We start from the raw sequence: 144,179 nt of genomic DNA, 5'->3' as shown, positions 1-144,179 counted from the left end.
GTTAATCAAGGAAAGCAAAAGTCCAGAGTCTTTCCTATTCAATATGTTTTTCTTCCAATTTCCGACAAGAAGGCTCTCAGTCACACACAGTCTGGCTTCCTTCAGGAACAGGTTCGCCTTTTCTATGGGAACAGGTGTAGCCCCTTCAACAACTTCAAATTTTAATGACTCCAATTTTAAGTCACACTCTTGTGTGACATGTCATCAAAGAGTCCAGCATCTACAGGACACATGAGATGATCTCAGCTATAGCCTTCGCTCATAAAATTTGGAAAAGACAAGATAATTTCAATCCTCCCACGTTGGTTATCCCCATACATAATATGATGTCACAGTGCAATTGTCAGCCCTGAATCATAGCAGAAAAAAATAGAATAGATTTGATTTCAGTCTTGCCAGAGTTCCCAAGAGTCTAGGCCAGTTTATTTTGAGTCCTTAAACCATGAACTTGAATTCAGTTATGAGAACACTTCCATTAAGGGGTTAATGATGACGTTGTTTCTCACGTTGATATATTTCTACATTTGGCAAAAATTACAGATTTGCCGGGAAGGCCTCGTCAGCCTCTGGGCTTGATTCGAAGCTCTCGTCTTTCACTTCATGTTCGTTTCCCATCTTTTCACTCCCACATCTCCTTTGAGCCACACTCTTCTGGCATGATTGCGGCATGTGGATGCTCAGGGGTGAGCATGCCGCCTGGGGGCACAACCCCCACTCCCCCTGGAGAGCTGGGTGCCCTACATTTAAGAAGAGTCAACATGCCAGGGTTCATTGCATCACACTCTCCACCACGTCAGTCTTCTGCTCTTTTTCTAGATTTCTTCGACCTCAGAAATATCTCAAGGCATTTTTAGCAGTGTGCCATTGGCTGCTGCTGCCTCTTCTTCTAGAATTCCTGGGGCCTAAGAATCCTGTGTCTTGGGGCGATCTTTCCCTCATCTTCACATTTGCCTCAGCAGGAGATTTGCCTTCAATATGTTATTGACCTGAAGCTGCTATTGATTTTTCCACTGTTTGTGCCTTTTTGTGGATTAAGAGAGGTTAAATATGGCCTCTCCGCGTGCACTCTGCCCAACTCTGCATTCCCAGAGCGTTAAGAGTCAGTAGAGTTTGAATCCCTTATGTTCCTTCCAAGCATCCCAAACACTGCTTCTGCGGTCTCTTTTCTTGCAGGTTTCCATTTGCCTTCAGTTCTGTTTCTCTCTGTTGTTCTAGTCTTTCAGCTTTTAAAATTTTACTCAAGTCTTAAATATTTCTCCTTCCTGTCTCTAAAGCAACAGCCATAGTATTAATGATAACAACCAACATTTACTGAGTATTTATGGGGGGTGGTTATATCCTATGCCAGGAGATTTAAAGGTAGGCATGTTTATTTCCCAGTTACCAAGAATGATTCTGAGGATTAATGTGGTTAAGATATATTCTCAAGTTTACAAAATGGGTTAAACTAAAAAAGAGAGAGAGAGACAGAGGGAGAGAGAGAGAGGAGAGAGGTAAATGACCCATTATCCACATTTAAATAGAACACCTCTATCCCTAAAAATATGCCCAAAGTTCTTCATTTCACCAGCCAGTTAAATCGATTCTCCTCCAATAGAGAAGGGCAAATGAGAGGCTGGAGACAGTATCAGGAAGTATTTACTCCAGGGCTGGAGAAAGGGAGCATTTTCTTGTGGTTAAGGGTCCAAAGTCCCTAACTGAGTTGTGGTAGAGACTAAACGGTTTCATGTAAGTTACTCTCATTAATAAAATCAGTAAGTGTTGCTCCTTCCTCAAGTGTGTTACAAAACCCCCTTCCCTCTGTAGAGCTGAGGAAAGAGGGAATAACTGTTTTCTCCAATAATATCCAAATTCAGGACACTCAGCCAAGGGTGTGACTACTCGCGGCCATGGTGGAGGGAGAACTTGCTGATTCACTCGTGTCGTGTTTCTCTCTGTCTCACACATGGGGGAAGAGTGTCCGGATTAGTACTGAACTTGTGGGGATTATGTACTTCCTATGTTTTACGATACTGGTGCTTGATAATTTATTTATTCACAGTGCTATATGTAAACTTGAAGGATTTTTTTTCCTAAAAATAGCTTGACTTAAAAAAAAATTATAAATATAAAGCAGGTCATTGCAAATACGTTATACAATACTTAAACAGGGTAAAGAAAGTGAAAATCACTGGTTATTCTACTTCCGAAAGCCATTGCTGTCAATATTTTCATGGTAACCCTTCAGGGATTTTTCTGTTCCTATAAACACACATAAACTTAAAATGATAACGTGGGGGGTCCATTATGCAAATGCCCACTAATTTGTAAGAATGTATTTTTCTCCCTTAATAATACATCATTGGTGGAAGGGGATCAAGATGGCAGAGCAGAAAGACCCTGAGCTCAGCTTCCACCATGAACACATCAAAACTACAACTACATATATGGCAACGCTCATGAGAATGACCTGAAGATTGGCAGGTCATTCTACAACCAAAAGCTGTAAGGAAAGAACAACGTGGAGCCTGGTAGGAAGGGAAGGGAAGTGATTTCATTGGGATCCACACCTCTACTGGGTGACCCAGAAGAGACGGGGGATATCACAGGCTTGGGGATCCCCCCCTAAGAAGTGAGGGATATGAGCCCCATGTTAGGCGTCCCAGCCTCAGGGTCCAGCACTGGGAAGATAAGCCCCCTTAACTAGTTTGAAAACTAGTGGGCTTACTGGAGGGCTGTAAGAAACTGAGTCTCCACTCTTGAAGCACACATGCACGAACTAGCTTGTTCCCAGTTCCAGCCCAGGGGCAGCAGATTGAAGGCTGCCTGGTGCTCTGCTGGCCTGCCAGGACCGCCCCAGCACCCCCGACCCCACCCACACAAGCCTCCTGCTCCAGCCCATCCTGCTCTGACACGGCTCCCTGCTAAGGTAGAGACCACCATTGTTTGCAGCAGGGAAAAGCGGAGCCAGCTCAGAAGAGTTGTTCCAGCCCTCTGGGCCTCGGGCACAGCCCTGACCAAGGCAGAGGTCACCATCACCATCACCATCACCATCACCATCACCATCACATGCAGGCGCTTGAGGTAGAACCAGCTCAGAGGAGCAGCTCTAGCGCCTTGGGTCCCACACCCGCCCCCAGGGAAAGCAGAGACTGCCATGGCTACCAGGGAAGCCCAACTCCTTCCCTTCAGGGCTCCTGCTCCAGCCCCCGGGGATCCCAACCCCACCTTCTGACAGCGAGGCAACAGCCACTGAGCCTGGGAGAAGCCCCAACTTGCCTGTGGCTTTGGCTTTAGCCCCTCCCACTCCCAGGCTCACCTCCCACCAAGGCAGCAGCCACCAGCGCATGACGGAAGACACAGCGCATGCTCACGCAGATTCACTCTTCATCAAAGCCACGGGGCACTCAGCAACTGCATGGGGACACTCCCAAACAAGAACTCCAAACATGGACGAAGCCCACTGTGACAAATGGCAACAAAGACATGATTCCTTAATTGTGCACTCAATCAGTGTAGATTATTTGCAAATGAGTGCTAAGTTTACACCCTCATATGCCTTATTTCCAATAACTGATGTAATCTTTCTTTAAAACCAACTTCCTGTCACTCTCTCCAACAATGCTGGGGAGCAGGGGAAATATAATTTAGTTGAACCCAGTAACCTATATTGATCCAATAATTTAAAGTTTTTCTTTAGATATGGTCTTATTCAAGTAAATTCTCCATCTTCGAGGTCCTCTGTTCTTGCCCTGATATATCCAAGACTGTCTCAAGTTGCAAGATGTAAAGGGCTACATAACCCATGGTGACTGAGAGGACGGGAGGGACAGGTCTGCAAACAGGTCCTTAGATGCCCGGCTGGCATACTGTGCTGAAGTTTGTGACTGGAGAATTTGTTGCTTCCCTTTTGGTTTGATCAGAACCTGGAGGTCCTCCCCTCCTGACTCAGTCTTCCCTTCACGTGCGGTGCGGAGAGGTCCTATGTGTGGCTGCAGGCTTCTGTACTTGGTTGTTCTTGGCCATAGTAATTCAACCCCTGCCAGGCCTCTACGGTATCTCTGGCAGGTACCATAGGTGGACTCCCAACTAATCCTACATCCACACATCAGCTTCACTCTGAGGACATGTGGTACTTTCCTGGTCTTTTTCACAACACATAAGAGTTAAGAGTTCCATGAAGTAAGCCAGAAAGAGAAAGAAAAATACCATGATATCACTGATATGTGGAATCTAAAAAATAAATAAATAAATAAATAAATAAATAAATAAATAAATAAATAACAACCAGACTTAGTTACAAAATAGAAACAGACTCACAGACATAGAAAACAAGCTTATAGTTACCAGTGGGGGAAGAGGATGGGATGGGATAAATTGGGAGTTTGAGATTTGCAGATACTAACTACTATATATAAAATAGATAAACAAGGTCCTACTGTACAGCATAGGGAACTATATTCAATATCTTGCAGTAACTTATGGTGAAAAGGAATATGAAAATGAATATATGTGTGTTCATGGATGACTGAAGCATTGTACTGTACCCCAGAAATTGACACAATGTTGTAAACTGACTATACTTCAACAAAAATATATATTAAAAAAAGAGTTAACAGTTGCATAGGAGTTTTGTCTAAGGCTCTCATTCTGCCTAAAGACTCCAAAAGGAGAGCAGAAGAGCTGCTCTCTGCAGTTATGTCCTTTTCAAGGTAGACTTGTTCAGACAGTTCTTGATCCAGGACTCGGTGCCAGCTGATCCATCTCTCCATCTTACCATGAATGGTTCCTGTTTGGTGTGGCACATACACATGTATACATATCAGGTATAACACAAACCTTATATTCCCAGCCTGTGTCAAAAATATTTTTGATTTTTCTTGGTGTTTTTCAATTTAAAAATTGACCTAGCTTAGTAGGGTATGTAGGAGAGACGATCTTAAGTCACAGCTCATAAAGCAGAATTGCCACCATCAAGTAACTACAAACAACATTTGATTGGGGCGGATGGGAAGGTTGAGACAAACCTAACAGAGTTATATCCTCTGGCAGGTGAAGAGGTGTCGGGGTCAGCATGCCACTGTAAAAATGGTTTCCAGTACTCTTTTATCTTCTCAAGTTATTTGCAATTTTAGAGATGCCCAGTTTGTACTAAGGCGTAACGAGCCCCCTGAGATTTTAGCGTTGTCGGCCCAGTTTTAAAACGTGGTTAACTGAGCGGTTAATGTAGGGTGAGTTCTTGGGACTGCGTTAGGCCAATGCGTCTAATTAGGTTGCATGCCCACTGGGCACGGCCTGTGAGTGCCTTACTAAGGTTTTCTTAAAGGCTTAGCACCTTTTTTGTCTCAATGAATTTCTTTTGCACTAAATCTCACAAAATGGTATGCAAATCACCTCTTAAACATTATAAAAATAAAACCCCATAATTTATGGAACTAATACTTTCACTCAATTTGAAACCTGGCCTCTGATTTTACAAACATACTTTGATACTGTTACATCACTTTTTTCCCAAAACAGTGAAGGGAAAAATCCACTGACTGATGTATATTTTAGGTAGTGTTAGGCTACTGGCATCCTGTAGGATTCTATAATTCTGTGTCTATATGAAGGAATTTTTAAAAATTATTCTATATTATTTCCACCCAAGGTTTCTAGACTGATTTATTAGTTGTTCAGTTATTAAATCAGTAGCTCAAAACCTCATAAGTTTCCACTTTTTCTGATATTATCAGTGGCTTATGTAAACATTACTTTTGTATTTCACTGACAACTAACTTTTAAAACTTTATCAGAACCCACCTTTTTCTACTGTCCACAGCTATTTTATTACAGATGTACTCAGAGTTAAAATATCTTTCACGAGAAACTTGCTCATCATACATCCATACCACAGTATTTAGACTGTAAGATCCATGAAGGCACATCGAGGTCTTGTCCGTCTTTAGTTTACAACACAGAGTCTGGCACATGATAAGGACACAACCAAATATGAATGAATAAATACCTTATTGAAACCTCTTGGCAATAAGGGACACCCAATCATGTGTTCATGGGATACCACCTCAGGAAAGAGAAAGAACAGTGACTCTGGGAGACTCTGCTCACAAATACTCAGGGGACTCACGAGAACTTCATTCAGGGGGAGACTCATTCAAGATGGAAAGGTCCGTGTAGGCGGATATTTACAGGGAAAATAAGGGACAGAAAAAACTATGATAAATGATACCTAAAGAAAATAATCATCAAAATCCAGTCTTGGGAAACCATATAGAATAATGGAATTAAAAGTCAGGTTTCTTCAATAAAAAGATGGAGAGAGAGGAGTGAGAGAAAAAGAGAGAGAGATCTGGGGACTATAAGATACTTAAAAGACGTATCAAGTTATATAAGAATGCCTGTATTTCAGAAGTACTTAGAGATAAAATGATATGCTGTCTAAGATTTCTTTCAAAGTAATCCAACAGTAAAAGATGTAACTGGAGATCTATGTTTGCACCTGGGTAATAGGTACACATGGAAGTTTATTACACTATCTTACTTCTGTATATGTTTAATTTTTTCTAAAATTAGTAAGCTAAAAATGATACAATAGGAACAGAGCATTTCTCAGAGAAATTATTATTTTACTCTTAGATCTCTTAATTATTAAACAAGATATAAAATAACCATCCAGTTCAAGAACTTCAAAAAGAATAACAAAGCAAACTCAAGGAATATAAAAATAAATTAAAAATTAAAGCAGATATTAAAAATTTCAGAATACAATGACTTCTATGTCATAAAAATTCTTCAGTGCAGTAACTGATTCCTAATTTCCTACGTGAGGGCATTTAAATCAAGCAGTCTTAAAATCTAGCTTAATAACAAAAATTCCTTCTAATGGAATTCAGTCGGAATAGCATCCTTTCTCTTCATCTAATTGCCGTAGAACATACAGACTTCTTATGAGTCGTGGTGTCACAGAATCGATAAAAGTGATGGAAGTGATTTCTTTTAAAACAGTATTAGAACGCTGGTCTGCTTCTGGGACCTCATAGGTATCATCCTAGGACGGCTGACTCTCCTCTGCCTTGAACTCTTGCTAATAATCCAAGTGATAACCCCAAATCACTAGCAACACGCCAAATTCTTCAAGGAGTTTTCCAGTCATGCTGCAAACAGCTGACTACGCTGCCTTCCCTCCTGTAGATCGCTGCCCCTCTGCCTCCTTCCCCGGTGCCTCCCTTCGCTACTTCTACACGGGGCACAAATGTCGGCAAGGCAAGCTTTCCATATGATAATTTCTCCTACTCAGTCAAGATAGATTCCAAAATCCAAATCATTAAATAAACATCGGAGATGGTAGACTCTCTTCCATTAATAAGGGACACTGGTATTCAGCTGGTTAAGTCTCTGATGTTGAAAGTCACTTTATAACACACTCCATAAGTAAATAATAAATATCTAGCCACAGTTTATGATATACATTTCCAATATGAAATATCACTTTTTCTGTAAAATGTTCTCCATAAACTGAATTGGAATAGCTCATGTAGGCATTATTTTATGTATCTATGGAGCTATCTAATTATTTTTGCTTAAGAATCTATGCAATATTGGGAAAATACTTTCGTTTCTGTGAGGCTGAATTTCTTCATAGATAACATTAAATAGTAACACTAATTTATATTGATGTTGTACAAATTAAATAACAATGTATGTGTTCAACATAGTGCCTGACTCATGATACATACATTGTATGCCTTAGAATTCTCTGAACAAATTCAAAAGGACAAACATTTAAACACTAAACATACATTCCTTATGAGTTGTATATTATTATGCGATTCCAGTGTCAATACTAAGATATTTGGGCAATAACTCTTGTGTATTTCAGTCATGACATTCTTTCCACTCACCATTTAGAAGAAATTTTTAGAGAAAATCATTTATAAAGAAATACAATTCGTATTTTTTCTCACAACTTGATGACAAAGAAATTGTGAACGACATGCTCCTAATAGAAAAAAAAAAGTCATGAAAAGAAAATTAAAATGAAACTATTCCTGGTGGCTTATTCATGAGCTGTTGATTATGCTGATTTAATCACACACAGTTACAAGATTTTAGAACTGAAAAAAAAAAGTTGAAGATATCAAGTACGATCCTGAGCAGCTCATCTTCTATACTTGGGGGTGTTACTCATCTCTTTAAGGAGAATATAAATCCCAATAAATCAAAAACAAATATATTCTTCCCATGCTAAATCATTTAGGGACATATATTTGGCAAAAGTTTTTAAAAATTTAGGGAGAAATCTTTTGCTTTCTCTATCCCTTTAATTCCTTTAATGGAATAGGGTAAGTGTGGAAGGGTGGGGCAAGGAAAGATAGAAACAATGGTATAATTTTGGTTTATTATAAGGCCTAAATTAATATTATTTCTGTTCTCCACTGTATCAAACAGAAAAGGGAAAGAAAGCACTTATTTTCAAATATTAAGTTGAAGAAAAATAAACCTACTAGAATTCATCTTTGATCATACGGCTGCTAAATCAATCTCATTTTCTACTGATTTATTTTGCTTCCTTCAGGGAAATCTAAATATTGAAATCTTGCCTAAACAGATAAAGATTATTTTTAGCCTTTTTCAATTTTAGATTAGATCTTAAATTTGGTGGTTTTTTCAATTCCAGAAAATGTTTGAGTTCTAGGTGCACAAGAGGTACCTCCAAAAGAGTTCTTTGTCAGATCAAAATTCACGATTTTTTTTCATGTGTTACGTAAGACAGCAGTCAAAGGTCACCCAAATCTGGTCCCTTCCAATAGCTTTCTCCCCCTTCCTCCTTTTGATCAGCACTTATCCCTTCCGATTCCATCAAAATACATCTACATAGTATACAGACTAATAAGACCCCTTTATTTGATCATTTCTGTGATTCTTTACCCACTTAAGACTTATTTTTCCATAACTTTCTGCTATTGGGAGAGACTGTTCAAACATTTTGGCTATTTAAGGTCTATGCAAACCCAGGATCCATCTCAAATCCATCTTCTGCCAAGAAACCATATTTAATTTCTCTATTTGTAATTACTATCTCTCCAATTTAATTACTTATGAGACCCCGAACCTTGGTTAAATTAAATTTTCTGACTTTCATCCTGCTCCAAGCATCTGAACTTGGTTAGAAGACAGCAATGTTGATCAGTATAATTTTAAATTCATCTGTACTGACTTTAAGTTACAAGCAATTCAACCACATTCCTCAGTTAGCTTTCTAAGTCTCATAGGTAAAGGTTTCACGTTTCCTCCTCTCTCTCAAAACTCCGATGCCTCTATCCTTCTCTCATTTGATTTCCTGAATTCTTAGGTCATTGGGAAAACATGGGTAACGCATGCTCTTCCTGCCAGATTTACCAATTTACTTGCATCTGTATTCATATAACCAGTCTATGACAATAGCTAACTAATGGTGCCACTGTCTCTGAACAAACTCTTCCTTTGTGCACAAAATTCATTCCTCTCACTCACTCTAGGGTATTACTCCTGCAGTCAGTCCGTTCTCTCCTGCATTGCCATTTTTATCCTCTTTTATTACATAATTCTATCAGCATAAAAACAGTTCCAATATCTCTCATATTAAGAAAAAGCCTTTCTTCACCTCACATCCCCTTCCAGCTACTATTCTAATTTTCTGTCCCTCTTTACAGCAGAATTCCACAAAAGAGTTATCCATCCTCCTACCCTCCATTTGTCCTTTTATTCTCTCTTGAATCCAAGAGAGTCATCAGGAAATTGGTTGGCTTTACCTTCAAAAGATATCCGAATGTTGGCAACGTTCCCCCATCTTCACCTCGTCTAGAGAAGCATCATTTCTCACCTGAACTAGTGCGTCAGCCTCCCAACTGGACTTCCTCCTTCCTTCACCGTCCCCACCCGTGCATTCTGAGTGGTACTTTTAAAACATAAATTAGTTAGCTCATGACACTCTTCTGCCCAAAACCCACTGGGGTTTTGCATCAAGCTCAGAATACAATTCAAATCTGCAGCACGCTTTGCAAAGCTCCCATGATCCTGCGCTCCACTAACTCTATGATGTCATCCACTGCTAATTTCTCATTCTGACCTCACCTCATCTCAGTTATTCTGCTCCAGCCCCCGTGTCCTACATGGAGACCCTCAAGCATGTCGAGCACACTCTGCCTCAGAACTTGGCACTCGCTGTCCCCTTGTCTGCGGAGGTCCTCCCCCTCATACCCACATGCTGCCCCTCACTTCCTTTAGTCTCTGCTCAAATGCCACTTCCTTATCCGAGAGGCCTCACCTAATCACGCGATATTATGCCTCTCTCCCCCTCACTCTGCCTTATTTCCCTGCATAGCTTTTATCACTACCTAAATATCACATGGGTGTTTGTTTATCAACAGCTTTCCTTGCTAGAACATAATCTACATGAGAGATTTTTTTTCACTTCTCTCCGTCCAGCATCCAGAACTGTATCTTTCAGGTAACTGCTCTCAATAAATATTTGTTGGCTCAATGATAATATCACGTTTGATCTTCCATTATGTCATTTACTAGAACTTATTTGCATTATGTGCCTAACACATATGCATCTTCTGGTCCATATATATATTTTCTTCAGAGCAACCGGTAATGCTAACAATACACTTGCATTTTGCACACATTATCTGTTTTAACTCTGATAACAAATCTGAGATAAGGGTTATATTATTCTCATTTTATAGATATGGAAACAAATCCAAAGAGATCAAAACTGTTGCACACGGTTATCATTCACAAACCTCATTCCTGACCTCCCAAACTGAAAGCTTTCCCTATAACTTTACGTTTGAATTTGCATTTCTAACATTTAGTCCAAACTATGCTATTTATTGGAAATTTAATTAAATTACATAACAAATGAATTAAATGCAAGTATCACTTATATACACCTTTGAAACTTGGACCTATAGAAATGGCAGTTGAATTAACTACTTCTCAAGACCTGTTTTCCCATTTGCCTTCATTTTCCTCCATGCTCATTAATGAAAGCGCGCTTAAGTACCAGGAAACAACAGAGCTGCCTAAACCACTGGGCACGAATAGCTGGAAAAACACAGTGTTTCAGCTCAGTGAGACACTGAAATTTCTATTTTTAGAAATACTTTTGGAGAGAGTGAGGCTCGATGAAGTATATGAAAACCTAAACTGTCATGTTTTATTTATTGACCTAAATTGTTTAAATAACCCAATCTTTATACTTTTCAGATTTAATTATTTTTATGCCATTAATTTTCTATGATTTTCTAATCATGCTCCCATATTCCCTCCCCGAGGCCTTTATATTTCTAATTCTTACAGATACAATATAGGCTGGAACAAACTGATGAGAAAAAAAGAAAAAAGTAGAAATTTGCCTGACGACATCCTTTCTGTCATTTTCTAGCTGTGCTTCCCTTGCTCCCAAATTAGCTGCAGTTCTGGAAGGAATGCTGCTATGGCTCCAGAGCGAGTGTGTGAAGGTCCAGGCCTGTGAAAGACGCTGGACTTTCCACAGAGAATCTCCCCTGCCTGCTGCCCCTCCCTGTCTTGTTCACCCCCCCCCCCAGGGCACGATGTCTATTTCCGTGATGCCTGGAAGTCACCCTGGGTGTCTCTTTTCCCTCTCTACGCTTTCTGTCCTGCATCAAATCCATCACTGAATCCTGTTGACTTTATGCTCCAAGAGCTCTCTAATCTCTGAACTTCTCTCCCTCTTGATTGTCACAGCCCTGGTCCAAGCCTCTGGCTTATGGCAATAGCTTTCATGCACGTCTTCCAGCTTTCAAACTCTTTTTGATGAACAGCCACTGTGATTTATTTTAAACACGAATCAATTCACATCTGTGTAAAACCCTTCAATGTCTTCCCATTGCGGTTAGGAAACAAGTCAACTCCTTTCCATAAACTTCAGTGTTCTTTATGATTTAGCCCAGCTAATGCCACTGTCTCAGTACCTACCGTCCTATGCAGGTAACTCCAGTGGGACGTTTTCAGACAGTCTCCCCTCCACCTGGGGTGCTCTTCCCCAGATTCTGCAAGGCTGGATGCTTCTTGCTTTTGGGTCTCCGTTTAAAGGACTTTTCTTCAGAGAGGCTCTCCCTGACCACCCAAAGTCAAGCCATTGTTCTCATCGCATTCCATGTCAAACAACTTGGTTCAGTCTCTCTGTAATACGTTTTGCATTCACAGTGACATGTTTACTTGTTGATTGTATGTGTCTCTCATTAGACTGTAGACTTCAAGGGAACGGAGTCAGTATCTCTACTGGTCTCCAGGACCTCACACAGTGCCAAGCATGTGGTAGTTACTCAGTAAATAATTGATGAGGGAATGAATGAGTGAATGAATAAATGAAAACTGAATGAATTTTTGATTAATTTAGTAAACTAAAATTATTTGGTTCAGATTATCTTCCAAGATGTTCAAGCCAAATAAGCTTAATTATAGACAAAATAAAAACATACCTAGCCATATTTTCACAATAGTGTTTTGCATTTTAATAGTATAAGAGTAAATTTGTCTTTGTGGAAACATCCATTTTATCAACAAAACATTAATTATCAGACAAACTATAAACACGGGACTTAATTAAAATGAAGGCATATCTGACTGAGCACTGCAGGTGCCTTGTTCTCACAAAGTCCCTCACGAAAGCGTCTCCTGGTGTTTATGCCTCTTATCCCTCTTCCCGGGGCCAAGATTTATTTATGTTGTAGTTTTGCTCTGGGACAAGGACACAGCACTGCTCACTTTCATTGCCTCAAACTCTGCCTCATTCAAATCAACTTATGCAAATAGGCGTCTGAGAGCAGGCTTCTTTGTCTCTACCAACTCAACAGATGTATGTGTATCTTTGTTTAGGGTCAATACATATCACGTGTACAAGCACATGGCATGAAAAATATTTTTTTTAATTTTAAAGGAAAATCCTTAATGTCAAAACTTAAGCTAAAAGCGCAGAATATAAAATAATGTAGGATAGAAATTATAGGAAATTTGGCTATAGATATCATATGTAAAGTTATGTTATAATTCAAAAAAATTCATTACAGTAGAGATGAGAATACATTGCCATATCATCTACTGACTTTTCCAAAATACTGGACTGAATTCTGGGACAAACGTGTGGAAAATAATAGCAATTAAACATTCTGAACCCTTAATTTTTGGAAGCACTTTATGTACATCAGGTAATTTATGCCCCACAAAAATTCAGTGAGGTAGGGAGTAGTAGGAGGTAGGAGGTAGGAGGTAAATAAATACTAAGTAACTTGTACAAAGTCACACAGCTAGAAGGTGGCACGGATAAGACTTGAATCTACTGGTAAATATTGCTTTGTTCTCTACATCTGGGGGTGGTTTCTTTTTCGTTATATTCATCAGTTTGTCTTGTTTATTTCGACTCAAGTCATTTCTGCTGCTTACATTTTCTTGATCAGAACCAGTCATATGACCTGCATGCAAATCCAAGAGAAGTTGGGAAATGCTGTTTTCCTGTGGGCCCATAAAATGGGAATAATACAACAAACAAAAAGCACTATATCTGCTCCAGATGCAGGATTTCTTTCCGTCAGAGGTCAGACATGATTGAGAAGGGTCATTCACAATCTTCCTACTAGCACAGGCTCATGCATTCAGCACAAAATGAGAATGAACAGGATTTGCAATAACAAAGACGTGCTTTGTAAGCACTTGTATTTTTTAAAAAATAACTCAAATGTTATTCTAACAGTAAAACTAAGTTGGGTACAAATACTGACATACAAAAGAACAGAGCTTTGTTTAATCATACCTGGAAAGATGCAACCTAAGTCTAGCCGAGGATCAGCTTCTTCTCTGTGTGTGTATATTATCCAGAACAAAAGGGGGAGATTCTGAAGCTTTGTCAGGGGACTTGGAAAAGAAGCATGCGACATCTCCCTAGGCAAAGCCCTAACAAGATTTAAACTGTTTGCTTCCAGGAAACATGCTGTATGTGATGTTATTAGGCTGAAGTAACCAAGAGCAGAGAAAACAATAAAAAATAATACAGTTTTTCACTTGTGTACCTTTTGAAAATTAGGCAAAGAGGATTCACTCAAGGACAGACTAGCTATATAAAACATGACACATGGACCCAGTTAGGGGGCACTTGCATGTTTAGATTCCTCAGTCTCTGTTTACAGAAAGCTGGGCAGAGGAAGGTTGATTTGCTTCATCTCTCTCGTAAAGGGAAGGGTGATAAGCAGATGTTGGCCCCCTGTCCTACCACGTGCAGGGGTGTCAGGAATGAGTAGACTGAGTATCAAGGATGACAGAATATCACAATTTTCTACACAAAATTTGAAAAAAATTTACTTTGGGATTTTTAGCATAGGATGGTAATGGATGGATTTTGGTGCAAATTATAATGTGTTATAATTTAAAGCCACCTCTATATTCTAGAAGGCACTCCAGGTTCAAAGGAAATTCCAACAGCAAATAAAAATAGTGTAAACGTTCTTTGGGATTACATTTTTGTGACTTCATTGTTTGGTGGAAACTTCTGATGTGAGAAGCCAAATTATTCACTGAGGATAGACAGTGACAGGTGGAATCTACAAGAGGTAGACTATTTCAAGTAGGGTTTCAAGGTTTAGTTAGAACAGAGAGGGTAGCAACCTATACGCGTAAGAAAGCAAGCTAGGTTTTCTGTCTTAAAAAAAATAACAACAACAACAAAAACCAAACAGAAACCATACAATCAGTGAAGCCCCTGCTGTAGACAATGAGGGACCTTTAAACAGCAGGAGAAAACTTCACAACTGCCTTCAGGGGACAAAGATATCACATGATGAGCACTGGTATTTGTCAGTGCTGAGAACCCCATGAGCAGATGGAGGACTGGAGACTAACCTGCAATAATCAGAGATATAAACTAGGGTTGAGTGAAGAACTAAATTGATGGTTTTCATTTTTATATTACAGAATTTTGGAGAAACAGGGTTTCTGTAAATACTGGGTTAGATAGGAAAATAGCAAGAGAAAAGTGAGGCTGGAGTTGAAGCTTAAGTGAAGGGAAGAAAGGATATGGAACAGAAGAGGGCAGAGCACCCCGAGACAGGGACTGGTGTGAACTAAGGACACGGAAAGAAGATGACAGAACTTGAGAGTCAGCATCAGGGTGGAGTGGGAAGTTGCTTGAGGGAACTTAAGGAGGACCAGATAGTGACCAAAAATTATGGAATTGGTATGTTTAGCAGAGAACTCATTGAAAGTCATTTTTTAAAAAGTGTGATGTGATAATTTTGGTCACTGTCTTCTAAAGAATAGTCTGGAAAGACGAAAAAAGATGAGTAGGAAGATGAGACGTGAAGTCAGGGAGACCACTGACTGCTAATTCAAGCATGAGATGATACGGGGCCAGGAACACTCGATGTTCTACAAAGAGCAACAGATGGTCGTCCTTGACTACTAAAATTAACCCACCCACAATGATGCTCCCGAATCCTCTTCCTGTATTGCTTTTTCATAGCCTTCCCAACCATTTTATTTTTATGTATTGTCTACCTCTCTCCTACAGTAAGTAAGCTTTTATGTTTTGTTTTGTTTTGTTTCATTGTTGTATCTCTACAGCCTATGGAGCACCATAGGCACTCCATAGATTTTTTTTTAATAAATTAATGAATAAATATTGCAAAACTTCTGCAGAAAGATCCTTAGTAGCAGACTGAATATAAAGAATGAGGAGAAAGAAGAAACTGAAATAATGATTCCAGAGAATACAGCCTAAAATTTTTTTTTAAGTGATGGGAACAGCTGAAGAGTTTTTATCCAGTGAGGGTAGTTTGGAGACAGTTTTAGATTGGAACCTAAATAATATGAGGAAAATATCATTTGGTTAGCACCGTCTTTCCCACACTTAACAGAGTACCTACAAAGTATGTGTTCTGTAAGTTGGTTTTCAAAGAATACATTCTATATTGAGTTTGAGGATTAGTGAATGTGTTCTGTTTGGAGTTGGAAAGGTTGAAGACCAGGGAGAAATGGAAAGGTAGATTAGAGAGGCTTCAACACGGAAGCTGGGTAATCTGGTGTGGCAGATGGATTTTCAGAGGTTAGAAATGCATAATGTGTTTGTGAGACTAATTTTGTGTAAGAACAGTTACTCTCATTTGACTAAAACCTGTTTTAGCAAATTCAGTTATTAATTCGAGAAATTTGCAACGTGGAGGCAAAGCACACAAGCACTAAACTTTGGAATTAATTTTATGCACACGTGTCTTTTATTCATTAGGTAAATTTCCAAAACGTTATGTGCAAATCAAATAAGGGCAAATCTAATTACACTGACTTACATTAGAGGAGCTATTTTATCTGCATTTCTGATTGGTTTGCAATTGGCAGTCCTTCATAACACCTTCATCATTTCTTTGCCCTTCAAGAATCGCTGTCAATTAGCTGATGAACTGTCAGCATTTAAATTCATCAGGAGCTTACTATTTAAAGAATGCCTGTAGTAAATGCTTCAGTTATAGGAGAAAATCCTACGTGGATATACTGAGTTCTGTAGAGAGCAAGGACCATGCATCATGGCATCTCAGAGAAGTCTTGGTATCCTAAGTGCGCACAAAGCATAGAATATGAGATACCAGTTGTTTAAGACGCAGCAAATGTGGATGCAAGTTAGTTCGTTAAAGCGTCAAAGGAAGGTATATAATATTTTTAATCAGTGTGAAAATGTGACCAGCTGCTATCTCTGAATCTCCGAATTCAAATTTTCTAAGACTGGGGATTTGATATCAAAACTTGAAAATGCAATGGATTTTCTTCTATTTCATTCTCTTTGGTCTTCAGACGAGCTTAGTATCTTTACTGTGGGGATATTTTAGTTCTGTGTGTCCGTGTGGGTAAGTGTGTATGCAGGATGTAGTACACACCTATCCATAAATCTGAATCAATTTATCTTACTTTTTTCCTTCTCCTTGGAACACATAAAGTGCATAGCTTCAGTCCACTTGAACCAATTACCATCTTCAAGAAAGTATTTTTTTGCACCAAATACATGAAATTTGAATAAAGTTTTAACCTGACTCGAAGAGTCCTAATATCCGTGATCTGAAACCGAAAAACCCGGAGAGGGCAGGAGTCCTGTCCAGTCCTCGCTCTCAGGTCCCCACAGCACTAATTAAAGCTGTGCGGTTGGTACTCGAAAATAACGTGTCCTCTGCTCTGAGCACAGTCAGATGTATTGCATTGCATTTGATACACTTCCTCCTTCTCTCTGTCTTCTGCAAAAGGCAGATGACAGTATGAGCAACATGAGCCTGTCAGGCCTTGGGCACCAACTCTTTCCTGGAGTAAATCTCTTTCAAGCCAAATGCCCTTCTCATCTTCTTCCTCACTCACTCTCAGCCTAGTCTTTTTTTTTTTTTTTCCACCCAAATTTATGATTTTGATGCTGACGGTATCAATTTCTTTCCCTAGACATTCCTGCTAAACGTACAGGCAGAACTGGCATGATCATCATGCTATAATATTGTTCACAGCTTCAATCTTTCCATTGATTAAATATAACTGAGAATGAGAGTAAATTCTACAGGAAGATACCACTGTGTAATTCTCACATGCAAACATACTCTGAGTATTATTCAAGATAGACTTACATATGTTGCAGTAACAACAACAAAAAAAAACAAACAAACAAACTAAAATCTCAGTGGCTTTCAGCATCAAAAGTTTTGGATTTAGTGTTTGTTTTGTCTTCCTTGTTCCTGCAACATACCCACCTCAGGTCGGTCGTGAGCCCTGTTCTTGCTGTCTTCACTCGGGGGTGTGAGTCAATATGGCTTCATGTCAAGGGAAACCAGCTCTGTCTTCTAAAGACTTCCACCTAGAAGTCCAGCTTACCTTCACCATGCCTTGACCAAAGCCTGTCACACGTGTACACCCAGCCTCAAGGGGACGGAGAGCTCGTCCCATCAGGCGCCTGGAAGGAGGAAAATTACAAATCACAATTGCCCTTAAAACTCCTCGCCCCGAGATGAGCAAGCATAACACGTATATACTTTCTTTATAACTATAAAATCTCAGTTTCAACACGTTCAAATGCATTTTGGAAAGAATAAAGCATGACACACATATTGTTATTATTATTAACATATTTTAGGCAACATATGATCATTAGAATGGAGAATTTGGTAATTATAATCAATGACTAATTTTAAAGTTTCCCTTGACAATTTTCCTCCATTCATAAAGAATTTACTGAGTGCCTCTGATTTTTCTGGTACTGAGCACACAGGGATAAATGAGACAGACAGCCTCCTAACCAAGGAAATCACCATCCATAGAAAAGAGTCACTAATAAATCAACAGTGATGACAGATTACACTAAACACGATGACAGAAACAGATAAGGGATGCAAAGAGAAACTTCACAAAGCGAGGTCAGGATGGTTCTGCTTTGCCCAGATGGATTTCCAAGAGTGGGTGGCTTTGAGATGAGTCTTAAATACTGAATAGAAATTATTATAGGATGGATAAGAATAGTTTGGACGAAGGAAATACCATCTCCTAAAGCATCGAAACATCAGAGTTTATACAATGGTGAGAAATTGCAAGGAGTCCTAAGGCTAGAGAATAGATTTATGGGGGCAAGTGGTCCACAAAGTAAAATGTAAGTTGAGCGAGGCAGGCAGATACATGTGTGTCATGTTAACAATATTTCAACTTTATCTGAAAGACAATGGTGAAGCTCAGTAGATTTTCTGTAGCAGAAAAGAACATTCTGTTGGTAGGTGAGGACCATCTCTTCACTGCATTGTACAATACCTGGCATATAGTTGGCACTCAACAAACGTTGCTGGATGAGTCAGTGAGTGAGTGAACAATGGCACAGAGGCTTAAGGTGAGATGGCCTCACTACAATACATTACCCAATTTTTCTGAAATTTGGAAGTATCATACATTCAAAACGTAGGTAATGTTTATGACAAGTATTTCTGAACAAAGTAATGATTCAGAAACGCAGCTATTAATTTATTCATTCAAGTATTCATCTACTGATTGTCTACATTCATGTAACAGATTTTTCTTCTGTGCAAAGCACTATATTAAGTGCCGTGAGAAGCAAAGATGCCTACCATATAGATTAATTTTTTTCCTGCAAGCACTCTAGAGTCCAACAGCAACAAAAAAATAAGGGCCATACACAGATAATTGCTTCAACGTGGTATGTGGTGAAAGGAATTAAAAAAACAGATTGGTGCTTACTCTAAGCCAGTGGTTGTAAACGGTTTCTGGAATAGGTTATCATTCAGGCTGGCCTTTGACAGATTTATCTTAGACTTTCAGAGATAGTCCAGGTAGAGGTAAAAAAAGTAAGCAGCAATGCCTGTTTCACACAACCTGTTCAGTTTTGTTTTTATTGTCATTGTTGACTTTAATCCGTCAAAATTATGAGTCAGACTAATTTTTAACTAAGTAGCTGATTCAAGCAAAACAGTCAGTTAGATAACCCTGAATTTATTTTGCATACAAATGAGCTACTCAAATTTAGTTACCTTTTCTGACTTGTGGAACGAGTACTGACAGTTTGTTCACCAATATTTCCAGAAAATTAAAATTTATCAGTATTTCAAACAGTTCTCAGATTTTATCCTTTAGAAAAGAAGTGGTAACAGATTGATTAGCGCATATGCAAATTTTGCAGAAAATATGTTACATTTTATAACCTGGTAGTTGATAAAATGCTTTCATTATACTATTGTATTTCACTACTTTATTAACTATTTGAGTATCTATTATGTTCTAGAAAATGTACCAAATGAGTAATACTATCAGATTCATTAAGCCTACTGATTTGCCAGGCACTGAACTGTTTGCTTTGCACACCTGGTTCATTTAATCCTAAAAATGACAATATAAGTATTATTATTCTCATTTTACAAGTGAAAAAAATTTAAGTGTGGAGAGATTAAGTAACCTTCCCAAAGTCACGTAAACAATATATGGGGATCCAAGATTCAAAGCCAGATCTGTCTTTTCCAAATCATACTCTTAATGGCTATACAAATTGAGGAAATAGTGAAAAAAAAATCTGACTCATCCTTAACGTCAACCCAGGCTAACCAACACGTACAGAAACCGCAGTGCTGTAATGCAAGTGCTGAAGCTGGACTGCAAGCTCTGAACGGCAGAGGCTGCTTTTCCCTCGTGAGATCCCAACGTCTCACCTTGTTCGTTGGTGTTTGGTTACTGCTTACGATGCATTTGTTGGATGAACTAATAAATAAACAACTACTGGAGAAACTGGAGCATCAGGAAACTTTTCTTTCTGCATAAGAAGAAATTGAGAGGCTCACTGTCTGCCCGAAGCCGAGCTCCTCTTCTAATCAAAGCTTTTTGGGCTGGAGCCCACATCATCTAATTCCAGCTCTGTTTTCTCTCATGGCACCACGGCTGCCTGCCTTTGGCACTGTTTCAGGAAGGCAGCATACAAACACAGGGTGACACTTGTCCTTTGCTAAGACAACAATAGCCTTGAACTCAGGTTTTGTCCATTTACTCTAAAGCTCCCGTTCGCTACTGTGTCACCAGGGCCCGGTATGTAGCGATGAGCATGTGAGCTCTTGGGCCAGGAGAGCAGGTTCACATTTAGGCTCCGCTCTTTATGAGCTGTGTGATCTCAGGCAACTTGCTTAACCTCACTGGACCCCAGTGTGATCATTTATAAAATGGACACGATGGGCCTGATCCCTGGAACTGTGAGGACTGAACATGAGAACTCATGAAAAGTGCTTGGCACAGTGTGTAAAGCACATGACAGAGTCCGAAAGAGCTGGCTACTGCTTTATATTGCCAGATGGATTCGCTTCCTAGAACTGCAGTAACAAAGCACCAAAAACTAGATGACTTAAAACAACAGGGATTTATCGTCTCCCAGTTTTGGAAGCTACAACCCCAAAATCAAGGGGGTTGGCAAGGCCATGTTCTCTCTGATGGCTCTGGGGGGATCCTTCCTTGCCTCTTCTAGCTTCTGGTGTTTGATGACAAATCTTTGGCATCCTCAGGCACATGGCCATCTGCTCCTTGGGAGTCTTCCAAACATCTTCTCTCTGCACACATCTGTCATTGCATCCAAATTCCCCCTTTTTATAAGGATACCAGTCATATGGGATTTGAGCCCACCCTACTGACATCATCTTAAATTGAATAACTCTGTCAAGATACGATTTCTAAATAAGGTCACAGGCTGAAGTCCTGGGGATTGGGACTTCAATATATCTTTTGGAGGAGACAAAATTTTACACCAGGCATCTGCTTTTAATACTGCTCCTTCAAGGAGTCATGTAACTTCAAGTCTCCCAACCCAGAAGAGCTGTGCAGGAAACACTTATCTGAGAACTGTCTCTTGTGCGTCCTACTTTTCTTTACCTCGCTTCTCAGCCATCTCCTGACAGCCTCAATTGAGACTGCCTCTTGGGTCTGGCTTAGCTGTCACTCCTGGTCTAATTAAGGGGGCCACTTGCTGCCCTGCAGCTTCTGTTCCCAGTGGCCCCCGAGTTCTGTTCTTCCTGCATCAGCACCTGCCTCTGGTGGTAAGATCTCCTCCCCTGGAGGCCGACCTTGTCCTCATTTTACCTTCGTTCATCCTCTATTGACATAGATGACAGTAGTAACGGCTCATATTTATTGAAAACTCTTATGAGCCAGGAGTTACATTAAACCCCCTACAGGCATTGCCTCATTTAATCCCCACAACAGCCCTTCAGAGTTCACAGATGAACGATGAAATAACTTCCAAGGTTCCAGTGTGGTGCCTGATGGATGATGCAAAGTGCTGCTTTCCACTGAAATAGGGAACGAGAAGGAAAAGCAGGTGTGGAGAAGGCGGGAGGCAATCCTGGCTTTAATTCTGAAGATGTTGAGTGTGAGGTGATCTAGGTTATGTAAGTGAAGGAATTTTAGAACCAGAGAAAGGAAAGACCAAAGAGGTCAATTCTTCACTTTGAATTGAAATGTCAGTATGAATTAATGGCGTATTTTCTCTAAAAGAAAAAAAAAAAAAAAGCTCTATTCATTGAAAAGACCTAGAACCAATGACCAAACTGGTGGCAATAAAGCAACCGCTATTGATAAGATTTTGGTCTGTAAATACCACCTTCCCCTAAAAGGAACCAAAGTACTTTGGAAAAAATAGCTCGTTCTAGGTCTGGGGCAAAACACGTATCAGATGATTCTGAAACATCTTCTACCAGAAGCAAGGAAACCAAACACCAGAAAGGCCCAGGAAACCAACGTGAAGACACTCTCTGGCCAAAAGTAGGATAACTGGAGTATAAATAAGGATAACCGCCTAATGGCTTGAAGCACATCAAATACTTTTAAATCCGTAAGTTTATAATTATATACATAAATAAGCTTTTCTAAATGTTTTGAAATGTTTCATGATAATAATGCAAAAAATAAGGTGATTCGTATAATGCCTACTTTTATGTCATAAAAGACATAAGTTGGGTTTTGTATTTTTTATTATCACATCCTGCAAGTAGCTAGCATCTTCCTTTTTTTATTGTTTTTTTTATTATTGAGTATAGTCAGTTTACAATGTTGTGTTAATTTGCTAGTGCACAGCATAATGTTTTAGTCATACATACACATACATATATTCGTTTTCATATTCTTTTTCATTATAGGTAACTACAAGATACTGACTATAGTTCCCTGTGCCATACAAAAGAAATGTGTTGTTTATCTATTTTATATATGGTCGTTAGTATCTACAAATCTCAAACGCCTAATTTATCCCTCCATCACCCCCTTCCCCACTGGTAACCATAAGTTTGTTTTCTATGTGTGTGAGTCTGTTTCTGTTTTGTAAATGAGTTCATTTGTGTCTTTTTTGCTAGCATCTTTCTGTAACTCATTTTATTCTTGCTTTCATGTTAAGAAGTTCATTTTCAATTGATACTAACTAGCTGATTCAAGGGAAACCTTTGAATTATCTTATTCCTCTCGGTCCTCCTTTTTTAAAAATGAGAACAAATGAAAATTGAAAATAACATTTTTTTCTGAGCTTCAAGTTATGAAGAAAATCATTGTAATGTAATGATTTTATATGTCACCTACATTGCCCCATCGACCACATTGCTTTTGGCCTTTGAAATTTAATAGAAAACTGTTCTACTCCACATTTTGAAATGTTTTCATCTTTCTCGTAAGAGGGGGAGGTGCATCACACACTACTGATTTTCACTGACAAGTGCTAGACCATGTGAAAACTCTCACGAGGCCAATTCTCTGTTTTTCACTTTTCCCCATGCCCTGCTGATTCGGTGTTTCCCATGATTTAGTTCAGCCTCAAAACATGGCACCGGATCAGTCAGTGGGTTTGGCACAACTTTAGTTGCTCTGATGTAGGATTCATTAGAAGGGAGTCATATTCATAAGATATTTTAACTGATAAAAGAGAAAAGTAAAAGTGTTTTCTGTCCTTGCTACTTTTTCCCAAGGGGAAGAGAGCGGTGTTGGTGGGATAAAAAGAGTCAAGGGAGTAGGGGCCATGTTTCTCGGATGCAGGAATCTTAAGGTCTGCCTTTCAACTTCAGGACTAAGCTTTGATCTCATAGGGGTGTGAGTTTCCAAACTGGTATGCCCACGTCCCTTCGTACATAAATATTCTTCTAAACCTCCGCTTTTTTTTCAATTGGGTTACTGTATTCTATTTTAGCACACGTCTCACTTACTCGATAATCTGAAAGAGACGTTGATACCAGAGCTAAACGAAAGAGGAAACAGTGCTTGTTTTCAGATAAAGTGAGAGCCATCAGCCTTCTTGAGAACATTATGTTTTGACTGATAGACTTTCTCGTTGGCTCTTTTCTCTCAACTTGCCCTTGGCAGAGGACCTCACCCACTTCTCTGTTCTGTCTGTGAGGGCTGCTGACCCACCTCCACCACCAGTCTCAGCGAAGGAAGATGGCTCCACGAAGGCTGACTCCATTGCCCCTCTCACCTTCCCCCTCTCTCCTGTCTCTTTCAAAATCATAAACGAGTTCTTCCTCTCTGGCCTTTTCATTCACTCATATTTCTACCAGTCCTTATTTTTTAAATTGAAGTACAATCAGTTACAATGTGTTGATTTCTGGTGCACAGCACAATGTCCCAGCCATGCACATATATGCACATATTTGTTTTCATATTCTTTTCATTAAAGGTTATTATAAGATATTGAATATAGTTCCCTGTGCTGTACAGTAGGGCCTTGTCATTTATCTATTTTATATACATTAGTTAGTATCTGCAAATCTCCAACTCCCAGTTTATCCCTCCCCACCCCCTTCCCCCGGGGAACCGTAAGTTTGTTTTCGGTGTCTGTGAGTTTGTTTTTGTTTTGTAATTAAGTTCATTTCTGTCTTTTTTAGATTCCATATATAAGTACTTAATCATCAAAGGTGTGTGCTGATTGTTCCTTTCTTGGGAAAACAGATGAGAACAAAAAGTCTTTTCCTTGCGACCTCCTCCAGCCACTGTTCTAGCCCCCTCACATTACTGACTCTCAAGCCACAAGAACAAATCACCGGGATCTAATTGCTTCTGCTTCCTTGCTGCCTTCTGAAATCTGGCTTCCTCTTTGACCACTTTATGTCGAATGAAATTCCACAGGTGGCCAGGTACCTAATCTCCACATCCAGTGGCTCAGACTCTGTCTTACTTCCCCTGTCTGCTTGGCAGATTTGATCTGTGTTCCCCTCACACGTCCTTTGTGAACTCTCCCTCCGAGATCTACTTGACACTGGGAAATCCTTGAAATCTTCAAACATTTTCAACAATTACTTCTCTGTCTTCCTGGCTGCTCCATTTTTCCTTCACTCTTGACCTTTTCTTTCTAAAACCCTCTAGAGTATCGGGGCTGTCGGAGGCTAATACATAGCATCACTTGATTCTCCTGCCTAGTTTTGAACCAAGGGAAGAACCAGACATGGGAGATCAGCAAATGGATATTAACTGTTTCCTTAGATCCACGTCCCAAAAGGGATGCTACTATTCATTATGTCTCCACTTATCTCAAGCCCAGAGATTGCAGGAACCTATTCAAGGAAACCGAGAGGATTTGTAAGGCAAAAATACTTACCCAGAATGGCTGCCTCCCACACAAAGGGGGAGGTGAATCTCCAGATCTTTCCGTCTTTAAATAGAGAAGACTTACCCAGTGGAAAACGTGAGCCAGTGAATGTCACTGCACTCCCAGTCAGATAAATCACTGCCCCCGCCTTGGGAAGAAGTGAGTAAGGCGCATCGTGAGTGTTACTCTCTTGCAAGTTTCTCCACAAGGAAATACGAAGAAATACGTCGTGTGGGATATACTTCATTCTTAGGTTAATCATCATCTTCATATAGACAATTCCCAGATCTGACTTCTAAGTCTGATGTGCGTCTAACTTCACAACAGAAAACTACTTGCTATCCGCACCCCGTGTTCTTCTCCGTTACGGTCAATGGCACTGCCACTCCCAGTCATCCAGACAAAAATCTTTGCCATAATTTTTAATTCATCACTCTCCTTTCTTCCTATTGGTTTTTCTTTTAAACTGTCTCTTCTATTCATCCTTTCTCTTCAGTTTGTACTTCTACCACCGTCTTCCATTCCCTACTTAACATCCATGCGTTTAACAACTATTTATTAAGGACGTACCAGGTGCTAGGATATTTTTTAGGCAGTGAAGATATAAAAGAAAGGTAGACCATTGATTTAGCCTCCATGGGGCTGAGAAGAGTGGACAAAGGGTTATCAAACAGTAACTTAAACAAATATATAATCTTAACATAGATAACTGCAATACCTAAAAGGCACTTGGTGCCGTGGGAGCCTTTAATAGGAGGATTAGGGAGGTCGGGGATGGCGGGTCTGGGAAGCGACATTCAAATTGAGATCTAACATAGGAGCAGGAGTTAATCAGGCGAAGAGGGCAGGAAGGAGCACTGCAGGCAGCACTCTCCATGTGCAAATGCCTTGTGACTGGAGGCAGCATGGTGAGTAAAAGTTGCAAGAAGCGGAGACAGATTTAGAGAGAGTGTGGTACAGAGTAGGGCAGCTGGAGAAGCAGGTAGGGGCCATGCCATGTAGGGCTTTGTACACCATGTTAAAGAGTATTTTCTTTCTTTGAGATCAAAGAAAGTCACTGAAGTATTTAAACAACAGGGTGACATTATTAGCATCAAATTTTGAAAAGATCATTCTTGCATTTTTGGATCATTGTCTCTGCTTCCCAACTGATCCATTGTGTATGTATCCCCAGCTTGCAAATTATTACACAAACCCATGTCCAAATAACCCTCACGGATGTGCTTTTTTCTATTAATAAAAATACTTATTTCCTGGTCTATTAGTTTGGATGACTCCCCAGTATTTTAGGATAAAACTCAAACTGTTAGATTTGTTTTGCTAAGGCTGGCTATCTGGGTTCAGTCTACCTCTCTAAAATCATTTCCAAATTCTCCCCAACACTGAACCTCTTCTCTGGCTAACCCAATCTTCCATCTGCCTCTAAAACAAGCCACCTTCACTCGTGCTCTCCATTTCTTTGTTCAAAACCTTGAAGCTTCTAAACATCGTGCCAAAATTTTTCCTCTTATTTGGGACTAATACACATTACTATACATAAAATAAACAAGGATCTACTGTATAGCACAGGGAACTATATTCAACTTCTTGTAATGAGCCGCAATGGAAAAGAAACTTAAAAATATATATGTATGTATGTATGTATATGTACAACTGAATCGCTTTGCTGCACACCTGAAACTAACATTGCAAACTGACTACACTTCAATAAAAAATAAGAATTAAAAAAATTTTTCCTCTTACTAAAATCCACAGTCCAGGATCCACTCAAACCCGCCTCCTCTGTGAAATGGCTGCCAAGCACCCCCGACCACAGCGTGAACTCACTTGCACGAAACTGATTCGTGTCGCCGTGGCAGAGCTTAACAAGCACGGGCGCTGCGCAGGCGGGTTTCCTTCGCGGGACACACTTTACTTCCCATTTTAGGTGCATCACCTTGGCTTTCTGTTGCCAATTTAGACCTAGATTACGGCCTTCTCAGTGATAGCATTTTTGTTTTGTTTTTTTTCATTATGAATGCGATAGGTTCCCAATAAAGTTTTAGAAATAGAGAAGCGTAATAAAAGAATGTAATTCTTCCAACAAAATATTTTCAGGGTTCTTAAAAAGCATTTGGTGAACATTTTCACTTGCGGCATGATACACTATTGAGTTCGTATTTCATAATTTACTCAAACATGCCCTGTTGCTGGACGTTTGAATCTTTTCATTTCATTATGTTATAAACAGTGTGGTTAAACCTGAGTTTCTTTTCTAAGTTTCAACTATTTTCTTAGGATTGATCTAAAAGTCCTGGGTCAGGGAGCCAGTTTCTACTACGTATACACCCGAAAGACTTCCAAGCGACGTATGAGAACGTTCATCTCAATGTATTCTCACTAGGATGGGTTTTCATCATTGCACATATCCTTAGTGATTCAATATCTTAAAAAATAGTATGATGTTGATTTGAATGTCTGTAGGTAATGAGGTCTAACACTTGTCTCTGTATTATCTGGGGGAGTGACTATTGGGGAAATTAGCTCAAAAAGGGTGCCATTGAACCTCAACAGTTGGAAGACTTTTTGATTTGAGGTTAGATTCCTTCACTTATTCTACAAATATGCATGGCGTGCCAGCCGTGTATTCAGCACCGGCACTGTGCTGTCAGACTGGCCCTAAATTAGCGGTTCCCAAATTCTGTTCATATCGGGATCATCTGGGATTATTAAAAAAGAAAAAACAAACAAACAAAAACAAACAACTACCGCCTGGCTTCCACCGCCAACATTCTGATTTAACTGTTACGGGGTGTGACTTGGGCAGCAAGGGTTTTCAAAGGTTTCTAGGGACTCCCACGTGCAGGAAAGACTGGGAACCCTGTCCGAGCAAAGAAGGATGGAGTCACAGAATACCGTCAGGGGTGCTGCGGCTCTGAGGCATATTAAAAAGACACACACGCACGCGCACACACAGAAAAAACCACAGCTTCCTTTGCCTTCATTAGGTTACCACAGACAGCAGCTTTGAACAATCCTGCCCGGATGGGTCCGAAAGGACAAGGCTAAGCTTTGGCAGAACAAGGCACCGATGATAAACCAAATAACTATTGACTGTCTCAGTCTGAATCTTAGTTTTGATCTGAGAAGCCTGGGAGCCACAGATGCATGTAATATCCGCACTGTCACTTGTCAGTAAGCTGGGTGGAGAGTTCTACCGAGAAAGCCACCGTTAAAGCAGAAGTCAAGCCTTTACCCAGGATGCCTGGTAGCAGACATTAGTGTCATATAAATATACTTAGTATTTTGATATATCTGAATCATGTTATTTTAAAATAGTGTATGCTTCCTTATTTTTCCTCTGAATCGCTCGTTAGAGTCTCTCTTTCCTAGCAGATATACGTAGGGTGGGTGCAAAAGTTTTTACCCATCTCCTTTTGACTCAGTTATCAGAACATTCAGCAGCTGCTAGGGCAGAAGCCCCCAGTCTTAGAGAGGCTTCCTTCACTGCACTGCCAGTCTGCACAGCATTAGTGCAATTCAGATGGAAATCCTGTAGAAAAGCAATATTGCTAACAGACTGCACTTTCCCAGAAAATCTGACCTCCCAAATTTGATTTATTTAACATATTTGCATGTTAATGGATTTTTCTGAAAAGGGTAATCTCATCAAGATGGGCTGCTGTGGTTTTACTGAGTAATTCACAATCTTCCGCTCATTTATATGTATTTATTAACATGCAGAATGAATATTTGCACAACGCACGGGCACATATGGAGGACGACCACCTGAGATGCACGTTTACAAATTTCAAAGACTGAGCACTTGGTATTCTGACTCCTTTACAGATGTTCCTCCTCTAGTTTAATATAGTCCACTGAGTCAGTTTCCCGGTTTTAAGGTGAACGACAACCAACACATCTGCGGTACCCTACAGCTTACAGTGCACGCTTTTCACATGCATTAACTCATTTAATAACATGCCTGACATCTTGGGAAACTCAATAACCTTCTGAGGCTACAAGAGGACCATCTGAAGGACCAGTTCCTCCCTCCCCAGACTGTGTCACTAACCTTCAGCGATGCAAGTTCCTAAACCAGTCCTGACTAAGCTGTCACATTTAGGTATGGCCATGGACATGGTCAGTGGGTGTGGCCAGAGGGGGACCCACTACCTGATATAACCAGATTAAATTCCGGCCCTCTCTCCATCCACCAGCCCGAGCCTCCTTCCAAACTCCATCCTCCAGCCTCAGGTGGCACAAACGTGTTATTTTCCAATGTCTCTTTCCTAGTTCTCTAGTCCGTCACGGGAATGGCATGCTTTCCCCTAACCACTGGGACAGGCTGCCTGTTTCTGCCCACTGCTACCTTGAGAAGGGGCCCTAGCAGAAGTCAGTTTATTTACATTCTCTCCAGCTATCGGATGGGAGGTTTCTATTAATATGCTGAATTCTTGTTTGAAATGTTCACAATATTCCTTAGGATAATATACACACACACACACACACACACACATCCCAACTTCAAAAGAATGTTGCAGGTATGTTTCAGTGTTCTTTATTCCTAAGCATTGTATTCTAGCATCTTTCAAATGCACATAAGGCAGAATTTATACCATTCCTTATGGGATTAAAAAACTCTCACAAAGTGTCACCTTTATGTGTAAGAACAAAACTATAAAAATTTCAAAACTCCTATTAATACAGTGATGACTTTTCTACAATTGTCTAACACTTCAAATATTTCCTTTTTTATTTTTTATTGATGTTTTGTGTACAGTTCTATGAATTATGACCCATGTGTATTTCAGATAACCGTCACAGCAGGTAGGCTGCAGGCAGCCCCACCAGCCCAAAGAACGCTCTTGTGCTATTTCTTCATAGTCACACCACACACCCACTCCTAGCCTGTGGTAACCACTGATCTATTCTCTATCACGGTTGATGTGTCTTTTCAAGAATGACATAAAAATGGAATTGTACAGTATATAACCTTTTGAGACTGGCTTCTGTCATTTGGCATGAATTTGAGATTCATCCAAGTTACGGAGTTTGATTCTGTTTGACTCCTGAGTAGTATTCCTTAATATGGATATACCACAGCTTGTTATCTATTCAAGTGTACCTTTTAATATATTTGTATTAAATACAAATGGCAGCTGTAGAATTGGCACAACATATTAAAACTGTCAATAGGATACAACAGAAGTTTCCTGGGAACCAGCCAGATCTAGATTCAAAAATCAGTTCTGTGACGTATTAATCGTGGGCCAGTAGGAAAGTCTCTCTGAGATTCAGATTTGGCAAAGTGAGGGGTAATGGAACTGATCTTGTAGGGTTCTAAAAATAATTAAATACTACTAAAACATGTGAAGTGTCTGGCACATAGTAAACAGACAAATGTGCCTGTATTACCTCCCATCTGCCACTAAGTTAAGGTAGCATAGTATATATTTTTGGAAGTTTTTAGCCTCCTGATCCTCAGGTGTGGAAACTCATAATACTGACTTTATTATCATCTGTTTTGTGAGCAGATGGGAGGTAATCTAGCCTTACTATGGCTGGTTCAGATCTTCACAGAGTGTAAATTCTTAATAAATATGTCTTTAAAGAAATGTAAACCACGAGTTTGCATGCTTTTCTAGCACAAGGTTATCTTATGGAATAATTTTCTAGAGGCCAGAATCTGGTAAGCTTGTTTAGAGCAGCCCCAGCAGAACAGGGGGTCCCTGTCACCTGACGACGCCATACAACAGATGCATATATTATCTGCTCCTTGTCACACGGTCCTAGCCAGCCAGAGGGAAGGAGGCAACATTTAAACACACAGGCGGCTTGGGTGATTCAGACAGCCCTGGTAAAGCCTCTGATGAAGCTGATTTGTAAGCATTCTTATCTCACTTGATACTGGACTCCATTACTTGCCAGTAATTGATTTGTTGCAATTCCTGGAGCGTAGCATCTGGCTTTCTTATCAATACGAGCAAGAAGCAGCAATTAAATTTCTGACCCAAAGGTAAAAAAAAATACATGTGTGCGCTTAGCCCAAACTGCCCATGTTTTATTCATTTTCTACTTCTGGCTGCATAACTGAGTAAGACTGTCCTTCGGATACCGGCATTTATAATCTGAAAATCACGTTGAGGAGGATTTTAGAGCAGTTGTATTGCCAAGGAAATCGTTAAAGTTATGTGCATTGATTCCATTTTAACTCATGCTTTCTGACTTTAACAACGAGGTAATAAAAATTTACATGGTCTCAAACAACTTTAAAGAGTTCAGCTGGAAATCTATCAGATTGGGAGGCACGCACATCATTAAAAAGTGAGTAAATATAACTTTTTTCCTAATGTTACAATTTATGAGATAACCACCTGCATATCTTGGCAATCAAGCATATCTGTACTGATGCTGTACAGGCTGATCCGTTTGAAGTTGCCAATAACCAACTATTTTTCAGCCGCAGAAATAGCAATTTCGTGTGGTTCAGCGTAATTAAATATTCTAATATAATGAATTGGGAGAGCAATGGGATGCTGCTATGAACTGAATTATGTCCTCCCACCACTCATACGTTGAGGCTCTAACCTCCAATGTGACTGTACTTGGAGACAGGGCCTTAAGAGGGATAACTAAGGTTAAATGAGGTCGGAAGGCTGGGACCCCAATCTGATGGAACTGGCGTCTTTGTGAGAAGAGGAAGCGTACCTCTCCACGCGAGGACAGAGGGAAGACAACGTGGAGATGAGGTGGGGAGGTGCCGTCTACAAGCCAGAAAGAGAGGTCTCGCAGGAAACCAACCCTGATGGCACCTTCCTCTTGAACTTCCAGCCACCATAACTGTAAAAATACGAATTCTGCTGTTTAAGCCACCCAGTGTGGTATTTTGTTATGATCACTCACGCAGACTGATACCAGTGTCAATCCCCAGTCCTGAATCTTCCACTCTTGGTTCAGTAGCTAAACTGGATTATCTGACCTTAAAAAGACAGGGGGCATCTACCTCTCAAGCCTATGGTCTCATTTCCAGGCCCCTCAACACCAAAATGACTGTGTCACTCCAGAGCAGCCTGTTTTATGCTGCTGCAGAATTCCAAACAGCTGTCTTGATTACTAAAAACCTGATGCACTCCAATGGGACCTCACATACACTGGAAGCCTCCGTTAAGTGGACTAGTTTCAGTGGCAGCATTGTGCACACCACTTTCTGGAAAGCAGGTAAACCAAGACTGATGCTGTCACATCTCTCCAGTAAACGGGGGACGGTGGGTGGTTGTAAGGATCAGAGATGTGTGAGTAACAGCTCTCCTGTTTCAGCATGTGGTAGTCAATCAATAAACAGTATTGTGGTTTCAGGTAAATAAAAATATATTTCAGGTATTTTTTCCACAAAATGTCCAGTGTATCCTACCATCAACACCTACAAAAATCAGTCTCCTATGTCTGGAACCACTATGGTAACGCACAGTAAGAACTGAGCTTCAAAATAATGGCCCTATGTCAGATCATCATAGAAAAATGTGGTATGTTCAGCACTTTGATGACTAATTTAAGAGTTTTGACAAAAAACGTACAGGGTTTCTATTAATAAAAGCAGTAGTTCCCAAGGATACCCTATTTTATGAGACTTTTATGAAGTTAATTAAGATTTTACTATTCAGGTTCTTCTGTTTTTACTGGAGAGCCACATGAGCCAAAAGAAGTATTAAAGCAAGTCATCAGGAAGTGGAAAACAAAGGACAATTTTTTATCCTTATCAACGACATTAAATTGAAGACGTCATTACACACTGAAGCATTGATTAGAATAATATGATTGATATAATAATGAAATACGATTAATTATACCCGATTTAATAAGAAAGTAATAATCACGAGAGTAAACAAGACAACATGCACTGTGATTGCTCTCTTCCGAATACTTCCCCACTTCCTTCCAAAGTGACACGATCTCTAAACATTTACATGGTAATGCTCATTTTTCTACTACATCTCCCAATTCAGCAACCAAGACATTCTTTCTTTTCTTGACCAAAAAATTACTTTCCTTGCTGATAGTTGTAAATTTGTATGCGGGAAAAAGCCCAGTAATTTAATAATCCATTCAAGGATGATGAAATTTAGGGCAGAAATTCATCACGCCAGAAGCTTTTGTGCCCTCACTAAAATAACGTTCTGAAAAAGCCGTCTGATTCTAAACGAATAGTTGATTATGGCCCATGCGTGAACATCAGTAACTGTTTTGAGTGTCTGGTTTCTGTTATATCTTTGTTTCAGTCATTACCTAGTGCATTGAAGGACAACCAAACAGATGCAGATTACCATTCACAAGCCGCATCTTTGACAAAGGACCCGCAGCTGTCATCAGCATAGTCTGCCCCACACGCTCCACATCATGGCTAAAGAAATTTTGTTTCTCAAAGTGATGGCAGGATTTGTGATTTTGTTTAGGACGGTTTTCATTTATCATAGGGCACATAATGACTTTCAGGTGTCTTCAAGTAACGTGAAGTGACAAAGACAGTTCAGCAGAATTTTATGCAGGCACATTTCCAAATATATCAATAAAAGTTTTGCTGATCCAGCAGAGGCAGGATTAATTATACCAGACGAGTAACAATAGCCATAATGATCATTTATGGTGGTGAATGGCCAATGTTGTGCACCACATCTTGGTGAAGCAGGCAACATTAGCCTCATTTTAGGACACGACAGAAACTGAGAAATTAAGATGACTGGGCCAAGGTCCCTCAATTATGAATTTACAGGGCAAAGACACAAACTCAGTCTTGTGGAGTCCTCAGTCCTTGGGCTTACCCATCATATTTAACTGACACACTTCTATGTTCTTATCCTTAACAGCTGTTTAAATTCCTTCTTAGGGAACTAGAATATTTTGAAACCTCCTCTGATGTTATGGATCCATAGATTTATACTTAACAAAACAGTGTTTTTTTTTATCATTGAAATATATGGTAAACAATTCAATGTTCACATACATGGTAACAGACCACACAGCAGTTAATCTAAGGTTTTAAGGTTTTGTGAGTTGGAACTCAGTCAGTGACGGGGACAAAATCCAGGACCCACACAGATTAGGTATTCTCTCTTCCTAATTATAATACGTTTTCTAATGCAGATTGTCCAGTGCTTTACTATTAATGAAGTGTTTTATAAATATAAGCCTTTCATTAACCCAGTTTTACAGATGAGCAAACTGAAATTCAGAGAGGCTGTGTCATGCCCACACAGTTTAAGTATTAGCAGCATGTTCCTATTAACTTCTGCTGAATTAAGAATTTAAAATTTTAATACAGGAAATAATTTTAAATAACAGCACATTAGTTAAAATTTTCTGTTCTTTCCCAGCTTTAACATTTTACAGTTTTTGGCTCTTTTACTTGGTCCATCAATTTCACGCCTGTGCCTTTGGTGAAATGTAAATAACTGGGTTTTCTAGTAAAATACGTGCTTCATTTGTGATCACTGTTTCAAAAGTGAAAATTTTAAATATTGGAAACGTAGAGGAATAGAATAGCTGTAATACAGTCCCAGAGTTGGGCACTTTAAAAATATCTTAGTGGTTCTAGCTGAAGAAAAGTACCATTTATCCAGGTCAGAAGCATCTTGCTTTTGAGATAAACATCCCATTACAGCTGGAAACTCAAAGACAGACATACAAATTACTATCTCAGCTCTATTTCTTCCTGTTTTCTTGAGAAAGCAGTTACCTCCTAAATTAAGCACTGATGATCATACTGTGAGAATGCAGATGCTATGACGTCAAAAATAAAGAGATCAAAGGTGTAATCCCAAATGTTCCTAGATCTCTTTCGTTTGCCTTTCAGGATGTTGTATCTTTGAATGTATATGAATGTGTTTAAGCACAACATTTCTCGAATTAACCAGTCCTACATATTAATTCTTATTCAAGCTTCAGGCGTGTTCTCCATATCAAATTGTCTGGAAGTTAGTAAACTAGTTAGTGTATTTGTTCATTCTCTAGATTCAAGTCAATAAAGATCTGTTAAGATATTGCCTTTTGCAGTTCCATAATTATTAGAATGAATTAGCAGATGCCCTTACTTATTCCGAATGCAGTTATCGGGCCTAAGAAAAGCCTTTTTTCCAAATCTATTTCCACCACATCTTCTACCAATCTATATGTTAATATTTAAAGTTCCTCATTGGTACAAAGTCATGCAACTTGTCACACCCATGAATCTCCTTAAACATCTCTAGCTCGGGTTGAGCATTACAAAAACAGATTTTTGTTGTTTTTAAAAAAGGATTCTATTCTTCTTTGGGGGAGCTTCTCTAGTCCATCTTACATAAAGCCTTCTGAATTCTTTATACCTCACCATCTCAGCTACTCATTGAAAGTAATGTTACTTATCTCTGTTTTTGCACATGGAATGAGAAAATTTCAGGAAAATGCCTGGGTTTACCTCTGAGTTACCTGAAACGCATATACACCAATGTTTATAATTCTGTATCTTATTTGGTCCTTGGAAATGCTCGGGCATCTCTGCCACAAACATTCTGTCTACAAACTAATGAGGGCCAAATCCTCAAACCTTAACAGAAAATCTCAATCCGGCTCCCCATACTCACAGATTTGTTGTTCAGAACCCAATTGGTCATAATCTTGAGAAGCCAGGTTCACCTCCTGTTTCCTTCTAGCAGACACCTTAGGTTCTTAAAGTTAAAGAAGGTCATACATTCACTCAACTAGCCATCCACAGATATTCGATGCTTGGCTTCCAACGACTATTCAGTTGGTCTCTGTACTTGCTACCAACATAAAGGTCCCCTCCACCCTGGCTTTTTGTACATCTGTCTGCTAGCTATAAAAGTTATAAACCATATAGACATAGACAAGGACCACATCTTCCTATGCCCATGTGGCTTCTTATTCTTACTAGGGCATGAATATCCCGGTGGAGAGATGGGAGGCTTTGGAATTGATAAGTGATTCCCCTAATATCTGCCCCAGTATTTATCACAGCTCATGTTTTATAGGTGGAGAGACATGGTGGGATGGAGTGGTTGTTAAGTTGTGCGCAAGTAAATATACTATGAATCCCTGGAAGTTGGAAGATAAAATAGTTATAAATACCACATTTTGGACCTAGATTATCCACTTTGGTAGGAGCTGAGATGGGGAGAATTTGAAGGACAGGACAGTGTTTTGTCAGGAAAGACCGACCGCTATCATACATTTGAAAGTACAATGATATGCCTAAGAATTAAACTAAATTAAGTGTTTGGGCAGGACCCCAGAGGATTAAACATGAGTAATGCCATCTTAAATCTAGAAACAGAAAGTTAAATTAAGAATTGAGGCAAGGTTCCAAAGGAATCTTTGAGGTTGAAAATACGTATTTAGGAAAAGAATTGGCTTAAATGATTTATAAGAAAATAAAGCGAGGAAACACCCGAAGTATGTACCTTCTTTGTGCCAGGCACCTTACATACTCTCATTCAATTGTCAAAATAAGCCCAGAGATAAGAAAACTTAGTTCACTGTGTCCCCAAAGAAGCTCAACTCAGAAACGTAAAGTAACCAGCCAAGGGCACATAGCTCATGCTCCTTCAACCACCTTGCAGCATTTCTGCAAGGAACCAATCTGCTCAAATACTCATGGAAGGTTAATTTAATGTTGCTATCTTTATAATGTGAGTTAGGATTCAATATTAACTTTGAATTTCAGCACTGGGTGGTTAGTCAGCCATGCGTGAGTCAACAACACTATCTGACCATCTAACATGTGTAAATGACGGGGATATTAAGAATTCTGAAGGGAAATAATATCTTATTCTTGAGATAGATACTATCTGGGAGAGAAGACAGAATGTGCCCCAATCTAGGGGAAAATATATACTCCTACAGAAATATGGATACACCCAGAATCATTTTGTAAGCAATAAAATGAAAAAGAATTGATTGGTGGTGGGTGTTAGAATGACCTGAGTTAAGGCAGGCTAGATACATGTGTGACCAGAAGTTACTTTTAATGGAATTTAAACAGAATGTTCCAGACATAATGAAACGAGCATCAATAATTCTCATACCAACCCTGTAAAGTCAGTACTAGCATTATCCCAATTTTTCCTGGTGATGAAACTAAGGCAGAAAGAGGTCAAGCACGTGGCCCAGGTTTCCAGAACTGGTAAGTGGCAGGGCTGGGATGTGAACTGAGGCAGGACCAGAGTCGCTGCCCTTACATCACCCTTATACCGTCAATGTCAGCGTGCCGAGTGAGTGCACAGGCTGTGTTTATCTTGGGCCATAGACTGTGCTTCCCTCCCCTTGACACAAAGCTGATATGTGAAGACACTTCCCTGTGTTCTTAGAGGAGTAAGTTCCTTAAGTTATTCAAAGGTAAATACCTACAATGTGCCATACAGGGCTCCCGCTGGGGTCAGCAGTCAACAGGACAGCCAAGGGCCCTGTTTCGTTACACACACAGTAATAGGCGTTCATTACACCCTAACAATGCATGACCATGCATTTTAATTTTGAAAATAATATACATATTCAATAGTTTGAATAAATTACCTACATTAGACTCTCCTTAATCCAGAGTTACCCTTAAAAACTACCCTTTAAAATTAACACCATTTTTTCCAAAAATTCTATTAAGTAGGAAGGTTTGGGGCATTTCCATTTAGAATCAGAGTTGCAGTTTAAATACCCTTACAGTCTTAGAAAGATTTTCTGAATGTAGCACAACACCATGTATCTTTGTGGTAGTTACATTTTCATAATTTAAGCCTTTCTTGTCCATTTAGGAACAGTTTACTCCCACTGCCCAAAATTGCTTATTATGTAGGTTGTTCAGCGTTGTTTACCTGGTAAGCACTAAGTAATTCGTTATTAAATGATGTCTGTAATAACGTGGAGAGTAAAACATTCTACATTAAAGAAATTCACACTGCCATTATTATCTCATCCCTAAACTACCAGTCATCTGCCTAATTTAAACAGCCTTTTAGCCTAAAAATGTTTTTTTTTTCCCTGATGATGAAGACCTGCCTCTAAAAATCATAAAGCTACAACTCATAAAAATGAACAAATCTAGAAATCTGCTAAGGTGAGAAGGGCAGGGCTCTAGTAAGCATTTTCACCTCCTCGCCTTGTGCACACGCTTCCTTACCTGCCCTCTGGGGTGGAGGGTGTGGGCAATGTCCGGCTCCACTAAGCTCCCCAAGCCCACACCCCCTCAGTCGCTGCCTAAGCTTGAGGGCAGGGACCCAAACGGCATCACGAAGCCGGCTCCCTACGTACATGCTACTTACATACCCACGCACACGCGTGCATGCCCAACACATGGGTGTGTTGTGTATGCGTGCGGGGTGAGCCCTCTTTGTCTCCCTCTCCTGTCACTTGACCCCTGGGGAATTCCCGCGGTACCTGGGAAATCAGGGAATGGCGAGTGAGGCAAATGGACCTTCTCCCTTCCCTGGTGGCTGCCACCGCGCGGTCCCCGGAACCTGCAGTGCCTCCTCTCACAAGCAGCTAATAGAGGGAAACTGAGATGAGCGAGGGAATACGTGAACGACGAAGGGGCCGTTATACAAGAGAGCTCTGATTTCCGTTTTTACATACAAAGCCCTAGGCAGCTGGAAGGGAGGCAAAGAAACTCCGAGTGCAAAATCCTCTAAAATGATTTTTCTAATCGCGCCTGGAAACCAGCGCTGGGCGCGCCTCCTGCGCGGGGTTAAGGAATTCAGGGCTGCAGCCCGCCGGGCGGCCCCGGCACCTCGCGCTCCGTGGGGCTGCGCTCGGCAGACGCGTGCACGCAGTTTCCCCAGGCGCTGTGCGGGTTTCCTAAACCGCCCAGCTGCTGCCTCAGAAGGGAGTTTCTAGAAGCAGCTCGTTCGCTACTGCCTCCCCTCCCCCCGCTTTTTGGTTTTTACCCCTGCCGGGAGCTTCTCCCGCTCCACTGCGTCCGCCCTCCGAGGGGTACAGGTGCCGCCGTCCCGGCCGCCGCCGCCCGGCCCGTCCCTCCTCCGGGCGGGCCCGGGGGCTCGGCCCCCCGCAGCTGCATCGCCCACGGTCTCTGGTCGGGGCGCCGCGGCCGCTTCCCGCCGCCCGGGACTCCCCGCCCTCCCGCGCGACCCCGCGCCCGGGCGGGCGGCGCTTGCGGCGGGCAGGGGGCGGGGAGGGGAGCGGGGGCTCGAACGGGGGTAGCCGCCTCCTCCGCAGCCTGCCGGCGCCTCGACACCCGGACTGCCTCCGCCTCGTCCTGCAGCGGCTCCATCCCGCCTCCCGCGCCTCGTCCTCCCGCCGCTCCCGCCGCCCCCGCCGCCGCCGCCGCGCCCCCGGCGGCTGCCTCGGCGGACCCGGGAGGGGGCCCGTCCGCCACCCGCTCGGCTCGCCCGGCCCGGGAGGCGTGCATGCCCCTGCTGCCCGCGGCGCTCACCAGCAGCATGCTCTATTTCCAGATGGTGATCATGGCAGGGACGGTGATGCTGGCGTACTACTTCGAGTACACGGACACGTTCACCGTGAACGTGCAGGGCTTCTTCTGCCACGACAGCGCCTACCGCAAGCCCTACCCGGGACCGGAGGACAGCAGCGCCGTGCCCCCCGTGCTCCTCTACTCGCTGGCCGCCGGGGTCCCCGTGCTCGTGGTAAGCCCAGAGGCGCTCGCCCTCGCCCCGACTCCCTTTCCCCACCCCTGGCTTTCCAGGTTGAGGCCCCTTGGAGGTCGGGGCGCGGCAGCCTTTGCCTTCTAAGTTCCTCCAACTTGCGGGCAGCCCCTGACCCCAGAGGACATTCTTCTAGGGTGCGTCGGGGGTGGGTGCGAAGGAAGCCCCTAGTGTCCCCCCCTGCCACCCCCGCACCCTCCGCGGTGGCTGTACTGTAGGGGGACAAGGAGGGGGATGGGAGGGAAGGGGGCCGCAGGAGGTCATGGGTGGGAGTCGGGGCTGGGGAGGAGGTGAGCTATCGGGTTGAATCTTGACTTCATCTAGTCTGTACCCTTGCGCCGCTGGCCGCCGCCTCCGATTGCGCCTGGAAGGCGAGCAGCTGCTGAGCCCGTGGGAGGGAGACGGTGATCGAGGCTGGGGTGTGGAAGGGACCCCTACTTCCAGAGTCGGGGCGCGTATTCCCGTTCTACCGCCTCCTTCGCTTTCGAAAGGAAGTGCCAATAGGACTAAGCTGACTGGGGAACACATATCAAAAAAAGAAAAGAAAATATATGAGAACTCCTAAATGAAGAGGCTCCAGCAGCGGTGCTCGCTGAAAAGCAGGAGCTGCGCTTAAATTACAAGATGTATTTAAAGGCTGTTCCACTCCCCAGGCAGCTTAAATCCTGTTCTCTTAGAGCCTCTCTGAAGATGCCTTTTGGATTTATGAACTGTGTGTGTGTGTGTGGTGTGTGTGTATGGACACACGCACACACACATATATATATACACATACAGTTATACAGAGGTAATTATTAGGGTAATAATCAGATAACACTTTACATATGTGAATATGGTGCGAAGTTATCAGGAGAACTGGTGGTGTTTGTTCGGAAAACAATATATGGTTCCCTTAATATTGTCGAAGTGTTGGAGGTTCCCTTCCTGTGGTACTGCTTCTCTCTCTTCTCCCTCTTTGGCTCCTTCTCAACAGATAACAAATAGGAAATTAAAAAATGAAGAGGGGAAGGAAAGGGATGTGTTTTCTCCCCCAGTGGTTGAATGTGTAAATTGCAACACTGAATGTTCAGAACATCTGCTTTAGTTATTAGGTTTGGGTATTCATGGTTTCTTTGATTTTAGGCAAAATGACTTAATAATACACAAAATAATGAAAAGTTCCTAACACACATAATGGAATTCCACAAACAAACCAAGGAACTTCTTGTTCCTTCAAAATAACTTTATCACAGCTACTGTGATAGTTGACTTTAAATCCATCTCCAGCATTCTGGTTAGAGAAGTGTTAGATGGTGCACCAAAAAATGTTTCGTTTTGTTTTTTCAATTGTAATTTGCTAAAAATAGGTCAGAACCCCCAAACCCAGCTTCATGGGTGTGTTGTCTCTCCCTTATTTGAAAAGCTGTAAGAGAGAGAAAAAAAAAAAATTGGTCATTCTTGCACCTTTTTGCTTTCTGCAGATGTTGAGTTTCCAGGCTTGTGTTTTCCAGGAGACTAAATAGCTCAGGGATTTGTTTTCAAGGATTATTTTTTTTTCTTTTAAGAAAAAACCTGTCACCTTCAGGACACTGGTTTGTGTACAACTAAAATCAATAATGTCTATAACTCGTCCCTTGGTTATTACCATTCTGTGTCTTATTTAAATGAGATAGCACTTTTCAGATCCTAGCCAACCATCCCTGGTGGTAGGGTCCAGTTAGAGACATTAACATATTAGCCCAAAGAATTTGCTTATTCTCTGCTTAGAGGGAACCACAGAGGGGAAGGGGAATTAATTAGTCATTACTGAGCGCCTGCTCTGTGCTGGGCGGTGAATAGTCTTGGCTGCATATACTTCATACACTTCCAGGAGGTATTGTCTCCAATTAATATTTGAGGACCCTGAGGTCAGCTAATAAACTAGAAACACCGGAAAACAAGAATGGTGGGTGTGCTGTTTGTATGCCCATGGGACTGATGCCAAATGCCTTACTGCTTCTCCTACTTTCAAAGAACATGTTCTCTAAAAGAAGATGAGAGATGGCAGCTGGCATAGGGATCTAGAATATACTTGAGAGATTTGAAGAGGGTCCAACTTGATTTCCATATTTTGATTTTCAGTTCTTTAGTTACAAGAGAGAGGATTTGAGAGTCAGTCTGAAGAGAAGGAAGTGTTGGGTTTTGGAGGCCAGCTGAGCTGGTGGCATGTGTTTTCCCTTCTGCCCTTCCAAATAGCATACTCTCACAGTGTGGAAAGTTGGGAACAGTAATGGAAGCCCTGCCTTCCCATCCCTCCCAAGAACACTGGCTTAGCACAGTCGCTTTGCATGAAAACAGTATTATTACTCATGATGTTAACAGTGCCCATCATTTGTTGGGTTATGTACCCTATGTCTGCCTAACATTTGCATCGTCTATAAAAGCAGTTATTAGTGTTTCCACCTAACCTTTGAGAAAACGGAGACTTAGAAAGATTAAGTAACTTGCCCAAGGCCCAAGGCTAAAAATGTTATACCCAGAACTTTAACCCTACTGTGTCAAGCTCCCAAGCCTGTGCCTTTTCTATTACAATGTGTAAATTGAGTTTACCCATAAATCATTCTTCTAAATATATGCGTCAATGGCATCTCTCTCCATCTTTGACATTTCTTGGGTTGTAGTGATAGAGATACTTCAAAATACATCTTTTAACCTTCAACACTCACTTCTCATCCTTAAAATTAATTTTGAGAAGTAGCTCTCCTGACTACCACAATCTGTGGTTTTGTTTCAGATTTGCTAAATGTATTTATCAAAAAGTGAAAAGCAACACATCTTTCAATTTTTATCACTTTTACCTAGTGTTGATGGGGGCACCTGTTTGGAGGCTAACCAGTTTGGATTCAGACTCAAAGTGCATCCTGCTGTCATGTTAAGTGTCGGGGCTTCTGCTTAACTGTGTAACCTTGAACAACTTACTTAAAGCTCCTTAAGCCTTAACTTTCTAAGTCATAGGATTTTGGATATTAAATGAAATGTAAAATGTATATGTCATCCTTGGCCCATAGTTGATACTCCATAAGAGATCACTGTATCATTAACATTATTAATAAAATAGTAACTCAAAAATGTTTCTTGAATTCCTGTGTTGCAAGCCATGTTAGCCAGAGTAGTGGTTATAAAAGCAATTTCAGAAGTAAACCATGGTCACTGATTCCGAAGAGTTTACAGCCTAATTTGGAAAATTAGGAAGTCACGCCAAAAGCCATAATATAAATCATCGTAATAAAAATGTTATATCTGCATATCTACGTATATTTACATATCTACATATATATACCCAACTCAAAGACGTCTCGTGGGTCAAAGAGGACGAGATCATTTTTATTTGGAGAGGAGAGGAAAGGCTTCATGAATAAAATGGTGGCACTTGAAACAGTGATTGGTTTGTCTTGTTTTAAGTGTGATGTGCAGGAACGCAGGGGTATGTGTCTGAAAAGGAAGACCAGAGTCTCATTACTGAATCCTGGACTGTCAGGCTGAATTTTTCTCAATTTGTTGGAAGTTGAGTAAGACATTGCTCGATGGGGTGGTGTTTTAGGACATTTTGGGGACAGTAGTATAGGGCTCTTCTGTTATTAAAATATCTATATAAGAAAATTTTAAACTCTTTATCCCCAAGTCTACTTTGTGTTGTGAAGTATTATTATTTTAATTGTATTTTCAGAAAACACCTGTAGTTTGGGCTTATTTCCAGATTTGACATGGTTTATAAACTCTTTGAAAACAGATCCTGTTCAGTTTGATAGCATTTACCAAAGCACCACCTACCGAATTTACAAAAATAAACTTAGTGATCTTTGTTTTTCATTGATTAAAAGACCCAGCAATGACAATGGTTTTGTTCCCTGAATTTGGATACACTGGCCACTAGCCACTACTGTTCCTTAGATCTGTGAGCAGCACAGATGATTGAAGGAGACCAAACTAGACCATCCATTTTCATAGAGCCAGAACCAAGACAGAGAAACCAGCCCCGAGCAGGTCAGGTTTGAGGGCTGGGGAACACCTTTGATTCTTTATGCCCGCATCTCCAGGAAAGTCCCTGTGGGCTCTGAGACCCCGAGGCACGGAGCTGCGGCTGCTGTCCCAAGGGTGTTGTGTCACTAAATGCAGTGGAAGTAGATGGTGACAGAGAGGCATCTCACATCCAGAGCTCCATCTCGTTAAATCAAAGTGCCTAACGCTTTCCCACAGATCTCTCCATCCTTGAGCCTTGCCTGGGGTGCCCGCTTTACCGCCACCCATCTCCGCCCTGGGAACACACTCCTATGGTGTGGTGCAGGAGGGAAAACACAGATATTGGTGTCCGGCAAGTCTGGATCCTTATCTTACTTTTTCTCACTATTCTTGTGAGTTTGGGAAATTTTTCTTATTCATAAACTGGAGATTTAAATACCTACCTCCTGAGAGACAGTGCATGTATAGGTTAAGATCACAATTCTGGAGTCAGACAGTTTGGGTTAGAAGCCCAGGTTTTGCCACTTCCCAGCTGTGTGAGCTTGAGCCAGTCTCTCTATGCCTCAGTTTCTTTGGCTGTAATATGGAGATCCTATGGCTATGAAATGAGTTAACATATGTAAGTATCAGAGTAGTGCCCAGCTATATATGTGTTACTTACCATTAGCCATCCCAAGATTGTGATGATTAATCAAGGTGATCTGTTTAAGGCACTTAGCAAAACACCTTTGTTAGCGGGTTCCAGGGTTCTGGATAAAATATTCGAGGCAGGCAGAAGCCACCAAGTTCAAGCCATCACCTGCAAAAACTGGTGAGTCTAGATAGCGAGAATAATAAAACTCAGTCAAAACTCTGTTCTTGGAATCGAGTCAGTGACTTCTGCTTTGGCGACTCCTCCATTTCTTCAGCGGCTTAACACTAGCTAATATTTCCTGCGTGCAGACACGGTGTATCGTACGTTTAATGCATTCCTTCATTTAATGCTCACCATGGCAGTACTTTCTGTAAATATAGGCACTATCATTAAGCCCACTTTATAAAGGAGAAATAGGCTGTGTAGTGAGATTAGGTGTCAGACTTGTATTACATTTTTTCAATCCCATTAATATAATTAATTTTCACAATAAACTTATGAAGGAGACTTGGATGTAAAAAGGTGAGCTGGCCAGTCCAGAGTCCCAGAGTGACATTGCTGGAATCGCCAACGCATGTGCATCCCGTTCTTTTATTATACACCTTTATCCTACCACATTTAACACATCTTTAAAGCTGTTTAGTCATAGGGATTCAATACTAGAAGGGTCACATTTTTCTCAAACCTTGTAACTTCAGTTTCATTTTTTTCTGGTTTGATGGGAAGCTTGGCGTTCCGGTGTAGATAATGGTTTCAATGTGTGGTGTCGGAAGCTGTTTTGTTTCCTATTAAGCTTGAAATGTTGTGGAGAGGTGGGTGGCAGCAGGAGGGACGCAGAGATATTTCTGTTGTTCTGACGTGAAGCCGTGTTTCTTAGCTCTGTGGCACACACCGGTACAGGGCTGCAGGCACCTGCCTTTGTGTGAAACCACCCTTGGGTTCTAGATCTGCAAACTGCGGTGCGCGGAGGGGGCCTCTGTTTCTAAGGCGCGTTCCTTACAATGGGACGTAGCACTGGATTTGGGGGCGCAGCAAAAACACTGCAATTGTGTGCAGAATACCGTACGTGTGTATGTAGGCATGCATTTTTCTAGTAAGAGCCTCCTGTGGCTTTATCAGATCGTCAGGAATGTCCAAGATTCCTAAAAGTTAAGAGCTACAGTTTGAGGGTTTATGGATCTGTTTTAAGCTCCTTCTGTCTCCTGGGCCCTTGCTTTACTTAAATGCTCTCATTCATATTCATTCATTCATACTCACCCTCCTTCTTTCCCTTCCTCCCTCCCTGTATTCCTTTCAGTGTTTTGTTTTTTTTTCTTCACTATCCACTCTCCTTTGCATGCTGAGAAGGAGGTTGTGATTCCTGGGGGAGCAAGGGCCCAGGAATCTGAAACCCAGCTAGCTCTTACTTTCCCTCCCCTCCTCCCTGTCTCCCCTCCTCTCCCACTGTCCCCTCTCCTCCCCTCCCCTTCTTTCTTTTCCTCTCCCTGCCTCCCTCTCTGCCTCCCTCCCCTGTCACTCATTATCCCTGTGGCTTCTTCAGCCAGTTGCCTTATCTGGACAATGTTGACTTATTCCTTCCTACCTTTCAGAGCTGCTTTGAGAATCAAATGGATGTAAATGCACTTTGGAGACAATAAATCACTTCACGCATAAGAGGAAGACATAATGTGAGCAGATTACATGGGTTGTGTAGCTCCCTGGTCACTGGAGATGGTTCTGACTGCTCAGAGCACGGCTTTGCCAGCCTAATACGCATACTCTGTGGTGTGGTGTAGAAAAATGAATAAGGTTTTTATACTTCTTTTCTTATTTTCTTGTGGAAGGAATAACAAAAATAAAATAAAAAGCCAACAGTATGAAATGGCCTAACTAATCATTACAAACTATTACTCTAATACCCATTTCAAAATATTTCAATAAGCTCTGAGTATTGTCAACATTATTATAAAAAATCATCCCATTCACTTGTGTGATTTGAAAGGAATAGTGTTTCCAGGGAGCGAGGTTGACACCATCTGTTAAGCATGCATTGTGTCATATTAATTTTTAAAATTTTACTGGGCCAAAAAGTTATTGTTGGTAAAAGTTTTGAATGATGATCATGAATCTACTGTGTGCTGGGCACAGTGCTGTTACTTGTACAGTGAGGGAGGCACATTCACTGCCCTTCAAGAGTTCAGACGCTGTGCGTGAAATTCCACGTCCAAGCCTCCGTTTTCTTGTCTGTAAGGTTGACACGGTGGTACTTAACATCCTTCTTAATAATTAAATGTAAGCATGCATTAAGTACTCAGTAAGTGATAGCCACTCTTTTAACATAAAAACCAATAACATTTATTGATAGTATGCAGCAAAAGGGCCTCAGGTGCCCTGAGCCGTTTCTGTTGAATGGATGTGGTAAACCATTTACTCATCACAGTAACTCCTTCAGATAGCGTGTGTGCTAACGCAGCTAGGGAGCCTAAGCCATCTGCTCCACTCGGTAAGTGACATCTAGGCTCTGAATCCATTACCTCAATCCGATGCTCTGTCGGCTCCCTGCCATGGCCCACTAATTTGATTTACAGTGTACATGGTGGCATTCCTAGAAGACAGGAGAGAGTTCAAGCATATTGATTATATATCACTGTGCTCTTTGCAATATCCATGTGCCTGTAAACATATAGGCTCAGGTACAGCCAGACATGAAAAGGGGAATTCAAAATCTATGTTCAGGGGAAGGAAGGTGGAGCTCAGTGGTAGAGCTCATGTTCAGCGTGCGTGAGGTCCTGGGTTCAATCCCCAGTACCTCCATTGAGGGAAGAAAAAAAAAAAAAAAAGAAAATCTATGTTCAAAGCAAAGCTTCATTCATTCCCAAGACCAGCGGAATGGGCAGTAGAACTTGCTTTTCCCAGCTCAACGTTTCCATCCATCCAGGTCGAGGGGACAAGTTCTGATGTCACAGCGCTTAACCTGTCATTATGAATATCTTTCTAACAGACTTTGGAAAATCACAGGAATATTATTTTGACTGGAGATATTTTAAAATATGTGAAATGGAGTTCTATATTCAGTATTATCTGAACTATTTCTGAGAATGCCAGTTTTCACTCAGCAGGCTGGTTACTTTTTCAGTCTTATTATGACAGATGTAGTTTCAGAATTAGTGTCAGTAAAAGCATCATGGTTGGGGGAGGGGAAAAACAGAACCCTAGAGAAATTTTTTGCAGATCAGTTGCATTTAAAACGCTAAAGACAGTCTTTTGGTAGACGTTTCTCACTGAAAGAACATGGTTGAGTAGAACTATGTATTTTGGGTATTTAATAAATCTATAATTTCTTGTATGAACTCAGTTTTATCTCCCTTGCTTCTAACCTTTATAGTGCTCCCCCACCCTTCTCCTCAGGAAAAAAGAAATCTTTCTGGAACATTCTGCTGTATCCTTTGAGACCTGGAACCATCTCTTCTGAGCAGATCTTTTCCCCCAGTTGAGATAGCTACATTCTCCTCTTTGGTTCCCTCACCTCTTTGGCACATTATGGCATTGAAATAATCTTATGTTGTGCTTTATGTTGTATTTATTTTTATTCATGCTTCATCACTAGTCTTGAGCATCTCAAAATCAGGGTTTTGTAACCCAACCCAAGCCAATTCTCATCATACCCAAATCTTCGGTTGTTTTTGGTAGATAAATTATCCAAGGACTAACTGAACTTTGGCATGATGACAGTTACTTAGTAACCATTCATTAAAATAGCCAAAATAGGCTATACACCCTCCTCTGTAAGTTTAATGAGCTGGCAGCCTTCTGAGGTGTTCTGAGTGTATAAACCCTGTATAAAAGGTTCAGCAGAACCAAGGTGCAATTCTGTGTCCTCAGATTGATGTACTTCGAACAAAAATCCCCTAAATGTCTGGATTCTAGATCCACTGAGAATAAGTCATTGGGGTACAGGGTACAGGCCTCACTGGAGTCTTACACTCTGTTCATTTAAGGGTAGAAATTATCTCCAAATTACTCTGGTCAATCTACATAGCTTGAACGTCACCAATTAGGAGTCCTTTTTTTTTTTTTTTTTTTTTTTTAGCATTTATCGTGCCAATAAAAGTCACTGCTTTCATTAATAAAAAAAATCATTTTAATGTCCACAATATGAATTTAGTTGTTAATCAACATATAATAGTGAAAAGGCAAAAGCAGCCTCTTCGGAGCGTGACCTTTCTGATGCAGTGCTGTGACTATCGGGACTGCCTCGCTGCCTCCCTTCCTCCTTCCTTCTTTCCCTGAGCAAATATTTGTTGAGTCCCTTCCATGTGTAGCATGCCTTGAAAATAAGGCTTACTGGGGCTACTTGACTTGCTCCAAATCTTAAAACCAGATTTAGAGCCGATCTTCCCCCTTCTCCAGATCTTTCAAAGCAGTATCAGAAAATAAAAGACTCATGAAATCATGGGGCAGTTAAATAAAGATAAAGTAACGTAGTCCTGACACATCTACACGTTACGGAAATAACTTAGCGGCATTTCCTCTCTAAGAGAAGCAGGATTTGTGTTGATGTGACCAGAACCCCTGTGCTGCGGAAAGTGTGTATGGTGTTTCCAGCATAATGACCCCTTTTGTGAAGGATGCTTTCAGCAGTGTCGGCAAAAACCGTGCTTTTCTATTGAGATTTCTTTTTTTTTTTTAACCAAGATTTCAGATTGAGCTTTTTCGCACGTTGGGGTGCACAGAAGCACTCTTGACGCTGGAAGCATCTTGTATTTCCAGAGATCTCATCAAAGCAGAATGCCATGTTCTCCCAGACGTCAAAATTGAGCAGTCTTGGATAAAGGCAGTGCACCTGGGGCCTCATCTTGTAATTTAAAACGAGCTGCTGATATTTCCAGTTAAACAGCGAAGCACTATCTTTGGGTTGGTGACAATGACCTCTTCCTTCACACGTGCCTTTCCAGTGTGGGCTCTGCTCAGTTACTGTAACAGATGAAGAGCCTTAGTCAAAACTACGTGACAACCCTTTTGGTCTTCCACGAAGAGACCTCTGTTTCTTCTTCTCGCTGGCTCCATCACATGGCTCCTTCGGGTCCCCTGTTCTTTTCTCCTGGGGCTCAGTCTAGAGTACAGGTAGAGGGATCCAGTAGACACTTTACTGAGGCTGCACTGGCAGGTTTTTTCTGCCGGTCCATTTTTGGGAAAGATCTGTGGATCCATTGTGAGAGAGATTGTGCTTCTTTGTAGCCGGACTTTTTAGTCATGAAAGAGGCCTTAGAGATCATTTAGTTTCATCTCTTAACTTTCAAATGAATGGTCAGAGAGATTAAATGACTAGCCCAAGGCCAATGAGAAATTACACCAATAGCTAACATACGCCGTCACTTGGTATGCATCGCTCTTTGCTGTCAGTACTTTCCGTGTATTAATTAATTTAACCCTAACAGCGTTGGAGATAGGCACTGTTCTTCTCTCAGTTTACAGATGAAGACACTGAGGCACAGAAAAATTAAGCAACTGGTCCCTGGGCAGAACAACTCCACAGGAGCTTTGAACACAGTGGTGGTTCTCCTCCCCAGGGCCAAACTTTTTGTCATCTCCCGGGCCACTTATGACCGCCTGCAGCGAATCGCTCTGCGTCACAGTGTTAGTTGGGACATAGAGGTGAAGCGTGTGTGATTATTATGATAGCTTTTTTTCTTGTCACTTTATAGTGCTGACTGAAAATATTTTCCTGAATATGATATTTATAATGAACACTTCATCGGTGGTAGTGAAGAGATAGTGGCAGATAAGGAAGAAGAGCATTTAATTCCCGGATTACTTGGTCCTATGATGCCTTCTTTCATGTTGCTGACTTCAGATCTTTTCAAACAAGAAGTAAAAGTACATTTGCAAGTCACTAAAAGTGGATATAACAAAAATCTACCAATTTTTGATACGCAGATTTTAAATTCTTATAATGTGATTTTAACATAATATAATTATCACATTATATGTAATTAATATATAGCTTATCTGCTGCATTTAAGGCATAGTTATTATGTTTGGCATTACTAGTTTGGCATAAGTTTGGCAACAAGTTAGAGGCATAAAAGAACTATTCGGTGGTGTAAATATATTTCAGGGAAAAGGGTAGACATTTATATATTTATGTATTTTGAAGTCTTTTTTTCGAAGAGATATTTTTAAGAGATATTCTCAAAACTTGGTCTAATCCTGCAGTGCCATGTCCTGTAAAACAGCAGTGACCCGAGCAAGCACATTGCTCTGCTCTGCTGTGCTTTGTATAATTCACCCCATTCTCTGTTTCCATCTATTTTAATAATCTCTATTCTTTAATTTGGACAACTCCAATCCCGCCTCTTTCAGAATTCTTTCCTTGATGCGTCTAGTCAGCTGTAATCTATCTTCCCTATAAACTCCATTTTTAGTAAGTCTTTCCCCTTATCTTATATACTTTCCATAAGACAGAAGAGGGGTTGCAGGTGTGGGATGGGGAGCCAGAGAGGAAGCAAGACAGAAGAAAAGGAACGGTAGCAATAATGTGCTATTTTAGGGAAACAGTGAATGCAGAGACTTGGTAATAAATTTTGTATATACAGGTTTCATGATGATCTGAAATTAAAATAAACAGAAGGTGCAGTGACTCACGGGGCTGACAGGCAGCAGACCTGGGCTGTCCCTCCTCTGCTGCTTACTACCTTCGAGACCTTGAGAAAGTCCCATAGCTTTCTGACACCTGGTTTGAAAGGGTCTGCACTCCACCCAAGGCAGAAAACTGGCTCACGGCTCCCAGGGCAGCCTTTCTGCACATGAAGCAAGTCTGACTATGAGGACCCTCTGCCTTACAGCCAAAGTCTGTCTCCCTGTCTTTTGCTCATTGGTCTCTCTCACCTTTGGAAACCATATAGAACCACCTCGGTGCTTTCCCAGTGTATGAAGTTATCTCGGTTCTCTGACTCTTCCTTTATGGAGACTTGTAGCCCTCATCTTGACCTGGCATGAATTTGAGCCCATTTTACCATTCTGGCTGCTCACGTCGGACCTCACTTCAGATGTCCCGCGTCTTTAAGGTGTGGAACCAGCACGGAATGATGTATTTCAGATGTACTTTCACTCCTGGCAAAGACAGCAGGAATTCTGCATATTAATTTTCCTCTAATACATTAGCCTTGGGGTCAATATAAAGTCACCTTATGGTTAGTTATCTCTATAAAGGGAACAGGTTAAACTTTTCATCAAGTGGGCAAAAGCACTGTGTGATCATGTACATTGTTCTCCCATGATCACAGCAGACACTGCTAAGAGATTGTGGCATTTTTCTCTCCAACTGAGACTGATCTGGGCTTTCTTAAGACATAACTCCAGGCAACCTCTTCTAATTGAATTTACCGTCTTGGAAATCAAATGACTATTAAAATGCTTCCAATTGTGTGTTTCCATATACATTGTAGTATATACTACATGGCTATGCATTATAGTTAATAACAGAGAAATATTATGGCCATCAATGATAAATTCCTATAGAGGAGCAAATATGTCTTGTATGTATTTGACTTGCTCACGTGTCATACCTTTCAAATGGTAGCTGTAAGTAATTTGTGTTTTAAGAGAAGAGAATTAGAGAAGCATAAATTAAAGTTATTTTGGATACACATTCACAGATACATCAATCATAAAGTCCAAATTATTTTACCAAAATCCCTCTTTAGTCTCTTACTTTCTTTGCCAGTCATCCCTAACTTCAAATGTTCTCCCCATACACACTCTCAATGTTTTTCATTTATTCAAAGTTATATATAATGTAGTTCAAAATAAATCTGATTTACTTCATATGGAGAATATTTCAAACCCCTATTATTTTGCTTTAAAAACTTTAACATCATCATATTCTGCCTCTCTAACCAGTGTTTCATTTCCCTATGTCTTTAATTGACCATCGCACATATTTGATAACTTGGAATTGTCACTACTTAAACATTTATGTAGCATATGCTCTTTCTTCATCAAGTGTGACATTTTTTTCTATTTCAGTACTTTTTTTTTCTTATTTTCCCCAAAACAAATTGGTTGATTTAAAGTGCATATCATCTTCCATTCTATTTTGTAAATTAAACCACTGGTACATTTTTACATGGGAAATTTGCATATATGGCGAATTAAAAAACCTTTTTGGTGTTCTGTTGTATTATTCAGTGAGCTGGCAGGGCTTCTAAGTGAGATGAGTCATGATTTTATTGTCACTCAGGGTCTCTGAATCGTACTCTGTACATTTTCATTAGTAATCATAGATTAAGAGTTGAAACATTTGACTCAATACATGGAACTGTTTCTGAGAAGAGTTCCTTTCCTCAGAGAGTGATAAAAATTAGTGGTGCTTTAGAGAATGACATTAAAAAGTAAAGAAAGAGTCATTGTTTCTGGGGAAGGCAAATTGCTTACAGCTTCAATTAACTTCAGGAGGAACCAGGAAAATGAAATTAGGATGTCATTGTTTGTGGATACTTTTCATTGAAATTCGGGATTTTACAATTAGAGTGAAATATCAAACAAGAGCAAATTAGTTCCTTCTCCTTTCAAATGGGTGCAAATGCAGTAGCCTTCTAGCAGTCACATTAAAGCACAATGATCTGGTACTCAGTAGTTCATCCCTTTATTTATTCTTTTTTTTTTTTTTAGATCCTCACTACAACCCAGACCCATGCAAGCCCCCCATTTACTCCTTAGAAAACATTGACCAGGCCAAGGCTTTGTGTGTGTAATGGGGTTCTCCATAGTCACAGGTGGAAGAAAGGATGGCTGTCCTCAAGGAACTCAAAGTCCCACGTAGGTGAAGAGTTAAGATATACTAATCCTGGTAACTGACCGTGGGCTGGGGTGAGGAAAAGGGGAGAAGGAATGAAAGAGATTTCTGAGAAGAGGTGATGTTAGCTAGCCAGGGACGAGAGAGGCAAGGGAGCTCCAAGCCAAGAGCAAAAAACACAAAGTCATGTAGGCTGGAGAAACCCTCTCGTTTGAAGGAACTCGAAGAATGTCTGGAATGGCAAGGTGTGCGGCACAGAGGCAGTTAGGTTCAGAACATAAGGATGTTTGGTAAAAAGTACATTACAGTAGTACTCAGAGTTTGAAGTCTAAATTCCCTTATCAGCTTGAAGCGGTAAACCTGTGTGACGCATTCTAACCTCTTAGCCTCGCTTGATCTATCCAGAGTGGGGCATCTAAATCTGCCTGTTTCGCAGAGTAACTTCGTTCCTGTGGCTGATTTTAATTTAGTAAACTAAAGGAAATACATTAGAACACTTTTTAGAATTTTAAGAAATCTAAGGCTGTATTCATCACATGGGTCCCGGCTGGCAGGTGTCTTCTGGAGTACTTATATTTTCCTACGTTTAAATAAAAATACCACTGTGAAATAAACTTTTAATTAGATAGTCACTAAGAAGTTACCCCCTCTGACACACATATGAGATGGTTTTAAGTCATTATTTGCAACATGGACAATGCTGGAAGATCAATATTTGTACCATTATGAAAGCTTAGGTTAGTATGCACAATTAAAATTTAAATCGGCTAGGATATTTTTGTTACTATTGCTATGTTTTATTCCTATAATTAGGTCATTTTGACTTGCGTTTTGTAAGTTATGTAACAGGTGTGCTCACCTGTTTAGTAAATGTCTCCAATCTTCTCATTTTACATTGGAAATTAAAGTGGAAAAATACGCATCTACACGTTGCTCTGGAAATGTGAGGATAGTATAGTGCAGTTCTTTTAGAAAGCGTGGATTGAAATTTCTGTGTCATGGAACTGTCCTATTCTTGGTAGGTAAAACTCAGATTTTTCCAGTTTATGGTATTAAGGATTAAATGTGCTTGGTTTTCTTGCAAGATGCTCTGTCCTTCTAAATTTAGTCATCTAATTAAGATTTCCATTCATGGGAAATGACTTTAAAGAGCACATACGACAGGCTTTTACACAAACAAGCTTTGATTGGATTAATTGGATTTGCATAAATTTTATGATGTGAGTGTGCTGGAGTCTTGGCCTCATTCGCTTCGAAGGGAGAACTTAAAGGGATCTGTGAAGAGGAAACACATTAAAGGTTGCAAAGAAAGCTTGTAAAGGCAGCCAGGTTAATGGCACGGCAGAAACAAAGCAGTCAAAGCTGTGGCAATATTTAAGCTCGCCAAGTATGGAAAAGCTGGGCGTAGGCAAAAAGAGATGGACGATTCAGACAGACCACAAGATTTTGGTGTGAGTATTTTTTTTTCCCCAAAAGGAAAGGGATGCAGAGCAGCCGTGACACCTGATGTGGGTCTGCTGGCAGAGGCTGGGGGAGCTGGTGGCACATTTAGGGCTGAGGTGGCCACGGCAAGGATGGCAGCTTGGATGGCAGGCAAGCATGCTTCCTGCAGGCAGTTCTAGTAGAGGGTCGTTTGGTCATCAGAGACCAGTGCTGATTCAGGGGCACCGAAAAGGTGGCAGCCTGGAACTGGGCTGCTGAGAAGTAGGACAGAACAGGACGGCATGGAGGAAGCAAGGAGGTGGGGAAGCGGGGAAGCTCCTGTGAGTAAGACAAGGCCAGAGGGGCCAAGGGACAGAACAGGGAGCTGGGATGAGGCCCCAGGCACACGGTCTGGGGCACTGGGGCTTGGCAGCCCACATTAGGATCACCAGTCGTGGAGACCAGGAACCCTTCCCAGCAGGCGGCCATCAGGGGCTCAGAACTGATTCTGAGCAAAGTCTAAACAACAGATGTGAGGTAATAGAATTAAGAAAGCCTTGACCTGGAACCAGACTTCAGATCTTACAGCTGTTAGTGCAGAAGTGTCCGCGGAACATTGATTCTGGCACTTGTGGATTACATGGTAACAATGTGATGCCAATAATAGCAACATTATGACCCCTTAGCATTTGTATAAAACTCCTTCACAGAATGGCTCACAATAACCATGTGACGCGATCTTACAATCATTCAAAGATGATAAAACCCCAGACTCAGGAAAATTAGATCTTCTCACAGTCTTGCAGTCAAAACAGTGGCAGAGTTTAGATTAGAACCTGTCCCTGGTGTTTTAAACCTTTGTTTTTGACATGCTTTGTGGTGAGTAAAGAGGGCAGCTGGTATGAAGATAAAGGAGAAGGGCTCTCCTGCCCTCAGGAAGCTCACAGTCCAGACGAGGATCCAGGCTCACGCAGAAAGAACCTTAATGTTCCGAAAACTCATCCCAGCGCTAGAAGGGAGCCTAGGACTTGGGAGGGATCCAGCCACTGTTTGATGTATTAATGCACATCGAGTGAAGTGCAGTGGTAGCCCAGGGAAGCAAATAATCAGGCTGAACTCAGGCTATAGAGAAGGCTTCTCTGAGAACATGGCATTTTAGCTACTAAGAGAAAGGGCGCTACCTTGAGGGACAGGGGTGTTTGGATTTGGTTGGAAGGGAAGGAGAACTAATACTTAGCGAGGTAGATTTAGAATCAGACATGCCTGGGCTTGGACACCGGATCTACTGCTAGTTAGTGTAACATGGGGCCAGTAACCTGCCCTCGTGGATTCTCAGTTTTCTTATAGCACATGCTCATCATAAAGAAGCTAGTGCTTGGGAACATGTTAATGAGGGAGGGGGGTATAATTTAATTTTCACAAAGGATCTGTCATTTCGTATTATCACCCTTTTGCGAAAAAAGAAGCTGAGACTCAAAAAATGTTAAGTAACTTGCATGAAGTTAAGGAATTTGAAACCAGAAGGTCTTCCTGGTTCCAAAACTCATTCTTTTCCCACCACCCTCCAGTGGCATGCAAGGGATGTATCGCGAGGATCCAGGGGCAGCTTTGAAAAGAAGGTGTCTGCTTCTCCCGTTTAGTCCATTCGATTGTCTTAGGGAATTTGTCGATGGAGAGAGAGTGTTAGAAATAAGAGGAGAGAGCACTAATTTATGTGTAATTGGAACAAGTCTAAATGCAACATTGACCCATCACTGATGGAGAAAAGAGGTTTAGAGGATGGGGTAAAAATCCCATATGAACATCAGAGACCTGAGATGCCAGCTGAAAATGTAGCACTTATAAAGCAAGATGAAGTGGTTTTAAAGATATAAATATATTCAATAAGTGAATGAAGACAATGTTGAATTAAACAACCAGAAGAGTTTATGTCTTAGGTGTGTTTTGAATTAAGAGAAAACAGCTAAACCATAAGAAGACTAAATAGGATGGTGATGAAAAAAAAAAAGATTGGTCTCTTCCTAGAGTATTATCTAGGATCTGTTTGCATTTAGCTACCTTTTCACATCTCCTTTGGCAATTCTGCTTTTTCCAAATTATTCTCAATCGATGCAGGATCCCAGATGAGCAGATATGACAAAAATGTAAATAGTGAGGGCTTGTGGGTTCTCATAGCACCATAAAAAGGAAGCTGTCTTGCTACTGGACATGTGGTATGAATAAATAATTTTTAGTATGTTAAAGTATTGACAAAGGCATAAGTCCTGACCAGAGAGATTGTCTGTATGTGAGCGTGTGGATGGGTGATGCAACCTTGACACCAAGGCATACATACGGACAGGTGTCCCAGTCAGATGCTACCATTGTCACAGCTGACGCCATTCATTCAGATGCAGCTATTCAGTTTGTGATTCAGTCAAGCCAAACCTCTTCATTCTTCCTGTGTCTCTCTTCCTTCCTCTCTCCCTTTCTCCTCTCCTCTCTTCCTTCCTCGCTTCTTCAGCAAACATTCATATTTTGTCTTCTCTGTGCCAGGACCTGGGCAAGGCTCTGGTACTACAGAGATAAAGAGTCAGAAGTCATGATTGAGACTTGACCATGGCAGACATTAGAGGCATTAAAACTCATTCCTGCATTTCGGCTTTTGCTTTTGACGGACAGAAGTTTGGAACTGTCAAAAGATTTTGCAGCTTTTGTGTAAAGTGACATTCCACGTGGTCTAGCACAGAGCTGGAACACCACAGGTAGCTGCACGGGCATTCTGAAAGAGTTACATTCTTGCTGGTCCCCCATCTCCTTTTCATTTGTCACCTTTGGTTACCGGTTGACTGACAGGCACTTTCCCAAAGCTCCGTCGACTGTAGTGTGTAAGTATATACTATATATGATGTGGATGTTCTGTAAGAGCTTTTCCTAGGTAAGAGGCCAGTTCCCAACCTGAGAATAAGCCATCCTTCCTTAGCAGATATTAGCAAGTTTTAGCCACATACAGGGAAACTGACCTGATTAAAAATATACCAGGAAAAAGGTATACTTAAATAATGCCAAGATGAGGAACTAAATAAGGGGAGGGGCTTGCTCACTTAGGAGAGTTTCTTGAGCTTGCTGCATTTAAATAGATGGTGTCTATAAAAAGATTACTTAAGAATCCTAGTTGGCAAAAGTTCATAGTCAAGAAAAATCAAGTTAAATTCTAGGTACATTAGCAGTCTGTAGAAACGGTAATAACACTGCTTTCAGGAAGGAAGGTAGGAAAAAAAAATCAATGAGGCACAAAGTTTGTGAGTTGACTCCTCTATGATCTGTTTTAGACTATGTGGGAATAATGGATGGTGAGTTGATTGTTGCAGGTCAGACCCTGAGATGTGATTGATAAGTCAGAGCTGGATCTAATTCAGGAACATGACAGATGTCAGGACAGTTGATTAAATGCCCATCCACCACCCTAGAGCTTCACCTGTATTCATTTAATCCATTCACAAATGTGTGCTCTGCTATTTGGTGGGGTTCTTATCACAGAGCATTTTGTCTTTTAAAGATCAAGACACTATAATAAAGAAACATGGAGAAAGGTTTTCTAAAAGCTCTCCTCATATTTAATTTTGTATTTCCACCTTAGGAAATCAGTCAGACGAAATAAATTCTTAAAACTCTGTATCCATGATGCCCTTGCAACTCTTCCCTCTGCTCCGGCTCCTCTGAAAACCCCGGACCGACTGAGCCATTTGCAATTATGATGGACCAAGGGATGTAAAATAGGATCTAGCCCCATGCTATCTCATAGAAATATAATACAAATCGTATTTTAAATTTTCTAGTAACTCTTTTTAATTTAAAAAAATTAATGAATAATGAATTAAAAAGAAAGTAGGTGAAAGTAATTTTAATAATATATATATTACTTAACCCTATATATCCAAAATATTATTTCACCAGGTAATCAATATAAAAATGTATTAATAAGTTATTTTCCATTGCTTTCTTTTTAACATTTTTTTATTAAGTAATAGTCATTTTATAATTTCCACTGCTTTTTGTACAAAGTCTTGGAAATCGGTGTGTGTTTTGCACTTACAGCGCATCTCAGTTTGGAGCAGCCACCTTGCGAGAATTCAGTAGCCAAGTAAATGGCAGCTGAATTGGACAGGGCAGATCTTAAAGAAACTTAGTGGTTTCCTAGTCTATTTTTTCTCTGATCTTAGGAAATACTTTTGACTTGATAGGTACCATTTTGATCTGTCCTTTAGAAGACACACCTGGATAGATTTTTTTAAACTTTTCTCAAATTAACAAAGACTTGGTTTATTGGAACTGTTTCACATAGAATCTTTAAAACACTTTTAAAAATAAAATACTCTTTTTCATCAACGTTAAGAAATAGAGGAGGATGTGAAAATATTAGGACACTTTTGAAGCTTAAACATGGATGAGGGCATATTACAGATTTCCCTTCCGTGAATCTTGCTGTGGAAGGAAAAAAAGTTCATTGCTATGTGTGGATTCTCCCCAGGATTGCCTTTGCCTTTTGCCAGCTCTTAGTATATGTTAAAGACGTTGTGGAGGAAGGTTATTCAAGGCAACATTTAGGCATCCTTGCTTGTTTTAGAAAATGCTAGGATTTTGTCTTCAGCACATGTGATGGAACAAGTTGCCTAAAGACAGCAGTTCTAACACAGCCATGTGTATCTCTTTTTTGTTTGTTTCATTCATTCATTCATTCATTCATTTGTTCATACAACTCTTTGTGAATATCTGTTACATGCCAGGCAACTTGCTGGGCATGGAGGTTAAAGATGGAAAAAGGTTTCATGATGTAGTGAGAAAATTGTGTAAAAAAACTACAAATAGTAGTGTATGATGTCCTTCACCACCCTCAAGAGGACATATTGTTTATTCTTTGTTGCTGTGATGGAGCTTGGGCCCAGATGCCTTGGAAATGGGGATGTGTTTCTTCCTTTCCCTTTATTAACAGTGCCAATTATGTCAATGCTCCTGGGTTCCAGCCAATCCTTTTTCCAAGCAGATACCCCTATCAAGAAAGGCTGATGTTCATGTTTGTGTTCAATTATTAGAGGCATCAAATCAGGCTGGATAAATAGCGAACGAAGTTAATACGTTACTACTTGAAAATTAAACATCAGCTGTATTCGTACTTTTAATTCAAGTTCTGTCACCAAAATACCACCGTTGACAATGTTATTCATACTGAAAATACAGACAAAAAAATATACTGCTGCAGCTTTCAGTTCACCTGTACGTGTGGGTCAGAGCTTCTCACTGCTTCCCGTGCATTTCCAAGTACATGAAACACATGCCATGATTTTGGTTACTGGAGGGGAACAATGCAGAATCTGTTTCCCTCTGGTTCCAATTTACAGATGTTCCCACTCGCCTGGATACTCTTTGCCAAGATAAGATTGGATACAAACCTACTGCGGTGCACCAGGGCAGGGGAGGCAGAGACCCACTCTGCAACCCAGTGGAACGTATTAAGTCAGGAATGGCTGGGGCATGGAAACAATCGAGGAATGGACGCAGAAGGGTGGACTACCCTAGAGGTGCTCTGGGCATTAAGGAGAATTCCACTGCCTGGAAAACAGAGAGGGACTGACAGCCTCATGCATCGAGGGCTGTGCTGCTAAACAGGTGACCAGAGCGGAGACTCAGGCACTGGGATCAGTTAGCAGAAATCAGACACCAAGTAGAAACTGCATTTCAGAAACAATGTATAAACCTGGTTATCAAATATAGGCCAGAACGTTCAGCCTGAATCAGCGGCAGAGACGGGATGCCGCGTCCCAGCGCCTGCGCCGTGGCTGTGCAGACGTGTCCCGCCGGAGGTCAGGGTTTTCCGAGGTCAGGGAGAGCTGAGTGTAAAGGTTGGAGACAAAGGAGAAAGAAGTCTATTTAAGTGACCCTGGCTTTGTGAAGAAGGTGGGGGTTGGGAGGTACGGAGCTAGGAATGGAGTGGGATGAGACACCCATAGTCTACTTCAGAGTCCCGCCTTCAGCTCCTCACCCAACCGATTTCATTTTTAAGTCAAACCCATTGTCAGGTCAGGTCATCTACAGTTAGACTGGGGAGTTGCTCCGTTGATTCAACTAACAAGGGTCTGTGAAAGGCCAAGGCAATGTGAAGAAGTTTTCTGTTTTCATCACTGCCTGACTCTTTCTTGGAGGTCACCAACCACAACCTTCTTGCTTGGACATTAACTTCCCCTGCTTCTTTGCAACACTGAACGCGGCTGATCAAGGACCTTCCTGACCGCTGAAATTCTCTCCTCTCCTGGTTTCCTTGATGTGATCATTTCCTTCCATCTCGAGGCCACTCCTGCTCTGTGTCCTTTATTTTTGCCTCTCTTTTATTTCCCACTTCCAAATTCTAATGATCTCAAAATTTACCTGTAAGCCTTTCCTTCGCCTTCTCTCCCCTCTCTGTTTCTTGCATGTGCCCGTGTGCCCACTGCGATAAGCCCGGCTCATTATCTGGAAGGCTTACTGCGGCAGCTACTTAACCTGGCTTCTCGCTTCTCTCACCAGTACCCTCAGCTTCCGGATTGATTTTCCTGAAGCATAGGTCTGATCACACCAGTCTCCTGCCCAGAAATGTGATAGCCTCCAACTGTGAACAAAATTAAGTACCAACTTATCACTTGGATCTCAAGGCATTTACATCACAGTCCTAAAATAATCTCCCATCAGGCCCCCATATCTAGTCTGCATTCCCGCCAAATGAGCCCACTACTGCTTCTCAAGGATATTCTATACCTTTCCCCTTGGAGAATTTATGTGTGTTCTCCTCCTGACCTATAATTGTGGTAATCGTATGTCTTGGCTTGTCTGGGTCGTGCTAGTTTATTCCTGTTGTCTTGATACCAATATCGCTAAGCTCCCATTTCACACTCAAAAGTGGAGTCGTCTGAATGATAAATTATATGGTCAGCCTACCTGTAAAGCTCTTTTTCCTGATCCTCCTCTCAGTCTTATTCTGCAGCCTGCACGCTATTTAACTTTGCTTCTGATTAGCGTAGTCATATTCTTTTAAGCCATGTGCTGTGTAAAAAACCATCAACTTTCATGGCATTTTCTTTCACTCTCCACTCTAGCATCACCCGTTTAATGTACTCTCTTATTCTTTTTCAACCTCTACTTTTACCAACATAGTACTGTAGTTGTTTGTATTTAAATGTACTTATTTGTGTATCTAAAATTTTACCCTCCATAATACATCGCAAGTTCAGGGCCTCATTTTTTGTATCAGTTAGATTGCGTTCATCTGTAAATAACTCTGACTTAACCATTTGACAGTAAGGAGTTTTGATTATATCACATAACAGAGTGTGCGAAGTTAGGTTGGCTCAAAAATGACTGATTCGGTAACTGAATGAAAGACCCAGGTTTCTCTTCTCTTTCCACTCGGACATAAGTGGTGTCCGCTCTGCTCTTGCTGGCTCCCCTCATGATACCCCTGTGGGCACCCTTGTTCTGGAAGTCACGTGCAAACGTGATGATGTCTAGAAGTAGAATGTTTCTTTTGTGAATCTCTGAGCAAGAATCCCTGTTACAGAAGCACCCATGCCCAGCAGGAGTCGCCTTATCGCCCCTTGAGCAGAATTTCATTACCTGCCCAGGTCTGAACTCGTTACATACCAAGACATCAGGACTTGACACATCATTCATCACTTGAGGCCAGGGGTGGCCCTGATTCCCCCGCAGATCATGGCCATGCATGAAGGTTGTTAACTGAGCAAAATCAAGGCTCTATGAGAAAGAGGGGTAGTTAACACTGATTAGGCAGACAACAGTGTCTGCTCCATATAAGTTTGGGTTCAATCAGTGTTTATTAAATAGGGTTTTCGTTTTATTTCAAGGTATGAAGAATTTTAATTCACTTGGATATTCTAATGCTGTAATGAATTATAAACGCTGATATTAAATAAACCTTTAAAATGATGAGCACGGCATATAACAGGTTCATTTCAACACTATTTGCTTAAGTTCACATGGAGAGATTATAATTAAGATTTTGAAAGAAAACTTGATTGAGATTTTAATAGCTGTCTAAAACTGTTGGCCAGAAGACTGTGCTGAGAAGTGCTCATTAAGTAGAATTGTTTCTTGTTGCTTTTTGTGGGAATGTGTTTCTGAGTATTTGAGTGCTGTATTCATAGGACTCAAATGTTCCAAGGATTTCAATGATCTGTTACAAATTTACCTTTTGGCACTGAATTGCAGAATTCTCAAAATGCCTGCCAACTGTGCAATGCAATAAACAATAGGTCAGAAAAGCATGATTTTGCAGGGCCCTATAGCACCAGGGGGAGCTGGGAGGAGGCTCTGAATGAGGGGCCTCCTCTCGTGCCCGAGAGAGGACTCCTGCTCTTTCCACCCAGTGTCTGTTCAGGTCCAGATCCTCTGCGGGGGTCAGTCAGAGGTGGGAGCCAGAGAATCTGGAGATCCTTCCGCAGTAGTTAGTACCAGACTCGGTAACGGGGCTTTCTTCAACCTTCTGAAGTCTGATCACCAGTCTGCAGCACAGATGATCCCAGTGGGGAGACTAGGGGGCCAGCACCCCTGGGGTCGACATGAGAAGGAATCAGCACTGTGAACGCGAAAATACTCCACGAGAGAAAAGGGATCATAAGGGCTCATTTTGTTTCTGAATGGAACAGAGAGGCCAGGACAGAGGAAAACTGCTCCTAAATCTTTCATTGGATGTTACAGCTCAGTTGCGGACCTGGGTGCCAGAGGACTTGGAGCTGGCATTGAATGTTTTCAGCCGCTCTCTCGCTAACCACAGAGATGTGATGACTCTAAATATTTTGACAGCCTGCAGTAGGACTCAGCAGAGAAGCAGAATCTAAGATTATGCATAGTTTGGTGGACATTCAAACATGTTTTCTGGAGGATAAAGGGGCTGCATAAGGTTGAATTCTTCCCAAGTGTAAAAGGCAAGGATTCTTATCTGAGGGCAGTTTCTTTACATGCATGTTCAAGTACATGTAAAGGTTCATTTGAACCTTGCAGCAGTGATCATGGGAGAGTAGCATAGCAGCTGAGTCAGCTGAGTAGGGAAGGCATAGTGGACTTCAAAGCCATCGTTTCTTCAAAGCCATTCCTATTCAAATCGAATGAATAGGAATGTTTTCACATCGGTTCCATAGGCGTCTGCTATTCTAATCAACTTCTGCAAATAAATATTTAATCATTATTCTGTTGAGAAATAATATTAATTTATAATTTTTCTTCAAAGATTTTTTTTTTTTAATGAACTTCCTGTTGAGATTATCTGAACCTCCCACCAAACTGCCCCGTCACCAGTAACTTCAAAGTGACATTTCAGGGTAACAGGCTGGTTCTGAAAATAAGACACAGGAGGCTGAGGAGACATTGCAGAAATTAATTATTCCCAGCCCCACAGCGCCCTGCCCACCCATGCGGACTCTGCAGTCTACTCTTGGTTTGAATAAATGTAAGGGTTTGTGAGAGAATCTTATCCGTAAGCCTCATTGAGCTTTTTTTTTTTTTTTAAGAACAGATTCCAGTATTAGTGCTTTATACTAATTGGGGGAAGTTGTATTCCTAAGTGCAGAAGTTCAGCTGAAAAACTTTAACTGCTAGACTTTTCTTCCCAAAATAAAGCAAAATAACAAAATCTTACAAAGTCAAGTTTGACACTGAATGATAAAGTAGGTTAATATGGGTTTTATAAAGCGCTTGGACTCTGTTCCTGCAAAAAGTCTTCCATGATGAATATAACATTAAAGTTGGAGTTACACTGTCTGGATTTGAATCTTAGGTCTGCCATTAGCTACGAGACCTTTGGAAAATTGCTTAACCTCTTTGTGCCCCAGTTTCCTTATCTGTGAAAAAGAGATAACACCTCCCTCACTGGTTAGTTGTGAGAATCGTATCAAATTGATACATGTGAAGTGTTAGAACAGTACCTGGTCCTTGGTGAGTGCTGTACGTCACTTTTTAAAATGACAAGGAAGGGAATGTATTTATGAATTTATATAAAAATATGTAGCATAAGCTTAACTTAATGCATTTGGGATTATAAATAATCAGTTTCCTAAAATGTATTTCCCATTATAATTTGGAAACTCTTAAATTGGCTTGCTTAAAAAATTCAACCAAATCACAGTTGTTAGGGTTTCACGTTGAAATCATAATTACACCTTTTCATAATACACCACGAACAGTACGCTGGAAAGTTGCACATACACCAAATGCAAATGACACCAGACTACAAAATGAGCTTATGTTCCAAGATTCATCTCCTTCATTTATTTTTGGGTTTCAATCATGCTTTTCTTTGTACATTCTCATCAACATTTTTAATGGCTTGGTAAAGGAGAACAATCTCCTGTGTAATCAACATTGACTCTTCCTGCAAAAGTGTTTTAAAAATAAAGTCCTTCAAATGTCTGGTTGTTTTTTTTGTTGTTGTTTTTTTTTTTTTTTTTCAGTAAAAATGAATGGCCTTGGAAGACATTTGTCCTGGCAGTCCGTTTAAAGACGAGAGAAATGAAAGCCATGAAAACCAGAAGAAGGTGTCCCCAAGGGAAAGATCTGTATGATGAATTTGAAACTGTGGCAAGCACTATTTCTGCTTTCCCAGGCAGAGCTGTCACCTCAAAAGCCTATGTTCATGAAAAGGAGAGTGTTACCCAGAGTATTAGAGCTTAGGCTGTTGAACACATGTTCCCTTAATGCAGGCAGGGCACTTGAAGGTGGTCACTAATAATTCAGTCTTGTTGTACAGCAGAAACTTGTGTCTTGGTACAGGAGAAATCTCAGCCAAACAGCAACATAGATTTTCTGAACTAGCCAGAAAAAAAAGAGATAGAAAAAGAAAAGGTGGTGGAATTACGGTCCAGTACAAGACAGTAATGAAGGGTTATTACATTCGCTCAGGCCCCTCAATAATTCTCCCCAGATTCAGCTGCCAGTGGACACTCCGAGTCCAGTGGGGAGTATGGCTCTCCTGCGCTATCGGAAAGAAATGTCATTCTTTCTTAGCCATCGCTAGGGAAGGTCAGGAAAATCCCACTAGTCTACCCTGGCCACATTCTGCTGCACGAATGGCGTCTCAAAACTCTACTTAAACTTCCCACCTGCATCATTTTTTTAGAAAAATGTTTTCCTCTCTCATTGTGTGAATTAACACTTGGTCTCTTCTGTTTTAAACCTTTGTGTCTCTTCCTGATAACTAGGGAAGTGGTGAGTGAGCTCATCATTGCTTTATAATGTTAGCATTTCTCAGCTTGACTTTTTCTTTTTAAAGAGTCCTAATTCTTTTATCCAATTACCATAAATTATAGCTATACTGGCTAATCCTTCCTAAATGTGAACATCTCTCCTCTTAAAAAAAAAAAAAGAAAAGAAAAGAAGAAGAAGAAGAAAAAAAGGAAGAAAAGCACTTTGCTTTGACTTACTCTGCCCAGTGTTTCTGGGATGCAGGCTCTACCAGATACTTCGGACTGTCCCTGGAACATGGGTTGTTGCCGAGATCAAATAAAGTAGGGAAACACTGGGCAATAAAGTCAACAATTTTCTTTAACAAGTTGTTATGCTTTTGGTCATGCAGAAAAGCTAATTGGGAGAAAATTACACTTTTAAATGCAGAAAGTTCAGATAAGTTTTCACTGCAAGAATTTTCTTCCTAAAAGAAAGCAGAATAATGAAACATTACAATGTCAAGCTGAACTCCAGAACTGGACTGCACGGAGTTGAGTGAGTCCAGGCTTCATGACTTACTACCTTAGGTATGTCACGTAACCTCTCCACGCCTTAGTGTCATCATCTGTACCATGAGGACAGGAAAGTAATACCATCATGGGGCAGCTAGAAGTTGTGAGTTGTGATGTGCTAATAATGCGCATTGTGAATCTCTGGGAAGGGTTAGAGTTTGTAGCTTTTAGCTGACTTTTTTTCTTGTTGTTGTCCAGGAGTCTCCTCCCAACCCCCCTTTTAAAAACCCAGTTAACATCCTATTGAACTTAGTGTTAGAAGCACTGACATAGGGACATTTAGTTATTGCTTGTGCTTCAAAGGTGGATTTCTAAAAACTCCATTATCTCCAAGTTCCAAAAAAATCTAAATTTTATCATGTTCCTTTTATACCGTTGATAAGAACAGGAGAAATTAATTCAAACGTGTACTTTACAAGAAGAGCTTGAAAGCAAGCTGATAACCTGCATACGATTTTTTTTTATTAATTGTGAGTTAGCTCTTTTGAGGAATGACGGGTACATTATAACAGTGCTGGCCTACAGATTTGTGGACATGCAGAATTCAACCTTATATATTAAACATTAAAATAAACACTATGAGTATGCAAAATTAATTTGTATTTCAGTGCTCTTATAATTCATTTTCCTCATAGCTTAGTTCATTTATATGAATGGTTGGGCAAAGTATGAATATCACGTGAAGTTTAATTAGCAGCTTTTATTTTAACTGGAAAAGAAGGTTGTTAATGGTTTCACAAGCTTCTAGTCGTTAAAAGAAAGAATGAGCATAGCTTGTAAATCTGTGTCTTGTTAGGCAGACGATGTTTCCTTTTTCTGTGGCCCAAGTTCAGGTGACGATGGCTGAGATGTGCGCAGTGCTTGTTTGTGCTGGCACCTGTTCTAAGAATTTCATAACAGTTAACTCCTGTATTCTTTACCACTGCCCATGACGGCATTCTTTCAACCATCTTCATTTTAATGAAGAGTCTGAGGCAAAGAGAAGTTTCTTGACTTACCTAAGGTCATTCAGCTAAGGGGTAAAGGCAGGACTCAACCCCACTCACTCGACGGTCAGGCTCTGGAGCATGTTCCTGCCCTGCCTTGGAGACACAAGCATGCCTTTCCAGGGCTTCTTGCAAACATTCCAGGCAGTGTTGCTCCGTCCTCTGCTCGCTGGTTCCAGGCCCTGGAGAGTTGATGTTGACCACTCAGCTTCGTTGGGAGTTGGAACAAGACTCTGCAAGAGTGTGGGGTCACTGGCACACCCAACCCTCAATCAGCGCTTACTCCTTATCGCCTCCCTTCTTTATTCCCTCGCTGCTATTTCTCATGTATGTGCCGGTGCTGGCGGGGAAGTTGTGGGTTGCTCTGACGGGCCCCTGCGTTTCCCCACAGTGAGACAGGCGGCAAGCGGACTCCCGGCAGAGGACGAGCGTGACCCGCGGGGGTGCCGAGCGCCGGTGGCTTGCCAGGCTGCGTCACCTCTCCACGGCTCTCTTAAAACCTCTGGAAAGTGAGAGCGCTCAGCTTCTTTCTGCTTCAGGTTTCATTTACCCTCTCCTACAATCCCGCCCTTCACTACAACGCCTAGAATAGCTCTCTGCACAGAATAAGTACATAGCCATCATTTGTTCAAATAAATATCTAGAAATTCCTTTGAAAATATCCCCAATGCATTTAAAACACGTGGTAGTCAGGAGTTCTCGACCCCCTTGAAATTTCCTGTGGAGAGCTCAGAGGGCTTAGGAAAACATTCGTGGCTGTTCCCCGGGCTCAGAGTTTCTGAGTCAGGAGGTGTGGGGCAAAGCCTGAGAATCTGCATTTCCATCAAGCTCCCAGGGGCTGCTGCTGCTGCTGGTGTGGGGACCACATCTGAGAACCACAGCCCACAGAGAGCTCTCAAAATGGACACCCCCCCCTTTCCGCTGGTTTCCCAATTAAAAAAGATTGGATCAGGCGGTCCCGCCCATCGGTTAGTATGAGTTTCATGTTATCCCCGCTGCCTGCGTTTTAACAGCAGTCTCTTTTTAAAGGCTACAAACCTTAACTCATGAGAGCAGATCTAGTGCTTGGCCTCGCATCCTTTTATCCGAGCTGCCTCTGACCCACCATTTCCCTGAAGCTGTCCTCTCCCTGGGATGCTGGGGCCTCCCAGTGGCCACGTGCCCGCAATCTTAACCACTGCTGGTGACATGGAAGGGTTAAGAGCATGGGCTCAGATGTTGGCTCCTCACTATATACCCAACCCTGGCAGTCTACCTCCTCAGTGCTTTGTATTCTTCATCTGTAATTGGATTTCAGTAACAATACCTACCTCATAGGGTTGTTTTAAATACTAAATTGGCAAATATCTGCAAAGTGCTGAGAACAGGTCCTAAAACCTAGTACATGCCGTGTCATTTTTTTTGAAAACTATTTTCCCCAACTTCATGGCAATATAACTGACATGTGACATTGTGGAAGTTTCAGGGTACAGTGTGTTGGTTTGATACATTTTATATTGCAAAATGATTCCTGCCGTAGCATGAGCTACAGCTCCATCCCATCACACACTTACCATTTTGTGTGTGGTGAGAGTGTTTATCTACTCTTTTTGCAACATTCAAGTATATAATACAGTATTTTTAGCTGTAATCACCGTGCTGTACATTAGACTCCCGGAAGCTGTTACTCTTATAACTGGAAGTTTGTGCCCTCTGACCAATATTCCTCCACCTCCCCAAGCCCCCAGTCCCTGGTAACCAAACCACCATTCTGCCCTGTTTCTGTGAGTTTTCTTCCCCTTTTTTTTTTTTTTTAAGATTCCATTTATAAGTGATCCCATACGGTATTGGTCTGTCTTTGTCTGATTTATTTCAGTTAGCATAAGGCCTTCAGGGTTCATTCAAGTTGTCACCAGCTGTAGGGGCTACCCTCTTTCTCATGGCTGAATAGCAGCATTCCATTGTATATGTATGTAGCACATCTTTAAGTTTAATCCATTCATCTATAAATGGACACGTATGTTCTTTTATGTTTTCTAATTTTTTTAAACAGTTTTCATGATAACGGTTTATTTTTAATTAAGATGGAAAGGAGTTACACTGTATTTACTTCTCCATGTTATGCAATGATAGGCAGTTTTTCTGCTTTTTACATTTTTACTTTTCATTTGAGCAATTAATAAACTTTCATCATTTTTATAATCTGATAATTGTTACAAAAAAGAAAAAACTGAACAAGTTGAATAATCAGCTTACAAAGGAGGAACTAGTTCATAAAACTTAAATATTTAAACACGCTACACAGTAAATAAGTTCTTTCCACATATATACGAACATCAGCAGACGAAATTTGAAGTAACCGTTTCCACATCTGAGATGTTGTGAATGATGCCACCGTGAACATAGGAGTGCAGTTATCTCTCTGATAACCTGATTTCAGTTCCTTTAAATACCCCCTCAGGAGTGGAATTGCTGGATTATATGGTAATTCTATTTTTAATCTTATAAGAAACCTCCTTACTGTTTTCCACAGTGGTTGTACCGATTTGCGTTCCTACCCACAGTGCACAAGGGTTTCCTTTTCTGCAGATCCTCGCCGACACTAGTCATCCCTTATCTTTTTGATGACAGCCGTCCTGACAAGGGTGGTTTTGATCTGCATGTCCCTGAGGATCAGTGAGCTTGAGCACCTTTTCATGTCTCTGTTGGCCATTTGTATATCTTCTTTGGAAAACTGTCTGTTCAGCTCCTTTGTTTGTTTTTTTCCTGCTGTTGAGATGTGTGAAATCCTTAAATATTTTGAATGTTAATCCCTTATCAGATACATAATTTGTGTATATTTTCTCCTGTTCCATAGGTTGCATTTTAATTTTGTTGATTGCTTCTTTGGCTGTGCAGAAGCTTTAAGCTAGCTTTTATTATATGTTCAATGTTTCCCAAATTTGTCTCTTATGGTATCACCTTCATGATTTCTCTCATGCCTGCATATCACCTCAACTGTCATTCATTTTTTTCTTTAAATCAACTTACTTTACTAAGAAGTTATTATAAAAGAAAACTTATTACTATAAATGGAATGCCATTATCACTTGATAAATAGAAGGTAATCATAAAATAAATACAATAAAAACAATTTTTTTATGCTAGCCAGTTATTTTCTGCTGGACACTCTGAGCCTGAGACTTATTCCCTCTCTGTGAAAAACAGGGAAATCTGCAAATTCTAGCTGCTATGACAAATAAGCCCCCGCATTCCGCTGGCTTCACACTAGAGGGTGTCACTCACTCATGTCCCAGTCCAGTGCAGGGCCACTGACTCAGGGGCTTGGACTCCTTTCCTCTAGTGACACCAACAACTGCTGGGCCCAGAAATCTCTCTGCTTCCAGGCAGCAGACGGGTGGAGAGAACGTGGAGGAAACACCTGGTTCTTTTGCATTTTTGGTCTGAAACGGACACGTGTAATTTATCTTTTGATGTAAGTCACCTAGAGGCAGATGTGCAGAGAATCTTGGTCCAGGCTAGGTAGCCACTTACCACAGCAACTTTAGAGTATGAAAGTTAGAACACAAGTTTTTGGTGGTCAGATTATGAAATATGGACAGTTATACCAAGACGTAGCCATAGTTTCTTACTTCCTGGGAGGGAGTCTGCAAACTTTCACATCACTAACTATATCACTTCTTTAGTTCAGTTAATTCTCCTCTCTCCCAACCTCAGTGTCACTTAGAAACTGTTCCAAGAAGTTAGCAACTGCCTTACTTAGCAAGGGTGAGTTTCATCTATACAGAGGAAACCGCAGTTTCTCTGTATCAGAACACAAAGTTAGTGAGGCGGTGCCCAGTAAAGCTCTTTACCTCTTAGTATAACTTAGACCTTGCCTTGGCCAGATGGGAAGTGAGCTCGCTCTCTGTGTAAGTCTGTATTACAACCAAGAATGAATAATATGTTTGATAAGAACCTGCATATAAACCCAGTACCCTCTAACATTTTAAAACTAAAGTGTGTGCCATTACTACACTTCCATGATTAAAGTTGCTTTTTAGATATTATTTGACATATATCTGAAATGTGTGAGACACATGCCAAGTACCGCCACACAGGTTGCATGCTTTCTGCTGCTGTAATACATCGGAAATGTTTTTCTTGTACTAATTTCAAAGCAATGAAGAGCATGGATACCTCTGAGTGACCACCCATTGAAGGGGAGAGGAATTTCTAATTGGGTATTTTTAACTGAAAACATAAAGCTATTGGGGGTTTGACATTTGATGAAAGTCTGCTATGATGTTATCTTCCCGGAAAACCTTAGTTCAGTCTTTTGTCATTAAGAATTATAGATAACAGAGGATCAGCCTCTGGGAATTGAGATATGAGAGCAACATTATGTGCTCATAGCAGAGACGTTTATACTTGGTGATTTATGGTTCACACCTGCATTTTTGTGGGTTGCTGTATTCATCAGCAGGATGGGGCATTTTATTCACTGACAAACAGGGTAAAGAAAAGGGACCAGATACCAGATCTGTCCTCCCACACGAGACAGAGACATCGATGGGTCATTTAGGAAAGGGGGGTTGTCTAGGTCTGGCTTGGTAAGCAAGGGAGGGTTCAAGGAACTTCGCAGTGTCAACGCTTGAGATCAACAAAGCGTGATGCAGTGTCACGGTTAGAGGATGGTGTATAACGGGGAACAGAGCGCTCCAATTTGGGCTGCTCTGTGGAATGCAGGGCTTCCCTTTGTCACTCTGGGTGAGGTCCAGGAGCACCACTCTCTCCTCTAGAGAGGCAGGATGTTGGGGTGCAGTGGGGAGGGGCTGGGGCCTGGGGAACAGCACGGGTGCTTGGACCCAGCTCCGTGAGGCAGTGGGGGCCCCTGGGTACCAGCTCCAGAGCCCTTGGTGGGCATCTTAACCACATTCCAGATCAGGTTGTCATGGAGCACAAATGCCAGCAGCCTCCCGTGGAGGTTGTCTGAGGGCTTCCTATAGAACGGGGCACAGCGGAACTTTGCGTCTTCTTGGCAGAGGAGAGGTGGTGGGATAAGGGAGCTGGGAGGCAGATGCAAGAAATGAAATGAGGGCTGACCGCTGTGCTCTTACCGTGCCAGCCTCCACCCCCTCTACCAGGAAAATCTTTTTCACCCATTTTCTTTTATGTCCCAATGAATGGGGGGGGGGGTTTGCTGAGGTGGGGGAGGAATGCGCCGTGTGAACAGCTGGCCCATGGACGGCCAGTTGATTGTCCTCACGAGGGACTCAGGTGTCCTTCCCGAGGTCCTGCTGCTTTCTCTCTCTCTGAGGACAGCCAGAGCCTGTGGCAGGAGGAGGGGCCCTGCTCCTTCTCAGCTGAGCTCAGTTAACACTGTTCATCACCTCGACTCTCTCTGGAAACAGCTTTCATTTATTCGTTCACACAGGAAAGGAAATTGTATCAAGGGATACCACAGAGTGACGGAGTGACAAAGCTTTTAGTATTTCCATCTCTGGCTTCTGTGCCTCTGTCCTGCCAGGTTTCTCCGCCTCCCACTCAGAGGAGAAAAAGCAAACAATTCTGGTCTTTTCCCAAAGGTTGCTCTGGGAATTTAATGAAAATGGCAGCCAGTGACCCCATATTAAGAACCCCTTCTTAACAGTGGTAAGAAAATGACCGAACCACCAGGTCTTCAGTTACACTTAAGAAGCAAGGGCACGTGGAAGAAACATGAAGAAATTTTGCTGAAGACCGAATCTCACAAAACAAACTAACAGACAAACAGACAAAAAACCAGAGTTCGAAAGAGGGCGTGAAGCTCTCTTGGTCTTCGTTGTAATGCTGGTGTGTGTATTAAAAAGATCAGGAAAGTCTTTCTCTATATCCAGTTCTCTTATACCTGGGCACCCCAGGAGTTGTAAAGCTCCTTATGAGGTGCTCTGTGCCCCAACACCTTTCCCTTAAAGCTGTAGAAATGCTGGGAAAATGGTGGAGCTCCAGATGTGACCTGAGCCTTGAGAGGTGTGGGTGGCGGGCAGGGGGCTGACCTGGCTTAACCTGGAAAAGTTGGAAGAAGAATTTACACAATCCTAGCGAGAGGCTGTGCTCAAATAGTTCTAAACTTGGATTCAGATTCTGGCTGTGCCAGTAACAGACGTGTTTAATTTCTTGGTTTCTCTCTGGGTAGGTATCCTTATCTATAAAGGGAAATGAAGCTAGATTTCACTCGTTCATGCAGCCATTTATATTTATTGCTAGGAATTGTGCTTTAATATGGGAATATAAAGATAAACATTATACAGTCCCTGTCTCAGAGAAGCTCTCAATTAAGTGGAGGAGACAGATGTTACTGATCCCTATACAGAGATGCGTAAAGTACCGTAATAAACGTACAAAATGCCACTGGAACGCAGAGACGGAGGGATGGGCTGCGCCAGAAATAGACTTGCAGTAGAGCAGGCAATATTTAAATCACGTCTTAAGCACAGTTCTGCTTGTCTAAGTTAGGTCCCCTGCCTGTCTTAAGCATGGGCCAAGTATAAAAGCCAGGATGTTTGGCAATGCCTGGAATGCTGGGAGTGAGCGTGTTTAGCTGTGACTAGAACACAGCATGTCTGGAGGCTGGTAAGAGTTGTAGAAGCAGAAAAAGATGGGTTCAGGCTCACCTGTAAGCAGTCTCTTATGACAATTTCTGTTACTCCACTGGCTATGAAGACACATTGGAAATTGTAAATAGGAAATGTGGATTGCACAAAATTTCAGCAGGGAAAATGGAAGTTCAGAAGTGAGTTCTGAGGATGCTATAATGCAGGAAAGAAGTGATAAGGGACTGAATTTTTAAATGGCAATAGTGATAAAAATAGATGTATTTGAAGTATAATTAAAATATAAAAGCAATAAAATTTAGCAATTGATTTAGACAGACAAATGAGGGGAGTGAAGTTTCAGCCTGGTGTGTAAGAGTGTCAGAGTTGTAGCCTGAGTGTCCGAGTTGGAGGGTGGTGGGTGAACTGCGGTGGTGACATGGAGGACGGAAGGCTTAAGGTGAGAGACAGGAATTTCATTTTGGATGGAAAGGTTTGAGAACGTCAATATGCAGATCAGAGCATATTGAGACGTTGCTGTCTAACAGGTAGTTGAAGACCTGCACCCGGAGCTCAGGGGACAGAGAAGTATTTAGGATTCGTCACAGTTCAGGGGTTGGTAAAGTCTAAGGAGGAAGTCCTCTAGAAAGGGCTTCCACAGGACAAGAGGATAAGAACGGAAAAAAAAAAAAAATCAGGACACATAGAATTGAGATCTTCAATTCACTGACCAGAGCCTCTTCCTCCAAGGCAAACTCAATCCACTTTAGTCTCTGTTCAGATCAAGTTGAGAGCTATCTCCTTTCCTTTCTTAACCCTGCCTTCCCAGTAAGGTTTGCATCCAAATCCTCTACCTCTGTATCATAACTACCCTTCCTTGAAAAGTAGTCATGATCACTCCCTGTCTTGCTTTGATGGCATGTTAATGTGGGTTCTCCTAGAAGTAGGTCCCAACTGTGATTAGACATACAAGGGATTTATCAAGGGAAACACTTGTGAAAGAGAAAAGTTGAGGGGTGGTAAGCCAGAGAAGGCAAAGAAAGCCTTCAGACTATGATGGAGGTCTGACCTTTGTGAAGGAGAGAGGGAAGGAAGAAGGACTGGGTAAGGAGCACCTCAGAGTACAGCACAATTCTAAGAAAGATTTGGCCAGATTCATGGGGGGGGGGGATTTAAACCAAGATTGCCCATTAGATGTGTCCCCCATCTCAGAGGAATGGGCTCACCCAGATTCCCCCACCATGCCTACTCATTGCTAGAAGGAACCTGCAGGAAGTATCTTTTTTTCGTTTTGTCACTTACTCTTTCTTCTAGATTTGTAAAAACTGTTCTTAGCTCACGCATGTAGTATGTGACCCAGCAGGGAGTCAGTAGTTGATTCAGAGGAGTGACAGCTGGGGCCATCAGACCAAAAGCCTCCCCAGAGCAGGAGATCCTAGTGGCACATTTCATGGCCATCACAGATGCCCTCAGTGACTCAGTGACACTTCCTAAATGTTCTACTGGCACTTTCTATTCAAACCAGTCAAAACTCAGAATGTACAGCCTTGTACCATTATTAATTATTCCACTCTGTGTCCAACCAACTAGGTTATAAACCCTTCTTTAAAGACCAGTACCTGACACTGTTTCCTTAACTCAGAAGCATCTGGATATTTGCTGTAGTTAACAACTGTGTTATTTTCATTACTTGAATTTATTTGAGAGTTATAACAGTGGGAGTTTTGGCTTAGGAAGTTGGGATGGGGGAAGTTAAGAAAGAATATGATTTGGATGTGGAGTTCTGTAGATGCCACAGTGAGGAAGGGAGACCTGGAGCATGGGAGGTGGACACATCCACTGAAGGAAGGCAGACACGAGGGCCTGGGCACATACATTTGGTGAGATGAAGTCCAAGTAGGCAGACAGAACACAGTATCCAGATAACATGGCGGAAAGAGCCAATCTAGGGCAAGAACTAGCATGGGCGGCGGTCCAGCAAGATGTAATGGATAGGAGTTTGGAGCAGACATCATTGCACCTCTGTTTGAGAACTAACCTTTCTACCCGCAGAGGCAATTTTCACACACCCTGTCACACCTTCTTAACCTTGGTTAATTGGACTGGAAGAGACATCTGTCTCAAGCTGAACCTCCTGGGAATTTTGAATTGGGGCTCAGTAAATCTAATTAGTTGGGTTTTCCTTGAAGTGAACTGACATGTTCAGACAGGAGTCGTGCAGGCTGCTAGGGCAGTCATGTACACTAGGAACCAGGAGAAGTGGCTTGCAGAAAGACAGGAATGAGTCAGGCAGTCAGAGAGGAGCTGAGATGAGAGAGAGTGTGACTCCAGAGAAAGAGAATGAGACTCAGAGAGTAGTTGCTTGAACTCCTGAGACATTTCCATTCCTGGATCTAACCCTTGTGTCTTATCATGCTAGGTTCTGAGATAACCCACCAACACTAGAATAAATTCTCTCTTATTCTTAAGCCAATTTGCATGGGTTTATTTTAGTAGGAGCCAAATGATACTGACTGAGACAATGACAGATATGCTCAAGACACCAACAGAAAACTCATAAACATGCAAAGTGCTGAGACGCAGGCAGGCAAAGAGGTTAGCATCAGGAAGACTGGAAAGAGTAGACCAGATGAGGCAGCTGTTAGTCTGGTAGGAACCTGGTAACTAAATGGGTAATCAAGTCAGAGACTAAGCGACTGGTTATAGGAATTAGGGTGTAGGGTAGAGCCTTCATCACCGGAACAAGGCAGAAAAAGTTGGTTACTAAGAGTCAGGCAAAAGGTCAGAGGCAGACTAAGACCTTCTGATCTGTTGAGGATGGAATTCATTCATGTGTTCAGTAAGAATTCTTGGGTATCTACTCCAGTCTGGGGGGTTTGGTGTGTTAACAGGCTGAGTTGGAGGTTCAAGTTATACCAGAGAGTGGAGCCAGCCTGAGTGTGGAGACCCCCTGATACCTGCTGTGGAGAAGCGAAGGATCAGAGGGCGGAATCAGCGGGGAGCCAGCCAGCTCGTGTTGTGTCGTGGATGACTGAATGTTAGAATTTGGAGCATTCTGGGGCAAAACAGGCCTGGAAGAAGTTGAAACTGAAAACTCAGAAAGTAACTTCTTTCAAGGAGCAGCAGAGAGACAGTGGGGCTTGATAAGACTGATTCAGAATGGGGAGATAAAATGATGTCAAACACACAGCCTGTCTGCTTGTCGGCTTCTCCTAGCGCCCTGGTGGCAGCTGAAGAACCTATAAGAAATACCTCTTGTGCCTTTTTGGGCTGCATGAACTGTTTCATCACACACTTGCCCTACTTTACCAAAGTTAAAACTTTCAGGAGGATGTGGAAAGCTATAAATTCTGACCTTGCCTAATTCAATTCAGATAGGCAAGACTAGATGCCTTTAACGTATTTCAGCTCAACATCTTCTGGTTAAACCTTGGACCCTGACCTACTTAGAAGAAGAAATACAGTAAGACAAGAGAAAAAGGAGGTAGAAAGAAGGATAAAAATTAAGAGATGTCTCATAATCTGTTACACATATTAGGGTAAAGTTAAGTCAGACAATCTCCTGTGACCTCTTTCTCTACCTGCCACTTATGGTTTTGAATTTCTTATAATCAAAGGTAGTACTTTTCATGAAGACCCCAAGAGGAGCACTCCTCTGGGGAATGCCAGGGACTCCCTAAGTAGTCCGTTATTTAACCTTGACAAGATGAACTAAAAACTGACCTTAACAGTGACAAAATTAGGAGACATGCTATCGGATCTGGTTTCTTTCCTCACAACCTTATTTCTAGTGCTATTGTTCATGGTATTAAATAGAGTCAAAAGGTCTAGAGCTGAGTCAGAAATTACCGCTTGGCTTCTGACTGGCCTGATGGGGAGCAAATTATGTAACCTCCCCAAGCTCTCCTTTCCTTATCCGTAAAATGGTACTGTGATACATCACTTGTTCTGGTACCCTGCTGGGCGATTTTAAAGACCGTGTATGAAAGCTAGTGAAATGATATGAGCACCCATGGAAGGCGGGCAGGTCCTTTCATAATTCAGCATATTTGAGCAAGGAATCTGTTACCAGAACCTGATTTTTTTTCCTCATTAGCTCTGTTGCCTTTGTCAATTCATTTGAGTTCCAAGTCTGGGTTTTTCCCCTTGTGAAAGAAGTACTCTGTGTTTCATATAGTTTTTAATGCATATGAAAATGACGTGGGTATACGAAGGTATAAAGACTATATGAATTATAATTCTTAACAATGTCCCAGAACAGAATACTTATATTATTGTTATAAATGTATTAATAGAATTTTAAATTAGTATACCTATATCAGATCCTTTTAAGAATATTTTCATAGAGAATTGTTCTGATTTCTATGGCAGAATCAAATTTAAACCAGACATAATCACTTAAAAATGAAACATGAAATTAAAGTACACATAAAAAAATAACTGAGTGCTCCCTTAAAGCAAAGATCTTTCATATACTTCATCTACAATGGAGTCTTTTAGAAAACAAAAATGTTATAGTCAATTTTTGTCTGTAATTTATTAGTTTAATACTTTCTTGAATTTTGAGAAATATGGGTTTTGTACATATATATGGATAAGGTTATAAAAGAGTTTAGTTAAGCATGTTTGGTTCAGTTTTATATTGAGATTATTACCATTTGTTTGCATTTTTAAAAAAATAAAAATATTCTCCTTTATACTGGTTATATTCTAATGTTCTTTAATTTTTCATTTCCTTGCAAGATAATAGTTGGAGAAACTGCTGTGTTTTGCCTACAACTGGCCACAAGGGATTTTGAAAACCAAGAGAAAACTATTTTAACTGGAGATTGTTGCTATATAAACCCACTGGTGAGGAGAACTGTACGATTTCTTGGTATGTGTTCATTGAATTGTTTTTATTATTGCTGAAACAATGTTTATGTATAAGCTAATCTTTAAAATGACCAGTATTTTAACTGTATGCAAATATTAGGTTATATTTTCTTTGAAATGTTTCAATTTGGTTTTAAAAATAAACACTGCATACTATTTTCTCTCTTGCTTTGCAAGACTCCATGGTGTCAGTTCCATATTATTTTAAGGGAAAAAAAAACCCCACCACATTTGGATATTTAATATTCCTAAAGAAACTAAAAATTACATAATTAAAAGAAGTGATTTACTGTGTCTATTAAATTTCGGAAACAATGCCTAGGGAGAAATGATAAGGTAGGTTGTTGATCATGAAGGACAAGAAAAATAATTTGACAAATAAAAGAAATGTTGTATTTGTTAATTTTCATATATAGAACTCCATGAACTATTTTTGAGCTGTTTTTTCCTATGCCAACAAAAATATATTGGTGATTTTATTAGAGGACAAGATTTACTGATACTTTGTCTCAAATTCTAGCACTAATACATACGAACATTGGCAAATTACTGAAAATCATTTCAGTAGACACTTGGCCAACACAGGTTTTTGAACTGACACAATAAAATTTAACATAGGTTATTTTTTCCTGGCTTTATCAGATTAAAAAAAAAGTCTGTATATACTATATAACATTTAAGACAAATTCTGATCAGTATTAAGATTGTTACTGTAACTCTTCAATATATTTCTCATATTGATAGGATCAAGATGAAGACTTTGGATATATTATGCGTAGATCACCTAATCTATCAATCAGCCCACTAAAGACTAATCAAATGTCATCAGACCTTTAAATCACTCTGAAGACAAAACGTCTTCCTATCTAAAACTGTTCTTTTTATTTTCATCAACTTAACACATCTCCACAGCCCTCATTTATACTGTTAAAGGGATAACTTTTATATGAAACTTTAAAACTTTTATTTTTCGCATGGATCAGTACTGCGTTGTTGACCTATTTATCCTTGCATGAGTCATTTAATAACAAAATAAACAACACTATACTCAGAACTAAAGCAAGAACCTTCCTAAATATTGCTAAATTATATTATGCCTACTTAAGTAAAATATTTTTATGCATTTATACACGTACTTCTAAAGAATATCCAAGCATATCTCTGAGATCCTGCAAGCTCATTTCCAGGCTACCACGGTTAAGTGAATATCACAGTAAAGCAAGTCACATGAATTTTTTTGGTTTCCCAGTGCATATAGAAGTTATGTTTACAATATATTGTAATCTATTAAGTGTACAATAGCATTACGTCTGAAAAATGTACATGCCTCAATTAAAGAAAACTTTATCGCTAAAAACTGCTAATCATCGCCTGAGCCTTTAGTGAGTCGTAATCGTTTTTCTGGTGGAGGGTTTTGGCTCAGTGTTGCAAACTTCTGACTAATCAGAATGGTGGTTGCTGAAGGTTGGGAGGGGCTGTGGAAATTTCTTAAAATAAGACAGCAATGAAGTTTGCCACATTGTTTGACTCTTCCTTTCACAAATGACTTCTCTGTAGCGTGCAGTGCTGTTTGCTAGCGTTTTACCCACAACGGAACTTCTTTCAAAGTTGGAGTCAGTCTTCCCAAACTCTGCTGCTGCTTTATCAAGTTTATGTGATTTTCTAAATCCTTTGCTGTCCTTTGGACAGTCTTCACAGCATCTTCACCAGGAGTTGATTCCATCTCAAGAAACCACTTTCTTTGCTCATCCACGCAAAGCAGCTCCTCATCCACTCAGGTCTGACCATGAGATGGCAGCCCTTCAGCCCCACCTTTAGGCTCCGCCTCTAATCCTGGTTCTTCTGCTGAGTCCACCACATCTGCAGTTACTTCTTCCACTATGTCTAGAACCCCTCAGAGCCATCTGTAAGAGTTGGAATCTTCTTTCCAGCTCCTGTTAATGCTAATATTTTGACCTCTTCCCAGGGATCACAAATGTTTTTAATGGCGTCTAGAATGGTGAATCCTGTCTAGAAGATTTTCAAGCTTGCTTTGCCCAGATCCATCAGCGGAATCACTATCTATGGCAGCTATAACGTTAAGAAATGTAATTCTCAAATCATACCACTTGAAAGCCAAAATTAGTCCTTGATCATGGGCGGCAGAATGGACGTTGCGTGAGCAGGCGTGAAAACAACCTTAAGCTCATTGTACGTCTCCACCAGAGCTCTCGGGTGACCAGGTGCGTCGTCAATGAGCAGTCGTATTTTGAAGGGATCTTTTTTTTTTTTTTTCCTGAGCAGTGGGTCTCAACAGTGGGCTTAAAATATTTAATAAGCCATTTTGTAAATAAACATGCTGTCATCGAGGCTTTGTGGTTCCATTTATAGAGCACAGGCAGAGTATATTTAGCATCGTTCTTGAGGGCCCTAGGATTGTCAGGATGCTAAATGAGCATTGGCTCCAACTTAAAGTCACCAGCTGCATTAGCCCCTAGCAAGTGAGTCAGCCTGTCTTTTGAAGCTTTGACGGCAGGCATCGACTCCTTCTCTCAGCTAGGAAAGTCCTAGACGGCATCCTGTTCCAGCTTAAGACTGTTCTGTCCCCACTGAAAATCTGTCGTGTATGTGGCACCTTCGCCGGATCTTCCGGGATACTTACTGCAGCATCTACATCAGCGCTCGCTGCATCACCCTGCACTTCCAGGTTTTGGGGATGGCTTCTTTCCTGAAAGCTCATGAACCAGCCTCTGCTGGCTTCAGACTTTTCTTCAGCAGCTTCCTCACCTCTCTCAGCTTCTGGAGAGCTGGAGAGAGGTAGGGCCTCACGCTGGCTTAGGTTTTGGCTGGAGGGAATATTGCGGCCGGTTTGACCGTCTCTCTGGACCACTAACGCTTTCTGCAAATCAGCAATAAGGCTCTTCCACTCTCTTATCATTTGTGTCTTCACTGGAGCAGAACTTGTAATTTCTTTCAAGAACTTTCCCTTTGTATTCACAACTTGGCTGTTTGGCACCAGAGTCCTAGCTTTGGGCTTATCTTGGCTTTTGATGTGCCTTCCCCACCAAGCTTAATCATTTCTGTCTTTTGATTTAAAGTGAGAGGTGTGTGATTTTTTTCACTTGAACACTTAGCAGCTGTTAGAGGATTTGCACAGGATTAATTGCTTAATTTCAGTAACGTTGTGTCTCAGGACGTAGGGAAGCCCGAGGAAAGGGAGAGACACGGGGGTTACGGCTGGTTGGTGGTGCGGTCAGAGAACACACATTTATCGATTCAGTTCTTTGTCTTATGCAGGTGCAGTTTGTGGTACCCTCAAACCATCACCATAGTAACATCAAAGAGCACTGATCACACATCAGCAATAGCAAATATAATAGTGAGAAACTTTGAAATATTGTAAGAATTACTAAAATGTGACACAGAGACACAAAGTGAGCAAATGTTATTGGCTCCAAAAATGGCACCAATAGACTTACTCAACACAGGGTTGCCACATGCCTTCAATTTGTAAAAAATGCGCTGCCTGCAAAACCCAACACAGCGAAGCTCAGTAAAGCGAGGTATGGTATATGGCACAAAGGAAAGCGTGCTTTTAAGTCTCTGTGTGTTTCTTACTTCTCATACGATTTTAGAAAATATTTAGGAGTGCTTGATTTGTTTACTTTTTCCTTGCTTATCATGATTTGGGTGTTTCCGGTCTGTTATGATAAAATGGGAAGCTTGTGAGCAAAGCGTTACTGCATAATAGAACGTCACTCTTTATAGCGACATTATTCTGGAGGTCAGCGCAGTGGATACACTCATGGGATCTCACTTAAATAAATATCTTCATAGTCGGCTGCAATATTGGCCTTGGGCCTGATGTGCTGACATTTTAATTCCAAAGCATATTTGGAAACTTTACAAGTATCAAGAGACATTTCCTTATCCTTATCAAATATTCCTCTTTCCTTTAAACAGGAAAACTTACTACACCAGATCAAAAGAATGGTTTGGTTAAATAAAATGAATACATCTCAGCCAAGGTCACAAGAGAGGAGAGAGAAAGACTTACCATTTAGGTTCCCAGGCTGGGCCATGAGATTTGGAAGGAAGAGGCTGTGTACAGTAACATTTTATTAAGCTTCGTTCTCTTCCATTCCTCTGCCTCTGCTGAATTTCTGATTTAATAACATTTACTTGCATGGCTCATGGAATGCTGGTAAGATGTAAAGAAAGCTTTTTATTGCTTTGAAATTTTTTTGAGAAAGAGAGCACTAATGTCCTTCTTTCATTGCCATTTGTACACACGTAGAGTTTCACGATGTGCAGGTCTGTGTGCATGAACCTTTTATAACCTTACATAGTATTTTGAAAATGAAAATGAGAGTCATGCATCTAATGCTGCAAAATTATTTCTGTGATCCTGGTGATTTCCTACACAGCAGCCACTAATTATGTAAAGGCTTGGGAAACAAACAGTTCAGAAATATATGACTAAGAAAAAAAATCTAATTATTATAATGGAATTTTATGACTTTTTAATGAACTGACTATTTTGGAAGTGTTATTTTGTTATAGTCTTAAAATGTGCTGATGGATTTTATTATCCAAAACTATTTTTAAAAATGGGTTTCTTTACATTGGTACCACGTCCTTGAAGACTGTATCTATAAGTTTAACTGAAAATGATGCCAAAGTATTTACTTTGCCTACCCTACCTAATAAAGATAAGTTTTGGCAGTAACGATCAATGACATTGAATTTAGAAAATATTTTTGGTATTTGAGTAAATTGGCATGTTTCTGACAAAGGAAGGGGGAACTTAGGTACTTAATTCTATGCCTTCAGGTAAACAAAACAAATAATAAATTTCCATGCTGCGAAGATGATTTTAAAACTATAATCTAATTGTTTTATTATTGACTAAATTGTCCCAAATGGTGACAAATTAAAACTCAATCCCAAAAAGATAATGTGGGTCTTAGTTACCCGCTGTTATGGGACTTTTAAAAATGTCTCTGAAGGCAGCATAGAGATTAATCTGAGAACGTTCTGCTTGACTCCTGATTTTCCGTGATATTTAAGTGAAGGCTGGTGGCACTGCATCTTACCTCGAATTGGCGCCTCCAGTAGAGTTAACACCAGTTTGCATGGGTTTAAGAGGCACAGTCAAACTGCTCTGCTTTGTGTTGGGAAGATTAAAAAAATATATTTTCAAAAACAGGGAGAAAATTAGGATTGCTAACATTAGTGGAAGGTGATAGACCGAACTGCCTCAAGTGAAATGTGTCTCCATTTAAAAAAAAAATCACATCACCCAAACACAGCCTTAGAATAGACTTTCTTCTTTTATCTTGCGTCTTATAAACCTGGCATGCATAGAGATGTAGCCAGTGGTAGACAGCTCAGTATGTTAAATAATTTAACACTCCCACCGCTTCGGAAAGCACAGGGAGGCACTGGAGGGAGGGCAATGGAAGGAACCATATGATGTAAAAATGGATGGATGGTGAACTCTTTTAGAGTTTCTGAACTATTGCCGTGTTGGTTTATTGTAAACTGAAACATACACACACACACACACCAAAAAACCCCAAAGTTAACATGGTTTGTTTTCTTCCTCAGGAATTTATACATTTGGACTGTTCGCTACAGATATCTTTGTAAATGCTGGACAAGTAGTCACAGGAAATCTGGCTCCACATTTTCTGGCCCTGTGCAAACCCAACTACACGGCCCTCGGATGCCAGCAGTATACGCAGTTCATCAGTGGGGAAGAGGCCTGCACGGGGAACCCGGATCTCATCATGAGAGCAAGGAAGACGTTTCCGTCCAAAGAAGCGGCCCTCAGTGTCTACGCAGCGATGTATCTGACAGTAAGTAAGAGTCAGAAACCTTTCTTAGTCTGTCTTTCTGTGAATTCTCCCGAAGTGGAAATTATTCCTCCCTGCCATAGTGGAAGTCACATTAAAAGCTTTCTGCAGGCCATTTAATTTATTTTTAATAATAGCTGTTTGTGCTGTGGATAAAATTAAGTCAGTTGGCTCTCATGAGATTATGTGTGGGCAGTTGGTTGCATTAAAAAATACAGCCATTAGCATTTCTATTTGAGAATATGTTTGTCTTTATATTAAGTAGAGCTTAATGGAAATGAATTTGTCCTATAGCAGTCCCCATAAACGTTTAATGGTGCAATTAGAAGGACTACCCAGGCCTCTTAGATACCTACTCAAGCTCTGATGTTCTCTGGTGAAGGGGGGCCAAGAGGCACTCTTTTTCTAGAAAGTTCTTTCATTATTGGTTAACTACATTATCGTAATATCTCAACCAGTGTTTTAATATTTTCTGGTAGAACTAACCAAAATGCTGTTGTAAATTATATATATATATATATTCTTTATTCTTGGGTATTTGCCATCATTTTGGTGGTGAGAACCAGGCCCTAAGTGCAGCTGTCTTCGGACAGCCACGTGTAGGTGGAAGTAAGTGGTCACGCTGAGTGCATTTCTGATCTGCAGGAGGAGAAGGCAGGGCAGCTCTTGGTCCCTGTATTTGTGTCCATCGGCCTTCCCCTCTGCACCAGAATCTGCCTTGAAGCCATGGAGTCGGACTCCAAAACATGCCTCGTAGGCTTTTCCACAGCTACAGCAGGGCGTTCAGAGAATTTTTTCTTTGGGGGTCCTCCTTGCCAGTGGTGCCAATACCTACTTCTTTCTGATTTCAGCTCAATGACAAGAGATCTCAGGACCAGTCTGAACCCAAATTCGATCATTTCTAATTACATGAAAAAATTCGGAATTATTTTTACCCTCTAAGAACTATTTGATTATGGAAATGTTTCTAATGTTCCTAACGTATTCTTGTCAGTTTATCTCTGAAAGCAGAGAGAATAACTCCTGCGACACCCCTACTTGAGACTGGAAATAATAATCACCAAGTAAAGGACAATTTGAGAGGGGGAACTATGGCATCGTACCTAACATTCACAATGGCAGGATGATTTCGGAGGTCATAAGGGTATGCATTTTAACATTTTTAAAGTTTTTAAGCCAAGTTAATTCTACCACTCACTGTCTGGAATTTTTTTAAAATTCCAATGAGAAAAATTTTTATAGAGTTAAGGATTAAATCCTATCCCATCCATTTTCTCTTCTGATTTCTGTATAATTCCCCAGTTACAATGCCCTTCTTGTCCTCACTCTGCTCCCAACTCTGTTCCTCTAATTTCCCCCGATTCTTTAGCGCATCACTTGTGCTTTCTGCTGCACATTCTAAGGTACTTCTAGACTTCACGTGAAATCTTCTAATCCATGCATGTTCTTTCCTGTTCACTAAATTTCTTGGCTGAACATTCTACCTCTCCTAGAAGATGGAGTATTCAGCCTTAATATGAAGATCTAAAACTTGAGTGAATCAGGAGTCAGAAATTACGTTTCACTCCTGATCATGGCATCTAACTCTGATGCTTGCATTTGTGTCTGAGTATACAGATCTGCATAGACATATGATGAAGCCAATGACTTGAGACAAATTCCGGAATACTCTCTGACCCCAGATACTGTTACATGATTATCTTAGCACTGATGCAGATGATGGGTTCTGCTGTGTGATCAGGGTGTGCCAATGGTGGTGAATGTGCTAGCAGAGTGGAATACTTGGTCTTTATGTTTTCTGCCCAAATGGTGTTTCCGAAGGCATTGCTATGGGAGAAGGTGCTATCCGTTTATGTACTGTAAAAATGTCTTAGCATCTTGTCTTGCCCTGGTCTGCTGGCATTTGTTTTAGCAACTTCTTATCTGATTTGTTTTAGGAGCTTACTCGAAGGCATTTATTTAAGCAACTTCTGGATTATAAGCCATATTCTTCTAGTCTGTAATAAAAACTTGGAGCTATTTTAATAATATTAATTATTGTTATTAGCAAATATTTTTGACCATTTACTATACGTCAGGCACTAGGGCTTCACTTTTACTAATTTATTTAATATATTACTAATTCTTATTTATCTGTTATTAAAATTATTATTATTATTGTTATCATTGATTATTTACACTAACTTATTGAATCCTTACAACAGCTCCTTGAAGGATGTACTATTATTATGCCCATTTTACAGATGAGGACACTCAGCAGGTGAAGTCACTTGCCCAGACTCATAGAACCACCTATTTTCCTGGCTACAGTGATTCCGAATGTTCCAGAGAGGGAGTCATTAAATAATACTAGCCTTCACGGGTGTCTGGTTAGCTGAATTCCCTCCTGCTCCTGCATACTCCCCAGTGCTCATAAAAGTCAAAACCAAAGGTTCAGATGATAGATATGTTTAGAGAAAAAAAAAATTTAATAACACTCCAGCACTCGGGAACCTTCTATCATTAAACAGCGGTTCAGACTAAAAGTCAGGATTCCTGCTTGTAATTACATTGACGGGTCCCACTGTCTTTGTAACAATAGATCCTGTTCTCCGCTAGCTGCTCTTCCCCCTTCCCTGCCACCCCTGTGCGTGAGGAGTGGGTGGCTGCCATGGCAACTCCGAATATAACTCCGGCTGCACGTGGAGGCCTTACAGTCAGGATTTGCCGTTGTATTTGAACCCGTATACATACATATTTCTTCCTAGCTTCACTAGAGACATCTTGGAAAACTTTGTAATAGAAATGCTGGGATGTTTTAAACTAACACAGCCTCATAAAATGCTTGCCAGATTCTGACATGTAGGTAAATAGGGGAAAACAGCCATATTATTCAATATTCTCTGTGGAACTAGGCTGATTGCCTGCTATATTTAGGTCGAGATATATTTGTTTAATGTGGCATAGGGGTTACACATGTATATAAACACGTAAATAAAAGTTAATGAGCCCTGTTATGAAGCATGTGAATCAGAACGGAAGAATATTTTTATGAACTTGAACTCTCCCTTAGCATATGACTTTAATGAAGACTTTGGGGGTAATTTGATCACCGAGTTGTTCTCTTTTGCTTTGCTGAGAACTTTCAGGGAAAAAAAAAAAAATTCTACGCCTGTTTTTGCAAATGCTGTCGGTTTCCCAGGAAATAATTCTAAAGGTTATTTAACCCTCATTAAATTTATAATTCAGTGTTAAGTTGCATTAGAATAATATTTAAATTTAGCTTCGTGGTATTTCTTTTCATATAAAAATGGGTAAAGTTTTGTTTTTGTTTTTGTTTTTGTTTTTTAATTAAAGTCAGGTGAAACTCCAAGGTTGAGAATGAGGCATACAGTTTGGTGACTTTCCAGTTGACCTCGTAAACCGTTGAAGCCAAAAGTCATAGAATGGCCTCTTTAGGTCTTCTAATTCTGACCTTAGATTTTCTGAAAATCTTAAAAAAATAAAGGAAGAGTCAGCTACATTTACTGACCTTTTCCCATTATCTGCTGCCTCATAACAACCCACCCTAAACCTCAAAACAACAAGAATTTATGACCCTCAGGATGCTGCAGGCTGACCAGTGGTTTTCTTGGTGGTCAATCTTTGTTGCATCTCTCACGAGTCGTGTTCAGCTGACCAGGCAGCTGGGGGTGGAGGAGCTGGGACAGCCCGGGGAGCCGGGCTCTCATGTTCTCAAGACGTCTTTCTCATGGGTTGTTTTCCCTGCCACAGTCTTAGAGCAGCCTTCCAAGAGCGCAGAGGCCCAAGCTGCAAGGCATCTTGGGGCACAGGCTCCAAAACTTGTTCAGCACCCCCATGGCTGCACTTTCTCGGTCCAGGCAAACCATAAGGCCAGCCCAGATGGATGGGGGTGAGGAAGAGTCTCTACCTAGAGATGGGAGGCCCATCAAAGTCAGACTGTGAAGAGGTGAAAGGACCGGGAAAGGAGGAATCTGTGGACATTAAACAGTTCACTGCAGGTGCTCCCAAAACACTAGCGGAAAGCCCTGGAGTAGCATTTTCCTGTCTTCTTCCACCTCGTTGGTGGCAGGTCATCCGTGTCATCCTGCTCTCACTGCCCACATGGCCCTGTCTTTTATGAAAAGCTCACAAGGTCCCACGTGCAGGAGTGACTGCCCACAGGCTGCCAAGACAAGAGTCAAATGAACACAGCCCACTGGTGTCTGTCTGCCCCTCCGTTTGTGACGTTTTACCTAATTCTGCAGAGGGACATGAGCAGGCTGTCATTCTGGGGCACAGGAATTGGGGAAGCATGCCAGGTTACTCACAGCTGACTCCATGAGACTGACTGGTCAGGGACTGGGTTTGGAGAAGAAGGATTGGGGTGGGTAAGAAGGAAGGCTCTGGGCTACCTTCAAGAGTTTGTCTTCACTGGCTGGTGAGACCTGGCTTCCATCGGAAGGCCATTCCTCTAAATCTTCCCTGCTCAGGAGTAATTCAGTGCAGAAATGGATACAGTCCCTGTGCTCTGGATTTCAATTGAGCAAATTTGTGTCTACTAGATAATGTACCAAAAAGCATTTATTGGGCACGCACGCGTAATGTGGCTGCTCTTGTCTGCTTGTCTACCGGTGCTGTGACCCTGCGAGTAGTCGACTGAGTTTCTGCTGCCAGCCTTCAGCGAAGTGTTATTGGTAGCGGGTGGGGGAAGGTACAGAAGATCTGCAGAGTACCCATTGGGTTCCACTGTTTTCACTACCACAGACCCCTTTTATAGCTCACCTCTTCCCATTCCCCCCAGTCCTCCATGCACTCCATGTCTTTATCTTCTGTTGAACAGATTAACACTTTTGCATCCCAACTTGGGCCCAGATATTAAACAATGGTCCATAATAATAAAAATATAATACGCTGTTTTGAAACTGCATAATGCAATTATTAAAATGGCACACGTACAACAATTATCAAATAATAAGCAGTAAATGATTAAAGACACATGGATACCCTGCATCTTGACTTGAATTTTACCTGGCGTCCATACGTGACACTTACATTTGGGGATGCTGTGATTGGCCCGTGGCTTTATAGTGGTATCTGGTTCTCTAGTCACATCACAACAATTCCCATGTCTCCCGCAGCGTATCGGATCCACTCAGCAGCGTGTGCTCACCATTGTCGCCAACTGACTCACTGTAGTTCCAGCCCAAAGCAAAGAGTACTGACTTTTTAGTTACTGCACTTTTGCCTATGATGGATAGATACAATATCCCACTAGGCTCCTTGAAATATTGAAGAACATGTCGTAGAACTCCATTAAGACGTCAGGAGGTTAGGTGTGAGCGGTCTCCAGCCTGGGGATGGCTGGCAGCACCTACACATTCTAATTGGGAAAACAGGACTGACTGTCACAGGGCAGTGGGAGGTGGTCAGGGCTGCGCTGTGACTTTCGTGGGGCCGAGGTACTCATGTGTGCCTTCATGGCCCCCCTCCGCCTTTAAATATAAATATAAATGCAAATATAAATATAAATATAAATATATAAATATGTATATATTAGAACCTCATTGTTGTAAGAACACATTTATAAATAATATATGTTAAACATTTTCTTCAACCTAAATGCTCACTTTTTCCTTCTGATTTTAAGAGATTAAGACGATTTCATGGGTCCCTAGAAGTACCATCAGCCCTAGAAGTATTGCAGTGCCTACTGGATAAGTTTGTCCTGGGGATGGTACATAATAAAGTTCTAAGTGAAATATAATCGTTAGCGTATCTGGTAACAACCATGGGAGCCACTCTGTGCCCAGGAGGGAAGAGGCCACTATTGGTAAGCATCAGGGAGCAGTACTTCAGAAATAAGTGGTTCTTGGGATAGGGTTGGAGATGGATATGATTTGAACAGGGAAAGAAGAAGCAATTCCAGGTCAGGGGACAGAGGGGGCAAAGACACAGAGCAAGAAGCAGTAGATGCAGTTAGGGGCCAGTGACAGGCGCACCGCAGATGGGGAGCAGAAGGGGTGGCTGGTGGTGGGCAGGGGGAGGAACTGTGGGATTTAAGGATTAGCAAGAATAAGTCAATCGGAAAGACCTTGTAAGCCAATCTGAGGCTTCATGCTTGAGTTAATAAGCAAGACAGAGTTGAAAAATGACGTGATAGAAGCAGTTCTTTAGAAGGGTTTTATTTATTTATTTCAATCCCATAAATATATATTGAATACCTAGAATGCGTCAAGCTGGTGCATTCTGATACAGTCCTTCTGAAGTTTAAAATGGTCTGATGGAGAGTAAAGAGGGATTTTAAAAGGAAAAGACAAAACTTAAAAGTAAAGAATATTTGAAAGAGATTGTCAGTCTCAGATGTGAAATGATAAGGATTTGAATTCAGTTGGTTTCCTTAAGATTGAAAGCTGTGGTGCTGATGAGACCAGAGTCCGATGATACGAGATGTACAGATTTGAACAGCTGGGGGTCTCTGAGCATCTTCTCTTCGAGCACAGGAGTAGGAAAGTCAGACCAGACCCAGAGCCAGCGGTCTGGTGTGCAGCTCGGGTTTCACACACCATCACCAGCTTAGATGCTATGGCTACATGGATCCAAATCCCTGGGCCCAATTTTAGCATTTTTTACTGCTTCCTTGTTTCCAATCTCTATTCCCCAGCTTCCATTTATCGAAAGGTAACAGTCTAGCATCATACTAAGCCCTCTGTACGCCGTAATCTTCACAAAGGCTGCGATGAAGGTCTGGCTGTCTTCCTTTCCCAGGTAACAACACTGAGGCCACAAGAGGCTAATGAAGTTGCCCAGAGTCACTCAGCTAGTATTAGAGTTGGGAATGTGACTCCAGGTCAGTGTGACTCCAAAGCCAGCGTTTGGTCTCTTACATCACACTGCCTCCTGAGATGTGCCCCTGTGAAGAGAAGGCAGCTCCGTTCTGAGTTATCTTCAGAGCCCAGTGCCTTACCCATAGTAGCTGAAGAAAACTAGTTAGGTGATGTTAATTGAAATGTTGTATGATATGAATTAGAAAGGATGTGGGGGAAAAATGTGCATTCCATAAGTTCCTGTTTCACGTCCTGTTTTTCAGGCAGCCAAGTAGCTCAAACACTAAAAGAAATATGAATGGTCATGATTGTCAAGTTTTTAATTGTACTTTGATTTTAAGTGGATGCATATTTTATTCTTATGACCCTTAAGTTTGAATATCTTATGTTCTGCACGTTGTTTGCAATGTTAAAGAACTTTAATTGCTTCTAAAATGACAACTTCGAAGTTATCTTTAACTTCTTTACAATGTACAATAACTGGCTACATAATAACCTCACCAGCCTCGGCCGTGCTAACTGCTGACTGGACCTCTGTGGTAAGCAGTTTCGCTTTGATGGGGTCCAGCAGAACCCGAATTATAACGGGCAGCTCTGAACGTGCGGTCATTTGATACCCCGGGGTCAAACAGTCCATCTCTGCTGGGCCCACTGACACACTCACACGTCTCCTTTTTAAAAGACACCCCATTCCCTGCTGCCAATGTCGTGGCCTTGCAGGAGCCAGCACCGTGATTCTCGCACTTACTGCCATAAGCCCCAGGCTGTGTGCTTCCCACCGCTGGCGCTCGAGCACCGTAGGGTCTGCTGGATCGTGTGGCCCAGGTGACAGATTGTACTTATGGCAGAGCCCTTCCTGCTGCCGCCCCAGCTTTTCGTGTCACCTGGTACCTGGGCCAGAACGGTATTCATAAGGGTAGGATGTGTTTCCTTAAGAACGCAAAGCGATCTAAAGGTGCCGTGCTTCCCTTCTTTGCGGTGGGAACACAAGGTGCAGTCGTTTGTACTTGACTTTGGAGGGCATGTCTAGCACGGCCCTGATCAGTGGGTCCCTGAGAGCTTTACTGATGTCCCAGGTCCCTGAATCTTATACAGTTTACCTCCCAAGGTCTGGAATGCGTGTGTCTTCCCCAAGACCCCAGTGAGCTAACCACCTCTTGTTTATCTTGCCTGATCAGAATGACATTTTTGATGTAAAGGATCCATATGGCAGCCTGTGAGATGTCCAGAATGTCCACCTCACTGCAGACTGTGATATGGCAAAGAGCAGGAGAGTGAACGTCGCCCTGACATAAACTGGGGTGTGAGGAGCTGCCTGTTCCACGTGAATGTGAGCTGTTTCTCATCCTCTTTCTTGAATGAGAGAGAAAAGAACGCATTTGACAAATCAATGGCCGCTACTCCTTGGTTGATGATTCAGTAGTCTATGGTCATTCTCCAGGATCTGTCTAGACTGGTGAACTGAATGGAGATAGGAGAAGAACTACCACCCCCGCATTCTTGAGATCTTAAGTGGTGGCATCAAATCTTCAACATCCCCCCTTCCCTAACGCAGTATTATGTTTGATGTACTATCCTGCAGGAGTGGGAGAATACAGTTTCATAAGCTTCCAGTTGAGTTCCCCCAGGGCTCCACCCTCCCAGGGGAACACGACCACTGGGTGTGCTCTCATACCGAGGAAGTCCACTGTGAGCCAGACTTTGGCTTGGACTCACTTGTTATCTAGTCCCCGTGTGACCCTGCTCTGACACGAGGCCATGGTGATGTTAATTCAGGTGTCTGGGAACCAGTGCCCACTGGGACTATGTCCAATAGTCCTCAAAATATCTAGGTGCTCTCTTTTCCCCAGTGTATCGCCGCTGACTAAATGATCACGGGTCCTTTTGGAGAAGGACCCGGGAAATCATTACAACACATACTTTCTGTTGTGCTGCAGGGTCCTTCCCTTGGGGACCAGCTGCCTCTTCAGTCAGTGAGTTTCATCCAGGTTAGAGAACTGCAGAAAGAATTAAAATATTATATTGGGGCATCTACTCTCAGCTCTGTAGCCTTGCTTTCTTGTGATTGTATATTAATTGTGAGCCTCATTGGCTCCCCATATGTTTAGCCCCTAGAAAATGCTGCCATTTATAAATCATCTTCAGAACTGCTGGCTGGGCAAGTCCCCTTGGCTGTCCCTCAGGCCTTCAGCATCACCATAACAATTACGATACTCCCTCCCACCCCATCCCTGCTTCTGATGGTTCAGCACTGATACCTGGCTTCTGTTTCTTCGGGTCCCTCATAATCCACATGGACATCAAGGAGCCCAGCTCTGTGGGAGCCTCTCCTCCCATCACCCTCGCCTGCACCGGGGCAGCACTGCCAAACTTGCGCGTCATGCCGTGCCCCTCTCACCAGCGGTGCGTCCACTAGGTCCTCCCAGGGTACCTAATCCTCTGGGGTGCCTTGGAGACTCCTCTCCTGCGTCCATCCCAGGAATGCCCACTTCTCTGAGGCTTTTCATTCCTTCCCCCATCTGCCAAGGCAATGCAGGCACGTCAGCTTCATTAAGAGAAGGCAGTCGTTTTCTCTAGGCTTGTAGGAGCCAGCCCAGCAAGGTATTTCTATGGTTCCCTGGGGCCTGGTGAAAGTGTTAAATCCCACATCCCCAGGGAGAGTGTCCTCATGTCAACAAATGCTCCCTTATCCTGTTTCTGTTTCACCGTCGTTGATAAAACCCCCTTCTGAATCCAGCCGCAGAGGTCTGCCCTGGCTCCGGGAGGCGTGTGCCGGCTAATTCTTGCAGCAGTTTGGGGGAGGAGTCTGTCCGCTTCTCAGTAGGTTCGTCACATCCCGGGCACCAATCACCACTGGTGGCTTTGAGCAATTGCATTGCTGCCTGGCGGACTGTCTGTGCATAGGTTGGGATCCTTATTTCCAGGCAAGATATGTTGCCAAACCCATCTGACCACCTGCTTTCTTAGACTAGCCCTGGTACCAATTACGCTTCTCCAAAAAGTGGACAAGATTTATTGGAGGATTGGAGGGGGGCAATATTTGCAAAAGTTAGAGGAAAGAAGCAAGATTGGATGGGGGAGTCTCAGCTAGTCTTGAGCAGGGGTAGAAGAGCCCCATGTTGGGCATAAATGGCCAAGCCTTAGTACCCCTGCCATGCTCAGTCACTGGTCAGGGGCTGGCCAGCAAGCTTGTGGCCTCTGCTCAAACACTGTGGAATCTAGATGCACGGCAAGTGGAGACTCTCAGCTCATTGCTCTCCTAAGAGGAGAACAGCTTGTTCTTTCCTGAAGGGAGGGCAGAGCACTTGCCTCTGTGGCTGCCCCGCGGCTCTCATCTGTCAGGTAACGCACAGCAAGGGGTTAACAGTGTGGTATGTTGTCTTCTGTGAGCCTCCCTGTGTCAAATATATTTGCCCTTGAAGTGCCTTAATGTACAGAAAAAAAATTTCTGTAAACTTCTGAAAAAAGCGCTGTAATTTCAATCATCAAACTCCCAACTTGAAGATATAGTTCAAGTCAAAGAGATTTCTTGGCACCTCTTCCACTGCAGTAGAAAAGAGATGACCTTCTGTGAACACAGTCTGCTTTGAGCCTTTTGTTTGTCTGTGCCATTTAAAGAAACTCTTGGAAGGAGAACATAGGACTTCAAATAACAAATAGAAATCACTCTATAATAATATAGAAATTTCGAGTATAAAAATAACTTATTATTGAGAGCTTACTGGGCTAAGCACCTTGCACGCAGTAGATTTAGTGCTTTCTTTCCTTTGTCAAACATCTTAATCAGGCATCTTTCTCTATATAGAGATGTGTGCTTTTAGCTTTTACACAATGTAGGGAAATATGATTTCCTGAGACATGCTGAAATTTCCATTATCAAAAAATAAAACCAACGTTCGCACAGAAACTATCCATTAATTTGAGCTACCATCCCATTTCTGAAAGAAACTTCTGGGAAGATAAGTTCATACTGCTTCACCTTTGAAACTATTCAGAATGTGGGTTTTGCCCCTCCCCATCCTGCCCACACTCTACCTAAACTACTCAGAATTCATCCACCAGAGAGCTTATCAAAAGCCTCTTCAGATCCTCGGCTTGCTGGCCGTCTCAGTGACATGGAGCTCCTGATCACCGCCTCCTGTCTGAGCTTCTCTTTCTTCAGACTCTGAGAACATTGTATTTTCCAAATTTACCTCTTCCCTCATGAAGTGCTTTCCTGCAATGTCAGAAAAATCATCTATGAGCATTTACCAGGTTTCTGTTCCTGACCTCCTTTCCTTCCGTTATCCCTCCCAAGGGTGATCTCATTCACTGCCACTCCCACGTCTTTTCAACCCCCCAAACTCCTTCACTGGCCTCAGCCTCTCTCCTGAACTCCAGAGTTTACTCCTAACTTGAACATAAATATGTTGTGTTTCACCAGCTCCTTAAACTCAGCATCTCAGAAATGAAAACCATGACCTCGCTCCATCGTAGCCCTGGCTTCTGTGTCTTCTGATTTGCTTGTCGGCATTCCCACCCTCCCAGCTACCCAAGTGAAAGGTCTGAGTCATCCTCAGCTCCTCCCACTTCCACGCCCCCACATCCAGATGTCTGATAATTTTGTTGGTTCCACATTTGAAGTATCTCTCAAATCCAGACTCTGCTTCTCCACCACCCCCCACTTCTGCTAGAACATGGCTCCTTTAAATCATTCACCTTCACTACTGTAGGAGCCTCCCAAAGAAGCATCCTAAGAAAATGCTTGACTCACCGCATCTGTTTTACCCTGAGCACCCGAGTAACCCTCCTAAAGCCTGAGCTTCAGCAAGTCTGTCTTTGCACGGAGGCTCTTTGCGGCCTCCCCTCATGGACCTGCAGGGGTCACACTCCTATCTGTGGCACCTGAGACCCTCTTTGTTCTGGCTAAAACGTCTTCCTTTCTGCTGTGGACTGAATTGTGTCCCCTGCAAAATTCGTATACTGAAGCCCTGACCTCCAATTGACGGTGCTCAGAAGTGGGGCGTTTGGGAGGTAGTTCAGTCTAGAAGAGGTCCTCACGAGGGCATTAGAGCACTTAGAAGAAAAGACGCCAGAGAGCTTGCTCTCGCCCAGCAAGAAGGCAGCGACCTGCAAACCAGGAAGGGAGCTCTCCCACCAGAACCCCTCCATGCTGGCCCCTGGCCTCAGACCGCCAGCCTGCCCGGCTGTGAGAAGATCAGTGTCTGTTGGTCAAGGTGCCCCGTCTGTGGGCTTCGGTTACGGCAGCTTGAGCTGAGACACTGCCCTTGGCTCACAGCGCCTTACGAGCTCAGTTCCCAGGTCATGTGAACGCAGTTCAGTCTGGGTCATTACCAGTTACCACAGTGTTCCTTTTTCTATTTCTATACTTTTACTTTTGCTGTCCTCTCAGCCTCCAGTATCTGCAGTACCTCCTACCTCCATACTCATCTAATCAAAATTCCATTCACCTTTTCAAGTGTCGGTCAGAGTCGTCTACTACCAGTCACGGGAGGTGACGCTGGCCAAGTATAGTGATTTAGACCAAATGAGGTGAAGGGTCAAGCTGAAGAACCAGGCCCAGGGGTGAGCAGGAGCCGACGGAAGCCCAGAACCCCAGCCAGAGTCCGACCACAGGGAGGGTGTGGAGAGGATGCAATGCTGTGACCGCAGGACCCTGGGTACCACAGGGCCACCGTCTTGTGCTGCCCCCACCAGCACCGTTGCCATGGCAGCAGCTGGTGGAATGGCTGTCCCACTGGATCTACTTCTCTGCATCGCTTGCAGGCACGTCTGAGTGACCGAGTGTAGGTCGTGTGCCAGCAGCCTGCTCGCCGGGACTTTGAAGAAGGCAGCACCAACTCTTGTTGGCTTTAGTGGTGGGACAGCGTATTGCTTCTCCTGTGGGAGGCATACTGTGAGGAGGGGGGTTCAAATGTGCTGTAGTGGAAAAAAATGCTCTCTACCTTTATAACACAGACCAAGGTTGACCTCCTCTTTGAAATTTAATCTCATCTTTTCATTGAAGTTAATCTACCCACTTACAGTGGCCCACCTAGATATTTGACACCAAAGCAAATCGTTTTTTAGCATCCCTTCTTCTTATGGAAAAAGTACTTTCAAAAATAGTTATATGATTTGACACAACATTGTAAAATGACTGTAACTCATTAAAAATGTGGAAAAAAGTAGTTATATGATAAAAGTAGTAATTATTTTATCAATTCATTTTGCAGTTTCACAATAAACAAATAAGAGTGTTTTTGAAGGCTTAAGATTTCAGGAAAATATTTCATGTATGAACTAAAATTAACACTTACCCTTACAAAAATACTATACTTTGCCTTTACAGCATTACATCATTTCATTAAGTTAAACATAAAAACTCCAAGTAGTCACATATGTTGGCAGAATCAAAAGAATTCAAGTTGTCTTTCATCATCTTTACGATTCCTACGGTATCCTGTTTTTTTCCCTCTCAAATCAACTGTCTAAATGTAACACGATAGGGGCTGGAGGCACTCCGTGGCCAGAGTGTGTCTGACTGGTTCCCAACCTCTTACAAACTTACTCTCCAGATGAGTATGTGTAGCTGAGTCCACGTGCCAGAAGTCAAAAGTATAGCTGGGAGTTCTTGAAATTAACTTCTGTGTACAGTACAACATTTATTAGAGATTATGTAACAAAATCTGAAAAATGGGTTGATTTGAAGATCATGTATGTTAAGTAACAGCAGCAATTACGTCAGCTTAGCCCAGCGCTCCCCTTACTGTTGTTCCTCCACAGCCCATCCCAAACTTGGTGGCATAAAACGGCTCACTGTGCTCACAGATTCTGTAAGTCACATATTTGAGAAAGGCACAGCATGGCTGTCTTGTCTCTGCTGCGTGATGTTTCTGGCCTCAGTTGAGAAGACTCAAAGGCTGACTCCAAGGGCACCTTGATCTCTGGCACATGGAGTCATCTGAGGGATTGCTCGTTCCGATGCTGCGTCAGGGCTGGGAGGACTTGAAGACTAGGGCTGCCCATACGTGGCTTCTCTGTGTGTCTTGGCTTCCTCACAGCATGGCAGCCTCAGGTGGTCAGCTTTCCTACGAGACTCTAAGCACGCATATCCCAGTGAACAAAGCAGAAGTTCATTGGCTTTTATGAGTTTGTGGTGTCACATCTGCTGTGTTTTGTTGGTTACAAGCAAATCACAAGACTGACCAGATTCAAAGGGAGGAGAATTTGACTTCACCTCTTAGTGGGGGAGCCACAGGGGAGCAAGGGGTTAGGGGACTATTGCAGCCATCTTTGAAGAATGCAATCTACCCAACCAACAAAAGCTCCCGGGGGCCAGGAGCATGTTACCAGTGACACTGTTTAGAATTGCTTGGCAGGGGGAGGGTGTAGCTCAGTGGTAGAATACATGCTTAGCATGCACAAGATCCTGGGTTCAATCTCCAGCCTAAGACATAAACTCTTCTGGTTGTTTAGTTCAACTTAAAAAAGGTAAAGATTAGCCCAGTTTTTATTATTATTATTATTATTATTATTATTATTATTATTATTATTATTATTTCTATATTTCTGCCTCCAGTAGATTATAAATTCACTGAGGTGAGAAACCATTTCTTTATAGCCAACACAATGCTAGCAGTAGCATGAATATAATACAGACTAGAAAAGCATGTTGATCAGTTCAGACAACTACAACCTGTCTTTAATGCTCATTATTTGTAAGAAAGAGGTTTAAATAGGTGCTTTGCCTTTGCCCCCTAATAAATCTGTAATCTCAAAGTACAATGATGGAGAAAATGATACTCAGAGGTCGGGCCTGTACAAAGCACTGGATCCATTCTTCTGAATAAATGGGTCTAGTTCCTTAAATAAGTTAAACATTTGCATTTTTATGGCAATCTTATTAGAACCAAGGGAGGTAATGGGGATACACCCTGGCATTTATGTAAGTCCCGTCCCATGGGGCCTCTTGGCCGCTCTACCTCAACTGGGAAAACCTGTCATCAACCCCATAGCCGGGGATGATGCCTGTACGGGACCCATGTCCATCTAGAGGGTGGGGAGGTCCTTTTGTACACCCTTGAATCATCCTACGTGCTTGTGATTGCCTGCGGATGTGGAGGCAGCCGAGTTGGATTCACAGGGAGGCTGGTTGGTTTGGTCCCCTTCCCTGGCTGAGTCTGTGGCTACTCATGGCCATGTCTTCAGCATCCTGTCCAGCTCCGCCTTGGACCTTCCTGCAGTCAACTTCAGAATACTCCTTATCCACTCAAAAAAGCCCCAAAACTTCAGGTCCTTTTGACTCTTACTTTCCCTAAAAAAGGGGGCCACTGTATTTGCGTGAAGAGCCGAACAACAGGCGATCTGCTTTTCCTGTGCGTGCCAGCCCCGTGCTAAGTGCTTTGCATGGATCATCTCGATCCAGCCTCACACTTGTAAACCATCGGTACTAGCCTAATTCCCAAATGAAAGACGAGAAAACTGAGGCTCAGAGAAATTGAACAACTTGCCCCGAGTCCCACAGCGGGTGTATGCTGGAGCCAGAGTCTGAATCCAGAATGCTTCCCAGGTGCACTTTCCGAGCCCCTCCCTTGCTCTGCCTCCCCCTTGCAGCCCAGAAATTAAGTTGCACACCCTGCAGTGCTGACAGTGCAGAATTCCAGGTCCCTCCCCTGGGGCCCTTTGTTCTGGGTGGCAAACGTCTCTGTAGTTTCCCCCGAGTGGAGCTTTGGCTCACGTGACAGTGGCAGGATGTGGTATTCTAGCACGGCTGGCATCTCAGGGCGAGCCAGAAATCATTGTGCACTTGGCAGATAAAGAACGCTGAAGATTAGCCGCTGCGCATAAATCAGGCGTAGTGCTTTTATTTAAGTGTTCTTAATGGCCCCGGTGTGCTCGTATATTCATTGCTATTAAGTTTAACTAACTTACGATGACACCCACTGATTCAGCTGGGGCCATTTTGAACAGAGAATCTCAGGGTCTTTTTAACTCATTCTGTAATTGATTCTCCTTATTCCGTAAAGTTTTCTTACAGGATATTTTTATTTCATGAAGGCCTATGGTGTTCAGATTATAGCTTTGGGGTTATTTATAAGTAGAATTAAAATATGGAAAATTAAATGGTAAAGGGGAACGGTCAGCAAAGCTATTACTGCAGCATGATGAAATTCACTCCCACCTGCAAACAGGGTTTAGGCCCCCATCGTCGCTTGCCTGGATTACCAGTAACATTTTTTTTAACAGCCCCTCCTCCTGCCCATTGTAACCCACTTATTCTTCATGTGATTTTCCTGGTGACTCTCCAAAATGGGACTCCCAACATGCAGGTCCAGCTTCACTGGGTGTATAAGCTGCGATGTCACCCAGGGCCTGTGCTCAGGAGGGCCCCACGTGTCGTTATTTTTTTTTCACTTATTTTTTATTCTTTTTGGTGGGGGGGGGGGTTAATTAGGTTTTTATTTATTTATTTTAGTGGAGGTACTGGGGATTGAACCCAGGACCTCGTGCGTGCTGGGCATGTGCTGTACCACTGAGCTACACCCTTCCGCCCCCACGCGTGGTGTTGATGCTCCTCCCTCACCATCTTGACGTTCCTGATGACTTCTCAACAAGGGGCCTCTCATTTTCATTTTGCACTGGACCCTGCCAGTTCAGTAACCAGTCCTGGTAACATAATAATCATGTAATCCACCCCCCCACCTCCTCGTACGTGCTCTAGAAGCCCCTCTTTCAACTTCTTAAGAATTCGTGGGATTTAGTTTAGAAGCATCTGGATTTTCTGTAAACTTCCTTCTTTTGCAGTCTTGTAGTTCCATGACCATAAAATGCTTTACAAATGTAATTATTAAGGACTGTCAGAGATCTAATGTTTATACAAGTACCTTAAAAACTGATCCAGTGCTGATAAACGGAAGATGGCACTAGTTTCTGTTGATTTGTTTTGGTTTCTCTGCTTGCGTGTTGTATCAGACCCGTCCCACTGTTGCCTTGTATTGACTTCATGGTCACAGAATTCCCAGGATTTTTCTTTAGCAGCGACCTTACCTTTTTCCTTAAATTCGCAGATCTTGACGTATTTCAGTAATTTTCAATGTCATCAATTATCTTAGTGTCTGATAAGAAATATCTAAAGGGGCTGAAAGTAAAATAATCTTGATTCAGTATATTTTTATATCCATTTACAGCACGTGTACCACATTTCAAAAAAGAAATTTAGATTTTTTTAAAAAATCAAACAATTATTAGTTGGTTTAATTCCAAAACACTGAAAACAACCATTGATTCAGTTATGTATGAATTAATTTGATAAAAAAAATAACTTCTGAGCACATGTGATGTTCTGAGGGTTCAGAGACAAACATTCAGCCCTTGATCTCAGGGTGCTTAACGCTCCCATGTAGCTGGGAGATGGCGGGCCCTATTAATCTGCTAGGGCTGCCATGGTGAAATAGCACAGGGTGGGTGGCTTAAGCCACAGAGACTTATTCTGTCACAGTTTGGAGGCTTGAAATCCCAGGTTGCCGCCTGGTGCCGCCTTTCTCCTTGGGTTCCAGTCTAGTATTCCAATTTATTTGTTCAAACTGTTACCTGACAGCAGGCACGTCATACATGGAGCTTTGGTACCTAGCTCAGCCTTCAAAAGCCCGTTTAACTCATTAATGTTCATGCGCGTAACATATGTTAGTAATAGTGCTACAGGACCACCATGAAGTGCAGTGTTCCCGTGAGAAAATGGTAGCGTGTCTTGATTCTTGGTGTATGTGAGAAGTATCGTCCCTTTAGATGCGAGTATAGATCACTCGCTAGAAGCTTCCGCTGAGGCCTGGGTCTGGTTGTGCTTTACTCCTCGTTCACCTTACTTTCCTCCCCCACTGGTCTCCACTCGGTTCAGGTGCATCCACACGGACGTCCATGTGTGTACACACACACACACACACACACACACGCGCGCGTGCGTGTGCATAGCCAATGAACGACCAAGTCTTACCAATTCAACTCCCTAAATATTTACTTAATCGGTTCGTAATTACAGCTGTTACTCCAGTTCAGGACATGACGATCCAACACCTGGAACCACTTCAGCCAGAGGGATATTTTAAAACTCAGATCTGCAGCTGTCATCTCCTCGTGTCCCTTAAGTGGCTTTCCATCATTCTTTTATTTATTTATTTATTTATTTATTTAAAAAACTTTTTATCTTTTTAATAAAAATTCAAACTCCTCCACTTGACACACAACCTTTTTGCTTTGCTTTTTTTTTTCCTTTTTAAAGACATTTTTATTTCTTTGTTGTTGTGAACGGACATAAGCTAATTTTTTTTTGAAGTTGATTTGTAATACTTAGTTCCATGTATACAGCATAGTGATTCAGTATTATTATAGATTAGACTCCATTATTATAAGAGAATGGCTCTAATTCCCTGTGCTGTGCTATATACCCTTGGTGATTATTTTTTACATAGTAATTTGTGCCTCTTAATCCCATAGCCCTATTTCACCCCTCCCGGCTTCCATCTCCCCACTGGTAACCACTGGTTTGTTTTCTATATCTGTGAGTTCGTTTCTGTTTTGCTATATACTTTCATTTGTTTTATTATTTTAGATTCCACATGTAAGTGATATCATATAGCGTTTGTCTTTCTCTCTCTGACTCATTTCACTAAGCAGACTATTCTCTAGGTCCCTGGACACACATGGTGAAAACATGGTCCCTGTCAACCTCTCCAGCCTGGTTTCCTGCCACTGCCCTCTCTGCAGGTACCTCCCAGCGCTCACCCTCACCCCACCCACGCAACCTGCAGTCTGACACGCCGAGTTATTTTCGGTTCCCCCAGTTTCTCCTTTGTGCATGCTCCCACCTCTGCTGGAAGACCTCCTCAAGCCATGCCCCCATCCGAGACTGAGGTAGAGGCTTCTCTGCTGCATCTGGCGTGGTGGTGGTCAGAGCCTGCCAGCTGACTGCTTGAATTTGGAGTCCTGCCTTACCGCTATTAGCTTCGTGGGCTGAGGGGTGGAAGCGGGTGGGTGTGAAAGGAGAGATGCCAGCCACAGGGTTCACCCTCTCCATTTACCCCTTCTGCGAACAAGTGAGGTGAGAGCTGGAATTCGGAAGGGGGCACAATGGAGATGAATCTAGGAAGCTTTTAGTTGAATGAAAATTAAGGGGTGGGGCAGGGGAATCTCAAGCCATGAGATGGGCAGGAAAGAAGGTACCTCCTAAGACCCCTGGGTGCCCAAGCAGGAAAATTTCTCCCCAACCCCTGTGACTTAGCCACAGGTGAGGGTTAGGAGTGACGTCAGCAATACCCTAAAACCACACTCTGGAATTTGGAGACATCCCTTAAGATCTCACATTGTTATATTTAATATTAGTATGAAATTGATAAAGCACTTTGTTGCTAGTTGCAAAACTGTGTATACTGTCTATTCACATATACTCACAGTAACTATGAGACTCTGTGTGTGTGTGTGTGTGTGTGCGCGCACGTTGCACTTTGTGGTGCACATTTATTTTCCTTATTGCAATACTACATTTTCTTTTTAAAGTATAATTTGATTCTTTTCCTGTTATTTTATAATTTAAGAGAGTATCTCAAGATCTGGAATCCAGTTCTTAATACTTAATTTTTTAATGATTCTATAGGATATATAGATTATTAGGTGTCATGTGTATCATACAGATATCATGTAAATGGATAGTCACATATCCATTAATTACAGTTTCTTTCCTTAATTAAAGAAAATCTGAGAAATATTGTGATTCCTAAGATTTAACTGCAAATTCAAACAGTTTTGAGGGTTAGTCAGGGATATGTGAGGTGTGCTTTTTCCATTTTTACCACTGACTTTTTATCCCTGGTATTAAATTTAAATGTTTCATTTGCATATTTTAATAGTTTTTGCAGGTTCTACTTTCTTCATTTGCCTTGAAGTTAAACTAAAACTAATTCCTCAAGTCATCTAACCGTCTAGTGCGCATTTTGTAATGTTTAAAGGTCTCCAGAGTGGCCTTTTGCATATTAATTTCAGTCTCTTACTCACTAGTTTAATGAATTTTGAATTTTAGAGATGGTGGCGTTCTCAGAATTGCAGGATTCAAATATCTCTTGCTTGCATGTAACTCCTCACCTGTCACATAGCTTTCTTTTCCTTGTACCACAATCAGAAATAAAACAGAAGCCTATCTTTATCTAAATATTACCTTCCTTTTTCTATCTTTATCTAAATATTACCTTCCTTTTTATCTGTGAATGGAAGACAGCTATTAGATGATGGAAATGTGTGGTTCTTGATGTTACAGATGGCAGAGAAAATGTTAAGTAAAAGCATTTTTTGTTCTTCTGGCTGATGGACGAAGTGCCTTGTGTACAATATATTTACCAGGGGGGTCATACTGGAGAGAAATGGCCTCCGTGTAATACCAGCCACGGCTGCACTTCAGGGATAAGGTAAATGTGTCAGTGATGAAGGGGCTGTTATTCCCAACCAAGCCATCAATCGGCCATTGTGCCGGGGGCAGCTGAGTCCCTGAGCATATTCTGATCTTAACTGCACGTACCAGCTGGTCCTGAACACTGAGCTTGTTGTTAATTTACATCACATTTGTGACTCCCTAGTGTTGCCCATTCAGGGACATCAACTACATGATAAATTCTGTGTCCCTGATTATGTAATTTTTTGTTAGGGACCCATTAAGTATATTGTAAAGAAAATGGATGGTCACTCTTGGTTTTTCAAATGCAATATGTGTAAGGAACTTTATTCCCATGGCTGTAAATTAGGCAATTTATTACTTCTTCCAGCAAATGTAGTTTTAATGCAAATACATGATTTTAATCCTTCAGGTTTATTCCAGGCACAAAGCAAACAAAAATCTTCATGCTGCCTTGTGACAGTAATATAACTTTTGCACTCCCTGTGTGGCCACTGTGCTAAATCGTACAAACTATTATTGTCATTTTACAAATAATGTAACTAAGATTGGGAGAAGTTAAGTAATCTGTCTAAGGGCACAGATCTAATCAGTGGTGGACTGCCATTTTAACCCAGGTTATAAACTCCTGTAAGTTAAGCTTTTCCTCCTGGTTTACACTGACCAAATATCGAATCCACTAAGTATCTGAAGGGCATCAAGAAATACAAAATAATTGATTAACTCTGAAGAAGCAAAATATTTTTAAAACAGCTATTATGATAATCAGAACCTGAAAAAAATAGGTTTAATGGGATAGTTTAACTCTGAAAATTCAAGATAACTCCATAATATCATTTTATTATGTTATGTGCTGCTTGAAACAGTAATATGTTAATAGACAGAAAAATTAGATACAGATGGAAGATACAGATAAGTATGTCTGATGGAGCACAAGTGCCCTAAAAATGGTTTTAGATTCAGTACCCAACTCCAACCAATACAATAAATAAAAATAATAAGGTAACAAATGTTGAAATTGGAACAATATTTTTGAATATTAACTGATACATTTTTCGTTTCCCTTGAATCTTAAGGCTCTTGTCTAAGTCTTTATTGTCCAGCAGAAATAAAACATGAAACCACATGCATAATTATTAATTTTCTAGTAGTCATATTTTAAAAAGCCAAAGCAAATGTTAAATTGATTTTTAAAATATATTTTATTTAGCCAATTATGTACAAGTTTTAATGTTTCAACATGTAGCATTGTAAAAATTATGAATGAAATATTTTGCATTCCTCTTTTTGCTAAGTTTTCAAAATTCAGCGTCTTTTTGACTCTTGCGATGCATCTCAGTTCCAATACTACATTTTCATCCCAAGCATTTGATTTGCATTTAGGTTTCATAAAATGTACAGTATAAAAGTAGATGCACATTTGTTCCAAAATATTTAGAAGTTTTCTAATAATCAAATCAATTACCAGTTTTGAGACTTAACTAAAATTAAAGATTTCCTTTTCTCCACACCTGCTTTAGCATTTATCATTCATGGTCTTTTTAGTGATGGCCATTTTGACTGATGTGAGGTGATGCCTCGGTGTAGTTTTGATTTGCATTTCTCTGACAATTAGCGATATTGAGCATTTTTTCATGTGCCTACCGGCCATCTGCATGTCTTCATTGGAGATGTTTGTTTAGGTCCTCTGCCCATTTTTAGATTGGGTTGTGTTTTTTTGTTATTGAGTTATATGAGCTGTTTGTATATTCTGGAGATTAAGCCCTTGTCAGTCACATTATTTGCAAATATTTGAAATCAGTTTAAAGAATCCAGTCCTAACCTGATTATGACATGCAGATCCGTAAGTAAGACTATAGGGTGCGACCCAGGAAAGTTATAACCATGCTCTGGGTGGTCAGAGCAGGTGTGCACTGGGGGGTGATGTGGGACAAGCACTGGAATGGCCAGCTTGTGGAGGGATCTGGCCCCTGAGCTATGTCCTGCCGAGTGGGTGGAATCAAGGCCTTTTATTCTGTGGGAAAGAAGAGGCAGAGGGTAACAGAGTTCATGATAATCACCTGCAAGTAAGTCATGAGCAGATATTTTGAGGCAGAGAACCTAAAGGGAGGAAAATGGCAAAATAGCCTAAGGAAAAAGTGAAAGAAGCATGAGAACAAGAGAAGCTGCCAAGTTTTCCACAAGCTCAGCCGTGAAGCTGCCATAAACCTGACGATCGCCGCTCGCCGGCACTGCCCACAGCCTCACACAGCACGGTTAGGTCCTGGTCTTGTGGTCTCTGGCCTGGCCCCGACTTAACCCCCTGCAGTTGCTGAGGACCTACTGTGTGCCAAACTCTGTGCTCAGGACTTTACCTATGTCATGTCATTTCACCCTTTCCACACTGCATGGTAATATTTTTATTATCACTTGCATTTTATACGTTAAGGAGACCAAAGCTGAGACCAGCTGAATAATCCATGTAAGACAGTGGCGGAGCCAGGACTCAGACCCAGACTGGTTCCAGAACAGGTGCTCTGATCACTACCGTTATCGCCCATGGATCATTTTTACAAATTTCAGTCCATTCATTCACATGTTAAGCAAATATTAATTGATTATAAGTTTTCTCTGGACACCATGAGAGAGTACCACAAACTTAGTGACTTAAAACAGCCCAGATGTGTTACCCTAGAGTTCCATAGGTCTGAAGTCCAGCACGGGCTCACTGGGCTAAAATTGAGGTGTCAGCCCAGCCACATCCCTTCAGAAGGCTCTAGAGGAGAATCCATTTCTTGCCTTTTCCCGCTTCCAGAGGCTGTCTGAGTTCCTTGGTTAGTGGGTCCCTTTCTCCATCTTCAAAGAGCAGCATGGCATCTTCAGATCTCTTTCTGACTACAGCTTGAGAAGGTTACCTACTTTTAAGCTCAGGTGATAAGTGACATCTCCACAAGTTCCTAGGACTGGCCCACAGGCACCCTTCGGGGGCTGGTAGTCTTTCTATCCCGGGTGCCTACCTTGTGCTAGGTTTTGATCCAGGCAGTATGAGATGGACAAGGAGGAGAAAGACAACAGCATGTAAACAAATGCATATGCAAGACAGTTTCAGGTAGTGATGTGTGCTTTCTGACAATAAAGGAGTTCAGGGGGCTGAAACCTGGGCGCCTCCAAGATGCCAGCTTACCACTCTTCCCTCACGGACCCTGACACTAAACTCACTGGAAGCATGGCACCGCTGCCTATCAGCAGTCAGTTCTAGAGGAGCCCCTAGAGGAGCAGAAGGTACAGATACTGTGCATGAAGCCATCTATTACTTCAAGGCCAAAGTCATCTTCAGAAACTATGAAATCAAGAATGAAGCTAGTAGGACCTGGATATATATGACTCTCTAATTTCTGAATGTCTAGAGAAACTCCGAAAGTGTAATTCTAAAAGCCAAGGCGAGAAAGAAATGTATATACTGGGAATCGCTAATTTTCCCATTCCCAGAGAGCCTGGATTCCCACTTAATGTAATTTGCGCCAAACCAGCAAACCAACAGGAAAATGAAGTAATGAGGGCCTGTTTACAACAGCTGAGGCAAGAGACTGGACAGAGACCTTGTGAGAAAGTTTTTGATCCTGAGAATGAGAAACCCAGCAAGTGGTGGACTTGCTTTGTGAAGAGACCGTCTATGAACAAGAGCCTTTCGGGACTTGGACAGTGAGGGAAGCCTTGGGCAGACACTGTACTCCACAGCCGTGGAAGCATTTTACAGCCAGATGGACATAGTTCTTTGGCTTTATTTCATAAAGTTTTATACAGAGGAGAGAAGCAAGCATATCTTTACTTAAAGAGCTCTTTATCAAGAATTTGGGGTAAGAGATGGGGTAGAATGGGTTGTTGATGGGTGATTTGAAACTTTCTGTAGTATTAAGCTGGTGCTTAATAAGTAATAGTAAAGAAATTTCTAACACTTCATGTCAGAATAAAAAAGAGTTCAGAAATTCATTTTTCCTCAAGCATGCCTTTTATGCAATCGTTAATTCAACATTGTTTGAACACCCACTATGTAAAAAGTGTTCTATGCATTTCAGGTAGAACAGAGAATGGACAGAGGTTTTATTCTAATGGAATATTCTAGAGGAGGGAACGGATAAACGCATATACACAGGAATGGAGAACATGATTTTAGCTAGTGACAAATGCTACAAAGAAAATACTCCACACTCTCATTTCTCCTGTACCTTTGCATTTTTCATTTGTTCATTCTTTTCCTTAGTAAGTCTAATAAGTCTTTCCAGTGCTTACTGAGTTTCAGGCAAAGTGCTAACTAAACACAGGGCTTACAGTGCAGAACCCATACTTGGCATCTGTGTCCTCAGTGCAGTGAAGGAAGCAACTAAAATTCGTGTGAAGCAGACATTCTGGTAAGGATTCTGGGAGAGGACGACCCAGGTACTTGGGGAGCACGGCTCGGTTAGGGATGCTATCCCCGTGTCTAGGATGCTTTGTACCCACCCCTTCCCCTTTCCTGGGAACTCGCATTCATCCTTCAGGATCAAACCTTAGATGTCTCATCTTTGACTAACAATTTCAGGTGTATAGTAAGTGCTTAACACAAACATTTGTGTTTTTATTTTTGTTTGATAATTTGTAAAGCAAATAATTTTGTTCTAGAATTGTTTTAAAATGGTACAGTGCTTTAATGTACCCGAGAGAGGTGGTTATTATCGCAAGTGAGTCAGTTCACCTTAGTGAATAATGTGGGCATTGTGATTACATTTTAGTAACAGCAAACTGGGAAGCAAAACCCCTTTACGTGTGTGTCAGTTATTGTAGGTGCCGTATAAGCAAGGAGAAGAGTGTGGAAGAATGTGTACCAGGCTGTTAGTAGGTAGCACATGGCCAGCGTGGGCTTTCTGCATCTTTGTGCCAATGGATATTCATGGGATGGATGAATAAGAACTGCCCCATAATGGTGAGACGGGTTGGCCTGTACGGTCATGAGCATTCACTAAACCTTGAGGACCGAGTAGGTACCTTCTTGCTCAAATCATAAACCCTTCTGTTTGTGTTTTATTTTAGCTACATTTTGACATCTGGTTAACCTAGATGGTTTCATAAGTGAATTAAAAACCAAGAGAGCATAAATAATCAATTCCTGTCCTGTATCCAACTTGCTTAATAGATTCTTCTGCCATAATTTCCTCTTCTGCAAATTGGGAATAGTAGGCTTTCTGTGAGGTTAACGCAATTAGACTGGTTAAAAGATACTTACATGCAGAAAGTGCCACAGAGTTTCCCAGTACATATGAGTGAAAACTCAAGTTTGTCTTTTGTGACATCCACGCCAGTTGGTTATGCTACGGAAAGTTCTGTGCATTATGAAGCAATACTTTGATCCACCTCCAAGTTGAAAATATCTGAACAAATGTCACCCTTCTCCCAGAACCCTTAAGACTGAATTTTCTTCCACTCTGGTTCTGGGTGTTAAGTGGGGATCTGGTGGAGGGAGAGCCAAATCCCGGGCTATTCCTAGTACAGAAGCTTTCTCAAGAGTTTGCACGGTGGCCAGGCTGTATCTTGGGACTCCTTGTAAACCACGCGTGAGTCAGAGCAACTCAGGAACAAACTCAAATTCGAGCGAAACCTCTGAGGGTTGTAGCCCAAGCTCACAGGTCAGGATAAGTCTACACAACTCGGACAAGTGAGGGCTGAGCTCTACCTGAGATGGCCTCTGGGGGTGAGGGAGAAGGCAGATGTTCTTCAAAGCCATATTCGATTCTGTAGGAGATTGTCCACACAAAACAGTCTTAACACTACTTCTCACTTCTCCCTGATAGAGGATGGGTGTCGCCTCACCCCGTATACTGTGGGGGCCTCTCTCTCCTGTCTTTAATTGTATTTCTTTTGCATTACCTGATACTTAGCTGATGTCCATTGACCATTTACTTCAGGCAAGAAATCAAGAAAGAAAGGAAGACACGAAGGTATGAGGCACCGAAGTCCTTTGCCCATGCTTCCCCCTGAAGTCTCTCCTTTCTCAAAAGTGCCACTCCCGGGAGTCAAGTTGTGCATTCTTCATAATAAGATTTATCCTGAGTCAATTTTGTCATCTATAAAATGAATTTAACGATGCTATCTTACTAATATGGTTATTTTGAGGACTTAATAAGATAATTAAAGTAAAGTGCATAGAACATTGCCTTGAAGAGCCATTGCTCATTAAATCATCGCTCTAATGATTATTATCAGTGTTAATACTATTCAGTTGTCATTTCCCATTTATTTTGTCTTAGTAAGGATAGGATGGCTTTAGCATTCTGACACATGTGAAGAAATGCCAAGGTAAGAAGTCATGCACCAGGCAGACAGCTGTGTTAAAGAGCATCTCACAAGCAGCTCAAGTTTCACTCCCTGTTTATATGCACTGCTCAGGTGAGGAATTACTCTATTAGATGCATCACTGGAAACCTGAAGTGGTGCGGTGTTCTTACCTTGTCATTCATGCGGGCAAAATTCTTTAGCGTTCTCCAAATGGCAGAAGCATCATTTGCTTTCTCATCTCTTCCTGTTCCCCTCTCATACATACGTATTCTCCCTGACTGAGTTTATTCAGCTCTTCCAAGCACAGGCTTAGCGTACACAGTCGTAGCTCTGAAGGTCGTAGGGCCCAAGATGGAGAGAATCCAGCTTTCTTCTTTTATTCCTAGAGTATTGGGATAAATTGCAAAAGGCTAGAACTTGGCTACATAGAAGCCCTGTATCACATCACATGAGATGTTTAAATATTCATGCAGTGTGTACTGGCAGCCAACAGGGCTGCAAACTTTTCCCAGGGAAAGAGAAAAGAGAATTTCTGAATTTCACAGCATTCCAAAGTGGCTGCCACAGACTGAAACCTTAAGTGCTGACTTTGGTTTTATCTCTTAGGCACATGTATTTTTTATTCAACTGAGGGCAGTAGGCAAATGGTTGTATGCATTTCCAAGTATCCTTCTGACTATATTATCAGTATCAGATTCTGACATTAATATAAAAATTGATTGTACTGTCAAAGCCATCTCCTTAACAATTACTAATGGCTTGTGACAGTAACTGACACAGTCCCTTCGCAGTCAACAGATTCACTTTCATAGGAAGATGTGGTTTAAGTTATATGAGCATTTGAGCTATAGAATAAATCAGACTGGAGGAAGGACTGAGTTTCTTGAGCACAGTGGCTGCAACTTGAAGTCATTTCACTCAGTGAAATCAACTGACACCACTGTCTTCATTAGCTTAAGTGAAGATGCCAGAAATGTAGGTGTTTGTTAATTGCTTTGTTTTGGTTTTAGCTGACACATTTCCCCCATCATAATTAAGTTTTTTGTTGTCCTAATTCAGACTGATGAATTTTAGTTAAAACACAGTAATTTTGACATTTCAGATAACAACATAAAAGCAAACCTTGGTGCTGTATTGAACCTTAAATTCTTTCTTCAAATTAGTATCTATTTTGTGGAACTCTACTCCAGTTTGTTTTTTATAACTATATTCACAAATTCTGATTTTATAAAGTATGAATCCTCTCAATTTGGCATACAAAAATATAATCCTTAAAGGCATTCATTTATCAATTTTCCCTTTCTAACAGTATTGATCTAAAATGTAAATTTAGATAAAGCAAGAATCGGTACATTAGAAGTTAAATAAAAGGTCACTTGGAATGTCTGTACTCAGTGTTCTTAGATGATTGATATTACATAAGAATTGGCCATTAGTCTAGACTCACAGACATAGAATGCAAACTTGTGGTTGCCAAGGGGGCGGAGGGTGGGAAGGGATAGACGGAATTTCAAAATTGTAGAATAGATAAACAAGATTATACTGTATAGCACAGGGAAATATACACAAGATCTTATGGTAGCTCACAGAGAAAAAAATGTGACAATGAGTATATATATGTTCATGTATAACTGAAAAATTGTGCTGTACGCTGGAATTTGACACAACATTGTAAAATGATTATAAATCAATAAAAAATGTTAAAAAAAAAAAAAAAAGAATTGGCCATCAGTCAATATAAGGTAAGTAAAATTAACTAATCACTACTCTTAAACTCTACTTTTAAGAAATTTCTTTCGAAAAGTGCATAAACCACCGTTAGTTACTTGAATGATACAGGCATATACGTGTCCATAAATATGTATGTGTACTGACACATACGTAAGGCGTATATCAAGGAAATACATTCATAGAAAGTCATGTCTTTTTTTTCATATTTCAGATGTACATTACCAACACCATCAAAGCCAAAGGAACAAGGCTTGCCAAGCCCGTTCTCTGCCTGGGCTTAATGTGTTTGGCCTTTCTCACCGGGCTCAACAGAGTGGCAGAATATCGAAATCATTGGTCGGATGTGATAGCAGGCTTTCTGGTTGGAATATCTATAGCAGTATTTCTGGTAAGTACAAATTTATGTATTTAGATATAATTTGTTTTTTTTAATCAACTTGTATAACTACCTATTAGAAAATACATGTGTGAATCACTGGGTTCAGTTGTCCAACGGCGGTATATCAAACGGAATGGAAGACTTTTAGTCACTCATTTTTCTTCCTCCTCCCTCATTTGTTCTGCCTAAAGTCTGGTTTGGGGATGAAAAAAAAAATGTATATTCTACATTTAAAGGTAAAGAAGAAAATATTTTCATATAAAATGGAATGAGGCTAAAAGCATTCATTTCTCCCCAGGTGGTTTTTTAGACTGGGTTGTTTGAATATTTTAAAAATTTCTTCATGGCACTTTTGCATCCTGGAGTGTGTAGAGCATCCCAAAGCTCCCTAGTGCCTCAGCGCAGGGCCGTCCCTGAGCCGCCATGTCATAGCGCTCGCTAGCAGGGGAACCTCGCTTGGGAGGTGAACCAGTTACCTGCAGTAACTAAAAATCCCTGGGTGGTTGCCAAGACAATGTCATCTCAACTCAGATTTTGCCAAGTCGTGAAGAGCATACGTAGTGACTTCTCATGAAGTGAGCATGCCATCTCTCCTCCTATTATATAAAATGTCCTTGGAACATTTCTGTAGGTTTTAGTTGTTGGAAAATATACTTCAGTCTGGCTTTAGAATTAACCAGTCCATTATAAGTATGGATATATAACAGTTACCCAAGCGGAAAAACGTGTAGACAACCATATAAATCAAAACATATTTTTGCATTGACATATTATAAGAAACACTTTATTTTCAGTTTAGTTACATTTAAATTGTTTCTCCAGGGTAACTTTCCTTCTTCAGTTTCTTTTCACTAGTTCATAACCAGTAAGCAACAACTTTTATGAACCTTTCCAACTACCAGAGATTTGAGCACTGTTTATCTGCCAGGCACTTTATACAGGCTGTTTCTTCTAGAACTTCCTGTGGTAACGTGGAGACCATGCCCTGATCCCTCTCCAGACCCTGTGATGATTTTCTGCCCGATGTCGCTCCCTCCACATCCAGGGTCCCTGGGAGACTCAGGCTCGTCCCTGTGTCTCTTCCCCGGAGATTTTCTATAACCTCAGGAAAACCGGGGCCCAGGCTTGTGCCAGAACCTTTCCCTTGCTTTCACTCATCACGGTTGAAACAGTCTAGCTTTTTATAAAATAAAACAAGACAAAAACTTACAGAAATCCTAAGAAAGTAATGACAGGCAAGGCAAAGAGCATTCCACATGTCCAAGTTTTAGAGCACTGGTGTTGGAGGGAACTGCGTTTCAGCTCCACGGATCCAGAACATCTTTGCTGGCATCCCGTCGGGCTTCGTCTCAGTTTCCTGGGGCTGTTGCCCTTCTTCTGTTTCCTGCCAGTGGACATCTTGACACCTCGCAAGGCTAAATCTAGAGCTGTCGGGTTTTCCCTGTCACTTCCTCGTCTGAGAACCGGGTGGTGAATGATGAATTGGACTGTGGGCCCCCCTTGGGCTGAAGACCTTCCTACTGCACATACTCAAGAACATACCGTAGGGCCCTTCACACATTCCCACATACCCAGGAGAGTGACCTTATAAACAGGCCATGTGAAAACGCTTTAATCATGTGATAACTCAGCCAGCATCTCTGCGTTCATTCACAACCATTTATTAATGTGAGTGCCTACAGGTGCCAAGCAAGGTGCCAAGAACCGGGGCGGCAAGGAGGTTCAGATAAACTTGACCTGTCTTCTGTGGGAGCTTGGTTCGGGGGTCAGACAGTAATAGTCAGGTTATCCCCCAAAACATTCCCTCACATTCTTCCTTCATAAAAATAAACATCCACTGAGATCCAGGCACTGTGCTTGATCGTGGGAGTAAATACATGAAAAAGATGCAGTCCAGGTACTTAATTAGACCACAGTCAGGTGGGACACAGTGGACACAGAGAGTTCTGTAGAGGGTCAAAGGCAATGGTAGAGGTGTGTATACCCAAGAGATCTACTCTGTTGGAATTAGGGACAAATCAGAAAGAGGAGATGGCATATAAACTTGAAATGTTTGTAAAGCAGGTAGGTCTAGCCTGGGGCATAAGGAATGAGAGGGAAAGAGCACAGGGCACAGAGGCAATTGGAATATTTCATCAAATAAGCATGTATGAGGCCCCTGCTGTATTCCAGGCCGAGGACACGATGTGCGTATGAGAGAACGTGGCATCCGGGAATGGCACCGGTCACCCAGCACGAGTGGCGAGAAGGGGCAGTGCAAAAGCCCCCAGAGGGAATATCCTGAATGGCCTTGTATGTTATGAGAAAACCTGGGGATTTTGTTTAAAAATATAGCTGACTTGGGAGCTTCCATCAGGGTCTGAGTTGAAACAGGAAAATAGCCTGGTTGAATCCCAACTGCTTTATGGTGCTCAGTTTGTGCCATTGGACAACTTCCCTGGCCGCAGTTTTTTCCTCTTCAGATGAGGCTATTCACAGCCTCTTGGAAGGATTATTGTGAGGGTTTATAAAGGTTTAACAAAATGGCCTGCCTGTTCAACGAATGGCCACATGGATGATGGAAATAATTCCCAAAAATGAGAGTTGATTTCCTTTTGGTCCCTTTCACTCTGTGATAAAATTTGTGCTTTGAAATACGTTTTCTGGAAAATAAAGCTCCAGGTGAGGATAGAGGAGACAAGTTATGCAGAGCCAGGGAAATAAGACGGTGCAAACCGGGCGCCGGTGGGCACAGAGAGAAGGGAGGCTATCCGGGAGGTGAACAGCGTGGAGCCTGGTGGAACACTGGGGATGCAGGGACGGAGGTGCAGAGCAGTCTTTGACGGTTCTCGGCTTTCTTATTTGGGCAACCAAGTAGAATGTTTATTTGAAGCAGTGACTACTGCTCTGGCCTGCCATGTCCTGGGGTGTTTCCAGTTATCCTGCAGTGTGTGCAGATCTCTAAAGGGATTCCAAACTAAAATGAACACTAACCTACTCCAAGCATCTGTGTGTCGGGTAGGCACTCGCGTGTCCCGTCACCCACACCCTATGTCTAGCGTTTGCCTTTGACTCACTCTCCTCGTTCGTCCCCCCACCTGGTGACTCATCTAGTGCCAGCTCATTTCCACTACAAAACATTTCTCCCGCGTCTGGTTTCTTTGCTGTTCTGACCATAGCCTCCCAATTGTGGAGATCAATACTTCTTACCGCTATCATGTCTGTCGGTTCCAAATACCTCCCATTCTGCTTCTATACACATGATAACAGAATTCACTGCTCGTAACAAAACCAGACAAACAAACGAGAAACAAACCTCTTTCCTGCTACCTTAAATCAGACACTTCCACCGTACTTCTGGGAACCTCCCTGATCAGGCTGATTTTGCCTTTTTTTTTTTTTTTTTTTTTTTTTTTTTTTGTCCCTTTTGCTGGATGTGTCATTGAACAAGTCACTTAGCCCCTCAGTATTCCTAAAATAGTGAGGCCTCCCCTGAGCTGCATTTAAAATAATTACCCCTCCCCCAGGACTCCATTCCTCATTTCCTATTCACTTTCCTCCTGACTCAACTTTTAATATGCCACATACAGTATTTTTGGTTTTGTTTTTTGCTGTCAAACCCACTAGAATGTAAGCCAGTCATGGAGAAGGTGTTTGTTTTCATCCTGTGCATTCCCAGTACCCTGGGTCTGGTCCATAGGAGGTTCTCAGGAAATATTTGATGAATGAATGAATGATTTGCTTCCCAGAGCTCTTTTGAGGGTTAAGTGAAATTACATATGTAGTCAGTGCAGCAGAATGCGTGGTGCAGAGAAGGCTCTGGATGTCATGGTCTTGACCTTTGATGACTGTATTCAGGTCCTTTATGCACCTGACATTTTTCTCAGACAAATCCCAGCTTCCCCAGGAAGTGGCCCTGATTACTTGATTCTCCCATTTTTCCTGAATTTCCACTGCACTTGAAGTCTGTCTTGTTACAATCAAAGAATTACCTTCTGTACTAAATTTATCACTCTCGTGTGCCTTTTCTTCAAAGTTGGAGAACACAGTCCCTGTGCTTAGGAAAATGCAAAACAAATACTCGTTGAACAATACTTGTAGATTGATTCATATTATTTTACAAAAATGTATGCCTCAAAGCACTTACAAGAAAGATGTACATTACAGTGTCAGACAGAATAGTTCAAGTTCACTGAGTGAAGGCAAGAGCTTGTCAGGTTATCATATGTAACACCATCATCATCATAATCGGAGTTATCTGAGTGCTCTGTGCTACATTAACTCAATCCTCACACAGCATGTTGAGATATGGTTATTATTGTCCTCATTTTGCTGATAAGACAAACGGGTCTAGATATATCAAGTAACTTGCCCAGGCTGACAAAGCTAGTAAGTAAAAGAGCACAGGGTTAAGCCCCAGCCCTGTTTGACCTCAAAGCCCATACACTTAAATAAAACAGAGATGTCTTATTTGCCAAAATGAAGAGGGGAAATGGGCACGCGTGGATCAGATTACTTTATTATCGCTACTGGGAAAGGAAAACACAGATCTGTGTGTAAGGGTGACTTACTAGTGTCTTTTTTTGGAGGAGAGGATAGAATTACACTCATGGAAACCACTAATGTAAAAACAGGATGTTTTCAGAGAAAGTCACTTTACATTATATAGTAACGTCAGAAAATTTGAGAAATTGTAGCCTGGATACATGCTCATTCATTTAATCTGTTCATTTGCTGTAGCACTGAGAATTCAATGGTGGTCAAAATAATTTAAAAAAAAAAACAAAAAGCATGTCTGCTTCCATGGAGCTGATAACCTTGGAAGAGACTCACATCAACCAAAATATTTTGCTAACTGATGGATGACGTCATATAGAGGTTGGTGTTTTGATGAAAATAATCACAGGTCCTCATGAGCAAACAAACAAACAAAGACAGCCTGGGGTCAGGGAAGACTAGTGAGGAAGTGATGCCGAGATGAGGCGCCACAGAGCTCAGTAAGAGATGGTGCCCAAAGACAGTGGACATGGGTATTCCAAACAAAAGGGAGGGAAAGAGAATAGAAGGTGTTTGGAAAACAGAGAAGAAAAGCTGAAAGGTGGACCAGAGTTTACACTTTAAGAGAAATGAGACGCCAAGCCACAAAGTGGTTTTAAGAAGGTTAACATGATACAATTTGCATTTTAGGAAGATCAGTTTCACATCATTGTAGAAATGGGTCAGAGGGAGCCAAGATTAGATTTAGGGAGACTTTAGAAAGCCATGCGTGAATTCAGGCAAGCGGTGGTGATTGCTTCGTCTTTGGAGTTGGTGATGGAGGTAGAACAAAGAAGATACAAGAAATCAAAATCTTCAGGAAGGAAAAATGGCGCAAATGGCTTGAGTGGTTGAGTCTAGGAGCTGTCCACGTTTTCAGCCTTTTGTAACTGCATTAAAGGAGTGAGATTGTGGGGGTTCTTGCCTTTCCCTGAGAGGGTCCAGAAAAAGACCAAGTTTTGGAGTAGGGCCAGGGGATAGGCAAATCTTGGGTTTTCTTTTGAACATATGTTGAATTTTTCATACCTTTGCCAACCAAAGAAATGGAGCTAACTTGCTAATCTGTTGCAGTCTTTTCACTTTCAAACTGAGAAAACTGAGACCCAGAGGACTGTCCCAGAAAGTACAAACTGAGGACCAAAAACCACATCTGTCGCTATTTCCTATGAGCACTTTTCTAATAGGAAATCAGTTTCACACTTGTGCATGTTACCAGATAATACTTACTAAATATTTGAGCAGGATTCTAAGGAAGACTTGGTAATTTCCTTCAATATAATTTAAATAATGACAGTAATGAAGAATAATCATTATGCTAATAGATACCATCTAATGAATATCTACTATGCGTTAGATATTTAAATATTTCACATGTGACTTCTTAGCTGCTTCAGTGGTATTGTCCTGACCCTCAATTAAGGCACAGAGGTAACTGATAATACCTTTTAAATGTTTTTCCAACCTAAGTAGTATAAAAAGCAATTATTCTAATTTCAGGAGCCCCTATGAAGTCTAGATGAATGTTTCTTCATCTAATGACGTCCATTTGTCTATGTACCTCGTTATTTATTTCGGCAAGATTTAATTGAGAAGAATTTGTAGCAGTTTTTTTTGCCTATGTCAATTTTCTGTTAATTTATAATATTAATAAAAAGGGAAATGTGAGTGTGTGTGTGTGTGTGTGTATTTTTCATGAAATGGGTGTGAAACTGCTGTTTGTTATGTTGTTTGTTGGCTAAAATTGTTGATTCTCTCCTTTGCTCTCTAGGCAGTGGTCAGTTGGTGAACTACAGCCTGTAGGGAAAATTTGGCCTGCTGCTTATTTTTGTAATTAAGAAATGTTGTATTGGAACACTGACATGCCCATTTACGTGTGGATTGTCCATGGATGCTTTCACACGAGAGCTGAGTACTTGCTTGCACAGATTGCCTGCAAAGCCAAAATATATATTATCTGCCCATTACAGACAGAATTTGCTGACCTCTGGTTGAGGGTAATTACTGTCTATTGGTCCTTTGCAGGGTCATCATTTGATGGAAGTTTTATCAAGTAGCCATCTCCAAGCCTTTACTATCCCTTGCTTTAAAGATCATGATGGCAGTGATGAAGTTGAAGCATACAAATTATCAGGCTTTGATCTGTGCTTTTGATCTGTGATTATTCAAGGAGGTGGAAAGATGATAAGTAGATAGCAATTTGTAAGGAATTTTGTTTTCTGAGATAAAGTCTCAAAGTATGTGATATTTTGTAGATTTGTAAATTTTAATTATAAAGCTGGAGAACAACCAGGATCTAATTGGCCTTTGAAAATATAATGAGCCCTACTAAAGGAAATGCTTTCCAAAGGGAGATTTGTGAAAAATGTACAATGTAAGTGTGTAATTATGTATTAAGCGTTTTTAAACTGAATGTGAGGTTATAGCTGCAAGTAAGTTCTATATTTTGGTTTGATAATTGAATAAAATAATCCAGCAAAAAAGGCTCAAGAATGTCTTACCCACTAGTTCATTATAAGCAAATAATAACAAATAATTTTCCTGTATGGTTTCATTTACTATTTCTTAAAGTTTGATCCATCTGCATCAGAAGCTTCCAGAGTGCATTTTAAAAGGGGCGACTCCTAGACACCATCCTTTATGTATGAAGTCAGAATTTTTAGGGGAGAGCTTAATAATGTGCGTTTTTAACAGTGCCAGAACGTTGTTTTTATGCACACGAGGGTAGGGGAACTTCTGGTTTAGTTCAACTCCTGTCACCTATGGGCTTTAAGTAATTGAAACGAGGGTCAGTTTCCTCTGTGTAGAAGGTCTTCTCTTTCAGCACTAGCCCTCGTGTGCTGCGGCTGAAACACCAAGTGTGTACGGGATGCAGTGATAGACAATAAGCTGGGTTAATTAAAGGGACACCACTAAATTAGAAAGCGCCTATTGTACAAGGTTTATTATGAATGTAATGATCTTGACGCAAAGGGAAATAATTAGCATTTAAATTAAGTTGTAGGTTAGCCACATTAAGGAAAGATTAGCTCATTGTGAATTTTTATAAGGCTATAATGTTATTTTTGGATTGATTTGAGCATTGACTGTAACCTTATTTAATGGAAGCTTTGGAATAATAAAATCATCATTATTAACTGAGCTAGGTGTTAATTGATGAATGTTCTTGAACAAACTTACACTGGAATAACTATTAAAATTTACACAAGTTAAATCTGGATGTAAAGTTATAGACGTGTAATGTTTAAATAATTTCAAAATTTTATTACTATGATTAGATTTATAAGGCTACTCACAAGGGTCATAGTCATAGGCAGCATGGCTTTGCTTTAACTGTATTTTTTTCCTGAAATTTTAGGTGGTGTGTGTGGTAAATAATTTCAAAGGAAGACAACCAGAAAATGACCATATACACACAGATAATCTGGCACAGATGCCAACGATCAGCATTCCTCGTGTAGAAAGCCCTTTGGAAAAGGTAACATCTGTACAGGTGATTCATAATTTAAATCCTAAAATGTGGTTGTTATCTAGAGCAAATGAATGATTACTCCTGAGGGTTCCTGCACATTTTTGATTTACTGAAACAAGCTCAGAGTCTAATGTGGTATTTAGCAAGAATTTAGTCACCGAAGACGTCATCTTAGGAAGATACATAGCACGTGGAAAATTTTTCTTTGAATTCCTCATGCTAAAAGCTGAGCGCCTGTACATGGAATATGTTCTGTACTTTGCCATAGCTTCAAGATAAGGAACACTGTGCAGTGGTCTGAAACATGAGCAGAATAATAAGATAGTTTTACTTGAGAATATATGCAGTTTTCCATAATATTCCATTTCTTCCATGCTTCATTTATATGAGGAACTGCTTAGTATAACAACTGATGCATAATCAGGACTCAGTAAATATTTATTGAATCCAAGTGTATGAAGTTCCAGCAGCAGAGAAGCACCAGTCGTGTTCTCCTAATCGGGGTGGCACTGAGGATCGGGTTGAGTTAAATGGAACCAAGCTAGGTAGCACTTTGATTGGCAGGTCAAAGCCTCACTGGGCATGTCAGTGAACAGAGAAACCAGGTATACAACTGTAAGTTTCCTTGAGAATTCTGTGAGCTGGATAGGGTAGTATTTCTTAAATAATGATGCAGTTATGCACGTTTGTAACTGGTTACATGACCGCACAGAGGTTTACTAATGGCTTCTCCTCAGCCCTGTCCATCTCCAGATCTTGGTCAATATCTTAGAGGAAGAGTTCAGTTACATACTAACTGGGGGTTTGTATGGTGTGACTCTGTAAGGGTTCATTATAATACGTTGGATGAAAGAATAAAAATTCTTGAAAAATTACAATAAAGATACAACTGACAATTAACTGGAAATAAAGAAAATGTTTTAGATTTGGATTTCAAAAAAAGTTCGTGTAGGGTAGGTTACATCTAAGTAAACTGTACAAAGGAAAAGGCTCAGAGGGTGTGGGAGTCCACCGTCCAGCATGTGTCAACAGGATCACATGGCTGCCAAGAGTTAATATGATTTTTAAGTCCCATGCACGGAAAATTATATCCTAAATGAGGCGACCGATGGTTTGCTTGGCTCAGACCAACTGGAGTACTGTGCACTGCCCTTGGCGACGTAGTTTTAAGGTAGACGTTGACAGAATAGTTGACACTCAATAAATATTTGTTAAGTGAGCAAATATGTGACCAATGTGGTGAGTGGACCCAAAGTCATGGATTATAGAAAACTGGAAGAAACAAAAATAATTCATTTAGAGTAAAAGAAAATCCAAGAAAGATGCAGTAGATCCCCATAAATATCTGAGGGACTGTTGCACGGCAGGGGGGTGCAGCGTGTTCTGCAGGGCCTCGGAGATCATAGCTGGGATGAGAGAAGAGAAAGCATAAGAAGATAAGTAATGTCTGGAAAGTAGTAAAAACTTTCCACCTTAAAAGTCATGAAGTTTCTTTTTACTGTAAGGATTTCAGAATAGCTAAGTAAGCACTCGTCCATGACACTGTGGAAGGAACTCAAGCATTCAGATGAGACACTAGACGATGAAGGTGATGATGGTGATGATGGTGACGATAAAGTAGCAACTCCCATTTGGTCATCATTCCGTGTGTGTCAAATACTATGATGTTTGCTTACGTAAATTCCACAAAAACACTTCAGTGCTCTCCAAGTGTAATTTTATTCATCGCAACAGTTTTTGAAGCTGGGTATCATTAGAGTGGCAAAGACTGCTAATAGTCGACCGGCATTCCTTCTCCCAGTCTTCCTTTTAGTAACTGAATTTCCCGGTCCAGTTTTAGCTACACCCGTGGCTGCCCAGCCATAGCCTGTTGCATATTTCCCAGCTTAACTGCAGTTAGGTGTGACCATGCAACCAAGGTTAGACTAATGCAGTGTAAGCAGAAGGGCAGTTGCAACAACCTCTGGTTCACCTCTTTGAAGACTCTTGTCCTGGACGTTCTCTGCCTCTTCTCGCCAAATGGAACAGGTAAATGACTGCAATGATCTTTAATGTTTGAAGAGGACTGATCCTCCTTGACAGCCGAGCTTCTGGAGGAGCTCATGGAGCAGTCCACATACGCACCCTAGATGGTTCTGAAAAAGAAATAAGCCCCTTTTCCTTCTGAGTCATTGTTTTCATCTCTTTTCTCAGTTGATGCTCTCTTACAATAAATTTCCCCATTATATAGTTAAGAAAACCGAACTTCTAAATGGTAAAGCAGTGTACAAATGAACACATCATTGATAAACAGCAAAGAAAAACTACACAGTGTATTCCAGATACATGCCTATGTGATAAAATATATATTTTAAATGAATGATACATACAAAATTAGATCTTGTTTAACTTAAAAATTAAAGGTGGAAAACAGAATTCAGGAAGAGGTCTTAAACATATTTTGAAACATATTTTGGAGAAAATGGTGAGGATAACAGAGTCTTTATTTTGTATACCTCTGAAATTATCTTGAACAATAATCACAGTCTCCTGCTTTTTAACATCTTTATTTGCATAAGAGTTCTTTAGTAGCCTCCTCACATTGCCAGCTATCCTTGTCTACCATTATATCATTCTGTATTTTAAATGATCAAAAAAATTCCTGTTCTTAATTTTATGTTAATTCATTTTTATGTACAGTGATTTTTAAAATATTAGACGGTGAAAACAAAAATATTCTGTTAGAGTCTCTGGATTGCAAGAGATCGGTGTTTATTAACTTTTTTCTTTTGTTAATTTTTTTGTTTGTGACAAGTTCACGTGCTTTGTTTTCCGCTCTGGTAGTCAGGCAAGAAAGATCATTGGAACCTGATCCGATCTCCCCCTTACCCATCATGTGCACGGGCGCACTCCCGGCTGAGCTCCAACTTCCCCCTGCGCTCTTTTCATTCCTGTCTCCAGGCAGAATGCTGTCTGCACGGTGCGTGGTCTGCTGCCCGCACTCACACAGACCACGGGAAGAGCGCGAGTGCAGGTGCTGGGCATTCATCTCAGGCCTCCCCCTGGAGCTCTGAGGCTGGGAGGGCATGTGTCTGTGCTCATCAGCCAGAAGGGGAGGAAGGCCATCACTTCAGGGAAGCCCACAGTAGCTTTCTCTGCTTTTTGCGATAAGGATGTATCTCTTTTCATCAGAGTTCACGCAAAATGTAACCCTAGTAGGTTGATCTTAATTGATAGTGGGACAGTGACATTACATCCTCAAAGTCTGCCCTCCGAGGAGAGAAAGGGGACCCTGGTGTTACAGTTAGCTCTGCAGGAATGGCCTGTTGTTTTAGCATTATTCTGCCGGGCTGTCATTTCCTGGTTGTCAGCTTTGTGTGGAGAAGGCGAAGGGTTTCTTTTAGAACTTACGTACTTACATAACCTCTCATGTTCAAAGTGCGTGTCTAATAAACAGTAAGCTACAGAGTAATTGTAGCGTGCAAGCATTCTTGCTTATAAAATGCGAGCAGTTTATCCCTTAATTATAGGGAGTTTGTCATGTAGTTAATTACCACCGTCTGTGAGGAAAAGTCATGATTTTTCTGAAAGCTAAGTAAATCTGAACATTCATCACATTCAGTTTTATGAAAAGAATTAATCATGTGTGGAAACTAGCGCATCATAGCTCAATGTCCACCGAATATGTAAGCCACCAGTCACTTTATTACAGCTGTTTGTAATAGCAAGTCATGAAAGGTCTAATTGTGTATCATTCGGGAAGTATTAAGTCGGCTGAGGTACATTCCTGCAATGGGATCCAGCTCATTAGAGTGGGATGTTTCTGCTTGCAGGTTCTAGGGGTCAGCTGACTGGCAAGTTTGGACAACTTGGACCTTGGGCGGCGTGCTTAGGCACTCTGTAACTCAGTTTCCTCATTCATAGAATGAGTCATACAATGATAGCTATATGAGTTCAACAAGATAATAGTCAGGCACTTGGAAGTGTCTGGCACCCAGGAAGCCCTTAATTATTACCAATTATAATTATTACTGCTATTAAGCATTGAAATGGATGAGGTAAATCAAGTTGTGGCAAGTTCTCCGATATATTGTAAAATATTTTAAGTTGATATATATATAAGGTGTCTGTATATGATGAAGCCGGTTATGCAAAATACCACACAAGATATTTCTAGTTGGATAGGAGGGAGCACGTAGATGAGAGAGAGGAAGGGGAGAGGTACCTGCAGACACCAGTGTGAGAGCAGCTGACATAGTGGACCTGGTTTTCTCTCCCGCTCTCTCCCTCTCTTTCTCTTTTTCTCTCCTTTTCTTCCTTCTTTCCTTCCTTTCTTCCTTTTCTCTCCTTTTCTTCCTATAGCGAGGCTATACTCATGAGAAATTGTGTAACTAAATCATTATAATGTTTTAAAATGGTTCAGTGGTTTTCAGCTGCTCTCCAAGGAGACCTTTGGTCATGCTTCCTTGTATTGACTACCGATATGTTCAGATTGACCGATGTCTCTTGGAGAAATTTCCCCAGAGTAATTTCAGTCCCTGTGCCCTTTCCTTCTGACTCACACAAACCTTTTGAGAGTGTTTGGTTTATTTTCTCTGCACGGAGACCTTGGTTGTGGCTCACATGCCTTTATTTATGCCTCATGCCCTGGGTCCTGCTTCCCTTGGCACCCCTGTGGTCATCTCCTTTTCAGGTCCTGTCTGTCCTGGGGCCCTGACACGAGCTGTGGGCAGGTGGCTCTCGTTTACAGGATCCACAGTCCCACCCACAGAAAACCCCAGGGAGCCAACTTTCTTCTTCAGCACCATCACTCCTCCTTTCCAAACTCATCCTTTCCTGCTTCCTACCTTCAGGAGCCCAAGCATCTCAAACAGAATCTTCAGTGGTGCTGGTTTCAGGAGGTCTCCAAACACGCAAAGACACTATTCATTACTTTTGAGGGTCCGAGAAAACAGAGGTCTGCCTCTCCTTCTAGGAAATGGAGATGGAAACATTTACATATTCATTAGCTTTACTCTCCTTTATTGGCAGCAGTAAAGTAGAATTAATGGCTTAACAGCTGTGTCACCGAGAGTGAAAACTAGATACAGTAACATTTTAGGCATGTCTACTAGATATAGTATAAATAGATCCAGTTTGAAGGATGTCACCAAAGGACAATAAAAATTTTTCTTTGCCAATAAAAAGTTCAATGGTGCAGAAGTGGCTAAAATCTTATATGATCCCAGTAATATCCCCAAATTTCGAAGAGTGAGGATAAGAGATAGGAGCAACCTCTGTTAGAACAAGGAGTCTATTCTATTTAGAGCTCAATTCAGCACCTTGGACCATCAGGATTAGCAAATAGGCAAATACACACCAAAAGAAAGCCTTCAGAAGAGAGCAACAGACTCTCCTCTGATCAGGCTTCTCATTAATATGGGTATGCGCCAGGTGAAGGAACCCTTTTCTCAGCTGAATGAGTATCATAAACGGGATGAGGAGTTACCTTTATTTTAGAGAATAAAAAAGTCTGCCTGCAAGGACTACACCATTTTCTTGCAGTAGACGTTAAGCTGAACAGAATAGCAATCCTGATATTTCAACAACCTTAGAAATGAAACTGTGCAGAAATAAAGTGGTCTTCCTGGAAATGCCCATGGCCTCAGCTACTGCCCCCACTCGCCACTCAGGCTGGTAAATCATCCAAACAAGATTATAAAACTACATCCTCCAGCTCTTCAGCTCCAGAGCCAAGTGAAGGATTCCCTGACGATTCCTGCAAGCGGTGAGGGGATCTTTGACGACTCTTCCCCAGCTCCTTTTAGGAAGATAAACTGAGCTGAATCTACTCTGATTCAAGTATAAATAATCTGGACAATTACTTAAATCCTTTAAAATGATTTCAGGACACGTTAAGAGAGACATATTTTAAGAGTCAGAATCTGTTTTTGAGGGGAAAAGAAGATTAACTACAAGAATTTAATTAAATTTATGATAGCATCTCCTTTCCACTGTCAAGGAAATGAAAGAAGATGTGTGAAATGAGAGATGAAAGCGAGCTGGAGCAATGGCACAATTAGGAAACTAATGTAAGATAGCAAATAATGTCATGGCAAGATGAAAGCCAATACTAGAAACCATAAAGAACTAAGTCCACAGTGGGGAAAGTCAAACCAGTCATGGTAAGGACAGGTTCCAGCATATATAGTAAAAGAACAAGAGAACAAAACTGATCTGAGTAAAGATGACAGATACAAAGAACATACTGCAGAAATCTAACATGCAAATCATTGTAGATCCTAAAAAGAGAACAAGTGGAGCTTTGGCAATATTCAGGTAAATTCCATAAATATCTGAATCTTTAGGCTAGAAGGGTTAAGAGAATACCAGGTAAAATTAAAGTATATGCTAGAATTTAGATACATACTTCTCAGTGAAATTTTCTAATTTCAATACTGCAAGAAAGAACTCTACAAATATTGTGGTTGGTGCTATTAATGCTCCCAGTTATTAACCACTCCCTTCCTTAGGCCGAGTGTCCCTCCTGCTCCAGGTACTTCGGGCTTGGCCAGTGACACATGAATGAACCTGACATACAGCCCATCAACTGGAAACTCGTAGAGTCATCCGGAGCTTCTGCCAACCCTGTTGCTCTTGAGAAGAAGAAGAAGAAGAGAGAAGGCCACGTTCCAGAAGGGGGCTTCTCTGCCAGCCCGGGTCCCCAAATGGGAAGCTGTGGGAAGCAAACCAACACCCAGACTGTAGCCTGGAGCAGATTCATGGAACCTGACCACCACCACGGAGCATGAGGGAGGAACACACATTTGTTGTTGGGATCCAGCGGAGCTTCTGAGGTTGTAACATAGTATACCTGGTGGAAGCTAATACACACAAAACTTACACCCCAAGACTAACAGCATGCTAGCCTGAGACTTCTCCCTCAACAGCATGAGATGCCAGAACAGATTGGAGTAACGTCTTCCGAATTTTCAGTGAAAATTTTTGTGACGTAAGAATTCTCTTCCCACCCAAAAGGTCATTTAAGTATTAAGATAACCATAAAATACTGTACATGTAAGAGTTCAGGAATTATATTACTCATGAAAGGTACCAGAAGATGTTTACCAACTAACTGAGTAAATCGCCAACGTCTAGAGCTCTGACATTGAGAAGAGTCATCATATAAGTGGATTGGCAGGAGGTACAGGAACTATTTAAATATAGAATTAATTAGAATTGACTGTGGTAAATAAAGTAGCGGGAACAGTGCAAAATTATAAAATTCATTTGAAGAGAAGATACATAACAAAGCAAATTAACACAACAGTGGCAGGATGGAAGAGAAATCTTAGACAATATCAACAAAATTACCCAAGTATGGTAATGTGGAGATTTTTGTAAAGGAGGAACTCAATATTACTATTTCATTCTTGCACTGCTAACTAGAAAAAGTTAGGTTCAAGCATTTTTGAAAAATAAAAGTTATCAGGAGTACTTTAAAATAATTTTAAAAGGCCAATGACAAAATGTAAGATTTAAATGACACACTTGCCAATGGGCCGATGTCTGTTAAAAATCCTCATTGAAAAATGGGCAAGGTTCCTGAATAGGCAAGTCATTAGAGATCAAATGTAAATGAAGAGGAAGTGTATAGAAAAGTGTTCTCTGCCATGTTTGATGAAAATGCACGAAGTGTCTTTTATGCAACACTGTGAAGTTGGTTCTTACCCTGTAAGCAAGGGGGAGCCTTTAAGGAGTGTAAGGAAGGAGATGGCATGTTTAGAATGGAGAATAAATTGCAGCAAAACAAGACAAAACAAAAGCCAATCTGAGAGGCCGCTGTAAAACTCCAGGTAAATGGTAACAGTGACTTGGACTGGACCACAGTGCAGCCATGTTACGCCACTGTCACTGATCAGATGCTGATTCTGAGCAGAGGAGTTGTCCGTCCAGGCTGCTACGACAGAATACTGCAGACTGAGTGGCTTAGAAATAGCCTCGGAGGCTGGGATACCCAAGATCGAGGCGCTGGCGGATTCAGTCTGCAGCGAGGGCCCGCTTCCTGGTTGTAGATGGCCACCTTCTCCCTGTGTCCTCACACGGCAGCAGGCGTGAGGGAGCTCTCTAGAGTCTTTCTTGTAAGAACACTTATCCCATTCATTGAAGGACTCTGCCATCATGATCCGATCACCTCCCCAAAGCCCCATTTCCTAATATCATCACACTGAGGGCTAGGTTTCAACAAGTGGACCTGCGGGGGACACCCGCACTCAGTCTATGCCGGGGCTCCCTAGCCCAGTGCTTTACAGTGGAAAAGGGCCGACCACTGGCCAGCAGGTCAGTAAGACAGCCGTCCCTCTGCCCCACCCACCTCAGGAGACACGCTGACCTTTCATCTGGGGCGCTTTCCTGTCCTCTCTTCAGAGACTTCTCTTGTCCATAAGTAAAGGAAAGGGATTGCGCTGACTTCCTTCCCGGGACCCTCCTGGGTCCAGCTGCCTTCATCCCAGCAGCAAAGCACTGACTAGTTTTGTTTTTTCTCTCTTTCTTGCCCCCTGCTTGTTCTTGCTCCGAGGCGGAAAGCTGCCATTCCGATCTGCACATGCAGATGATGCACACAGACGCCTCGTCAGTCTTAACTGATGCCGAACAGAAAATCTAGGGAAAGGGACACTATCTGGCAAGGGAACAAAAGTGTTTAAAAATAAACATAAGGATGGGCGGCGTTGGATAGAAAATGGAATATTTCCAGTAGATCTAACAGGAGTTGTTACCTGCCTAGTTTTATTAAGGCAATTAGAACTGGCCACTGTGGGCACTTATGGCTGGCTGATTTGAAGTGACTTTGAAATAACTTAGTGGACAGAGCCAGGTATAAGAAATGCTGTTTGAGATTTTTTTTTCCCCCCGTCTGAGCCGAGGCATTGTTTTTTAAGTTTCTGTGATCTAATCATTTAAACCAAAGGTAATACCTTCTTGCCAATGAGAAATGGAAGGTAACGCTAGGAATAATTTACAAGATTACAGTTTTGCACCTCAGGTCAGGGACTTCCCACTAACCTACACTATCCAAGGAGCTCATGGTGTGAAAGCACTCCCTGATTCACACAAGTATCTCCTGAACGAACGTGGTAAGCAATGAAGACAATTATAAAAATCTAAAAATGTCATAAGGAGTGTGTACTATTACAGATGGAAATGACCGTGTTTTGTTTAATTCCCATGGCAACTGTAAAGGAAAATTATATGGATAGGAAAATTCTAAGGGAATTCACAGTGACCCAGGGAAGCACATGCATTGACATTTACCTCGATGGTTTTGCAGATTATAAAATCACAGACATCAAGGTGAAGCCTGAGCTGAAATTTAGGCATAATGGGAGGGATAGGGGGATGTCCGGGATGGAGGACCGGACTTCTGCAGCTGGCAATCCTGAATTTGGAGCTTGTTTTGGCTATATTATAACTAGGTGGGACTAGACAAATTACTCCTCGTCTCCTTACCTGAAAAGTTGATAGAATCATGATTTCCTTCTAGAGTAATAGGTGGGATTAATAAATCTCAGATAAACCACTTAGCACATGGTAGGTGCTTCACACAAGTTAATTTCCTCCTGCAACAATAATGACTCCCATCGTAGGATTTTAATTTTATTTCGGGATGGGGTACCTCTACAGATACATTTCACAGATTTAAAAGCTTGTACAGATTGTCTATGTCATGCATAGCACATGTGGCAGGAAATATTATAGTATAAAAGGCTGCATACATTAGTGTCAAAGCAACAGCAAAACAATCCAGTGTTTCCTTGCCAAGGCAAAGATGATTATACATCACGCTGCTCTCTGTGATAAATTCCTTTGAGGTTTCAGAACGCCGTGCACAAATAACTCTGGCAATCTATTTAAGAGTCAGTTGCTTTTCTATAATGCAAATCTTTGTTTTACAGAGCTGTTGGACTGTAATGTAAATGTTATATAGGACCTTGTCAAAACAACTTTATTAGTGAACAGAGATTGGAATAGTTAGTGGAACTAAATCTATTTGTATTTTAGGCTTTTTTTTTTTTTTTCTCAATCCAAGCTTTGAACACTTATGAAAAATATTTGAAGTAAATCAGTGTTTACATACTGTACTCTGTTCCCATTTGTTAAATTTAATTTGGCTTAGAAAGGCAGTTGAAAATTAAAGCTTAAAATTCCGATAGGCCTCAGCGTTTTAAGTTAGAAGAACTCACATATACTCTCATTACTTTGCCATATGTCGTTTTTCTTATTTGTGCTGCCATATAGCCATTATTTCCCCACGCTATTTCTATATCATAGTATACTACACAAAGAAGAAAAGCCAGATTTTTTTTGTCTACCAGGCCTTTTATAAAAACATCTTTTCGGTAAATTACTTTTGAATATAGACAAGCTCTCTCATCTCATTTTATGAATAAATGTAGAGTTGATGACTGCATTTTAAGTTATATGATTCCTACAGTCGTTAGTTAAGGAGAGAACAGAACAACGATGGATTAAAAAAAAATCATTCTCAGTGTACACATCCTTAGTTACACATGGAAAACGGCTCACACCCGTTCACCCCCCTCTTCTCTCAGCTCAGTTTCCTTTGGGTGGACCATCCCAGAGGCATTGTCAAGGCCTTCAGAATCAGTCCAGAGCACCATGACACAATGAACTTTTTTTTTGTAGAGAAAACGTAAAGTTTTCATTTGACTAAAACTAGGAAAATAAGCAATGACAGTCTTGTGAAACAATCACTCTCGTTTGTTGTTTCTGTTTAAGGGACAACACGTGATTCATGAATATTGTTTAATATTTGAAAATCTGGCTAGCTAGGCAAAACAAAAATGAATAGCATCCTACCACAGAAATCATTGGAAATATTGTCTTAAAATAGCCTCTGAGGCCCCATGGGTGTGTGTGGGGGGGATTGTGTGAGGTACAGGGTCCCCTGGACGTTCCTTCCTATAGCCTGCATTTGTCACTTCACAGTATATCATGGACACGGTCACAGATCAGTGAATCCGTAATCATCTCAACCATGACTATAAAAGCTAACCTTCAGTGAGAGCTTCTTATGCATCTGGAATTATGCAAAGAACGTCACACATAAGACACCACTTTAGTTTTTGCAGAAATCACTCAAATGTATCTTATCATTCCTATTTTATAGAGAAAGAGACATAAAAAGGTTAAGTAATTTGTCCAAAGGCACACAACCTGTCTGTGTTCTGAAATTGGAATACAGAGCTGTATTTTCCAGTTTTTATTTGTATTCCATGTTTATCACTTCAGAGCTCAAAATTTTAATTGCTATATATATTAGAGAATTACGTTGAAAACATTTTAATCCCTGTAAATGAACCATTACCTGAGCTATTCCTAGAGGACTGCTTCCACTTCCAGTTTCCCGTACTTATAAACAATACTAGGGTCGACATCTCTAAAATAGATTTGTAAGTTCAGTCAATAATGTACTTAAGATATATTCAAAGAAGTGGAAATGCTGGGGAGAAAAAGAGAGGACAAGTACTCTTAAGGTTTTCAGTTTGATTCATATTCTGAATTATTTCCAACAGTGGAGAATATTGTTCTTAATAATCTGCACCAATTTCATAGGTCAAAACTAAATGAAGTACCTTATTTTAATTTGTATTTTTGAATACTTTCCCATACATTTATTTTGTATTTTTCTTTCTGTGACTGAGACAATCAGATATTGAAACAGTGATTCAATAAAAGACAAATCAAATTCTAGGCATCACTTGGTGTTTAGACTTGATTCATGGAGTGGCTAATGGTCCTTTTTGTTTTAATTAGGGCTTATTAAAGGCATAATTTCCATTATATAAAATTCCCTTTTAGCATATAGTTTTATGAGTTTTGACAAATACCTACCGTCATGTAATCATCACCATAGTCAAGTTATAAAACATTTCTATGATCCTGAAAGTTTCCACCTTTCCCCTTTGTAGTCAACCCCTGCTTTAGTCCCCAACCCCTGGCAACCACTAGTCTATTTTCTGTTTGTATGGTTTTATCTTTCCTAAGATGTCATATAAATGGATTCATACAGTGTGTAGCCTTTTGAGTTGGACTTCTTTCAGACTTGTTTCTTTGTATAATGCATTTGAGATTCATTCATGTTATTACCTGCATTATAGTTTTCTTTTTTCTTGCTGAGTAGTATTCCATTGTATGGATATACCACTTTTTTTAAATCCATTTACCAACTGAAGGATATTTGGGTTGCTTCCAGTTTTTCCTAATTATGAATAAAGCTGATATAAAATTTTATACACAGGCTTTTGTGTGAATATATATTTTTCTATCTCTTGGATAAATACCTAGGAATGGGATTGCTGGGTTGTGTGGTAAGTGTATGTTTACCTGTACATTTTTTTCTGAAATACCTGTGTCATGCCTAATGGCCCTTATGGTTTTGAGTGGTTGTGAACTGAATCTTGATGTGGCTCATCCAGATTTTTATTGATTAGTTCTTCTTTCTTAAAATAGGCCAGTTTCTAAATAAGGAGTTTTAATCAGCTCCCAGTTATACAAGAGCTCACCATGCACTTGGTATATTACCTACATCCTCTGATTCTTCTCTGTCAAGCATTGGGCTGCTTAGCAAATCTAATACATTCTAAAAAGTTAAATAAATAAGAAGCCAATTAGATAGATGAAAATGCTAGTATCAAACAAGGCATGAGTACAATTTATGGATGAGTTACCTTTCTTGTCATCACTTGTTATGTACAGTAAAATTTTATTTGTTATTAGATTTATGGGATACATGGAAGATGTAACAGATATCAAATAAGAAGCACTGTGGTACATTCCCCAGGACTCAAGATCTTGTTTACAGTTTCAGGAGTCTGTACTTTTATAGATTTTAAATAGACAATTTTATAAGCAAGTTCAGAACAGGGTGATGATAGTTATGCTAGAAGAGCACATAAAGGAGGACCTTTCCAAACTCAGCAATGCTTGCAACATCCTCTGAGTAAAGACCTGAAAGACTGTTAGCCAAGGGAGGAGGAGAGAGAAGAATGCTCAGGTAGAGGAACCAGCTTGCATCAAGATTTTGTTCAACAGGTGAGATAGGAGCACAGAGGCAAAAGACCTGCACTGCCATTAAAGAGTATTCGGGTGGGATCCAGAATCAGTGTAATATAAATAGAATAGGGAAGAAACAAGATGGACTGGGGCAGATGAACAAATATTGGTTGGGAAATTTCCACAATGGCCAAGGAAACTCTACAGCATGAGGAAGGTAGAACAGGAGGTAAATTGGTAAGTTGGGTTGGTGATTGAGAATATAGTTGGGAATATGGGCTAAAAGCATGTTGGACAAGTCATTAGAGTTAGGGAAGTTAAGAAACTCTGATAGAGTACAGGGACACCTGCATCCGCCAAGTATCATAACCACAGGGGTATTAAAACAGTCTTGACTGGAGTTTCACGTCAGTGCGTTGGGAAACACTGAGTTAAAGTGAAACATGGGTGTTTGTTGTAGGTCTTCTCAACACCTCATGCACCATGAAACTCTAAGCAAGGAATATAATGTGCAGCTCTTCCCAACAGCATTTGAACACAGAGATTTTTTTTTTTTTTTTGAGAATCATTCAGGATTACTGCTTTTTTAAGCAAAGCTCTATTTACCAGAGAAATGAGAGTTTTTTAAAATTTTAATTTAATTATTTTGGGGGGGAGTTAATTAGGTTTATTTTTTTTTAATTTTATTATTTTTATTGGAGGTACTGGGGATCGAACCCAGGACCTCGTGCATGCTAAGCATGCACTCTACCACTAGTTATATGCCATCCCCCTCAAAATGATCGTTTTAAGGGAAGAATTGATTGTGTGTACCCGACAATGCTTACATTGCTAACTAATCACTTTCTACCTTCTTGGCAGTGGTTCTCAGACTGGTGTAAAATGGAATCCATCACTTGCAGGACTTGCAAAAAAGGCAAACTTCTGGAATGCGTGCTCAAGAACCTGATTCAGTAGGCCTGGGCTTGAGCCAGGCTCTGCAGTGTGTCAGGCACCTAGGTGACTGGGATGTGGCACTGGCAGTTGGCCTGGATCCAGCTGGGCCTGCAGAGCTTCTGAAACAGTGATTTTTAATATTGGCTACACAGTAGAAATAATCTGGAGAGCCTTTAAAATGCCCACTGATCAGGCCGCACCTCAGAGCAATTAAATTCCAATTTCTAGGGCTGCAGCAGTAATCTTTCCAACCTGCAGCCAAACTGAGAAGCCGCGCCCCTCAAGGGCCAGCGTGGAAAGCCGTAGGCTTATTCGGCTCCTCGGGACTTGGAAATACTTCCTAAGCTCTAGAGCTCGCGCTCCGGTAAAGGCTCTCCTGCCTCTGGTTTAATTAGCTTATCAGAGAAGGCCACCCAGAGATTCCTCCTTTCTCCAGGGAGAAATGATTCTCTCCGAAAGTAGCTTTCAGCCTTTCTCCAAATAGAGCAGAAAGGGAATTCCTGAGAAGAAACAAAATTCTGAGCTGATATAAAACTCTCAGTTGAAACAGAACCACTGGAAACTGGTTCCAAAAATGTCATCTCTCCTGAGGCAGCTCTGGTTCTATCTTATTTAGCTTTTATGTCTTCACATCCCCAACTTTTTTAAACAAGAAATGGCTTAGCATGAGGTCTGCAGTGTGTCACAGTCTCAAGTTAGAGGTGTTCTAATAATTTCTTCTTAGATGGACCTAATATCATTTCTTTTTTCCTAAAATGCTCACCAACCTCACAACGTACCAGGAGGAAAACTTCATGTGATGAAGTAGAGTCTTGGAGCGCACACTTCATACGCTACAGCTTTTCTTTCTTCTTTCTTCTCCTGCCCACTTTGCCCTCATCAAAAGACATAGTGAAGGCAGGAAGGAAGCAGATAGCAAAATAAAGACGGCCAGTGTTTGGGAGTAGGACATCCATCTACCTGCCGCCCCCTGATAAAATGTAGGCTGCATCCATATTGCATCAGAGTTGTTGATTATTAAGGACCGCAATTCCTTATCCTCAATCATTAGTGCTAGGTTGTTTTTCAGGATTGAGGTATTTTATGTTTTACGGAAAGATCCTGTATATTCTGTTCCATAAGCAGAATCTTGGGCAGCGCTTTATAATCAAAGATGGATATTTCTGCAGCACAAACCAGAATACCAATTGCCTCACAGCAATTCAGGTTTGTTGTTTTGCCACCAAATGAGTTTGCACCAATCTTTTGGGAAATACGTGGGTTTTAAAGTTTGTTTGGATATTAAGATTGTAGACTACAGCATTATAAAATCCCAACCAATTATTTTTAAAACTTCTGGATTTCTTTTTTATTTTTTCTTTCTCTCTTTTATTTCACTTTTTATCTTGTTTCTCTGGCTTTTATAGACAACTGTAATGGTGTGTTTGAGTAGAGACAAGGATCTCTGCATATCATCTCATTTAATTTTAATAAAAATCCGTTCAAATAGGTATTATTATTTCCATTTCACAGATGGGAAAGCTAGGTCTCTGAAAGGTTAAATTGTATGTGAAAATTTCAGTTGTTACGGTGCTCACCTTCAAACATTTGACATTCACACTACCCTACTGTGAAGTCCACGCTGCCACACAGCTTCCTGCCCAACAAAGCTGAAGACATATATCATTGAATTCATGACTTGCACAGATCCCACTTGGACATAAAAACTGATTGCTGATAACCTCCTGTTAAAAAACAAAAGCTGTCTATAACCATCCTGAAAGAAAGAAACTAGAACACAATTCAACCTTGGCACCAGGTCCGTCTAACAATCTAACAGCATAGAGCTTTAAATAGCCTAGTACTTTATCCAAGTAAGTAAGTCAATATTTAAATAAACACTGAAATAATGTGTAAAATACATTTTGTAGGTGTCCCGAATCCAACCCATTGAGAATGGTCAAGAAGAAAATTCACAGGGAACGTCCTTTAAAGACTGTCTTGCAAGGCTCTTCAGCTGGATAATGGGACTCAGCCACTGTGAACACCTTCAATTAAGGCAATAAACGTATGTGCGCTCGAGCGCACTGGGGTTGGAGTTGGGTTGCAAATCTAAGGCAAATATAAAAAAAAAAAAAAAATGCGTCCTTCTCTGCAGGTTTCCATTACAACCAAAAGGGATCCAGATACTTGGTGGTTTTGGTTGTCATTGTTATTTTTATTATTTAGCATTCAAATATATATTGTTTTTTCACTGATTTTTTTTACCCATTAATGGGAATTTAGCATTCCTCAACCAAATAGCCCTTAATTTTAGTGACTTTTTTGTTTTCTTCCCTGAAGTGCTCTTTTTGCATTTCTCTCTATTTTTTCAGAGAAGTAGCAGATCTTGTTAGGTGGCAAGTTGTCACCAAATTGTCATGTCATAAATAAATGACAGTTTTTAAGTAACTTTTTAAAATTACAAAGTGTCATTTTATACAAATGGAGGTTTAGAATAAATAGTAAAATGGAGATTTTCACATAGAACTTAAAGCTTCAAAAATTGGCGTAGAGACTTAGTGTTTGCCGAAACTGCTTTTCAGAAACACATGCTTACGGTTCCATGGGACCTCTGCACTCAAGGACTGGATTCAGTATTTTGCTCACTGGTTTGCTGTGGACTTGAATGAACAATTTCTAATGGATGTAGCATAGTCTGATCTTCAACTCTTTGGACTCAAGCTCTGTTATCTCCACTATGAGCCTCTGCATGCAATCGCACTGATAAATTATATGACCACTTTTTTCTTGTGACTCGGAATTAAGCTTTTATGCATGAGTTTTGGTTTGCTTACTGAGTGTTTGCACTATCGTCTACTAATAAGATTTATTTAGTGTTGCATATTAGGAAATCAGCCAGATTCAAAGAAAACCTTTGTCACCGAATTTGCTTCATAGGGAGTCCATTTCTCAAGACAGGTGATCTGAAAAATACCAAGTGCAATTCTAGTTTGGTTTTTTTTTTTTATATTACTGAGAAAAATGTCAATGGGGACGTGAGCAACATCATAACTTCCTGCACTGGGATTTGAATATTTCAAATCATTGCATTTACATTCAGGTAATTGTTATAATATAGAATCACAGAGTCTTATAGATGGTAAGGACCTTCTTATCCTTTCTCTAGATTCTTTCAGGGGAAAACACCCCTGTACTAGACGAGAATTCAACTTACTTCTTAAAGCCTGCTGAGATTAATAATCCATCTCTTTCCCTCTGTGGTGTGGGTTCATTTGCTCTCAGTGACATTAAAGAGTAGATGGCCCCTGTGCTCTCTGTGTTTCTTTCATTTACTTAGAAACTACTATTAAACCTCCCTTTAATTGTCTCTTCCCTATGCACAGTCACTTCAGTGTTTTATTTCATCTGTTTCTCTCTCAACGACCACCTTTAAATGATAAGCCCTGAGCAGAACGCTTCTAATTCCAGTCAGATAGGAAAAATCATCTTAGAACTTCAGTGTGATGTGAAAACAAAAGGGTGCTAATTGGGAAAAAGCAGGAATTTCCCCAGAGCCCTGGGATCTAAAAGTGGAGTCAGCCTGGAAACAAACTGTTACCCTCGGAATTTAACCTGGTAATGACTTTGCATAAAGAAAAGGGCAATACTATTTGGAATTTACGGACAGTGAAGGGAAGATCCAGGCCACTGAAATGTGCTTTTAAATGCCAAGACTGAACCCAGAGTTTCCTGGATCTCAACAGCACACAGAGTCATCTGTCCAATGCTTTCTAAGGGGCCCTTGTCTCGCTGTGTGGGAAGCCCCGGTTTAAGCCTCCTGTTCTTGTAGAGATGACGAGCACCCCATTGCCCTCATCATGCCCAGGCTTAGGTGGTAATTTGTGTGGTCTCCCTACAGCCACTGCACGTTTCTTTGTCACTCTCTCCAGCTTGTGCCTGTCACTTAGTTTTCCGTCTACGTCTGTTCTCCCTTGCTTTGATTATTGGTGATTTGTTCCTTTGTTTCTTTGCTTTATTAAGGTCTTTTAATATTTCAGTTCTCCTGCCAAGGTGATGGTTGTCCCCTTCACTCAGGATCATCTTAGCAAATGTAATGAGCCTTGTGGACACATTATTTAGGTTAAGGGAACAGTGATACTTAGGCCAGTGGCCTTTGAAGCACGATTCATTTTCTCTCTTTTTTAAAATCTCCCTTCCTTTCTTTCTACTGTCACTTCTTCACCCTTTTTCTACCCACCGGTCACCACTGACTGATTAATCTTCAGTTTATGTCTTAACATCTTCCCAGCAATTCCTAGGTGCTCGATCCTGCCCAGAGGAGTGACAATTTTGTCAGTTTTACACTGAAACACTGTATATCACATTGTATTTTCTCAGTTCCCAGATTTCAAGTCCCCATGGGGCCACTGGAAATAAAACTATGATGTTCTGTCTCCACCATTCTTAGGCCTTTCATTCAGTCACAGTAGGTTACGTAACTCTGACAAATCTTTTTTTGTCCTGAAGTCACACTTGTGCTTTTGTAAGGAAAACTCAAGAAAACTTGGAGATGGGCTGCTGAATTCATCAACATTTTCATCATGCAGTTTTTAAATGGGAACTTAAAGTTTCTAAGGTTGGATCAGGAGTTAGTGAAGAAGTCAGCGTGCTCTGCTCCCTACTAATTCTTACCAATATTGTTTTTTCTCTGGGTTTAAGTGGGCCCAGCCTAGAAAATAATGCCATAAGCAGTCATCAGTGATAGCCTTCTAGTTGTGGTTAATATGCCTCAATTCAGTGAAAATGAATTTTAATTTATTCACACACATTTTAAAAATGTTTTAGCTATTTAAGACACTTTAACTTGAAAAGAGCTTCATATACATGGAAGAAATCTCATGGCCTGCATTCATTCCATGAAATTTTATTTATGACGTCTTTAAAGAGTCAAAACTACTCTGAAAAATATTCAAAACAGAGAATACGCTGTTTTAAAAAACCCTTTGTAATGCTGCTGTTACTGGTTGGGGCTGACACTTACGCTAGCTCTTGACATGACCTACATGTGACATGATTAATTATGTCATTGATTTTCTGCTGCAGTATTTCAGCAGCCCTGGTATGGCCGATTGCATGTCTGAAACCATTTAAATATTAGCCGTCCCACATGGTTTCTTTGTACACAATTCTGTTGCTTAAAAAAAAAAAAAAAGTCAAAAGTCTCTGAGAAGAATTCCCTGGTTGAGGTAAACACAGAGATTGCGGTCTGCAGTCTGGAGTCATGCATCAGAAATGAAGTGTTTGAGTAGATCTTTGTCAACCAGCAAATGCCATTTCAGTCTGAACATTTCACCACTCATCTCTGCCATCTGTCTCACAGGGAGCAATTAATCTGAAACTCCAACGTGCAGCAATCAAATTCCATGAACACTGAACAGAATATTAACGTGCCCAGCTTTGCCGCTGTCATCTCTCCACATTTCAGTGTTAATTTTGACTAAGGCAAATGTAACATTATAATCTATTTGGTTAATTAAGAACCTTGAATAAACTATATAATGAGCAGCTTAATTTATGGACTCATACATGCAACTCATTCTACTAAAGCTGTATTTTTATTTTTATTTATTTATTTATTTATTTATTTATTTTTGCAATTTAAACCTCTATGAGCTAGTTTTATCTCCGGCTAATGATTATTTGTAAAAGCACTAAAACTTTGATGAGGCCAGTTTTCCCAGGGCTCTGACTCTGCAATTCCCTTCTCTCTGTGCAGAACCACATCACCGCCTTCGCAGAAGTCACATGATATTGAAGGAGATGGTCCTTCACTGCACTGGACGTCATCCCTCTTCACCGTCCATTCATAACACCCGAAGTGTGTTTGATTACAGAAGCCGTTTCTAAAGTTGTCCGATCGTTTTTATAATTTAAAAATCAGTGTCAACGTCTCTGTTTCCCCCGCTAGACTGTGAGCTCCTCAAGGGCAGGACCGTGTCTTTTCTCTTCTCTGTGTCCCCAGCACTTAGAGCAACGCCTCACACAAAGTAGGTGTTCAGCAAAACGTGATGACCGATGAACAAATTCATTCTGAAATAAAACGTTCACTTTAGTTTCTCACAGAATCCCTGGGCTCTGTGAAAAGAAACCTCTACACGAGTCATCTTTGTGTAAGAAATCCCTCCACTGGGGGCTAGTTAGCTTTTTAATTTTTCATATCTCTTCTTATTCGGCAGTAGACCATGTTTCATTTGAAGTGGACTTTGAACGTCATGGGGGTTTTTATCTTATGATTTAGCATGACCTTGTTTCCGTTCTAACAGATTTCAGTGTGTGAAATTACTTTTAGAAAGTATGTTCTGTACTAAAATAATGTTTGCACATTATATTATGCTCTATTTCACTTAAAATACCATTCATACTATAAATTCTAAGACTGGTGCTTCTGCTTTTGAAGGGGAAAATGCCAATTTTTACTGTAATAAGTAATGTATCATAATTAAAAATTATTTATTTGGATTTTTGTTCCTGAGAATTGTGGCTTAATTGTTAACTTGTAGTTTTTGAACTTGGGGAGTGTGTAGAATAGTCTGAGTGAGTAAATCCAGCAAAGGTACCTATTTATTGAGCAATTTTCCACTGATAACAGTGTCTAAAGAGGTCAAAGTCTCCATTCTTAGGCTGTTTACTAGTCAAGTTTCCACATAATTTAAATAGGAAAGAATCACACCCTGACAACGTAATTTAAATTATATAAATGCAAGAAATGTACCTAACGAATTTTACTTTGCGTATGTGTGCTACTTTATAGTTACAAAATACATTATCATTTTTTTATTTCATTTAATCCTCACAATAACCTTGGGTGAACATTAAAAGGATGACTTTAGTTTTACAGGTGAGAAAAATGAAGACAAGGCGGGGTAAATAATGTGCCCAGTTCCACACACCTGGTAAGAGGCGGTTAAAATTTAAATTCTGATGTTCTGACCCTGAACCAGTATTCTTTTTAAATACACCACAGCTGACATATCATTCTGGACACGTCGAGGCCTTTCAGAGGTCAGTGGAGTCTTGGGCAACTACCCATGTTTTTGAAAAATCAAGAAATGCCAAAATAGAGTTACAGAAGTTCTGCTGTACTTTGAACATTTGTGTTTTAAGAATGAACACTTTTCAAAACACAACAACATACTAACCAGGTTATAATCCTATTTAAAAAGAATGTCAAGAGTATAGGTGTGAGGTCTTTTGTGAAGTCAAAACCTGAATCTCATGTCTCTCCTGCAACCCTCACCCCCATGCCCTGGTCCCCACTCGTCAGGAGAGGCCCCGAGGGACACACTTTACATTCAGCATGTAGAATTAAGGACAAAAATCATGACACTATAATGAAGATGAACTGGCCTATGAGAAAACCACTCAATGTACTCTTCCACAATAACGTCATAATTTTTAAAGCTGCATAGAGTAGCTTTGTCTTTTAAGAGAAGTCGTTAGTTGCTGAAAATATTCTTCCTAACCTTGACAGAACTAAAGGAAATAAACTTTTAATTTTCTCTGTAATTCCGACAGAAATCAGAAAATAAACATAACCAAAGACGTGCCCATTATTCCCAAAATAGACATCACTTACTCTTTTTCATCACTGTGGGAGTTAAAATGCTTTTAGAAGGGCCAAAAAAAAAAAAAAAAGATTCCTATTTCTACCTTTTAGAATCCTATAGCAAATTCAATTCTGGTGGAAATTTAGAACGCAAAAAAGCTTAGAATGCCTTGACCCTCTTTAAAGACTTTGTAGGCAATAACAGTGATGGGGCATTCACTTACGGGAAACAAAAGTGGAAGGGAGGCAGGATTACCAGTAAGACTCAAAGACTTAGATGAGATCTCTCGGTCTGGCCTCAGCTTTCAAGGACCCAATTAGTCACGGTTTTCCTGTTGGAAACCTTACCTGTACATGCATACAAATGTCGTCTCTTTGTACCATGCTAAACCTGGTCTGAATTCAGGAGTTAGAAATTCCTCAGAAATCCAGATGTAAACCAGGATCAGAGTAAGGCCATCTGCAATATTTAAATGTCATGGACCCAAGATTGTGCAATGAATGATCTTGCCATGAAGGAAATTCAAAAGAATAAGAAGATACACACGCATAAGGCAAAAAGGCAGCAAAGGGCCCTTACCCACAATGCCATTACTGAGAATAATGAAAAACGCGTTCAAGAAAATGTCAACTTGTAAATATGTACATATATAGTCTAGTAAAAGCAGGCAAACACGTATCTTTCTGATAAAGACATCTTTTTGTTCTCCTTACTGGGGGCCCAGGTCAGTATAAATTGGTCAGTCTGAAAATTCCAGTAGTCTCTGTTTGCATGGCAGAAATCCTGCACATGTTTTATCTGATTCCTAAGATTACTTAAAAGGCTCTTTTATGTTAAAAAGAGAGGTGAACCTTCTTCGGCAGACTCTGTCTATTCCACTTCCAGCGGGGCCTCTCTTTTCTCAGGATCTATCCTAGCCAAATACCTCGCTTACATTTACCATACGGGTTCCTTTGGGAGAGAATTCTCTGCTGTGCATTGTATTTTTCAAATAAAATTTTAAAAACTAAATTTAAAAAAATTAAGTTTGATTTTCTTCCCCCATGTATTAATTCTTTCTCGGGGACAGAGGAATAAAGAATGTCTGCTACTGTGCTGGAAGTCAGATTGTCAGGGGGACTGGAGAATGTTTAGAAGGGGGTCCCGGTGGGTCAGACTGGACCAGTTCCTTGGGCGGCTCAGTGACCCTCTGCATCCCACAGGCCATCCTGGGGTCTTACCAACCTCCTTACTGATGAATCACACCGCCCTGGAGACGACCTGGGATACTGAGCGGGTACCCAGTCTGTTCCGTTATCTGCCTCCATGTATGAACAAGGTGCTAACAAATTGATGCAAATGACCTTGTTCCTGCCTCTAGGGCCCCACTTATTAAATGTTTATTGCCTGCTCTAGAAACGTGCCCTGGACGAACACCAAGTCGTTCTATTTATGCCTTGCAAACACTGACCTCCTATTTGGCAGGCATGGTCTTTCTAATGAATTTTGTGAGTGTTGATTCTTTTAAAA

General features: G+C 41.1%; 1 protein-coding gene and 1 pseudogene across 5 annotated transcripts; both read left to right on the top strand.

Annotated features, from left to right (window-relative positions):
* Window positions 1–39,388: 39,388 nt before the first annotated feature.
* On the top strand, window positions 39,389–141,582 carry PLPPR5 (phospholipid phosphatase related 5). 5 transcript variants are annotated; one of them, XM_064488753.1, is made up of 7 exons: window positions 39,444–39,714; window positions 78,561–78,693; window positions 84,282–84,532; window positions 112,983–113,159; window positions 121,021–121,155; window positions 137,013–137,149; window positions 140,840–141,582. In XM_064488753.1, exons 1-6 carry the CDS (start codon window positions 39,478–39,480, stop codon window positions 137,145–137,147), a joined length of 1,068 nt encoding a protein of 355 aa, XP_064344823.1. In that variant the 5' UTR covers window positions 39,444–39,477; the 3' UTR covers window positions 137,148–137,149; window positions 140,840–141,582. The 5 variants fall into 5 exon arrangements, with proteins under 5 accessions (XP_064344822.1, XP_064344823.1, XP_064344819.1 ...); XM_064488749.1 differs by having other exon boundaries at window positions 39,449–39,714; window positions 121,021–121,140; XM_064488752.1 differs by lacking the exon at window positions 137,013–137,149 and having other exon boundaries at window positions 39,389–39,714; window positions 121,021–121,140.
* LOC105085085 (actin-related protein 2/3 complex subunit 3-like) lies at window positions 107,337–108,632 on the top strand (annotated as a pseudogene).
* Window positions 141,583–144,179: the final 2,597 nt, after the last annotated feature.

The sequence above is a fragment of the Camelus dromedarius genome, chromosome 9 (genome assembly GCF_036321535.1).
Source record: "Camelus dromedarius isolate mCamDro1 chromosome 9, mCamDro1.pat, whole genome shotgun sequence".
In the NCBI taxonomy this organism is placed as follows: Eukaryota; Metazoa; Chordata; class Mammalia; order Artiodactyla; family Camelidae; genus Camelus; species Camelus dromedarius.
This window is presented reverse-complemented; position numbering and strand designations above follow the sequence as displayed.

Coding starts and splice junctions, on each gene's coding strand:
- PLPPR5 (XM_064488753.1), top strand. CDS start 39,478: ATGCCCCTGCTGCCCGCGGCGCTCACCAGCAGCATGCTCTATTTCCAG. Junction 78,694..84,281: donor GAGAACTGTACGATTTCTTG/GTATGTGTTCAT, acceptor TTTCTTCCTCAG/GAATTTATACATTTGGACTG. Junction 84,533..112,982: donor ACGCAGCGATGTATCTGACA/GTAAGTAAGAGT, acceptor TTCATATTTCAG/ATGTACATTACCAACACCAT.